This window comes from Phaenicophaeus curvirostris, chromosome Z (genome assembly GCF_032191515.1).
Source record: "Phaenicophaeus curvirostris isolate KB17595 chromosome Z, BPBGC_Pcur_1.0, whole genome shotgun sequence".
Classification (NCBI taxonomy): Eukaryota; Metazoa; Chordata; class Aves; order Cuculiformes; family Cuculidae; genus Phaenicophaeus; species Phaenicophaeus curvirostris.
Genome location: NC_091431.1, coordinates 61,950,610 through 62,082,703, shown reverse-complemented (window position 1 = coordinate 62,082,703; position 132,094 = coordinate 61,950,610). Strand labels below are relative to the sequence as shown.

The window sequence follows — 132,094 nt, the reverse complement described above, 5'->3', positions numbered from 1 at the left end:
TTCTGCTTTTTGTCACAGTAAGTGACGTGATGTTGTCTCCCAGGTGGGAGCATTGCATGGTGGCTTCCAGGTGGGGGATCATGGAATCCCTAGTTTGGAGAAGACCTTTGAGATCATCAAACCCAATTGTCCCTGTCCACTACTAAACCATCTCCCTAAGCAAAGAACTAAGCATCCAAGTCACACTTCCAGCCACTCGGGTGGTCCCAACCGTGCACCCACCCAGCTGCCCTGAGCTGCTGGAAGCATGGTTGAAGGAGAAAGGATTGTTCTCCCCAAGAGCCTCAAGAGTCACCAGGTTCCTCCTAAGGCAACTGAGCCCTGAGAGGGCAAAGCTGAGGAGAAAAAGCGCTAGAAAATTCCACAGAATGCCTTCCTTTCTCCTACAGAGCCTGCCCTGCTGGGAACTGTCTTCCTATGCAACTGCTCCTGCCACCGTGTCTGAAGGATTTGGTCTGTCAAATGAAATTGCTTTTCTTTCTTTTGGTTTTTTTTTATGAGATTTCCAGCTTGGTTTTCCTCTTTCAGTTGCCTTGTGATGAGATGGCAGTTCACGTGGATACAGCATGACTGTGGGCTTTGCAAAGCAAATGTTTTCTGCGCTCTGCTTTTCCATGCGTGCAGTAGTTAAAAGCAGGGGAAAAAAAAGGCTTTTTTTCCATTGCTTTCTTGATTTACTGAGCAGTCTGAAGGGCTGAGCTATTTCTTACCTTAATATTTGTTAAAGTTACCTAATAAAATAGTGTCTATGTATAAAAAAAAACCCTGAAGTCTGACTACAAGAATAAGTATGCTTATATTTTCTTGCCCTTGTCCTTTTCAGGCAAAAGTTGAAGCAGATAACACCTTACATTATGTTCTGACACTTCAGGCAGCTGTAGCCAAAGCACATTCCTGTACCCAGACTTTTCAGATTCACAGGAACAAAACCAGCAAGTAATAATCAAATTGAAGAGTAGAAGTAGCCTGTTGTATACAAATGGCTTCACAAGCTCAGGTAATTTTTCCTGTTATGTTGTAAAACATTTTCCACTCCAAGTTGTCCATCTTCTTTCTTGAGGTCTTTCAGTTCAGATCCTGCATTACTCATAAAAATCTATTTTTATTAAGTATTCATGAACTTTTTTTTTTCACGTATTCATTGATTCATTGCAAAAATAATGAAATAGTTTTAGACCAATCGGTACACTTCTGAAACATTAATACTGATTTAGGAGATTAAAAATAGTTATTTTTAACACTGGCATAGCAAAACTTTCTGGCACCGGAAGTTTTCATGACACGCAAGATTTTTGTTTTAATAGTGTTATGTCAAGTATATTTAATTTAAAATATCATTTTCAACAATTTTCATATCTTGAGGTTTGCTTACTAAATACAAAGCTAACGTTCTTGAAGAACTCCAGGTTCTCAAAATTAAAATGTCTAAACTGGAAAAGCTTATCCATCCATAACACAGGACCAAAGCATATCAAACTTAAATAGTGTCATCAATGTGCTTCAACGCTGCCCTTTAAAACTTCCATGTCCAGGGAACCACTGATTTCCTGAAAATGCCAAATAAGCTACTGCTTCTGGTAGTAATGTTGTATCCTGTTTACTACGAATTCTGCTGAAACGAATTAATTTCACAAAAGCTTTGAAGCCCCACTAAGTATTGGCCCACTATTAAACTTCTGGATTAGATTTCAATTTGTTATCTGCACGTAAAATATTTTGGACCCTGATGCTAAATGCTATGTTTTCTCTTGTAAATACGAAGTCAGATATGTTTTAAAAGAACCAGAACTACTTCTTCCAGCAAGGGAGAGAAAGAAAGGAGTAATGTTAAACCTCTAGATTACTGTTTTGCAGCTTTGTTCCTGCAGACACCCATCAAAATATTTCACTCAATTTGTGGGGCTCCAGTTTCCTCTTTTTTTTGGTGTGTTTTTTTTTTTTCTTCTCTAGTTATATTTGAATTATGCAGACAAAATTGAGGTTCTCTCCAGTAATGACACACAAAATAATGCTATAATGTCAGCTGTACGTGGTAACACACAAGGCTATGTTGAAAGTAGTTTGAGGTATAATTAATACTTGCCACAATCGGGGGAAAAAAGAACATCTCATTTTAAAGTTTTTGTAATGGTGAAATGAGAAATAGCAAGTATGTATTAGCCTTAAATAACACTTAGATGCATGAGGGCTCCCCATCAAAAAAAATAAAAAATGCACACTGCAAAGTGAGTCTTGAGTGTTAAAATGTCATGGTCATCACTGATATGAGGAGTCCTCACCCTGTGATAGTAGAGGACATCTTGGAATCTATTTTTGGACCATTTACTGTATTCTGTTATCCCATTAAATATAAATGGGAAAGCATCACAAAAGTTTAATTGAAAACTGATAAACGAGTTTTCTACACATTTTCGTCAGCTGCTGTTGCCCGTGAGTATGCAGGAGTGGAGAAACATGGTCAGTGGCGGGGGGGAGATATTTTGTCCATTTAGATAGGGGAAATTATAACCAAAGTGAAAATTAACTTCTTCGCTGGTCTGCTTTCTTGTCTGTGTCACAAGATACAGTTGATCTAGCCTCTTCGATGTATTATTTTTATCTTTCAGTGCCTAAATCACTGTAAATCAAATTAAAGAAAAGATGTTCTCATGGCCAAATTGGGAATCACACTACTTCAGTTTTACCTCTTAGTTTATAATTTTATGTGAACATAGCTTTTCTGTATATGTAAGTAAATCTAAAGCCAGGGACATAGCATGAAAGCAGTTTCCTTTGAGCTACTAGTGTAATTCCTTTCCCATTTGCAAAGCACAACATATTAGAACAACAAACCTCCAGTGTTATCTGGAGATTTGCAGAGACAGGTTAATCTTCAAACCATGTAAAAATGTTCCTCTACTTTCAGTGTGGATAGGGGCTTCTGAAACTAGGGCTATGTTGTTGCATGTACGTGCAAAGGACTCTCAGTTCCGTCCTTTTTCAGTCAGAAGACTGGCCCTTTTACCCCCTCCCCACATGTGGGATTTTGCCAGTGACAGCCTTTTTATATGCCAAATAGAGTTTTGCATTGTGCTCTAGAGGATACTGCTATGTGAATTGTAAATCTTGAAGACTGCTAATCTATTATGAAGATCAAAGAGAAAAGCTTTCCACTTGTTTGGGGTCAAATGAAGACATATGGGTATGAGGGACAAGCTAGCGACGGAGTCTTAACTGGCTTAAATTGTTCAGATTCTGTGGAAATGAACAGGATGTGTAATTTACACCAGCTGCAGCTTGCCCTTTATATACACACCGAAGGAGAAAAAATATAAACTTGGATCAATCTATGCAGGTAAGAAGTTAACCTACTGAATACAATTAAGCTACAGCGATTTGCAGTTGTTAAGCATTTTCTAATCTGCAAATATATTAGTAACGCTCTTCTTTAATTTGCAATATTGTAAAATTGGCTTTAAATAGATAGATGAATCCTAAATGACAGTGGGACAAACAGAAAGAGGATAAAATCTAGTGAATAAGAGTAAAAAGTTAAAAAATGAGTTTGCATCTTCCCCTGTGTCTAGACTGTTAGCAGAAATTTTTGTAATCACTCTATTTTTTAACCTTTTTGTTCACATGAAGCCCATCAAAGTGCTTAGGAAAGATAAGACAGCTTGTTTTCTGTAGCCAAGAAATATTTGCAAAGGAGATGCTTGAATGGAGTATCTCTGAAGTTGATCAGTGTCCAAATAAGACACTTGATACTTGAACCAATAGCTGGAGAATCGGATACTATTTTGTCCATTTGATATTGCAGGAATCAATTGGCCTGTTTTTCTTACATAAATATATCTCAGACTGTAAAAATATCTGGCTCAGCAACAGCTCAGAGCCAGGTCAAGAACACGTTGGTGAGCATTTGGTTTAGAAGTTCTGCAGTTTGAGACAATCAAATCCAGCTCATCAGCATGTTTATAAGCATCAAGACAAATGTCTAGTATGAAGCTTAATGAGTTATTGACAGCTCTGTACCGCCAGTGGTCACTCTGAAGTACCACATAGGTATTGCAGCAGACGTGCACAACGCCTCGCCCTTGGGCAGCTGTGCATTGATACTCACAGACCTCTGAGTTCTTCACAGTAGGTACAAAGTGGTAGAGGCCTGCATGCAGCGTCTCATTCCAGTGATACAGAGCAATGTGTGGGAGGATGCAGCTGCTGCTCAGAGATTACAACGGAAGGCCCTAGGATCTGCTGAGGAGAGGGTTGCGCTGCAAGATTTAAAAGGCTGAGCCTTCAAAGGGTGCAGGAACAGAAATGAGAAGGGAAAGGTGAATCTGCTAGCTGCAGCATAATCTACAGAAATCATAGTCCTTTACTGAGCTGTTCTTCAATTCTGTGTTCTGTGTTTCTATAATACAGCAATGAGCAGAAGTAGGAAAGATCCTTCCTCTTTATTATAAAATCAGCTGCCTCCTGGGAACAGTGTCTTTCTGCCCTGGACCCTGACAGAGAGTCTGAATGCTGCCAGAGCCTGGATGAAAACCAATTTGGGATATCAGGAAGGATAGAGGTCTTGAAACACAAGTGCAATGTGAAAGCATGGATATTGCATGTTACTCACACCTGCTGCTTTGGGAATCCACCTGTCTCATCGCATCACATAGGGAGGGTACTGGTGACATGGAGAGCCTGTAAACACATACTGTACCATCTTTGGATGGCCTTGCAGTAGTCCTGAGCCAAACCTGTCCTGTTTGGCCAATGTGACAACCATGAACCATCAAGGTCAGGTGACTAGGGATGGTCCTTGGCACTGTTTGAAGTATCAGTATGGATGCAGCTATAGTGCCTAGGTTGCATTTGGTTAAAGTCAAGGGTTGGGTTGCCAGCCTGCTCAGGCTGGGACAATGGAGGGAATAAGTCAGGCAAAGAAAAGCCTAGCGTGTAACCCCGAGGTGCAGGATGAATGTTTTTAATTGAACTTTTGATCCATGTGTTATATTTTTTTTTTGTCCCTTTTGGTCTCATGTTCACCAAGAAGCTTGGAGAAAAAGCAAGGGGCAATCTGCAGTTTAGTCCTGAGGGAGGCTGTTTCCACAGATTTTGCTTTTGGGGGTGTGATTGCTGTCCTGGCTGATGTGTTGTATTCCTAGTATATTCCTATGCTAGTCTTTTCAAATACTATCCAATAGATACTCTATATATTGTTGTGGAAAAGGGGTTCTATAGGGAATATTTCAAGTATCAGTAATACATTTTGCAAAAGTACCATGATTTGGCTGAAGACAAAGCAATTTCTAACAAAAATTTTAGCTCAGTAAATATTTTTTTCCGGAAATGTTCTGATTTTGGAAAACAGCAATAAGTGAATTCATTAACACAATACACTTAAGTCCAGCTAGAAATAAAAGCTATTAATAAACACCTGAATTTATTGCAGCTGGATAAAATGTTAATATTCCTTCAGCATCCAGTAATGGAAGAAATTAAAAAACGAACATACAATACATAGCAGAAACTCATGCAAGAGTAGAAATAAGTATGATACTAAAGCAACAACAACCAGCTGTAAAACAATAAAATGTCAAGTGATGCAAGAAGTCTTCCTGATTAACTGGTCAGGTTGCTAACTAGATTGTTAAGTAATGCAACCTCCCATTTAGGCACCCATTCATGTAAGATTTTTCACAGCATTCTGCACTGCATAATCCTATTGAAGCTGTGAAAAGCAGCAGGTGTTGAATTTGGGTATGGTTGATATATTAATTAGACCTGAGAAAAAAATTTAAATAAACACAGCTGTAAAGTGTTTCAGTCCAAGTAAACTCACAGGAATAGTGCTGACATTATATACATAGATAATTTATCGTGATCTGATGCAAAATTCTGTATGTCAGCAGAAGCTTCTTGTTGTGAGTCTTCATGATTTTTTTCTTAAAAGAAAACCTTGAGAAGCCCATTAACATTTCCTTTGGACACTGCCTAACAAAGGCTCTCTAACATTTTAATAGCAATGCTGTTACACATCTCATATCTATACTGAAATACTGTGGTATCGGAAATGCTCAGCAGTCAGTAGATGTCATTAGAGCAGGCTTCAGTCTCTTACATGGCCGGTAGCAAGTAGCTTGCTATGAACATTCCTGGCAGTATGGAAAGGAGCAGAAAAAGGGATGGGATAGAAAAGATAATATTTTTGTTTTAATTTAATTTAAACTGGCAGTAGTAAGATTTACTTATATATAGCATCATAACATATGTGCTAAAAAACCTCCCCCAAATGCTGAGGGAAGGAGGGTGTTTGGCCTGATTTTAAATGCTTTGGGATAAACAGCGTAGAACACAAAATACAAGAATTGTAAGTCTTCTCTGCGGTTGGTGAGTCATTAAACCTCTGCTGGTGTCACCCACAGAGTCAGGAATCTTGTACAAATAAATGAGCATTTAAACAGAGCAGCTTTTAAAAATGGGCTAAAAATGAAAGTGCCAGGGGCAGGAATACAGAAGTAAGGGAACATTTTTAAAAGGATGAAAAGAGAAAGGAACAAGGAAGCAGAAAAGCAAAGGACAGAACACCATGGTCAGAGGATCAAGGGAAAGAGGAATAATTATGGGGAACAAGAGGAATAATTATGGGGAACAGGAAGTAATTGAGAAAGCATATAGAAGAGTACAGAGCATATCTCAGACAGTGAAAGGAGGCAATGAGAAAAGAATATGGATGTCTTTGTATCATTACAGAACAAGAAACTGGACTTACCTGTGTGATCTGGAAGGAGTGTGATGGCATTGTCCAGCGCAGAAGAACATGAAAGAAGCTGAGATGCAGGAGAAGGGTGGGGAGCTTGGCAGAGTGTCCCTTCTGCCAGCAAGAAAAGCGGATGGGAGCCCTGGATTCTCTGTCTGTGTTTTGTGTACATTTTCCACCTGACATGCATCCACACGCAAATGAAAGAACAGGCAGCTTTTCCTGCTAAGAACTTGAAAATCAGGAATCAGGCCAAAAAAAGAATTAAAAGGCAGGAAAAAAAGCTAGTGCTGATTTTTCCTTTCTTTGTTTGTCTCATGATGCTTGAGCTGTAGGATTTGGCGATATTACTGAAGTAATGCAAATCATATAATGTTTCTTAAAACCCTTGGTATCCATCTAATTCACATGTCATTTGTATTCATGTTGACATTTTGCATACTTCCTTTCTGCCTAACAGGGAACATTTTAAGTTGAAGCAATATTTTTGTGCCTCTGTGTTAAGAAAAAAAATAAACATACAGTTTCCCATATTCTTTTCAACAAGACCCACAGCATAAAAAGCCTTGAGCAAGAAACTCTGTATATTTAATAACGGCTTAATCCTCTCTCTCAAAGTGCTTTAGAAGGAGGCAAATAGACATACTTTAACAAATTCTACATATGTTCAGGAGCCAACTAGCTAGAATGAAACACAGAGAAGAAAGGCTTCATGAGACATTGTAATTTTGCTGCCCCAGGCAAAGGAGGGGACTTGGGGCTATCATGCTGTTGCTCAGCACAAGGCTACAACATGTTGTGTTTGCATTCTGCAGTCCATGGCTAACCTGAGTGGCCTGGAAATGTCTTCCAGCTGGCTAGGATGCTGGAAACTGCTCAGGATGACCCTTCAGCCAAGTGGAGGACTTGGAGGGCTATGCCGCTATCCTGAGTAAGTGATTTCTGATAAATAAATTCATTCTTTCAGAACTGGTTCGGATGTCTTAGCTTGGCACATCCCCAGACCATATAAATGTAAGGGTTTAATTCTGGCAAAAGCCATAGACCTGACTCAAAGTCATGCCAATAAACTTAATGTTGACAGAGCTGGGAGAAAGCAAATGTTGTGAGGGGAGATAGTAACATAGATAATTCAATTCTAGACTTTGTCCCTAGTTTTTATTACATTTTAGAATATAATCTAAACCATGACTTAAATTTAATTTTAATCAGTATCCCCTATCTAGCCTCTTTTTATTACTCTAAACATGGTATGTTTAAAATACAGATTTTGGATGTTAAAATGCTTTTTAAACACAAAGTGTTTTCTCTCTCATCTTTGTGTTTAACCACAACTAGAGGCCAAAAAAAGTGAAAGAGAAAATAGTGAGAGACCTAATCTAGGAAAGAAGTAAAAATAAAATCAATTTGGCTTCAATGGTTTGGGTTTATATCCAGGATTAATGGATAAATGCTACAAATTGTTCTCTCTTCATGTCTTCCTTTCATACATTAAAAATGTGAATGAAATATTTTCCTGTCACAAAAGATTACTATTCATGGGAATCTGAGCTATCATTGTGATGAATGCCATGATAAACTAAGAATTCTGGGTGTAGCTTAGGCTTGGGAACATTGGCACTAAATAAAGGAGTGGTCAGAAAGTGAATGAGCAGGGGTGAACCACTGCTTTGTCTGTTAACCCTCATCTAGCCCATACGCTAAAGAAAGCAAGGAACCTGAGGAAAAAAATACTGACCCATCATGTAATTATAGACTGCACACCCAGTTAAAGATGCATTCACATAAGGAGGCAAAATTGAGGCTGTGCAAATACAAGCTGATTTTTGTATCTCCTAGCATTTGAGTGCTTCACTCTGTAGTGAAGCTACATGCAAAAGCCTTTCCATGTAGGGTGGTCTGGAGCTGCTATACACAAGTTGTAAGGATTCCTTTTTATGAGTCCATTGATTTCTTCAGAAGCTGTCTTATTTGATACAAAACACAAAGTCAAATACACACACACATATACACACACACTTTCAGTGTCAGTGTCAGTGACTTTGTCAAATACACACACTCACAAACATGTACACCTATATCTGACATGAAGTAACGTAGTGGTGAATTCAGTTCTTCCACTGAATTTCCTTCCCCTTGCTAAAGCAGTGATCTTCATAGTTGAGGTGGATTGTGCAACAAGATCTCACATAGAAGAGGGTTTTGTTACCACGGTGGGAGGAGTAGCCAAGGGATCTGCAATTATGTGGATCGAGAACATAAACCTCTTACACAGGAATGCACAGGAGATCAACTGCATTCCTGCAAAGCCTGCAGTTAGAGCAGATAAATGCTCAAAAGCTCCTGAATTAGAGAAGTCTTTTTTGCCCTCCCAGTATTTGTTTTGCTTAGACTGTTTAGTCAGACATCTTACAGGTATGACGCAGATGCAAACCAGACCTTAACTAGCTGTGTTCATGCTGAAGTCTAATTTCTATGTCAATGTTTTGATGTTTTCACTGCTGAATGTTTTAGCAGGCACAGCCACATACATATAGCCTGAGCTTGGAGAGGGAAAAATATTGAGAGAGAACAGCTTTCGTTTTCATTCTTTATAAGTTTTAAGAGGCAATAGAATGAATTACAGGTGAGAAACCTTAAAATATATTCTTTATTAAACTGTGTAAGTATATAGATTTTCTTGTCTGATGGGCTTTCTGCTTGCATTTCACTTTCTGGAGAGCAGTTACTGACAAATGCCACATTGTAGCTCTGCTGTCTTTGCAGCAATAATAAAATTTATTTTTGCTCTGTCAGCTGATCAGTGATAATTTTCAGAAGTTATTTTTCAGCTTCTGCTGTTCTATTTTTGCAAAAGATGGTGTACTCATATTTTTTGTCAGAAAGCACACTTTTATTCAGAAGAAAGGAAATAATTGCATCTACTAAACAGCATCGGTAAAACAATGAAAAAAACCACAATACCAGCAATTTTTTTTATGTAGTACCTTATAATTATGTTTTGACATCTTGTAACCATCACATTGTATTTGATGTGTGTAAACAATGCACAGATTTTTAGCTTGATCTATCTTGTATTTATTTTGATTTAATGTATCATAAGACCAATTCAGTCAGTATAAGCAGTATGGAAACAGTACCCACAACATATCAAGACTAGGAACATGGAAAAGGTATTCAAAATACACAAATGAAAAATCTTACAAAGAATAAAGTTCACTTAATTTTCAGGAGCACAAGAGGTTTGTGTTCTACTGAAGTCCTTTAACACAAGATAAACTGCATTCAACATGGAAGTTCATTTATTGGTCTTACTGAAATACATGAAGTTCTGCTATTACTTAAAACTAAAACAAGACTGGGCATGTACAAAGCATAAAACTGCTTGTCCCATTGCTAAGTTACAAGTGGTTGTGTGTATTTCTAAATGTCTGTGTTCCCTTTCAGTTTTTTGGTATATCACTATTTTGATGCAGATACCCTCTTGAGTGCTCCTAAAAACAAATAAACCACCAGCAGTGACACAGACAAGCGGTCAAACACACTCATTGTACTTAATATTCAAGATTGTGTTTCAAATTTGGGTGCTGGTGCTTATGTTTACACATGAGATTGGTATTTGTAGGCCCAGATGCTGGTTGAATATAGAATAGGAAACTCAAGTTTGCATATAGATTTTCAGTGTATTATCAGTAATTTTAAATATAATATAAAATAGCTTATAGGCTATTATGTCCACAGTTAATTGTATGTTTGATATCCCCATAGCATTGTACCTCCTTAGAGATTTACTGTTTTGAATCATCAATAAAAGGCACTTATGTAAGATGAAATCTCAGCTCCACCGAAAATGGAAGACCAAAATCTACTGACTTTGACAGAGCCAATTTTTTTTTTACCTTTATAAGCTAAGCTTGCTTAGAAACTTGCTTATTGCACTGTTTCACTCAGAGTACCTTACTTCCCTTGAGGACTGTAGGAGACAATTTTAAACAAGAGTTGCTTGCATTGATCCAGCCACATTGGTTGTTACAGGTTTCTGATTATCTTGCACTACAGCAAAAGCATCACACATTACAAATACGTGTTCCACCTTCTTTTCTGGGAGTTCACCACAAACGTTTTTCAGGTTTCCGGTGAATTCTGATATATAAGAGCAAAATTATATTTATTATTCCGATTCATCCGTTTGTTTTACTTTGATTTGCTGCTTGCTCATTCAGATAACAGCAACATCATGATTTTTAGAAGTAAGTGTTATTTCTACAATGGATAAACATGCAAATGTTTAATTTCTATACTCTTGTTTAGCCAAGTCTCATGCAAAATATCGTACTTAAAGAAAAATATATTATCAATAGCTATACTTATATATTTAATCTATAAGTTATTTCTAACTAGCTTAACATAAGTTTAGATGCCCATTTTAATACCTAAATTACTATAGTGACAACACCAATTAAACAAATGAAATCTTAATCTAAATGTTCTGAATATATTTTCAGCAACACTATACTATAAAGTAGACTCTTCTATGGCTTATATTTCAGAGCGCTGTATGTGACAAGTATAACATTTTTACAATTTTACTATTAAAATTAGTCAAAAAGTACCATAACATAGTGAAAAAATTTTAGGAAACATTTTTCTATCGTTAGTACAATGTAGAAAAAGAAACCTCAGCAAGAAAGGTACATGGCTGTACATATCAGTGTAGCTAACACTATTGCAGTTGGAATGGCCGGTCAGCAATGCATTGCCTTCTCTGATGCCCAGTTTTGATTTCCTGTTTTCACGACAGGATATTATCACTAAAGGAAGCTTTTCTTTTCAGGATACAGTCCTCCCCAGAGTGGTGGTCTCTGGTCTTTAATAGGCCAGACACAGAGTAAAACCTGTTCCCAGGGTTTGTTGTCCTCTGTATTCTTCACAGACCTGAACTGGCCTCTTTGGGTATAGATAATTGAATAACTGTTTTTACATGTGCTGTCACAAACATGGAAAGGAAGTGGGAAATTATAACTTTAACTTAGTTCATATTCCTAAATTTTAATTGCTGAGATAAATGACGTATACGAACATAATACATAACCAGGGATGACAAAACCCTAAAATCTTAAAAAAGGTTAATTGTATATTTAGAAGAGTGTAATTGATTAACTTGTAATCAGCTTTAGTGATTCCTCTTGTCTGAAGGAAGAAAGTCCGAAGCATCAGTCATTATCATAGATGCAATCTGAAATGGAAATAGAAAGGAAAAATATCAGTATTGTGTAGTACTTTGATTCAGGGATAAAGTTATTTGGTGCAATTGAATATACTTATTGTATTGTTTCAATCGTTCAACGTACCATCACCAATATCATCGTAAATCTCTCCATCACTGTAAGTTAAGAAAAGAAAAATAATGTTTTAAAAATTGAGACATTAGATATATATTTCTATTTGCATGTGGATACAAAATAGTATATTGGCATGGTGCAGACATGCTATCAAGTAGTTTGTTTGCTAACTAGGGAAGTACACCCTTCGTGGTGACAGGGAGTATTAAGCAAGATGGTTAGGGCAAAGGATTTTCAGTGAAAGTTAGGGCTGGATACCTTTCTTTCTAACATGAAAGGCTTGCTTTATTAACATCTTGATTTTTTAAACTAAGTTTTTAAGTAGCTATTCCAGCAAAATCATAGAAAAATTTCCATAAAAAATGAAACACTGTCTGATTTTTGTAAATGAAAACCAGAAAAAAATAAGGAAAAAACTGATAGGCCTCTGAAATTCTTTTTTTTTTTTGTATTTGGCAATGCCTCAATAGTTTTGGAAGAGCAGTTTTTTAGATAATTAATTTAGGTAATGACTATAAATGATATGTACTCAATGAACAGGAATTTTTAAAATACATCACTTCGATATGTGGACAGGCCCATCGAAGCCAATAAGGCTATTTTTATGTAAGTTAAATGTGTCTATAAATGATTGCAGGCATCAAGTCTAAAAGTGATGTCTGATTTGATTTTTAAAGGTCTAATGTAAAGCCTGTTGAAGGAAATGGAAAGGCTTTGTCTGATGACAGTTTTGGACAAAAATTGAATGCTGAACTCCACACAATTATTCAGAGCAACAGTGAGCCAAATCTGCTCAGTCCCAATAAGACTGGAATAAAAATAAGCCTAAAGAAAAATTGGTCCATTTTCACTCAACATTCAAAAATGGCATCAATAGACTTAATCACACTAATGTGGAGTTCAATAGTAGAGTCAAGTACCAATAATGTTTAATTTATGTAATTTTTCATTCTTTAAACCAGAGTTTATGATTAAGCAATGAGGAATGGAGACCTGGAAAATTTCCAGCATGGACACATATGACTAATTCTTGAGAAATCTAAATTCCATAGAAATAACTCAGCTTGCAGGATGAGAATGATGTACTAGTAGAATGACATATATTTAACTTTTACTTAACAAATGATTTAGAACAAAATTGAATGTTAGAACAAATTTTTCAAAAAGTTCACTTTGACTTACTTCTGAACTAAATCACTTCTCAGAACATAGCCATCTGAAAAAAAAAATGAAATATATATTTATCTAAGTTAAATTTAAATATTCATGTTATTTATTCTGTTGCTAGCACTAGTGAAATGCATTTTTTCTCTTTGAGGTGTTTCATACAGAAGACATAATTTATGATAACAATTTACAATGCGTAAGTACACAAAGAAAATTTTGTTGTCCAATTTTGTTTTAATTATTAATATCTGCTTGTTCAACAAAATATGGTGCCTTAGTGAAGGAATCAGAATACTACAGTACCTCCAAGACCAGTTAGATTTCTGCTGTGCCGGATATGTTATATATTCATAAAATGTCATTTCTCTTGCATCATTGCAAAATTAGGCTTTCATCTTATATTTTACTTTGCTGGTTGCGTAAGTGAGGTGTGAAACAATAGGCATTAACACAAAATATAGTACAGTTCACAAACTATAGCACAAAAATTTGGTATAATAATAACCACGCAATAATATTTATAATAATAACAGAAATGCGCATAGTTTCTTCTAGGGGCAAAAATGTCTTTGAAGTAGTATACACCAATTAATTATCATAAACTGTAGTAGTTTATGGAATTTTAAATGTATTATATTGATAACAACTGTCCATATCGGTAATGGAAATACCTTAGAAAATCTACTCACTAGGAAATTATTCTATTACTCTGCAGTGTTACTAATGAAATCAGATAAAAATACACATATCTTCTTCAATATGTGTAATACCTTGAAAAACTTAATTGCTGCAGTTGGTAAAATTTACCTGCTGACATACTTTTCAAATGGTATAACACATACAAGCAAAGACAAGCCATAACAACAGTTATGTATTTGTAGCCAAACATTGGTATGTTGGTATAAAATTAGCACAGTTCAATAGGAGAAATGCAATGACAGTTTTTTAGTAATTCATACACAATTCATAGGGTTTAGAATAAATTTATTTGCATGACTTGTGGAGTTCCTTGAATTCTTGGATCTGCTTGCTGGCTAGTTGTACACGTGTCAGTTCTGCTGCTGCAAAGCATAATCTTGGTTCTTCTGATGGTCCCTAGCCATTAAATTTGCGGGAGATACAGTCCCTGATGATCTCCCACACTTTTCAAACTTATTAATCCAAAATTACACATCTAAAGTTTCTAATTTATTCCTATGTTTGTGTCTTCCTTTCTAGAGAACAAGGCAGCAGTGTGGCACACACTCTGCATGATTACCCAGTGCCACCAAAAGCTGTGACACATAAGGCCAGCTGCTCTCTGACAGTGTAAAGGAAGCTTGGAGAGGACACAATGTATGTTTTCAGGCACTGAAGTCCATTTATATCCTAATGTTTAAGCAAAATATAAAAGTGAATTGAAGATTTTTGTGTGTTTCAAAAGGTACGTGGGTCAGACCAACAGGCAGAAGATAATAATTAAATGGAAGAATTCATGTGCAAGAAGGTAACAAAAACATATATAAGGGTTGATTTTCAGCCTATGTGGCCTTCAAAAGGTGAAATCATAGCTTCAGGACACAAGGAACTAGATCAACTAGAACAAATAAACCAAAATGTCATGCGTTTAACTAAAGTAGGATTCAAGCATAAGTAATTATGGTGAAAATTGGCAGAGGTCTATTCAGAAGTTGTCAGGAAGGATATTTTTATTTGTTTTGCTCTTTTATGCATAGCAAATCAGTAGCTCCTGTCACTGTTTGAAAGGCTTTGAAGACTATGTGAGGAAACCAGTCAGCATGAACTAATTTCTTCTGTTATTAGCTTGATTCAAAAAATACAGTGTTGAAAGTTGCTATTTCAGAAGTAGCTACACTACCTCAATTCATATTTTGAGAAACATATGTGTTGCTATGCAAAAAATTTTTCCTCACCCCGCAGACCTGCCAGGAAGAAGGGTATACTCCAGACTGCAACAGTTGAGTACAGAGGGGAAAAAAGTAGAAGTAAAGTGTCTGTATCCCTTTCAGAATTTTACGGCACAGCACTGTCTTCTACAGAGATCAGAAGTAAAATGTAAAGGTGAGTAGAAGAAGGCTGGTACTTTGAATGTTGCCTGTTCCTGCACAAACTGATTTTTTATTAGGAGGTTTGAAAAATATTGTTACAGAAGCACATTAAGAAATTGAAACAAACAGTAGAAGGTCTAGACTTCTCCAAAAGTGCAAAAACTACTGCCAATGCAGACCTTGGCCAAGAGTTTCAAAGAAATACTGAAAGGCTGCATGCAGCTCCCTAAACAAGCAGGCATGCCAACAGAGATATATGCATTGGATCAGCTCAGGGCTGGTGGTGGAAGCTCCTAAGCATTTCCCCCTGGCCCCAGCCTGTTGAAAAGATTGTACTCCATCCCTCTCAGTCTAAAGTAAGAATATTGTCATTGATTTTCCCTTGTCTAGAGTCAATGGTCAAGTGCTTCCGAGAAGTGCAGCAAGAACTTTACTATACTTTTACTAGATTCTGTGGAGTACAGCTGTAGTCTTTTTGGCAAATAGAGACAGAAGCAATAAAAGCATCTGTTAATCTTAGTTGAAGCAAAGCAAGGTTTACATAACTAAGTTGTTCTTCTCACATTTGGTATTTCTTGTCTGTTGGAGTTTTATTTTTTTTTTAAGGCAAGCCACTCTTAAAATGCAATAATAAAATGACAACAACCTACCTCCTGCCTACTACCAGCCAAGGAAAAAGACAGGTATTAGGCTCTACTTTAATATAGCAGAGAAGAGGTCTTTTTACACATTCTGACTCAATCATTCTATGGCAATTTCATTTGTAGGACAGACTTTTAATGAAACTTACATTTCCTTTCTTCGTTCCTGCACAGGACCTTGGTATCATCTGTACTTTCTATAATTTCAAGAAACTCTCCTGGTTTAATTTGTAAGTCTTTAGGTCCCCATCTTCTCTGGGGCAAATCCTGGACTGTGGTGGTAGAGTAAAGAACTTTAATTTCACCTTCAAACTGCAAAAATAAAATAAAGATATTATAGTTACAAACCATCAATTTAAAGCTTATAACCAGCCTTTTTTTGACAAATATATTTTTCATTTATTGCTACATTTTAGAAAATTAGGCAAATAATTTTTTTGTGCTATGTAGTATGTGCCCATGCTTGTCATTTGGTCTTACAAATACTCAGATATCTTTCAAAGGCAAAATAATGGATTACTTAAATATTAGAGAATAAAAATTAAAGGACACCATACAGATATTTTAATCTTTATATTTTATCTGAACAAAACTTTCTTTGATCAAAACTTACTTTGAACTTTTTTCTAAACTCCTTCTCTTCTTTTTCTGTCTTTTTAAGCTTTGGTGCATCTTTTTCATCTGATTTGAATTTTCCAAGTCTTGCTGATTTTAATGAACTAAAACAAGAGGTTACAGATAAAACCAGAATTAGCAACACAGATGAACCGTTTCCAGTCCTGTTGGGATTTTTTTTCTACATCCCTGATACTTTTGACATCTGTCAATGAGTATGGAAGGTTTTCGTGCCCTAACTGCTCTTCCTGATGCTTTACCTGGAAATTTTAAGGCTGACTCTACCTTTAGAGCCTTCCTCATCTCTGTAGGAGTTAGGGGTGATTGTTTCTGCTTAGGAAACTGTCAGTCACTGGCCTGACAGGTGAACTCTGGGTGGAAAACTGGTTGGGTGGCCGGGCCCAGAGAGTGGTGGGAAATGAGGTTAACTCCAGCTCGAGGCCAGTTACAAGTGGTGTCCCCAGGGCTCAGTGCTGGGTCCAGTCCTGTTCAACATCTTCATCAACGACCTGGATGAAGGCATTGAGTGTACGCTTAGCAAGTTTGCGGACAACACTAAGCTGGGAGGTAGTGTCAGTCTGCTAGAGGGTTGGGAGGCTCTGCAAAGGGATCTGAACAGCCTGGACAGCTGGGCAGAGTCCAATGCATGAAGATTAACTGGGCCAAATGCTGGGTCCTGCACTTGGGGCACAACAACCCTGTGCAGTGCTACAGACTAGGGGAAGAGTAGCTGGAAAGCTGCCTGGAGGAGAAGGACCTGGGGGTGTTGTTTGACAGCGACTGAACATGAGCCAGCAGTGTGCCCAGGTGGCCAAGAAGGCCAATGGTATCTTGGCTTGTATCAGAAACGGCGTGACCAGCAGGTCCAGGGAGGTTATTCTCCCTCTGTACTTGGCACTGGTGAGGCCACACCTCAAATCCTGTGTTCAGTTCTGGGCCCCTCACCACAAGAAGGATGTTGAAGCTCTGGAGCATGTCCAGAGAAAAGCAATGAAGCTGGTGAATGGGCTGGAGAACAAGTCTTATGAAGAGTGGCAGAGGGAGCTGGAGAAGAGGAGGCTGAGGGGAGACCTTATTGCTCTCTACAACTACCTCAAAGGAGATTGTAGAAAGGAGGGTTCTGGCCTCTTCTCCCAAGTGACAGGGGACAGGATAAGGGGGTATGGCCTCAAGCTGCACAGACTGGATATCAGGGGAAAAAAATTCATAGAACGGGTCATTGGGCACTGGAACAGGCTGCCCAGGAAGGTGGTTGAGTCACCATCCCTAGAAGTATTTAAAAGATGAGTAAACAAGGTGCTGAGGGGCATGGTTTAGTGATTGATGGGAATGGTTGGACTCCATGATCCAAGAGGTCTTTTCCAACCTGGTGATTCTCTGATTCTATGATTGACTGATGAGGAATGTATGCATGGGTGTGAACTAATCTATATTTAGCTTAGGAGGGTATGGATTTTCTTTTGGATGAAAAATTCAAAGAGGTCTCTCTGTTTTAATGCCTCCAGACTAGATTACTGTAGTGCATTTTCTAACTCCACCTGAGTAGATTTAGAGACAACAGAATATGACATGTTTCAGTCATCTTCATGGATGCATCTGTGTTCATAACTCATCTGTGCTCCAGAGATGGCCATAACTGCTTAGATCAGGAACAGAAATTTCCAAGTTGAACTTTACACCTCCAGACGTGCTTCATACTTATGAAACAGAATACTATCTCTTTTTCTCTTAAAATATTACTGCAGCTGGGATGAAGTACTTATGCCAACAGTTCCCAGATTTTGATAAGAAGACTGCATGAAGGGAATCGACAACAAAGTACCTTTAGGCCATACATTCATTTCTACCTCCTGTCCATCAGGCACTGAATTTGTTGAAATTCAAAATATGCTTATTTATTCTATAGTCTAGTCATTATTTCTATCTGAAAGGAGGAGGCAGGGAGCATTCAACTGCAATTGTCAACAGTAGGGTTAGGAGAACACAGAGCTACAAAGCACTTCCACAGAACTAAACACATATATTAGTAGCAATCTGTCTTCAGTAAATACTTTAAAATGTTTTGCAGTATATTACAGATTTCTAATCAGGGGAGTAATTCCCATTTTCACTTGCTTGAGTTCAGGTGGTTGAGGGAAGTCTGAAGAATCTACATCGTCATAGACATCATTGTCTTCACAATCTGAAACAATAGTTTTGAGAAACATGAAAAAATATTATGTGATTCTTGCGTAGTGAATACATTGCAATCTAGGGTAGCGTAGCTAAGTTGAAAAGAAATTACAGCAAGTACTGTAACCATTTATCCTCTGTAGTAACTGTGGGTTCTCTGTTTTGCACAATGTACTGTGCAAAACAAACACCAGCCAACCTTTTCAGAATAAGACGCTTTATTAATAATAACAATAGGTATTCACTGATACTTTAATCTTCTTAAGCTGGAGCAAGTTTTAGCACATGTTGGCTGCAGTAGCATTTAATCTTTATTTTAATTAGTCTAATTCCCACTGTGTTGCATCAAAGTATATTTTTGGGGTTTGATGTTAAGGTAACCTCAGACACTTCTTTAGCACTGGTCAATGCAGCGTTGCTTAGAAGTGGATATGAATCATATGTATGTTAGTTTTTAGGTCATCTTGCAATGCTGAAGCAGTGAAAAGACTTCTTATCCCAATAATATACTTTGAATCATAGCCGGCATGTTTGTAAGGTGGAAGCAGTTGTTCAACTCATCATATCAGTGGTTATAAATAATCACACAAGGAGATAAAGGTTTAGAACTTAGTTCAGGCAGCAGTCTTGAGAATTGCAAGAACTTGCTATTTATTCTGTGGCTGAGCTGGTATTTATGAGTATATTTTATCTCACAAAGACGTTGCAAGTACTAAAAATAACAACAAGAGCCTCTTTTTCCTTCTGAAGTCTTGCATTAAATGTTTCAAGAGTATTTAGCATTCATACTTAATGTCAGATAAAATGAACTAGAGGAAATCTCACATAGAAACTACATGACTTCTTAAAAATATATCAAACTTTTCTAGAGAGCTTGCAGTGCCTTTTATCTCCTTGTGTGCAGTTAAAGCAGTCACATTATTTGAGATTTGCTTGCTGAAACTGGATAAGCAATGGCAAATCTGGTTTCCTTCCTTGGATGTATTTTTGTGACTAGCATGATACAGGGTAATGTATACAGAAAAAAGGATCGGGAATCAATATAGAGACCGAACAATGGACTATTAATTACCTTTTCCAGACTGTTTTGTTGAAGGAGACACGCTAGAAAAGAAAATGTTCATTAGTATTTATATCACATTAATAGGCTTTTGCATCATTTAAATAATTTAAAAACCTTGCAATTCAAGGACTCCAAGTAATCTCCAGGTGTTCTGAAACTCCACTCACACCAGTGACACTCCTGGACTAAGTGTATTTTTATACCACTAAATCAAAATAAACCGGTACAGAACCAAATGAAAGAAGATGGTGGTAAAAATGGCAGTTGCTGATCAAACCTCTAAGCAATATGTTAGAAAACAATCTTTATATTTTTCTGTTTCGCATATTATTCCTAAAATTTGGATTAGTGGGACTAGATTTACCAATTTATCTCAGCTACATTGTACTGATGAACAAAGTACAATTTAACTGAGGATATAGCAAACTTACATCACTGAAATGGTACAAAGATGATGGATCATTTTGGTGCTCCTCACCAAGAAAATTTCTGGTTTATTTTAATTACCAGATTTATGCAACAAATACAACTTGTTAAGAGAGAATTATATATATTATGAAGGAGAAAAGAAAGGAAGTCAAGTTTTTTTTGCAGAAAAGTATCATCCTGAGTTGCAAATTGATGCATGATTCATTAGGCTGCTGTGAGAATATGTTAGTAGCATGTAATCAATACTTTATTAGAATTAGTAAATGTGCACTGTGATTTCCTGGCAGACTCTTACAATGAATCTCCATTATCTTCTGCCCCATTGACTTTGGTTGTTTTTTCTCGTACACTTTTCTTTTTGTCATCTTTGACCTTTAGCCTCTTCAAGATTCCCCAGGACCAGATACCATTCTTATCTTCATCCTGCGATACAGACCTTTGGAGTATGCATGCAATTATCACAGTGCAAAATGTAACATTCTTTTTAAAAGGTCCAGTTTAAAATCTCCACTGATGCACATAATCCTCATTAATGAAAACAAGATACATATCACAAGGTGAGGACACTTGCCTAAATTCTAAACACTAAAATGCCGAATTAGGAATATGTATGTTAGGTCTTGTGTAGATACTGAGATATGTTTGTAGGTATAGATATTAATCTAGTGGCTTACTGTTTTCACGTTGCTGCTCAGCAAGCTCACATCGTAGTTTGTTATTTTCATTTCAGAGCTGTTCAATCTAGTTGGGGATTTGGGGATTTTCATGACTGCAGCTTCGTTTGCTGGCATACCAAAACTAAGTGCAGAACAAAACTTTTCCAAAAGACCTAAGAACTCCGTTTTTTAGCTTCATTAATCCATCCAGATGTATACTCACTTGCTGATTATCCTAATACTTGCTAGTTATTATGCCTAAATAAAACCCCCCCTAAAATCTGAAATTAAAATAGTCTGTTAAAGAAGATTACTTAAATGATATAAAACCTCACCTAGTTACAGAATCTTCATCATCAACCCCATCATAAATGTCTTGATCAGAAGGAGGAGGTGGGAACATATCTTGAACAGATCAAACAGTGAATTAATATATTTTATGTTGACTGCTGCTTAAGAGGGTATTTATTTCTAATATTCTAAATATGTGTGTGCAGTTTGTGCAATATCCTTCTGCAATATCCCAGAATCTTTCTGTACATCAATGCAGCCCATTTATTAAAACATTGATTTAGACTTATCCCAGTTGGGAATGCCATCCACAGCATTTAAATGTGGTACTACCAATCACAAGAGCGTGAATAATGAAAACAAATGCATTTACATTGTATCCAATAAAATTATAAATGGATGACTCTTTTTTTATGACGACTGATGACTTTCAATTTTTGTGTGTGACTAACGGTGATTGAAGATGTCAGACCAACACTCAGAGCAAGTGACACCTTGTGTTTATCCACTGCAGCAAGAGGCAAGCGTCATGTAAGCTCCTGATTTTGGTCTCAGTTCTGACCTTTGAGCACCTCCCCCTTTACTAGTGAATGGTCAGAGTAATCGCTGATATCTGTACTTAGCTGGCAGCAGCTTCATTCAGCACTGCCAGGGGATGCTTCTGACATGACTAGTATCTAAACTCTAAGCTGAGTATTTGAACTGTGCTTTGTGATCAACAGAGTGCACTGCATAAATATATGTGCTATCAAAGGGGAAACTGGGTTTGCATGTGTGTTTTTGACAGTATGAAACTTAGGCATTAATACTAGTCAGTACTCCTGAGTATCACTGAAGCTGAAGTGCCCCTTAACTCTGACAGCAAAATGCAGCTTTATTTGCTAGTATTACTGGCTATTTCAGAAATGGATTTTTCCTGCACTAAACATCTTGGTCATGTTAATATTTTGCCAATTAGATCTCTGCTGGTTTGGGGAATCATTTACCTTCATAAAAAAAAAAAATAAAGGTTTGTTATCTTCTGGCATGATTCTGACTCACAGTATCTGAAGACAAAACTTTCTAGGTTCCCATGAGTGCAAAGAAAGTTAATTTGGCTACTACACCTCCTTGTTTGTTGCGTCATAGCTAACATTTAGAATACTTATGTATAATTGCTGCATTACTTGGAAGCTACAGAGGTCTGGATTTGAAGATAAACAGTACACAGAAACACCTCTCCCTAGAAACGTATATATAGAACTTACTTTCAGCTCCACTTTGGCCACCACTCTGACTGGAAAAGCAAAGGAGAGATGTTTTAGAGAAAACCAGTCATCCTTTGGAAAAAGAAAACAGCATGAACACCCATCACTTTTGTAGTTATTATTTCTAAACCCTTTGGCTTTGGTACTTACCTACATTGCTAGTTGAGCACTACATGTTCTGCACTGGAAACTTAGGCTCGTGCTTGTGTGTTCTATATGGGCAAGAACTAAATGTACTAATTCTTTTTTTTCTCTCTACTTTTACTGCACTCGCATCAATTACAGTCAAATAATCAAAAGAAAATGTGTCATCTAATTCGCAAGTGAGCTAGCTCTTAGATGAGGAGAGATTAACTTCTAGTAGATTCAGGTAAAGTAGGAAAAAATACTCTGTCTTTTTTTCCTTGGAACTAATTAATTACAAATCAGAAAAAAGTACTTTAGAATATAATTCACAGTAATTCAGAATATATTTTATATCCCTGTTGATATCTTCAAACTAAAGTACAAACTATGGCTTAAGATCAAAGAAAAATTCATGTTGGAAGAGATCTCAAGAGGATATCATGTAGTCAGACTTGATGGGACTGAAAATGTAATCTGACTGAAACCTATCTGCACCCTTTAGATTCAGCCCTTATAAGGGGATTTTCTTGAGGTGAAATGGTAAACAAATCAATTTATTGTTCAACTAGCTTTCATTGGGTGATACTTTAAACCTCCACTAGCAAGTTTCTAACACTTCAAGGGTTCCATATTAGCCTAGTGTTCCAACACTAATTGAAGAATAGCTGATAGGTTCACAGTAGCTGAGATTATTGCTAGGTCAGGGCCTTACTTTAACTTGGACATCAAAAGCAGGTATTTGTTGAACTTCTGTGCCAAGAAATGCTGAAATACAACAACCCTGATCAGTTATTCATTTTGTAATATTAACAATACCACTGAAAATAAAATAATACTATATGGTAAAGAGGCTTTGTTTTAGTATAGCATTCTTACAGTGGTTTCAAAACATGTTGATGTATGTCAAACCTTCCAACAATTCATGCTTATGAACTGAGCAGAATGCTATTAATTGCTAGAGAAGATAAAAATGTCAAAATACAGCTTAAAGGATTTAATGAATCTGAGCTATTCTTTCATCCTTCCAAGTTCCTTACACTATTATTTTAGTATGCAACAGTGTAAGTATTCTTGTTTGCTTTTGAATTCAAAAAATTTTCTAAATTCCTTGCATTGAGGTGGTTAATTCTAATGCTTGCCATAGTGAATAAGATTGGTCAAAGACACTTCCGCAATGAAGTACCTAATGCCCAGATTACCTAAACCCTAAACCAGCAAAAGTAACTCTTCTGGCTAGGTCATGGTGCTATAAGACCAGTGTGCAAGGAGGAAAGCTGATATTGAGCGATACTAAAAAATATGAGAAGCAAAACTCTATTAGTTGCTTAAAGAATGCCAGCCTGGAGGCAGATCTTTCCAAGAGCTGTTTCTGAAGCTCATGGGGGTGTTCTGGCAGCTGAGAATCTGCACATCAGGACATGTATTGGAGAATGAGCACTGGTTTGCTGCATCACACGACAGAAGCAGGCTTTTACGCGAGGTCGGGTAACAGAGCTGCCACCATCATGTTGAGTCCCATGATAGCCTTGGCTTTTGTCACAAGATCACTAGGGTATTTCCCTGCCAGCAAGTCTGATATACTGCCGGAGATGGCACTCCTCTAGCTGCTGATGTATTTGATGTGAAAAATAAGGCAGATTGAAGTAGAGTGCCTGCAAGGTAGCACTGCAGTGCAGATACATGTGAGACTGTGCCATAAGGGAGAAGCTTCTGATGAAGTCAAAAAAGTATAGCTCATACCCATCTCATGGGATTTTATAGGCCTTACTTTCAGGGATAAAAACATTTGCCACACTCTCTACTGATTGGCCATCCTAGTCATGCTTCTGGAAGTCCCATCTCTTCAATAGGAATTTTTGAAATTCCTCATAATTTGAAAGCAGCAAGGGTAATCATGAGGTCCCCAATGCAGTGTGTTCCCACTGCTTTTAGAGTCTTTTCTTCTTGCATGTTAGAAAAGGCAGTGTGTGACTTCAAAACACAGAGCAAAAAAAAAGAGAGGGAGAGAAGAGAATTGCACTTCCTGCAGGTGATTTGTAATCCTGCTTGTTTTGCATTTAGTTCTCTTTTTGATTGCAATGCTGTAGGTCCTCTTCTAACACTTTGGATTCCTTCTGAATGCAAGTGCTTCAGTTTGAATAACTCAGGTAGATCATTCTGATATAAATGGCTGTTCTTTTGTGACCAAGAATCTGCTTAATTGTTGAATAATTTCTCCTGTCTAGGCTGACTGGGGTGAATCATTGGCTCCTTTTCATGGATTCCTTATACATACCTGCTACTACTGTCCTGCTCTCCAACATCATCATAAACTTCTTGGTCAGTCTCTGTGTGCTTCACGGGAGTTCTGGCAGATGGTTGTTGCTTTCTTCTTAAAGAATCATAATCAATCTCCACCATGGTTGTTTTAATGTATCCATCTAAATGGATGAAACCATGAAATTAGGCAGAGGTAGTTTTAGAGCTTGTCATATAGGGGTGTGTTTAATAAAAGATTCAGAATCAGTGACTGAATTGTGTGATCTTTGTAAACTTTCAATGAAACATCTCATCACAAGCAACCTCAGGTTGCACACAACTACAAAACTCAGATCTGCCTCAGATCTCTCCCAAAACCCTCCCCTGCTGGTGTCAAGTTAGCCTCACCTTTGTTTGCTTCTGATCTAAGGCAGAATAATTTTCTATGCAGACTCCAGGAATCAAGGAGCAAGCTCCCTTTCTCAGCTAACCCTGATATATATATCATGGCAGTCCATGGTATAAAGGTTCTGACAAGTCATTCAGAGGAAGATACACTTTATTTGCATTGATCTTGATTCAGATTGGTAGACACACTGCAGCGGCATTGTTATCCTCTTGTCCCTGGATCTTGACTAAAATGATCTAGCTATACCTCCGGGTAGAATGGCTCAGAAGAAATTTGCAGCAGAGCAGTTGACATGATATTGGGAACTATGTCTCTGCTGAATGACATTTTAGAAAGGTGTACTGCCTGTACAAAATTGAGCATGAATGGATTTTCTCAAAGATAAAAATTACTCATAAATATCTTGAAAATGGAAAATCCGCCACTTCATTACTTCTGAGTAAACCCAGCCTGTTTAGAGTCTTCCCCTCAAACTGGTAACACATTGATTTTCTTTTTCTTTTATTTAAATGATCAGAACTCATTTTAGTAACAGCCATATAATTTTTAATATCCAACATGAAAAAAATGTTACCCTTGTTACTTTTACAGAGACAGATTTCGAAGCTATTTGAAGGCTGATATGGAATTACCTCTCGATAGGTCCATGAAGATCCAACACAGTGTTTCTAACTTATTCTAGTGTCTGTAGACATTACATTATGTTGTACAATAACTTCCTAATGTGAATGAAGTTTTGCATGCCAGCTAAGGACAGAAGGGTTGTGGTAATTATTTACTTTGGTGGCCAGTGACTCAGCCTTGGTAAGGCTCCTTCTTAGTGTAATGCTCATGTTTGTTATCATGCAGTGAAAACTTTCAGGAGCACAGTGAAAAAACAGAACTCACAACATCCTTTTATCCTGCCCAGCCACTTTCCCTCAGGGTTGTCTGTGAGGCGAATTATTTCAATCTCATCCCCCTGTTTGATAGTCAGCTCATTCTTCCCTCCCTTGTGGTCAACACAAGCTCGTGCCTGATGAAGGACTTGGATGGGTCCTGTTAACTGCAGAGAAATAGCAATGAAGGAAATCACAGATGTGGCAAAGTGGAGTTATTTCCTGAACATTCAGATGAAAGAGAAAATAACTGCATTGATGATTATTCTTTTCACTGACATTTTAAATGGTTTAGGTAAATAAACAGAAAGGCATCGCTCCTCTTTGCAGCTACCCAGTTTAAATTAATAACCAGGAATGCAAAGAGGGCAACTGCAGAGCAGTAGAACAACTGAAGAAGTGACTGGAAAAATCACAGAAATACAGACAGTAGGCTAACCTATGGAGCCTTTCACAGGTTCACAAAACAGACATCTATTTAATTCCAGTGCGCAGTCCCATGTAGTTCCAGAATTACTCATATGAGTTAATGTTTGTTAACATAAATAAGTCTACTACATAATGTTCTGGGCTTACCATTCTACTCTGTAAATGATCCTACAAACACTTGCAATTCATCCAGGCACTTGAACTACCTACCATGACAAATAGTTTTGTAGCCAGATTAAAAACGTATTTTGAACTTGACAAAGCTAAATAATGCTTCTTAAATGCCTTTCACAAGATAGCAAAGCAAAAAGCTTACTTTGAATTTCTTTCTTATTTCTTGCTCTTTCTTTTCTTTTTCCTTTTGTTCTTTCTTCTCTTGGTCCATTCTTTTCTTTTCTTCCTTGTCCCGCTTCTTCTCTTTTTCCCTTGATGATCTGAAAGTGCATTGTCAGGACTGAATGCAGCAGTGAAGAAAATCTCACTAGAGCTTCCTTACCCAAGGTTAATAAAGTGCATGTGATGGAAAAAGATTTCTCTCAGTTAAATCCAAGCTACAAATTCTAAACCCTAGTATGACTGCAAGAGATAAAGTAAGCTGTCCCTTCTCTTACATTGCATATATAGTTTAAAGTGGCTGTCCTCAAGTGGACAGCATGCCAGTGAGGGTTATCTGGAGGTAACAGACTGATTCTACATGTGCATGTCCAAACATCTCTGAACTAATTTTGGCAAGCAAGCTGGGAAACTGGTAGCAGTCTAGGCGCGAGGCTGCAGCTGTTAAATATTTACCCATTTATCAATGGCTAATGCAGCCTGAGCTATAGCCTGAGCTACCACTGGACTGTTGCTTTAAACCTAATTGCGACCTATTACAGCAGTCTTCTCAAGTGACAGTCAATCTTCTGCAACGCATCATAAATGTACCTATCGCACCAGGGTACATTGCTTGCTGTGCCTTGTGTACTGGATGGTACCGAGATCTGGGCCCTAGGATGTAATTAGGAGTACAGCTACTGCTCTGCCGTTTACTGCTAACAATTTGGCTGGAAGAGCTATGCTTTACAAATGCTATGGAACTGACTGAGTGAGGCTGCCTCCTTTTCCTCTCTTCATACCTTTGCTAAACCAGTATGCTCAAATAACATTAAAAATTAGACTAAATGAGGATTGCCTGTGTTTGTTATAGAGTTTTAAAACTATTTTCAACAATAAATTTTTCCTGATAGTCATTTCATATCTGAAACAAGACATTTTTTGTGTGGGACCATTAGACTGTTACTTATTCTGAGGGAATTAGAGCTTTTCTTTAGCTGCTGTCATACAACAAATCCCATACATTTAGACATTAGCAGGGCAGGAGACTCTTCAAAGTAAAGGGCTAAATGGCAGAGGAATGACCAGAGCTCATATTCTGTCTCTGTAGTTATTGTAAGGGACTCAGGCCATGCAAAATGTAAATCCAGCCTCTCACAGGAGTTTTAAGTACATTTGTCTAAGAAAAACCATGACAAAAGATCTGTCTGGGTGCATAGTACCTGGGGGCTGAGCTTATCTTTCATCCTAGGCTGTAATTCCAAACAGTGATACAGACATGTTCTTTAAATCAGATATCAGACTTCTGTTATCTAGATCACAGTAACCACATGGTTTTATTGCAGGAGTTTTTCCATCTCATGGTATAGCAGATATAAGTATGAAAGAACCTGTGAACAACTTGACTTTCCCTAGGTGAAATGATTGAACACAATACCACCTGGCAGGTACTGCAGTGCAATCATATTTCTGTGCCAGAAAAAAAATGTATATTTGTTAGCAAAGTTTTAGTAATAAAGATATGATAGGTTATAGATTTTTAAATTGCTACCTGATGTCATTTATGTCTTCATACATCTCTCCATCACTTTCTTGACCCTATAAGAAAAATACAGTTTTCAATGGCCTAGATACATTTGGAAAAACCTGAAGAAAATGGACCTTATTACAAAATGTATAAAAAAGTTTACAACAGAATGTAAACACAATGTAATTTAACCTCTGCAAACCAAGTTACTACATTATCCAAACCCACTATTCTTTTCTCTGACTATTTTTTTTTTTACTATACCATAATTATAAAGTCCTGGATTGTTACAATCACAATAGCACATTGCTTAATCCAAAGTGGATGTTTTAATTGCAATGTTAGTCCTGGGAAGCCTTTATCTTTGTTGATGATTACACTGCCATTATGAAAGTGCCAGGGTTAGCAGTAGTTAAACTGGAATGCTAAGGCTCTAAATGGGACTCAGAGCAGTGTCCCAGAGACTCTTTTAGTCCTTATGCATCCAAGTACTTAAATACATGATACAAACCTGTCCTTACCTGAAACAAGAGCTTTATTACTAGAATAGAACAGTGCCCTTATTTCTGGAAAATTTCAGTGAAATGAAATGCCAGTAAAAATAGAAGGAGTGGTTTAGCTTTTTTTTTAAAAAAAATCAACTTTTGGCATCTAGCCAGCTTTGATAATTAGTTCTAGTTTGCTCTGCTTACCTAGTTTTATTTCTGTCCTTCACAATTAGTCAGTGCTTCTACAACTTACTGTCAATATACTGGATTCTTTGTGCAAATAATTTTCTAGTGCATTGAAGGGATTTTACTAAAATTGTAAGTTATTTCTAAAAAGGATAAGTTTATCATGGAGGAGAACACTTACGCCTTCTGTGTTTCCATGACCTATGTGACAAAAAATAAAAACAGGTTATTTATTTTTACTGTGCAGAAAACAATTCACTCTAGCACTACTTTCAAACTGCTGATAATATCAATGATATTAACTAAAAATATATGCAGGCTTCTAGCTTCTAATCATAGAATCATCATAATGAGGGTATGAATGCAAAAATCAGAATTTTTCTAGCTTCCTTTTGTATTACACTATAAAACAGCAATAACTACAAACCAGCATATTTTACTATTTATTTTTAGAAGTGTTTAACTTGTTTTAAAGATTTTTTGTGACACCGATGAACCTACGTTTGCTATTTTTGGGTTTGTACAAAAATACCTATATATACAAGAAAGTAATTGTTGAAAACCTAACAAATTGAAGCAGACCTCAAAGGACTTCTTTGCACCAGCCTAAAAACTGAATAAAGAGGCCAAAGGCTCTTTTACAGAGCCAGCCTCTACCTCGGGCTGCAGGAGGAGAAACTCTGTCAATCTTCTGTGTCCTCCTTACTCTGCAGGTAGTTAGGTAAGAAAAGAGCTTGAGCTGAGGTTCAGGTCTGCAACTTACGCTGCTGTACAGCAGGGATGGCTAGCACACTAAACAATGCATACTGTGCCTGGCACAGACCAAGTGCTCTCGAGGAGAGATCAGGAGGCAGATTGAAATTCTTTGTGTCACAATCTGCTTCATTGGCTGCTCCTGGTACAACATAGCAACTCACTGCCTCTTATTGAAGGCAGACCACAAAGCAATGTTAAAAGCACAGTCAACGGGTTTTTTTTCATCACGTATAAAACAATGCCTGCTTCACCAGAGCACACAGCTTCAGTTCTGAAAGAGCAGCATTCCTTTTGATTCAGGTTTGAAAATCTGGTCATTTATAGTCCCAGCATATTTCTGATCAAAAAAAAGGGGGAGAAGGACAGATATTTAACACAGTTCTTGAGAGTCTGTAATATTAATTATAGAACACCTAGTGTTAGGAGCCAATGTCTTCACCCATGAAACTGCAGAATCAGCATAATTAGCTACACTAGTCATGCATGAATACAATATGCTTTTGCTTAGCTTAGAAATACAATATGCTTAAAACTTCATGTAGCTGCCATTAATTAAAATGTATACATCTTACCCCGTGAAACAAATTCAACATCATCATAATTCTCTTCATTTTCTGGACTTCTGTAAAGTTGAAAAAGTGGACACGTGAAACCAATGAAGATGTTTTTATTATTGCATTTTCATTCACCATGGTTCTAGTCCTTTTTTCAGCTATTTCATACAACGTCTGGATAGTCTGTTGAGTGCTTTATGCTACTTAAGTACCTGTGTGATTCCCTAATTGTTCTTCCTGACTGCGCCTTGATTTTTCACACGGGGTGACCTTGATCCAAAGTATAAAAGGAGAAAAGAGGACAAAGGCTCTCAGATACCATGGAGATCAGTGTGTAATGAAAAATATAATAGGTAGATGGGCTGACTGAATGGAAATCCTCTATGGGTCTTTTTAACCTTCTTTGCCTGTGCAGGATTCTTACACAATGTGGAAGCAGGAAGCTAGACTTCTGCACAACATTAAGTATAGCTCTAAGAGTTGCTCTTGGACTCATAGAGCTTAAAGTCTAAACAAGGGACAAGAAAATCAGCAGTGTATGGTTAGGCCAGGTAAAGGGTCCTGATGTCAGATTAAAAAACATTGTCAAACCAAGAGAAACAGGAAATTGAGAATGTAACTAATAATATTACCAACGACTTTTAACTTTATAATGCCGTGTAATAGTTGCAAGAAAACTAGGGCTGACAGTCATCATCAAAAGGTTGTAATCAAATAAAGGACTTGAAAGCAGAAAGTGTTCTTTGATAATCAACTTGATGGAGAAAGCACTGAGGCGGTGAAAGAAAACATGTCAGTGGGCAGCAGAGGGGAGAGTTTTCAGCAGAGGGGAGAGTACAAAGAGCACGCAGAAAGGGAGAGCAGAAGGACAGTCTGGAGCTAAATTTCGCGGGATCCTGAAGGCAAAGTGGACACAGTTGTCTCCCTCGCATGTTTGGCAAGGAGGGTGTCGGGGATGGGACCGCGAGGCGCTCCGGCCACTAGATGGGGCAGCAAAGCCGGGGTGCGGAGGCGGCAGCAGCAGAACCAGCAGCAGCAGCAGCAGCAGAACCAGCAGCAGCAGCAGCAGCAGAACCAGCAGCAGCAGCAGCAGCAGAACCAGCAGCAGCAGCAGCAGCAGCAGCAGCAGCAGCAGCAGCAGCAGCAGGGCTGGGGTGGTGTCGCTCCAGCCCTGCCAAAGCACAGGCTGTGCCCTCTCACACCCCGCTCTAAAGCCTGATGTGTTCCTCCTGCCCGCCCGCTGCTGCTGTTTGCAGACCCTGCTGGGCAGCGAGCAGCTCGTCGTTTGGGTTCAGCTTCTCTCTGGACAGTTTTGACGGTAGATTGAGGCGCTTCTAACTCCCACTGGGAGCTTCCCCTTTGTACACAGCCTTTCGGAGAAAAGTAAAGAAAGAAACTCCATACGTGGCAGAGGTTTCTCCGTGTTATCACAACAGGTCATGAGGCAGCTCCTGGTGTGGTTTCACGACCAGCGCTGAGCTCAGTACCTCTGGCTGGTGAGGCTGCTTCCTGGGGTATCAACTTATAGACTTGGCCCTCCTGGGTCTCCTTCCCACAGAAAAAAAAAAAAAAATCAGGGGGAAGCCTCAGTTATTGATACAAGTGATTTTCCACCAATATTTGAAGCCTGTGAACGCTTCCAGATTAAAAATGCCAGCAGGGTGTCTGTTGCCTCCCCCCTCTCCTTACCAGTAGGGCAGAAAAAAAAGTATTGTCACAGCTAAGACGTTTTAGGGAAACTGACAAATAGTTGGAGGGTTCAAGCTAATAAAAACTAATTCTAAACAGGCCAGGGATAAGGCAGGACAACGAAAGTGCTGTGAGACCTCACTCCACCAGAAACCTGGATATCTGCAGCCTTAAGCTGCTGCTGCATGAGAAAAGCAATAGGCAGAAAAAGGTGGGAAACTAAAGACCTTGGAGTTTATGTTTACTTACATTGTTTCAGAGCTGGGCTTGATGTTTCTGGGAGGCAAACTGGGAGCTGCTGGGAACTGCAGGGATGGGTGAGAGGCTGGTGGAGGAGGTGGCAGCTGCGTAGCAGAGTGTGGTGGAGGTACAGATGGGAACTGTGATGCTGAGGAAGGTGCTACCTGTTTCAAATCTTCATTTTTAGAGCCTGAAAAAAAAGCAGACCACAATGAATTTATAAAGCAAGCAGATGAAGAAGGCATCTCACTCTTTACATGAAATATTAGTATAAAATATCATTACTGCACACACCCTAGAGAAAGTGTGTTTGCTGAACCTGCTTCTTAGATATATTTGGTGTCTTATCAGAGTAGAGGCTCTGTCTAGAAGAGTGTACTGCCTATGGAAGTACGCTTTGCCAAGACATGAACAGGACACAAAAACCTTAGTTCATTCAGTATATTAGCCCTCCTGCTTTACAACTAAGTTATCATTTAGTTCTACAATTGGGTTGAAAAGACCAGCTGAAGAATTCACATGAGCATTGATTCACTCTTGCTAGAGTTTTCCTTGCCCACAGACAGAGTTTCAAGGCAAAGGGATGAGAGATGTAAAGATATTTTGGTATTGATTCAGAGGTATACAGGTCTCTGTATTTACTTGCACGCATTTGCAACATAAGATCTAAAAGGCTGGATTTCGTTTTCTAACAAGCTCCTGCTAGAAAGATGGCAGTTTGAGAAGCTGCACAGAAGCTATGCTTTGAACAAACAGATGCAGCCTTAGAAACAGATGCAGTGCATGAGGCACAGAAGCCGTGATAAGGAGGTGGGGTGAGTGAGCTGGTGTGCATGTGTGCTGCACTGAACTCATGCTCTGTGTACAAGCCAGAACCAAACCATAATAACCATTGCTTTGAGAGTTCATGCTGAGAGAGGTTATTTATCACAAAAAAATGAAATCACTGTTTAGATGCCATGATTTTAAACCTAGAATTTTTTTTTCATTCATCATGAGTGGATTAAAAGCTACTCAGAAAGCATTGTCCCCAGCAGTATTGAGGGAAGTCCAACAAAATCTCAGGAAGAGGAGAACAGAAGGGAAAAGCAAATTCATAGTTCAGTTCAAACCAATTACAATTGAAAAGAAAGCTCTGTTATTCTGGAGATTTTCTTTAACTTCACAACTGTATAGGAGGATTTAAAATCTTTTCAAAAATAAATCAACTTTCACCACATTGGAAAAAAATGTCTTAAATACAGAGCAATGACAAATATTTATTAATGCTTAATATCAAGACTGAAAGTTGCAAAAACTACTGAAAGAGCTTTCTTTAGCTGTTTGGGATTCTGAAATTCTGTCCTTGGTGCGCACAGGAGAAGGGGAATTGAAAACTAATAGAAGGACCTCTCATATGTCACACAGAAATCAAAGCAAAATTACCAAGCCTTGACAGTTTTTCTTCTTACTAACAAAGAACTTAAAAATTTCTGGACAAATTTGGCTTAGCTTGGAGCAACTTTTCAGCGTACATTGTCAACAACAGTACAGTTGAAATGTGTTAAGTTTCTCCATTACTTAAACAGCAAAGCACAAAAAGTCCCAACACTGCTGATTATGTTGGTGAATTTTTTTCTTTCCTTACAATTTATGATACGCCAACATTAAAGTTATATGGTATAACATAACTTTTTATTCACGTCTTTTTATGATTTTATTCAATAATGTAGCCCAAAAGTTATGTGAAATAATCCTTTCACTTAATACTGAGGAGGCTACAGCAAGGTTAATATGTGCCAGCTGGAGAGAGCCCAAAGGAGAAGAGTGAGAATGATTAGAGGTCTAGAAAACATGAATTCCTGGAAATATTGAATAAATGGTGGTTGTTCAGGGAAATACAATACAATTGTCTCTGGCAAAGAAGTAAGGGGGGAGTGTGTGTCTATATATATATATATACACACAGGTATGTATTTGTTTTCTTCATTTCCATGGTGAAAAAGGCAAGAAGTTAACATATTTAAAGGTTGGCAACATTTGTTAGAAGGCACTTTCTAATAGTGAAAGTGGAATTTCCATGGATTGAGGTACACATTAAAGAGGCAGGTTGAGCTTGTGACACAAATAAGTTTTAGTACAATTGTTCTTACTGTGCACATAGGGAAGGACTAAACTGCTTTACATCTCTTCTGATTCTATATTTTTTTAGATATTGCATTTAAAATACTTGCTAATGTATTGAATCTAACAGTTAGAGATCTACTAAAATATAGTTTTAGCCAGAACTTTCCCTCCAGAAAGATGCTCCTCTTGTTTGAAGATGAGAGATATAATGGACCACTAAAAGATTTGTTTGGTTAAGTTCGCTCACAATCTGCATTTTATTGTTTTCTAAGTACATCAGGCTTCAGGTTCAATTAATTTTTTTTTCTACCTTTGCTTACTAGGTCAAAAGACCATTTAGAACCACTGTTTTCTACCCTTAAATTATTGACACCTTAACCAATATTTCAGATTTCTTTTTCATAACTTTAAAGACCCAATTTTTTAAATCTCATCTCAAGGCATTTTTTTACCCATTTAGCAATTAATTTTTGTAATATCTCTAACTTTTCCAGCACTGTAAAAAAATATGGCACTGGAATTCTACACTTGTCTGTGTCTACTTGTCTGCCAAATGCAGTGATGAAAATTACAAGTCGTACTTCATCTGGCCATATCTCTACTGACTGCATTTGAGGTGTTTCATTATCTTCTCTGATTGTTATCCCTCCTCCTGTTATGGAAATGTAAACACCTAAACATCAAGCTAAAGCCTGTTGTCAAAAAAATTATTCAAGATTTTGTAACTATATGAAGATTCTTTCTGGGTAAACTTTCAAGAATTTAGGGTTACAGGCTGACAGCCATTGTGCATTAGACTTTTCTTTCACATTATTGCCCTTACTCAACTTTGGAGTTATTTATGATGTCTAGATTTTTACCCAAGGCTTTATACTACCCTCTCCTGCAGGTATGGTACACATACCTTCGTTTTACATGTATATCTACTTTTGAGTAAATGCAAAATTCGTTTAAATGAGCGAAGATTACACATGATTGTGCTCTTGTTACATCCGAGTCTCTGAGGTTTGTGCGTTCACATATAATTCTTCAGAGTCTTTGTTCATCCACAGATTTTATCAGCTATTATCTCTTGTTGTGCTAAAATTCCTGACAAATAGCATTGTTAATCTAAGTGTGTTGAATTCTTTTAAGTGGGTTCAAAAAAATAAAGAAGTCAGAAAGATTTTTGTCATGACAGCCATCTTAATTGGTGCTACTTATGCACTCATTTTTTTGTGTTTTAACAAGGAATCCTATACCAGTTTCTCCATGGTCATATTTATGTTGCCCTCATACAGTGTTGTGTAGACACACAACATGCATAAATGCATTATGCTATCATATGGTTTGTGATTAGCTTATAGCACTAAGATAAAAATTCTGCCCAAGCTTCTGTGCATAATACTTCTTTCATGTGATATGTCTTGAGAACCAAATCCAGGCTATCGGAAACTTAGCCAGGAAAGGACATTTAGATTAAGTGCTTATTTTTAAGCAAGAAGGCTGAACAACTTGTCCCTTTTAATTTATGCACATTGTCAGAATCTAACAATAACAAGATGATCCTTGTATTAATGGAAACACTACTTTTTATTTTCTAACTATTAGAACTAACTCTTCCATGCCTTTAGACTTATAATCACCAACACTTACACTGACTGAGAATGATGTGGGTGTCAACTGCATTAATTCCAATACTGAAAATAATGAGACAAGTTAGGTGGGAAGGTGTCATTTGGTATGAAAAAGTTGTTATAATCAGCCCTGCAGAGTCAAAGCTATCATAATGTTTCAGCAGCATTTTGTTTCCTATTTTAATGGAGTACTTCGTTTTGGCTCCCCTTCAATCTTCATAGAATCATAGAATCATAGAATAACCAGGTTTATTCTGGACCCACCAGAAGAGACCCACTGGATCATCGAGTCCAACCATTCCTATCAAACACTAAACCATGCCCCTTAGCACCTCATCCACCCGTCCCTTAAACACTGCCAGGGAAGGTGACTCAACCACCTCCCTGGGCAGCCTGTTCCAGTGACCATTGACCCTTTCTGTGAAATTTTTTTTCCTGATGTCCAGCCTAAACTTCCCCTGGTGGAGCTTCAGGCCATTCCCTCTTGTCCTGTCCCCTGTCACTTGGGAGAAGAGGCCAGCAACCTCCTCTCCACAACCTCCTTTCAGGTAGTTGTAGAGAGCAATGAGGTCTCCCCTCAGCCTCCTCTTCTCCAGGCTAAGTAACCCCAGCTCTCTCAGCCGTTCCTCGTAAGACTTGTTCTCCAGCCCCTTCATCAGCTTCGCTGCTCTTCTCTGGACTCTGAGACACTTGGTACTCTGAGGACTTGGAAAGGCTTTGTGCTGCTAGTGAATCTGAAGTCAGCTCTGGGCACTCAGAACAAGAAATCAAATTGAAACTACATTCTGGCCTCACCTGCACCCAAAGCACTCTCATTGCAGGAAACGGTGTTCTAGACCATCATTGTCTGGTCGTTTTGACCACTAACACCTCAGTTTCCGAATAGGCTCTTTTCTCTTCCTGGGACTCCCAACATTTTCACATGCTCTTTAGCACTGAAGAATCAGATGCAGAAACTTAAGGTCTTCACAAAAAAATGAAAGAACAGGTGTAAAGGAATGATATCTTCAAAAACCTGTGCAGCTGCATAGTGGCTAAGATAAACTTTCCATAGAAACTGTCCATAGAAAGTACAAAATATTCTAATGCATTGCTGCTTGTGATATTGAACTCTGATCATTCCCAGAGCTTCAGCATTTAACAGCAGAACTGTGTACAGAACATGACAATCATTTCTCTTGTGTTCTCGTGGAATCTTGTCAAACAACTTCCACTCGTGCAGCAACCAAAAGGTCACCTACATTCTTCAAGAAGACTAGAACACTGAAGCTGTCTTGATGTGAAATTTGTTATTTTGACCTTTGCTATTCCTGGCTTGTAAAAGAGAAATATTGATACTTCTTAGGTAGCTAACATATTGTCTGGAGAAAGAACCCATCAGTCCTTTATGTCCAAGTATTCCATGTTCAACAATCTCAGGAGAAACCAGCCTGTGTATAATAGTGCTCTATAATTTCCATGCCTCTCCTGTGTGAACTCAAAGAGAAACTAGCCAAAAACCCCAAATAAGTCCAGCTAATTGCAACCCACATACTCTACATAGTCTAAACCATTTTTTCAGGGCAGTATGAGAACAAGATCTCCATTCTCACCTTGCTTAAATCTTCAATGCTATCCTGAGATGCTGATGTACTTTGTCTCTAGATGTTAATACCAGAAATATGTGGCAAACTGAAGGGAAATCCCAGCAGTGCCTGGAGTCCTTATTGGAGGGACACATACAACAAGCAGTTGTGGGATAGGAATCTGATGGGAACCAATACTTTTGCTAGGGCCAGTTCTCCCCAGTCTTTTTCAAAATCCTGAAATAGATACGTCTTGTGTAAGGGCGATATGGAATCCAGTACTGACAAAGCTGAAATGCCATGTCTCTTTATCCGCTCTGTAGATACCTGGTTATCTCGCTGATTACATGAGGGATTAGCACATAGATGAACAGCAGTATCTAATTATCAACCTGAGCAAAACAGAGTAGTAGTCAAAGGGGAAAAAAACCCAACAAAACCATTTTTAGTTCTCACACTTCCCATTCAACAACCACTGGCTGAATATACAAACCTGATGATCATTTCAACCTGTACTACAATAGACTGTAGAATGACACAGAGCTTTTGACTGGCAAAAATGACAAATAATTTTGATAATCTCCCTTGAACTAGGGAACTATCCTAGCCAGGCAGAGGGTGTTCAGGCTTCAGCTATTCATATTTTTCTCACACTATGTCTGGATTGCCACAAAATGTATGCCTGCTCTCAGAGTCAATACTGCTTAAAAGCTCCAATTAGCTCAGAACACTCTCTTAGCTCACACTCTCTTACAAATGTATTAGCCTGGCCTCCAGTCTCAACACAGTCCTGACTTATCTGCAAAGACTTAACTCAGTTATGTTCAAGGTATCAGGCTGCAGCATGTAAGCCATCTATTGCCTCAACTCAGAAATTTCTAGTCCAAGACTGACTACGAGACAAAACTGGAACTGAACTGCAATGCATATCACACTAACTTCCATTTCAAATTCACTCCGATTGCACCTATTTCACCTTAAATACACAGCAATTCACACGTGTAAGAAGATCTCTCTCATAACGAAGTGGTCTCTTGCAGATACAAGGGAAAAACTTACCTCACTTCATACCCTAAAAAGCAGACTATCACCCTCTTTCTTTGGCCTAGAGCGTGGCCTCTGGCAAGACCTTTTTCACTCCCTGATGCAGCGAGCTTCTGCTTTTATTAACATAAAGAAAACCTGAAAATGATCAGCTATTGCAAGGGTACTCCAAACACTCTGCAGGAAAAACTGCCTAGAATTTGAAATTTCTTATTGAATTTCTTCAGTTTTTATAAAAGAGGGGAAAAGATTTTTCAAGCAGCTACACAGTCAAAAGTTTTGCATTTTGGAAGAAGCATACTTTTATAAAACAAAATGCTTTTGAGCTACTCTGCAAATGCAGCATCAGCTTTTAGTTTTACTGTAAAAGACTTCACTATTTTTACATGCAAGATCTAGGAAGCTCTCTGGGTGTTACAAAGGGTTTGCTAAGAATGTGCAACAACATCTGCAACAGCTGATCACCCACTTCCTACTTTATTCAGAATTTGCAGAGAGATGTTTTCTGCTCCGCTTCCCTAACCTGCATATTCATTTAGATATAAACTATAGTTTCAGGTTTCAGAATTATGCTGCTTTGGAGGTGCTCAAAGCAAACAGGGGAACTTAAAATATTAATGAAGCTCAGTGGTTTTGATTATGCTGTTGTCAGATATGCTGTAAAAACAGAGACACAAAGATTATTGGAGATACTACTCACAACTTGAAAACGAGGACCACAGAATGTTTTTTATAATTGTACTTCTGGATTTGAGACCTTACTTGTATAAAAGCCCTGGTACACTCTTTCTTAATTTTCTCTTCTTTTATTCTCCTCAGCTCTCCTGATTCGATTTCCAGTGAAACAGTAAAGCTGCTCTTTCAGCTCTGTACAAAATTCCTCCCTGAGAGGGGAAATTTTGCAGAAAGGGTGAAGGGGAAAATTTGAGACTTATTGAAGGTCTCCATCCATTTTAAGACTATTTTGCTGATTGTTGCTCATAGATCATTAAAAAGTATCATCAAAATAGATAGAGAATTTGTCCTTTTTAAAGCAGCACTTCTCGCTGATTTCAGCTGAGGTATCTTGTCCAGAGCACATGCAGGGACCATCTCAAGGGTATTATCACATAATGCTTAGTATCTATTCATAGAATCATAGAATGGTTTGGGTTGGAAGGGACCTTAAAGGTCATCCAGTTCCAACCCCACTGCCATGGGCAGGGACACCTTCCACTGGATCAGGCTGCCCAAGGCCCCAGCCAACCTGGCCTTGAACACCTCCAGGGACGGGGCATCCAGAACTTCCCTGGGAAACCTGTGCCAGTGCCTCACCACCCTTAAAATGTGAAACTGAGCAATATAAAAAAAAGTACTGAAGTGAGACTGTCTATGGGAATTTGAAGACCTTCAAGGCTCCTTACCCAGTTTTTCATTAGATTTCGTGAAGCTGATGTCTGTTATTCCTGGTCCCCCATACATTTACCTGAAAACTCTGGAAGCCAAGTTGAAATTATGACCAGACATATCTGCCAAGAACTTAACTCTGCTGGATCTGCTTGAAAGCAACTGCAAAAATCTGGGTAAGTATTTGTATGTAGCTTTTAGTGGAAACAAATACAAAACTCCAGCTTTCCTCTAAGGACATTCCTCTCTGCCCTTCTCTGAAAGTGAGAGAAGGCAAATTATTCTTCTTTCAGTGGCATTATACCAAAATATTTTATATCACCAAGAAAAAGGAGGATTAATTTTTGAAGTTCGTAGAACTGAAGAACAATGCTCAACTAAAATAAAGTTGAAGTTGTGCGTTTATCATAAATATCAGACCACAGCAGATGACATCCCACACGATGGGCATAATTTGGTACAAATGCAATGATATCACCTGTGTGGATCTGACCCAAAAGGAGTTGTCTTGTTCATGGGATTCATAAGGTCAGTTTCAAAGAAAACTGTTTGAATTCCTTTCTAATTTGCATATTATTTCTTTGGCCATCTTTCAACAATACAACTTGTGAGTTCCAAAAGATCAGTTGAATTAAATTTCCCTCAGTCTTATTGCTCACTTATTCACTCTCCAGCTATAACTACATGCACCACAGTTACTGCATATGCATGTAAGACTAAATTTTTCAGTAAGCAAAGAGTGGGCACATGCTTTCAGTCTGCTTCCCTTAGAAAGAAATTTTTTTCAGATTTTATTAAGAGGGATATTAATGCTGTGGAGGAAACCCTCCCACACAGAACTTTTTGAAGCATTACATTTAATTGGTCATGTAATTCTACTAAAATATGCGGAAAAATTACAAATTAAACTGCTTAGTGTGGCTTACAGCACTGAAAAACATTCCTGCAGTTTAAAAATGAATGCAACCATTCTGATAGGAATATGAATGAGACAAGTTATTGTCTACCTAAGGAAACAGATAAATCTAATCCAAGATACAAATAAAGTAAGACTTGAGTGAAATGAACATCTAGTGTTTCCTTCGGAAGTTTGTTCTGGATACAGCTTACTATTCTTGCACATTAAGAAACAAAACCACACAAACCCCATGGCATATTAGTATTTAAATTATTTGTCCTTACTTATTTCCATACAACACTCTGCAATATCTTTCGAATAGCTTATTGTATAGTTTTAGTTAAAAAGGAATAAAATGTATCCATCAATAAACCACTAAAGGACAGTTCTCAGCTGTGAATTGTCATAGGGTCTGCAACACATTTGTAGATCTTCCCCCTGATGGGTTGTTTATATCGTTGTATGGGGGCACAAAAATATATTTTTCTCATGTATATACTTGTCATAGTCTGCTTAGGAATTCTAGAGTAATTTCTGAAGCTGACTATACTAAATCCCATTGAGTTATCAATGATCATTCTCGAGAAGAGTTTTCAGAGTCTGAAATGCAGAACTTAGGATGGTGAAGATAAACCACCTGAATGCACCTGTCAATTCTGTTGCATAAACCTAAACAACAACTACTAGCAATGCCAGCCACAAGCTGACATGCAGTTTGGATTGTTTGGAGGCCACTTCTGTTTTGAATCAAAGTAAATTTCTAACATACTTTCTCCACAGGTCTAAACTTCTGCAAAGGCCTGAATGAGACACATGGTGTGTTATGTTGTATTAGAAAACAGTGTCAACCCTCTAGCAGGGTCCGTGCTGAATGGGGTTAACACAGTGATTAGATTACATGACATGTGAAAGGATTCTTTGTGAAGCAGTGTTGAGAACTCTAGTTAGAAAGGAGAATTTATAAGGAGGGGAAAACAGGACAGCTAGAAACAGAACAGCTTTAAGCAGAACAGCTATGACTTTATTATGGAAGTTAACAAAACAGAAACTGCTATAGATAATCTCTAAAACTGATGGAACAGAGCAATTCTTTCTAGTTAATTATGTTTCCTTGTTACAGTTTTTGAAATCATGTTATTTCCTGCACCTATTTTGTTTCACATGAAGAAACATTTTGGATGAACCTTCATCCTTTGGCTGCAGTATGTAGGTCATTGCACACAAGCAGCTGTTCTGTACCAAAGCTTTAAGTATTCTAAAACCTGTCCAACTTCCAGAAAGTATTATGAATACTAATTATGTTAATAATTTTAATTTAAAGCTCAACAAGAATGGTAGGAACTGGATGAATTTTTCCCATTCTTTAAATTGATACATATTTTGCTGAAAATCTACTTTGCAACTAGTTGTGTCAACGAAGTGTATCTGGCATACCATGTTACTTTATAAGCACTTTGTGGTAAGACTGAGGGAAAAAAGTCCTGCTTTTTTCCCCCAGTATTGTGGCGATGAAGTTCTGGAAATGTTGCTATTACCATTACTGGACAACACATCTTGAACTCTAAAGGTCTTAAGTTTAGGTAGTTAAGAAAAAAAATGTTTTGTAGTCCATTTTCTCATAATTACAAGAATGTTTGGCGTATACCTCTCATGTATTTGACGTCTGACGTATACTAAAATTTCTCTTTGAGCTGAGAAGTCTTAATTTCCCTGCATTGTTTAAATAATATTTCCTTAGTGACTCAAAGATGTAAAATTATGCAGCATGCACAATGTTGGAATTAGACAAAATATATAAACAATGCTGGAGTAAGTATTTGCATCTTTTTGTTTTTGTAGGCCTTTGTTCACAGGAAGAAACACTTTTAACAAATCTTTGCCATTATGTTGCATTACATGGGTAATGAAGCACAAGTTAATAAGTTGAGTAATGAAGTTAGTAATCCAAAATGTTCATTAAAGGAAACAGCTAGTCATTGCTGATAGCATTCATCTGAATGATTAAATACTAAAGTAAATATTCTATACTAATAGAGACAAAAAATATGAAGCATTTAATATTAAAGATATTAGGAAGATTTTGAAACAGTATACTAACAATTTATTTCCTCCTAAGAGGTCCATTTTATTAATGAAAATTTCTGAGGTCATTGTTTTCCATTTGAAACTGAAACAGACTAAAATGTGTGTATTTGGAACAATGATGCTGATTGTTCAGAGATCCTAAAGAGAAAATGTGGAAAACCCCACTATTGGAATGCAATATTTTGTTGCACGGGAATTTTTTATGCAACTGATGTTTTTTATATCAGTGTTTATGCTCTTCTGATTAATTTTTAACAGGAATTGTGTACTATGTATGAACTATTTATGTTTCATATTGAACAATAATTTTGTGAAATTGCCAACCTCTTCATCTGGTTGTTGCTTTTGGAAATAAATTATCATTTTTTAAGGAAATTTCTTAGAGTACATTTTCTTTGCTTGCATTTGCATCATTGTACATGTTTTCTTTTCCTTATCTTTCAAATATAAATGATTTACTAAAGATAATATTTTAAACTACTGAAATATTAAATGTCCTCCATCTCTGAATATTTCCAATTGCCATTTTTCTTTCTTGCATATGAAATGATACCACGCAATATAAAATTAACTAGCTCAGGTTTATAAATATTTCTTATTAAAAAAATCAGTAATGATTAAGTCTTTTTTATCAAACCATGAGAAGTTTCACCTACAATTGAGAATTAATTTTATGTTTCCCTTTAGAAAAGGATAGGCTTCTGTGTATGATTACTCATCTGTAGTTTACAATTACTTTACTTGTGGAAGTAAGCATTCCCAGATGAAGAATTCTGAATATCTAACCTCATATTTAGCCACCATAAGGCTCAGTCCTGTGAGCTTTTACCCATCAGGGTACTTTGGAAAAAATCTGTGGGTTCTCTTTTAGAAGTAAGATTTATGCATATGCATAGCATTTTTCAGCTGTCAGACTTAAATGTAGATTTAGACACTCTCTTTCAGGTGTTGTTATCCCTCTTCTATTTGTCTTTACATTTTTGCATGGAATGGAAAAAACCTACCAGATATGTGGTCTAGGACTTAACTTATCATCATTGTACTAGTTTGGGAAGGTCCTACACCTGGACCAGGGCAATCCATGGTTTTAATACAGAATGGGGCATGATATGATCGAGAGCAGCCCTGAAGAGAAGGACTTGGGGGTGCTGATTGATGAGCCAGCAATGTGTGCTCGCAGCCCAGAAGGCAAACCATAACCTGGGCTGCATCAAAAGAATTGTGGCCAGGAAGTAGTGGGAGACAATTCTCCTCTACTCCACTCTTGTAAGACCCCGCCTGGAGTACTGCATCCAGTTCTGGAATCCTCAATATAAGAAGGATATGGAACTGTTGGAACAGGTCCAGAGGAGGGCTGCAAACATGATCCGAGGGCTGGAGCAGCCCCTCTGCTATGAGGACAGACTGAGGGAGTTGAGGTTGTTCGGCCAGGAAAAAGGAAGGCTTCAAGGCAACCTTACAGCAGCCTGCCAGTACGTGAAGGGGGCACACAAGAAAGCTGGAGAGGGACTTTTTACAAGGGCAGGTAGTGATAGGATGAGGGGGAATGGCTATAAATTGGATGGAGGAAGATTTAGATTAGACATTAGGAAGAAATTTTTCATGATGAGGATGGTGAAACACTGGAACAGGTTGCCCAGGGAAGTTGTGCTTGCCCCCTTCCTGGAAGTGTTAAGCCCAGGTTGGATGGGGCCTTGAGAACTGAACATGAGCCAGCAGTGGCCCGCGGGGCCAAGAAGGCCAATGGCATCTTGGCTTGTATCAGAAACGGCGTGACCAGCAGGTCCAGGGAGGTTATTCTCCCTCTGTACTCGGCACTGGTGAGACCGCTCCTCGAATCCTGTGTTCAGTTCTGGGCCCCTCACCACAAGAAGGATGTTGAGGCTCTGGAGCGAGTCCAGAGAAGAGCAACCAAGCTGGTGAAGGGGCTGGAGAACAGGCCTTATGAGGAGCGGCTGAGAGAGCTGGGATTGTTTAGCCTGGAGAAGAGGAGGCTAAAGGGAGACCTCATTGCTCTCTACAACTACCTGAAAGGAGGTTGTAGAGAGGAGGGTTCTGGCCTCTTCTCCCAAGTGACAGGGGACAGGATGAGAGGAAATGGCCTCAAGCTGCACCAGGGGAGGTTCAGGCTTGACATCAGGAAAAAATATTTCATGGAAAGGGTCATTGGGCATTGGAACAGGCTGCCCAGGGAGGTGGTTGAGTCACCTTCCCTGGAGGTATTTAGAAGATAGGTGGATGAGGTGCTGAGGGGCATGGTTTAGTGATTGATGGGAATGGTTGGACTTGATGATCCAGGGAGTCCTTTCCAACTGAGTGATTCTGTGATTCTAGTGGGAGATGTGTGTGCCCATGGCAGGGGGGTTGGAACTGGGTGATCTTTAAGGTTCCTTCCAACTGAAACCATTCTATGATTACACACAGTGGCTATCACTCCACCCTAAACTGTGTTTTTTGGTGCCATCAACTACCTATTGTTTCATCTGTCTTGGAGACAGATGATTTGTCTCAAGTTACAATTCTTTTTATGCTCTTAAAACTTAATACTGAGCTGTTGTGTAACTTCATCCAATGTACTGCAGAGGTGAAAAAGGAAAACCTGCATTGACCTTTTAAGTCCATACTCTGCAGTAAACAGCTGTGACATCCTGTGATAAAAAAAAAAATACCCTGTTCTTTATAACTTTGGAAGCTGTTGTTTTATCTTGCATCAAGTAAGAGCAATAACTGACTAGTTCTACGGGGCTTTTCTAAGACAGTTAAGACATCTACTGTCCTTGAGAGTGGTGCTTGATTGTTAATTTCTTTCTCAACAGTGTTGCGAAAACTTTAACAGTGCACCTCAAATTTTAGTTCCTACTTTCTCTCTGGTTGTGTTACCTAACTCAAATAGCAGTGTCACTGAGTGGGTATACAATCCATTGCAGAATAGAACCTCAACAATGACTGCAGACACAACCATATACCAAGTTATAAATTGTGAGAATTTTCTTACGTCTTCTTTTCTTCCAGATTCAGTACTGTTTTCTTTTGTTTCTGCCAGTACAGCTCAACATTTTCTCCCTAGCTGAAGACTCAGTTTTGATTGTTCACGAGGCATTCAGATGTGTTTCGAGCACTAGGGAATCTGAGCCTTCAACTGACTTTATGTGGGTGGCCATCTGTACACACACAATCCCAATGAGGTCAGCCCAGCTGCAGTTCTTCTATGAAGCAACAGTATGCTTATGGCTTTACATTGAAAGCTGACTTCTCTTCTGTTTTCTAAGGAAGCCCTATGTGCACTTCGGGTGTTTATTATGAAACAATATCATTAGTATTATTATATGAATCTAGAAAGAACGTGCATCCCATTGATTTTTAGCAGAGGTAAATATGACCTGCTCTCAGGCAAAAATGCTGTATAGGGGCATAACACGGGAATTTACCAGAACTTTGTCTTCGCAGACACAGATGGGATTTTATTAAGCTTGCCTTTGGTGGAAAATAGTACTGCATCAGTAGTCAGACTTTCCTCAGCAAAACACTTGTATCTATGGAAGTTTTATCAAGAAACTGTTTTCAGGACCAGGTGAAAATTTCTAATACAAAGCCAGGCCAAGACCAAAACAGCATCCCTTAGAATTCAGGCAATCATTTTGGACAGTTTAAATCTGTCTCCTATGTGTGAGTAAGACTACTGCATCTAAGACAAGTCCTTCAGCATCTAATGTATTAAGTTATTTCATGCCCAATGAATACTTGATTATGTAAAAAACTAGTCAGGCAGCATTTAGGGGAAAGAGTAACAACCATTGTAAAAAGGCTGAATTGACACTTCTGAGATAGCACAGTTATAACTTGTTGTTAAATTAGACAATTCAAGGTTTTCTGCACCCCAGACATACACCGTAATACAAGTTTAACAATGACTCTGTGTGGAGCTTTTCTCTTCTCGAAGACAGCACAAAGCCTAAATTTTGCCCTAGTACAGATAAAGCCCCCCAAAAGCTAGATCTCAGAAAGATTGGTTGGATGGTAAAACCATTTCTGTTTGCTTGTTCTTCATTTTACTCAGCACCTGAATAACAAAAGCAAATTGAGTGACTATGGCAAGCTGCTGTTTAACAGGACAAAGTAATGTGCAGGAAAAATTTAAGCTGTGGAGGTGTCTTCTTCCTGACATGACTTTGACTTTAGAAATGACAGTTAAACAAAAAAAAAAGAAAGCTATTCAGTTTAACTGCTTTCCCAAAGCAGGTAGGTTTTATCATTCAAGTTTAACATTCCAAGAAAGTCAGTAGCAATGTGTAACTTTGTTGAGCTGAAAATAAGTTAAACTCTAGAGCACCTAGTCTATCCATCAGAACTGTTTTATGGAGACTTTTGCCATAAAGACACGAGCTGCATTAATTAATGACAAACAATCATAGAATCATAGAATCATAGAATCACCAGGTTGGAAGAGACCCACCGGATCATCGAGTCCAACCATTCCTATCAAACACTAAACCATGCCCCTTAGCACCTCGTCCACCCGTGCCTTAAACACCTCCAGGGAAGGTGAATCAACCACCTCCCTGGGCAGCCTGTATCCATATGTACATGCCAGCTCTGCAGAGAAAGGTTTGAATTTCAGGGGCACTGAATACCTTTGTACTGCTGTGGCTTCTAAATCTTCCAGTCTCACCCTGACTGTGTAGTAAAGAAAACCATGCCTGACACATCAGTTCTGTTTTGCAGCATGGTTGGAGGACAACCTGTACCGCCACACTGGGCAGCTCCAACCTTAGCTCATGTTTTGACCATGACTGTTGCAGGCTGCTGGTTGCACTAGTGCTTGTTAGTGACAGCTGGAGATCCTTCTTCTAGCTAAAATTTGAGTGTTACTCTTACAGCCCTGTTCACTGGATTAATTTTAAATACATAGGATAAATATTTCTAAACTTCAGTTTTAAAAAAAAGATGATGAAAAATTGCTTCCTTTAAAAAACTGCATGGGAACCAGAAAAAAAATGGAATAAATAAAGAGAAAAACAAAAGTATTCCTTCATTAATTATTTAAAAATAAACTAAAAATATTTAAAAAATGCAGGTTTGGTTTTTTCCAGGCTTTTTTGAGACTTCTCAGAGTTCTAGTCAGCAAAGATTATATTGTTCCTCTTTAATAAAATCATTTGCTGGTGTCATTTGTTGAAAATACTGCCTTTCCATTTCGAGATTGCTCTGGGCACTTGAGTAAAGGCAGTCATGCTGAAGAGTGCTCTGTGGAGAAGAGACAGCTGCTCACTTGGCTGTAAACTGGTGTATTTCTTTCAAAGAGGTACACACATTTACATAGTGTGAAGATCTGGCCCAGCCCATGGATTTGTGGGCTAATTTCTATAACAGTGGGTTAAAGCAGGAAAGTCAGAATGTAATAGCTGAGAAGAAAATACAATTTATGTTACTAATATGGTCCTAATTTTTGAGCGGGATTAATAATAACGATATGTAGTTGCACACACAGTGTGTTTTTGGTGTGCCTTTTTGTCTTTAAAGAAAGTAAATCCTGAGTTTTTCATCCAGTCATATCCCATTTGAATGTGCTCTGTCTCAGGAAAGCAAATATATGTATTCAAAATGGCTGAAGTCACACTGTATTCTATATAAAAAAGGCACAAGGAAATATTTTGTATCAATTAAATTACATGAACATATCTGATGCACTGCACGTGCACAGAGTTGAGTTTGAATAACTATCATCAGTCTGAGCATCTCTCATCAGTTACATTATGCATCTAATTTTAATGCTCTGAATCACACCATTGGGCATGTCCCTTCCTCGCTGACTACACTGCAGATTTAAGAGTCTAAGTTTGATCTGTTAAATTAAATCTGAGAGAGATGGTTAAGGCAGGCTAATGTAAGTGAAATGCCCCATGTTATCAGAAGTTACTTAACTTACTTAGCTGTGTGTACTACCTGACAAAATTTGTTGCAAGACATAACTAGACGAAATTACTTGAGCTAAAAAGTATATGTGAGAATTGAATATATCCTTTACTTTCTGAGCTCAATGCAGACAATGCATTAAAAAAGAAAAGAAATAAAAATCCATTAAAAATTAAAACAATATTATTTTTTTTACTGTCTTTGTTTTTCTCATGCACTGGGATCAAGAACAGCTTTTCTCCGAAACCATACAGCCTGAAACTTCAATTTTAAAATGTGATCAGGCTTTCTCATTCAATCATCATTCCTAGCACCTGATGCTATGAGAAAAAAGAAAAAGCCTCCTTTATCTACTATAAAATGCATAATAGAAATGTGTAAATGGCATCAGTGATTCCAAGTGGAAGTAATAGTGGCCGATTCTAGCTTTTTAAAATTATCAAAGAATGCCTAACAGATTTGGAGGAAAACTCTAACCCAAAAGTTTGAAATAAAAGTTATTTGAGGGAGAATTAAGGACATTCAGAACCTCCAAAAAAACTATCTCTCCTTTGAGGAGGTAATAGTGGATTTCTGGGCCTAACTTTAGGAAACAATATTTTACATGAGATTTTCAATGAAATATTTTGAGTGCCTGCGAAACAGCTTATATTATTGTTGCAACTTGTCTTAAGCAGTGAAAGGAACCTGTTGAAGGAGAACTCTTGGCAGGAGCAGAGTCACAGTAATTTCTTTTTTTTTTCACAAATTTTGTGCCACAGGACAGTGAGGCAGAAAGTAAATGCAGGTAGGGAAAAGGTTTTTTTTTAAATAGGGATTTGTGTCCTCCCAGAGTTTTAAAACGTTCTTACAGAAGCTTTTATCACACTCAAGACCTTCTCAAATTTTAGAGACACCTTGTGACAAACCTTAATGTTCATGCCTGAATTCTGACTCATAAAGTTCAGAGCTTGGTTCTTCATAAAACTGGTGAGGCAGAGCCTCAGATGCTACTAGCAGCCACACTACAGAAATCATGCAAACCTAACAGAAAACGTGAATCCAAGAGACACTTTGGGAGTCTTGATTCAGCTCTAGTATGAAATTGATGCAGCTCTATGTGGGAACAATTGATTCTATAATTTTATGTAGTGTTCAACTTTCTAAACAAACTCTAAAATACAGCAGCTTATAGGGTCATGCTGTGATTAGTCATTGTGAAAGGCAAAAAAGAAAAAAAAAAACTGTGGTTACTACAGATTGCAGTATACCACTTCGGTCACCTTCAAGCTCTGCCCAGGAAGCTGCTGTTCAGAACAGGACACAAAACATTGACATCTCATTTATAGGAAGTCAGGACTTAAATGTTTGTTCAGAAAAATAATTAAACTCCCTGACACAAGTTATAGAGACATCTAAGTAGTCTTGAAAAATAAATAAGCCTGATACAGAAAGCATTCATCCTATACTTTTTGCTGAGCGAGAGAGAATATAATTTTAATTTCTGTCCTGTATGGAAGAAGTACAAGCATAGCATAAAGTTTTAAGGGTTTGTCTGACACAGGTTTTACGTTATTTCTGAACAAAGGAAGAGTTTCCGCATAAAATGAATTGGGAACTAAACACATAAAAAAGAAAATAACCCAAGAAAGCAATAACAGAGAGAACTCACAGTCATTTGGTCTGTTCCTCCGGAAAATTTCCAGGTCCACACTGGGAGGTCTGCTGGGCTTCTGTGGGGGCTGTCCCAGCTTGAACAGTGGGGTCAAGGCTTTTCGCCTGGGGATTCCTAAACTACTACCTCCATCCCCTTTTTCTTGTGATTCACTTGATGGCCTTCCTGCAGCAAGTGCTGTGTTTGTCTTATGAAACTTTGGAGATGAGACCGATTCTTCCTGAATAACTTTGTTGAGAAACATGTTCTTGGCAGCATTCATTCCCTTTTCTTCAGTCTTATGCTCTACGGTTTTGGGGATGCCTTGAGGTGAGCTGGACTGGTGACCAACAGGCTTCAGAGTCACACGAGAAAAATGACTGCCTGCAGCTTCTGCAGCACAGTTACTATTTTCATCCATTTCCTTTGTTGCTTTAAATGAGTGTATATTTGGTCTAGGGCTTGATAGTCCTTTTTGCAGAAAAACATTTTTATTAGAAGTGTCTTCAGTGTGGGAGACGTCATGGTTTAGAGAAGGTTTCTGTGCAAGAAGTGGTTTAGAGAGAGGAGTCTTGGGCTCATTTTCTTGTGCTGCAGGTGTGAACTTTTCCTTAACTGCATTTACTTTGGAAAATGCTGGTTTTCCCTCACTGTCCTGTGGTGCAAAATTTGAATTTGGTTTTGTTCCCAGAGGACTTTTTTCTTTCTCCCGAGGAGCAGAGTTAAGGAACTTGTTCCCTGCAGGTTTTGGATACAGAGGCTTTGGCTCTTCCTTTGCTAAGTCACTGGTTTTTGTGGGAGGTTTAGCGCATCCAGCTTTTCCATCATTTTCTCTGTTAGCTGCCTGAAGCTGAACCCCAAACCTTTGTGCCACTGGTTTCAAATATGGGGATTTTGGATCCTTCTCTGTTTTATCATCAATTGAAGGCTTGACCCCCAGAGGGGGCTTAGGATGAACAGGTTTGTGAAAGGTACTGGATCCTGAAGTAGAAGCTGCATTTTCTTGACTTGTAAATTTCTCAAGTACTGCTTTCTTCGTCTGTAGTCCTGTATGGATAGGTTGTCCTGGGACTTTGAAGGGTCGACTGTTACCAGTAACGTCCTCTCTGGTGTTGTTACCTGTGTTAAATTTCGCCATGAGTGACTTCACATCTGACTTGCCATCCTATAAGCACAAAAAAGAGAAAAGAAAGAGCAGCAATGAGAAAGTCCCCACTGCAATTTCACACGTACTGTACTTTAAAGAGTTTCCTGGTCTGAGGGTTGTAGTACTGCTGATTGGCTGTGGAGATATTGCAGCACATCTTCCTGTAGGGTTAGAGGAGCTGAGCATTTTGTTATATCCTTACTGTGGTTATACAATGTTTTAAAATTTTCAGTGCATGTACTACGTTTAGGCAGTGTTGATGCAGTTCCTTTTGGGTATACCATAATTTCTGTTTCTTTATGATATTGGGAACCGAACACTTAATAAATACAAGAAAATGTATACTATTTAAAAATTAACATATCCCTAAAAATATGAATGTCCTGTGGTGAGAAGCATAGGCTGTACAAGAATCTGGATTATGTACCAAACCAGAATTATTCCTGCCAGATCTACGGAGAGCTGCAAGTTCATTTGTGAAAACAGAAATTCTTCAGGGTTGGGAAGTGTATGTTAGTTTTTCTTTCCCTTCTCACCAATTTTCTTCTCTGCTGTTCCCCCCCCCATCCCCGTTGGTCCTTGTTTCTCTTCTCCATTTGGAGTCCGAAAAAAACTGTGCATATGTGGATGGAAAATGAAAATATGTGGAATGAAATATGAAGAAATGACAACCAAGACACCCAGATACTATTAAAGATACTTAGCTTTGGACTGGGTGTGGGAGGAGGAATTTGAACAATTCCAAGTGTATAAATGCCATCTTCATTAAAAAATATTATAATTTGTCAGCCTTATTCAATACCTTTCAGCATCAGTCTTTAATATGAACTGAGAGCATACTTTAAATACATTTGAACTCAGCATACTTAAGACACAGCACAGTGAAGGAAGGAGGCAAAGGGTGTGAGTAGGTCCCGTTACACTGGAGTGGGGCCACCTTTGGGTTCCAGCAGCTCTGAACAGCAGGGACTCTTTTCCCAGCCCATAGTGGCAGCAGGGGTGCAGCTACAGCACATACACTAGTGTATCAGATACACATCTTGTTCAACTGGGAACTATTTTGTGTGTGGAAGTTAATAGATAAGACTAACAGTATAAAGCATGAATGTTAAAACTAGAAAGGGCTCTGAATTATTTGTTTGGAAACAAATGACAATCACTACAAAGCACAATAAATAGGGATCTTGAAAACATTTAGAAAGATGTTGAAGATTGAACGGTGTCAATATTCACTGCAGTTCAGTGGGTGTTCAGTAATTTTTTTATACTTCATTAACAAGAGCTTCTAAATTGGTCTTTTGCTCTTTTTGCCGTCTGTTTAATGGTATTATATCACATTAATCACCTTTTATAGTTGAATAGTTTTACCTGTGGCTGCTACAACTTAAAGTTACTTACAATAAATGCAGACAAAGCAAGATAGACGTATATGAAATTTGTCGTCAGAGTACCACATTGTTATCTCTTTTGCATGTACAGGGAAAGGAGGAAGTACACATTTACTGGGGAGATTATCAGGTTTAAGCCATCTGCTGCTGGCTGACGAGCACTCACACACACATACTCAGTTACACGGCAGCGATATGTATATGTATCACTGATCATCCAAGACTTCTCCCACAATACCTTGAAAAGCACTGATTTTACCCATTTAAAATTTAAGAAAACGTATTGCGTCAAACTACAGTAATGTGAATGTTCTGGAGAAGAGACATTCAGCATGTAGACCTTTTTGAACTGGGAAGTGTGGCTTTGAAAAGCTTTCTTGTTATGATATATGGTTTTTAAGATGTTTTCTACATCTTTGCATTAGCTAGCGCCATTACATATATACTTGCTTTCAAATACACTGAACCATTCACTACTGCTGTGCTAGGAGTGTCAATGGATTCCTTTTAACAAATTCCTTCCAAGTACTGTAAGCAAAACTTGCCTTAGTCACATAGATTTACAGTCTCTCCAAGTGTAAAAAGCTCTTGGGCATGTGGAAGTTCTAACAATCAGCAATGTTACCTCTCTTTTATTTACAGAGAGTAGTAGTAAGTGGCAAAGATAATACTGAGAATCAGAAAAGAGTAAGAAACTCTGTGAAATCTTTGGTTCTCTTTAATGTATGTCACCAGTTCCTGCTTTCATGAGCTGTGTTATGCTAGAAGCCATATTGTGGATTCTAATGCACAATATGACTGGCCAGGTGGACAGACAAGGAACTAGGAAAAGAGAGAATCTTTTATTTGTGGTCCTGCTCTGTGGGGTAATCCCCACAGTTTCTGTGTTTCCCTTCCCAGAAACAACAGCTACTACTTTTCCATTAGCTCATAAAATAGGTTATAAATCATGAAATGGGAACTTGAAAAGATTCTGAAGTGAGATAAAATTCACACTACCCTTCCAACTCCAAGTGCAAAGTGCCCATGGGACACAGGAGTCTCATGCAAGAAGTGCCTGAGTTATTTTCAAACTCTCTCTTTGTGGTCTGTTGGGAAAGTTAGTGCAAAATATTTTGGCATTTAAGCTTCTAATCTGAACTGGAAGCAGCACGTAAGGTGCATGGTAGCACTGCTTTGATACAAGACAGCTGCATTATTCAAATGTTTGCTCAAATCTACAACAATATCCAGGTTTCAGCTCCCATGCCATAGATTCATCATATACTTTCCCAGTTTCCCACTGCCTTCAGCAATGACTCACACAGATACCAAGTACAGACCTCTTCCACAACTACATAATTACACTTCAGTGTAAACAAGTACAATTCTCCATTATTTACAATATAACTACACATTTCTGTAGAGAAGTACGGAGTAAGGAGAACACATGAAATATGAAGGTTCCAGCTGTATTCTGGAATTTTCTGTGAATATTCCAGTCTCAACTAGCAGCCTGATCATAAACTCTTTGTTTTGGCATAAATATGCTCTCATTATTTATTTTCCAATCTTGGAGAAGTCAAAAGATCATTTCATTTCAATTTCCCCTTGTGTTTGCTCTTTCTGCAAACAGCAATCAATGAAAGGAATAGAAAATATCTGTGCATACGATCTTTAATTAAGCAAATGAAATATACATAACTGTTGACTGTACAAGGAATTGTGCAGTTCTTCAAAATACATGCACATCTGATTTATAAAGGAAAAATTTCATCTTTTCTCTTCCTACCTGTAAATTTTTCCTTTCTATTTCCAAGTAACAGGATCTAAACAGGTCTTTTAAAAACTAATAATCTTTTAACAGAATCAGATCTTGATGAGTTTGCTAGAAAGTATTGAAATAAACATTATAAAGCTATGCCTTTAAGAAGAAAAGTGTGTATACTCATGAATTCTGTGGCAGAAATAATCACAGAATCTGGTAACCACTAAGGGAATCAAGCCCTAACCCATGGGAAGTACGTAAGGAATATGGAACAGGACAGAAAGGACAAGGAAAAATGACACATGACAATTGCAGAAAAATACAGATCTGAAAACTATTTAGCAACATAAAGTCCTGGTTTAACTTCTGCTGAAGATAATGGATTTGAGGGAGGTTAGCTGCTTGCACAAAATGCTTGTGGCATTCTGAATTCATAATAAATTATTGCTTGGCTATTAACTTTTCCACATAATCTTCCCTTGAGTCTAGTTACAATTAATAGTTAAAGAAGAGTGAGTGCAGTGCAGTATTTGGAAAGTGGAGTTAAGATGTCACAATACCTTGTGCCTATGAATGTGGATAGCGGAAGTATGAAAATAAGGCAGAAAGACAGCACCTGCCCAAACAAAAAAGACCTGCTAATACAATGATTGGTATACAAGAGAAACTAGTCCTCATCAGGTACTAAATAATGAGGTAGGGTCTTCTGCTCTCTGAGGTGTATTTGAAAGGCAGGTCCCTAGGATGGGGAGACAAGACAAACTACAGGAACGTGAGATGGCAATATAGTTCATACACTCCAGGTCATTGTGAGACCAGGCCTCTTCTCCCAAGTGACAGGGGACAGGACAAGAGGGAATGGCCTCAAGCTCTGCCAGGGGAGGTTTAGGCTGGACATTAGGAAAAAATTCTTCACAGAAAAGGTCATTGGGCACTGGAACAGGCTGCCCAGGGAGGTGGTTGAGTCACCTTCCCTAGAGGTGTTTAAGGGACGGGTGGACGAGGTGCTAAGGGGCATGGTTTAGTGTTTGATAGGAATGGTTGGACTCAATGATCCAGTGGGTCTCTTCCAACCTGGTTATTCTGTGATTCTGTGATTTTCTTGCGCTTTTTTGGCATGAAATCAGAAAAAAATATCAAACCTTGGCAACTCAGTCTTCAACACAAAAGCTTGACAGCTTCAATTTTCCATCAAGAACTTCTATCCAATAAGAACAGACTAAATAATATCCCATTCTGAAAAAGGATAGTTTGGTGTTGTGGTTTTCTGTTTTGTTTTTGTTTTTGTTTTTTTTAACATAGCTATATATAAGCATGCAGTTTCATGATACTTAATAATTTGGGGTTTTAAAGTAATTTTTCTCACAAATCAACAGTTTTCAGAACAATGTAGATTTTCTAGCAAGTCTGTCCAGAAGCGAAGCAGGCAGATTCATCTTGACTCAGAACACTGTTTATACATAGTATATATAGTGACTGTCCTATGAATATCTTTGATTTGACTCTGGTTATTCCAGTAAAGCTAATGTAACATCTCCAAGTCTCTAGAAAGAAAAACTCATGTTCCTGCCACTGAAAAGTTCCTACTCTTGTTTCTAGAATTTCAACTTTCTGTGTGATTTTAAAGAGAATTTTGTGCAGTTTTAAGCCATTGAGTACCATCCTGACTCACTGCTGAAAAGAAAAACATTTGCCACAACACACTATGAACAAGATATATACGCTGGTATCTCAATCCAGAGTCTGGTATATTGTAAAATGCCCCACCCAAAAACGAGTCAGCCTCAAATAATGCAAAAGGAAATACTGGAAAATAATTGCCTTTAAGTGATATAATTTCTGCTATTCTTCAAAATGCAAAGATCACTTAAATTAAAACTGCTCCTTGTAAACTTTCAGGGAATTAAACAGAAAAATGAGACAGAGAAAACTCTTTTTTGTCAGTCTCATGTCTTTTCAGCTTCACAAGTAATTGTCAGTAATGTCTATGATTAAAATTTTCAGCTACATGAGGTTATATGTAATACTTCATACTGATTCATTTTCTCCTGACCTTTGCACATTTATTTCTAAGACAAACATGTACAATAGTTTACCTGGATTCCACAAAGCTCTCCAATATTTTGATATAGTCAGAAGAAGTGGCTCTACAATGAGACAATCCATGGGTTTATCACCTACCTTAACAGCCTGGTCTTTTTTCTAAGAGGAATTCTGCTTCTCATGTGAAGGTTTGCATAAGAATGATAATTGTGGGTTTCACTATCATGCTGAGTAGAGAAAACTGCTCTCCCCAGGATATTAGGCAAGAAGTGGTGGGGGAATAGGGAACTAAAACATGTCCAGAATATTTGGCTGCAGTATTCACCATGTGATATCCAAAAGTATAAGACTCCATTTACCCCATATTGCAAAGTCCTGTGAAGCTATATTGGTGCATACAAGCTTGACTCTTTACAGAATAATGACTATTGAAATTATGTATGGTAATTACAAGCATAAATACAAGAGTGGGCTGACCTCTTGAGTCATAAAACCAAGTCACCTGCTATCATTGAGCATGATCGCATACACTCCCACTTACCAGGTGTCAGGCAGTATGTTTCATCATAGAATCATCATCATCATAGAATCACTAGATTGGAAAGGACCCCCTGGATCATCGAGTCCAACTATTCCCATCAATCACTAAACCATGCCCCTCAACAGCTCATCCACTGTCTTTCAAACACCTCCAGGGATGGTGACACAACCACCTCCCTGGGCAGCCTGTTCCAGTGTCCAATAACCCTTTCCATGAAATTTTTTTTCCTGAAGTCAAGCCTGAACCTCCCCTGGCGGAGCTTGAGGCCATTGCCCCTTGTCCTGTTGTCACCTGGGAGAAGAGGCCAGCACCCTCCTCTCTACAACTACCTGAAAGGAGGTTGTAGAGAGCAATGAGGTCACCCCTCAGCCTCCTCTTCTCCAGTCTAAACAACCCCAGTTCTCTCAGCCGCTCCTCATAAGGCTTGTTCTCCAGCCCCTTCACCAGCTTCATTGCTCTTCTCTCCAGAGCCTCAACATCCTTCTTGCGGATCTAAACCTGTTTTTGTGCTGAAGGGAGACCCACATGAAAAACGCAGAACTTTCTACTAAACACAGATCAGCGAAGCTGCTGGAGCTCTGCACAGTAGTGAGATTGCAGAAGAAAAATTTTGTGTCTTGGAGCTTCATAAAGGTTGTTTGAATCCTCCTCATTGCCTGTCGCTTCTCTTTCTGCACAACTTAGTATTTTCTGAACCTCTTTTGGATTTCAAAATAAAGTATTGCAACAGCTTGATATTTCCAGCTTAATTTCACAAAACCTTCTATTTAGCTAGTTCAGAAGCTCATGAGAGTGCAGGAGTGAGATTATTTGAGTTGCAAACAATGCCATGTGCTTCATATTTGTTAGTTGCAATAATAAATTTGTTTTTACTAAATAATACAATGTTTTTTTTCTTAGTGGAAGAAATGCATTTCTTTGTGCTATTCATTCCGCTAAACACTGTATATTATTTATAAAATCACTTTTATTTGTGAAAGTAAATGATGATGAAGCATTTAGGATGATGAAGCATTCAACGATGATGAAGCATTTGTTATTAATATTATGGTAGATTAGACTTTCCAACTGTTGTTATTCCATCTTGTGGTCTTCATGACAGTTTTAAGGTGCTAACTGTAGCAATATAGTCATTTTGCATGGGTAAACATGACTGCAAGTGTTTTCTCACTGTATCGGTGACAGACAGATCATGCAATGATCAAAGAATGAGCTCATCTTTGCATCTCTGAGTGCTAGGCATTTCCTGTCATATTCTTTTTCATTCGATACAAAGAAATAAATATCCCTAACTGACAGAATGCTGCTGAGAATATAATTTGCAACAAATACAACGAAAATAACCATTTAAACTGTGAAACTGCTGTGAAAGTTGCCCATCTGCAATGTCTACCATATGCTTTTTTCACATGCAGGTGCAATAGTTTCCTGACTCCTGTGGTTTTTCCACTTATTTCTGTGAGGAATGTTTATGAATGGTTTGGGGGTATAAGCTATTTTCAGATGAAGGAAGAATCTCAATTAATGTTTTAAGGAATAGGATTCACAACCCTGAAAGCAGCATGTAGATATCTTGCCTTTTTTATTTTTCAAACAAACAACAGCAGCAAAAAAATGACAAGATTCTATTTAAGCAAGACAAGAATATCAATAATGCTAATGTCTTCTCATGTATAAGCATGCCACTATGGACTCTGTATAGATCAACACCAGCATCTAAATCCCAGTGTAACAATGATGTGTTACTGTTTTCGTGTGGAATTTCTATACTGCAGTTTTAGGTATTTTTTTTCTATGAAGCCATTTATTTGGCTTTCTCTTTCCATGTGCCTTTGGGAAAAGTGGCTGCTTAGGAATTAAAATTGTCAAAAATACAGGAAATAAAAAAGGGGAGAGAAAGACCGTCACTGACTTCCTCAGCCCTAAGTGCTAGTCCATCTTTTAAAGTAATTTTTCATCTACTGATGTGTTTCTGTGCCCTGAAATGGTTTGAAAGATTGGGCATTTTCATCTGAACACCTCTGGCTTTCCTATTCAATACTCACAGTGGATATCATCATAGTCACGATCTTACTACCTTCACAGGTGTGTCAGTACCATTGTAGGAGGTGATGTAAACAGAAATGAAATAATACAAAGTATTTTGTTTTTCTTTCCATGTTATTTTTACCCTGCTTAATTTCACTGATCTTAGCCTATTACATAATCCCAGAACAGGTGAGACCTTAGTGGTGAGTGAGGGTGGGAAAAGAAAAAGCCAGAAATGTTTGGCTGGGGCAGGTAATCCTTAAACCATGTATAAATAGAAAAAATAAGTACATGGAAGAGAACCTTTAGGCAGGTGCATTAGTATCATCAAAGCAAGTCTGACAATCTCCTTGTTAAGTCAGAATAGTGTTGCTCTGTTTAACTGTAATATACAACACATGCATACACATAGAGTGCTCAGCAAGAGAAAGTCAATGTTAACTCAGTTTTTCACTGAAACGCCTGCTCCTGACTTCTCTGCCTCCCTCTCACAGGCCTTTTGCCTCCCAGGGGCAGACAAGGAGCAGCAGCAGAAATGACTTATTTCTCCATTAATAATCTCTTTGTACATACTTGTACCAAGCGAGTTACAGTCTACCTGGTTTCATGCAGCTCCTGGGGGACTACATGTCAGGTATGTGAACTTTACCAAGTCGCAAGGCAGAGAGTTAGCAGTCCTGCTTAACAACACTGTGCCACTCCCCAGAGTGTCGAGTTCTGGGGAGAAGTGCCATCCAACTGTGGCAACAATCTTGTTACAGCATCACTTTGGAAAGTACCTGATTTTCTGTAAAACCTCAATATTCCTTGACACTGGCAAAAGCTTCTACCAGCAATTGCTATGGCACCCTATGAAAACAAATTTTTTTTGTAGTGTCAGTCGACGTTATCTTTGTGTCTGCACACAGGGCTAGACTTCCTGAAAAATGTGCCGTTGCATTTCCATTGGCTTGCCATTTGAAGGTGGTTCTTAGTATTTCTGACACAAGTTTGATGTGGTCATAAGTGAAACAGCAGCATTCTCCCATGTCTACATGCACTATTATGCTTACGGGAACAACCAGGGTTTCCAGATACTGTTCATGGACAGCTGACACACTATTCCCTGAAAGCTCCTCAAGTCAGTGCTGAGGCTCTTTTAAATCATCATAATTCAATTTCTGTAATGTTATAACCATTTACTATTGTTACTCTATTTATATTTATCTGAATATGGAGTACAGAAATCTGTTTCCACTATATGTATTTTTCCAGGGAAAGGTAGAATTGGCAGATTCAAGAAAGAGGTCAAGCGATGCTGACAGAGTCTCCTTGCCCTGACTACGCTTTTTGAAGGATGCATTTCTGTCACAAAGGAAAGCCCAGTATATTCCTGAGCATCACAGTCAGGTGCATGTTCAGCTGTTTCCACTTGGCTGTATGCACTTTAATAGATCATTCCTTCTAGAGTACAGTCCTTCCCCTGGACATCTAAACCTGATGCAAAGCACCTGCATATAAAGCAGTCTTACATGCAAAAACCCAGAAGGCTTTCTTTTTCATGATTTGACCTCAGAAGTGCTCTGTTGGCTCAAATCTTAAGAAATCCTTTGAATACAAAAGGTATGGACTGTCGTGTTCCACTGAATCATCATCTGCTCCACACTGCAGTCTCCCCTCTATGCTCTGTCCCTGGGCTGCCCCTCAGTGTCCCGCACTGTGTCACAGGCTATTTCCTGACCCTTTGTCTGCAAAAGTCACTCATGAGGGAGGCTCAGATTAAGCAGCTTTTGACTTAGGCTTTTTCACCCTGCAAGCTTTGTGGCTTTAACCTATGCCAGTGCTCCTGGATTCCACCAGCCTAGGTTCAGAAGTAGGAATCGAGGGGGAATGAAAAGCAGCATAGCAGCAGAAAATTCCCCTTGCCAGACAGACCAAACAGAAATACCAGGCTTCTACAGAACTCTTCATGTCACCAGAAAACTGTCATGAAAGTGCAGAGATCGCCATAGTGGTCAGGAGCCCTGATGCATACAGACGTAGCCCTGTGAAGCACGGGCTGGGAGGACTCCTGGAGCTTGACAACACCCTGCATATCCCACAGCTTTGCCTCATTGAGGACTACAGATGATCATCAATCAGCTTGATTAGATTAATTAAGGAGCTAAATTGCAGGTGATGTGCTTGTAGCTGTGAGTTTGCAGCATCTAACTCTATTCTGAGGCAAGGGGGATGTGGAGAGGACCTGGTGGCCACCTTGCTAAAGCAAACAAGCAGGCTGACTGCCTGGGAATATCCTAGAAGCTGTGTATGGGGGAAATCAGTAGCAACTGGAGAAAGAAGGAGTTGGGGAGGATGGGCAGCCCTTTCCTTGCCCTTATGACATCCTTCAGACTCTCTAGCCTGTGAGCCTCAGCAGTGGCCATGCCTGTGCTCTGCCTTACCCTGCCATCAGCTCACGGGGCCCTGATTTGCTCTGTGCCTCCCTGCTGTGTCTGAGCTTGTTATGGAGGGACCTAGGGCTGACTGAAGCCAGTGTAAGCCTGAAAGCATGGGGAAGGCTATCTTAGAAGCTGCTGTCAGCTGCATCCTGGCACCCAGAGAGGGAGCATGAGCTGGGAGAAGGGGAGATTAGGTAGGAAGAGAAGGAGGAAACAACTTTCTCAGGGAAGAAACCCCTTTAGTTTCCTCCTTATATACCCCCATGTAAAAGGCTTGGCAGGAGATTATCCACTAGCCCCAATTCCCCCTTGGTATCTCCCCTAGCTGCTGATACCATGAGGGAGAGGAAATGGAAAAGTAAGAGGAACAGAGAACTTCAGCAAAGCACCTCTGACTTCCCTTTCTCCTCAGCACGTCCTTCCCTGCTTCTTCCCAGCAAGCAAACAAATGTGCAAGAACATGCAAATACCTCACCAGGAGTTCTGCAAACCCTGCAGGAGGGAGAGGGGGATGTCTCTGGACACTCCATGCTTTTGTACTCAAACCTAACACCCCCTTTCCTGCCTTCTTTTATGTTAAAATCCTACTAGCTCTTCAAGTCTCCTCTGCTTTTATTGCAGAGAAGCAAAATAGAAACCTATGGTTCCTAAAAAGCTTTCCAGCTGCAGGCAAGGTCATGCTCTCACTGTTTGCCATTTGCATTCTCTTATAGGGGCACAGAGGACTCGCAGCTATAATGTCTGTGCCTCTTCAGGTATCACCTAGCTCAGTTATCATGAGCATTCTCTGGCAAGTGGGTAGCAAAGGCCCCTCACACTTCAAAACCTCCTCCTTAGACCTCTGAAGAAAAGGTTTCAGATGAGAGCAGTTTAGGCTCTGTTAATGTCATATGATTTCTTACCAATAGCTCTTCAGACTTTTTGCTTTAAAAAAATGGAAGATCAGACCTACATTTACTATCTACCATCCAAATCATATCAGGAGCAGACAGGTTGCTTTTGCTTAAAAAGAGTAATAATTCCCAAACAGATTTTCATAGTCAATTTTGATAAGTCAAGCAATCCCTGATAAATAAAGACAAAAATGCATTGTAATGAAATGCAGTCGACTTCTTTTAGTACCTTGTGCTCTCAAGAATGTACCTGTCACAAGTAGGGTCAAATTTGAAAACATCTGAAACAGAGAAAATTAAGACTCAAGTTAAATCCTCAGGTTTAATGAATCTTTTATGATACTGCCTCTGTACCCTTTCATGGTGCTTCTGTGATAATTAGTATTATTTAGTATAATTAGCTAATAATTTTAAAGCCTCTTCTCATGGTCTCGTATTTTACCTTTTTAGTTATCATACATGCTAAATAAAAAGCATTTTAATACCCTAAAACAGGAAGACGGAAGGGCCAAGTTAAAAAAAACAACAGTGCTTTGCAGTTTAGCCTGATTTTTTAGCAGAAATTCTATCTATGTTGCAGTGAAACCTTCCTGGCTTATTTTGTCAAGTCAGTTTTCCCAGGCAGTCACACATCTAAAGAGTGTGCATTTTTGTCTCTGTATCATTAACAACTTTCAGCAAATAGATGGCTACTTTCTCATGCAAGTCCTATTGACTTATTAAAGAGCTGGATAAGGAAGGAAAACTCTTGTTTCCCGGGTGGAATACTTCTTCTGTCTTGTGCCAGGAATAACAGAAGCATCCAACAAGGAGCTGCACTGTTTTGCTGGCCAAATGCCGCATTCATTTGTATGAGACACCGTGTTACACTGATTTCTGATATCATTCTGTAATGTCTCTTTTTTGTAACTAATATAGTAGTTTGCACTGGGGAGTATTTACAAAAATGTCTATTACATTCTTAATATTTTAATGGGTAGTTTCTCCAAGGCTGAGAAATTCATGCAACACAAAATAATTTTAGCAAAGCTTCACAATTTCAAGTTAATCCAGCATCATATATTTTTGTCTCTCATGAAGATTTTTTCAGTATCTAGCCCTCTTCATTGAAAAAAATTCTTGAAAAATTCTGCTTATTCTAGCATGTCCATGGATTTGCAAAGGCCAGAAAGGGAAAGGTTCTATCATGGATTTTGTCCTTCAGTAGTATTCAATGACATATAGATTCTCTGCTGCTGGAGTTCATAAGCAGTGAAAACACACGCTGAGCTGTTGGTGAAAAGTGACGTGTACAATTAGCAGTTTGTGAACTGGTTCAAAATGACATGTAGCACTAAGGGTTGAACCAGGTTATATTTCGAGGTTTCTTCCAACCTGCACTGTTCTATGATTCTGTGAGAGCAAAGACTCTTGGTTTTCCTTGCAGTTTGTTCTGTTGAAATACTAGCTGCTTCCAAACTGATCTGCAGGATAAAGTGCCACCATGCAAGTGATTAGTGTGCTTATCACATGGCTGAAGAGAGCCTTCACACAGGCAGTTATTACCCATCAGCTGATCAGTTATAACTTTCTGGACTCTGCAGTTGCATGACCAGTTCCCTGTTTCCCAGTCAGAACTGAGTCTCTGAACCACTGTCTAAGAGTATCGGGTCAAGGCCAAAGTAGAGCGAAGCAGAACTCTGTGACAGGATGCACTTAGGTGGTTGGTTTTTTTGGTATTTTGTTTGGTTTTTTTTTATTAGAGCTAAACTTCTGTTGTAAAGAGGTAGGGAACAGATTGGAATCCCAGTCTGTGCATAGTATCAGCTGGGAAGATGAGGCCGTACAATAAGGGTCTGGGGTGGAAAGCGAAATGTGTCACAGAAGAGTGGAAGAAGAAAGATAAGAACACATTTCATGTTCAGCTACTGCCACTGTGCAAACAGAGTTTAGGAATTCCCTGTGTTGGCCTGGCACTTTTTGTTTCTTGCTGCAGACACATTCTGCTTATTTATAAACCATTGTTCATCCGTTTACCCACCATACATCCTATGTACCATTTCTGCAACTCCTCCCATAAGTCAACAGTTAAACCACATCAGTTGAAAATTCACAGTAGTAAAAAATAAGCCTATGCTGTCAGTTACCTCGATTAGTTGTACCTTCAGAGAAAGTAATAAGTTCTCAGTTGATGTGGGCCATGGGACACTTAACTGTTAAACTTCTGAACTGTTTTGCCTGTGTAAAGTCCTCTACTGTTTTTCACTGCAGTGTTTGTAGAGGTGCCTCATCCACCTCTCCTTAGTTGAAGATCGTTTTATGTTATGTGTCACTGAAAAAATACAGATTAAAAATACTAGAGGAAAGAAAATGAGAGAAAAGGGACTGAGGCATGGGAAGGGAGAGTTACTTTACAATCCAGATCATTTCACTGCCTGAGGTTAGAGGACACGGCATTTATACCAGCAACACGAAGAAACACAGAATTAGAAAAACTTCATGAGAGGAGGACTTGGGTGGAGAGTCCCTAACCTACTGTACCAGAGGAGGAGAGGGAAGGTAGGCACAGACACATTAAATATAGCTTTAGGATAGCTTGGCTGGTGAGACAGGAACAAGCAAAATGCAAACACAGTGTAATTTCTGTGCCATGCATGGGAAAACATCTTCCTGTACCCATCTACCAGCCAGTGCTATACTGCAAGGTCTCCCTCGAGAGAGAGACTTTTGTTCTTGTTATGCTTTTCTCCCTGGACCATCTGACCAGTCACAAAACTGGCCAAACCTCAGAACTGCTTTCATGTAAGCAATGTCATGCCCTCTACTGTGAAATATCTTGTGTGAGCAACACGTTTTCAAGGATTGTCAGAAATGAAATCAGGTACATGGAAAAATGTTAAATCGTGAGTGTTAAAAGTTTAATTAAAAATAAATTCAGTGCTTTATGTGTTTTCTTAGTTTAGTACAATTCCTGACATCAGTAACAAAGACAATGATGTGTCTTAAATACCACCAACAAAGAGCATGATCCCACAGCATAAACATTTCAAAACACTAAATAACTTAAAAATGTTCCTGTGGGAATTTTATTCAAAACCAATAAAGTTTAAAAATGAAAACTCAATACTATCCAAACATCTTTAAAAAGAACATTTCAACAAAAAATTTACCAAGCCCTTCTGCCTAGGATTGTCTAACATCCTCCCAATGGCCTGATCCTTTGGACTTGTAAGAAAGTTTATTTTGACTTTCAATGAATTCTGATCCCTGATCCTTAGCTGGTGAGAGCAGGTTGATCACAAATCCTGCTGGCTTTGAAGCGCCTGGTTAACCTGTGATATAAACCAATAAATAAAATAGAAAGTTAGGTTAAATACATTCATCTTTGTCTCTGACAATCACAGCAGAAAACGAGGATCAGTTTTCCATTTGCTGAAAGTCATTTTAGTAAAGTCATCTCAGGCAGAGACTGTACACAAAGCCCATGTTCTGAAGCCTTGTTGGCATATTCAGAATTTTTTCTTTCAAAACTAATAATTCTTCCTTCCTGCTCTACTCTCCTTTCTTTTTCTGAGTCGCCTCTCTCTTCTGCTGACATCACTTTTCCCCATTTTGCCCCCTACCAGGCATGTGCTACCTGGGAAATGAGAGTTAAGTGGGCCATGTGTCCTCTCTCTATCATACACCTGCCCTGCAGCCATCTGGATCGTCAGCTTCTGAGCAGAAGGGAACCCTAATCCATGCAGCAATTTCTCTGCACCATTATTGTGTGAATATTTTTTCTGTAGTGTCATTCCTCGGAGCCTGCATGACAGTGACCTCTAATGGGAGAGCCACTCCACTTACAAATCATAGCCTCACGGTGTAACGTGGAGCAATGTAGGAGGAATGGAGGTAAGGAGGAAGCTCTGGGAGTCACCTTGTCCAACTATCTTCTCAGAGCAGGGACAATGCCTGCACATTGCTCAGAACATTATTCTGTTGTGTTTTGGCTATATGTGAGGATGGAGCTTCTGCAGCCTCCCTAGGCTATGGCAGTATTTGATTTCTCTAACTGTTAAAACAAAACACAGATAAAAAGAAAAAAAAACCAAACAAAAACTCTGGGATTTTCCTTTTTGTGTCTTATTTCCAATGTCTCTTATTCCCGTCGCTTCTCATTCTGTCCCTACGTATATCTGAGATGAGTCTGGCACTCTCCCACTAGATATTTGAAGACAGCAGTAAAGACTTTGCTTTGCCTTCTTATCTCCATGCTGAACAGTCCCAATTCCTTCAGCTTCTTATTTGTCACGTGTCCTAGTTCCCTCATCAGCTACTGTGAGCACAATGAATTGGGTTGTTGCTGCTGTGTCTGCTTAGTGCGTACCTGCTGCCCTGCTTTAGAGGCATAGAAGTTATGGCTTCTTTCTTAACTTTAATTATGCAGATTCGGTTGCTCACTAGTCTATTATTTGCAGACAGTTGAATCAGCTGTTCACAGGGTGCGTGCTAATGAGAAGGAGACATTCAGCAAGGTCTCTTTCAGTTTTGTCGTCACCTTACAGAGGCTACAGGTCATGACAGATAAGGAGGCAACATGTATTAACCTTTCCGCTCCAGAGCTCAAGTGTCTGGGAAAATAAAATTTTCCATTTTGTTGCTGTGCAGGATCACATTGCCAAATTTATTGTTAAGCACTGACTAGATTGAAGGGTAAAGCCAGTGTGCTAGGCATCTGTTAAAGGATGGGCCATTGCATCATCAGTTGCAGGAAGTAGAAAGGCACCAGTGGCTGGCTGAGGGAGGACCATAAATTGACTGCTCTTACAATCACAGAATCATAGAATGGTTTGCATCAGAAGGGACCTTAAAGATCATCCAGTTCCAACACCCCCTGCCATGGGCAGGGACACCTCCCACTAGACCAGACTGCTCAAGGCCCCATCCAGCCTGGCCTTGAACACTTCTGGGGAGGGGACTAGTACCTAGATTTGAGCCCTAGAAGCTGCTATTAGAGTCTGAGGAAAGGTGATTTTATTGAAAACTCATGTCATGTGCAGAAAACATTGAGATCAATGGCATCCTAGTGGCAGAATGAGGAATGAATTAGAAACTGAGATCCAAAAAAATAAGAGGTGGGAGCAGTTGTAGGGACAGGACAATTGGAGGACAAACTACTGGGCCTGTAAACACTTGAAGAGATAAAATGGATTTTCCAAAGGATTTGGAAAATAGTTTAAAAATTACTAAGATACAGAGCAGATCAGTGGCTGTAGCTAAATAATTTTGAGAGGCTTTGCTCTGGAGAAGTGAGAGCTTGGGGACAGATTTCCAAATGTTTTTCTTCTCCAGGGAGAGTAAGAAGGCCAGTCTCCCTATGACTTACTTTCAGAATCGAAATGCAGATGTTCTCAGCGGTTTAGAGAAGGGTCATGGTATTGTAGAGGTTGTGACACTTCCCCAAAACATGCTACACAAGTAAGTAATGGGAAGAAAAGCTGTTAGAGAAGTGTCAGCAGAAGTAAAGAACACCTAGCCATAGCTGAAAATCCAAGTTGCATGAGAACCTCTGAGCCCCATTTTATTGTCTGAAAATGTAAGCCCCCTAAAATAGTTGAAAAATATTTTGCCAATATTTATGGATTAAATTTGGAATTTTTCCTTATAAGTCCCATTTTTAAGCATGTGTAGTGAATTGTTTTCATGTTCCATGCCTTTCAATGATGACATTATAAGTTGTGGGCCACTGTTCACAACTTCAATGCAAGAACATGGGTGAAGCTTTCTTTTCGTACATTTCTGTGTACTATTTCAATACTTGAATTTCTATGTACTTCAACTTTGGGATTGAAGGGTGCTGCTGAATTCAGCTGCTATTTTTGTTCATTTCAGATTTTTCCTGTGAAAAGTCCTGAACTCTGATGGAGAATTACTTTTATTCTTTTTTACTTTGTTGGATTCTCTTACTTAGACTACCTTAAAAAGTTGACCTTTTATTGAAATGAACCCACAAACCCTATCAGACTCTTAAGCCCATACCTTTCATTCAAGTGTAGATTACTCACTGACAGCTATTAAAACTTTGTGCTTACAATTTTCAATAAAACAAAACAAAAAAGTGCACCTTTAGATATTCTTGTGTTATCTGTCTTAAAGCATCAGAAGACATTCACAAGTTTAGTCCCATGAGACAGGTATGGAATAAATGACTACAAAAAGTCTCAAAACACAGTAGGGCAAATGCTGCCAATTCTCATCTTTGAATGTGACTATAGAGAAAGGCTTTATTAAAAGGCTTTAATCAATGGTGACCATGGAGTTTCAAGGAAAGGAATCAAGTGTGGAAAACTTTTGTGAAAGTGAAATGCTGGGTTTTTCTTTCCAAATTCCTCCAAACACCTCTGGTGCTTTTAATAAAGCAGATAGTTTTGCTGTACTGGAGAAAAGGAGCCAGGATCCCTGCATTAACTTGTGTAATTTACTCTATGTTAGAGTAGGAAAAGCTGACATATAAAATCCAACATTTTTCCTGTTTTCGTTCAGGTGGCAGAGATAAAGATTAGGGTTATTTTGTATCTTAGGGTGAAATAGATAAACATGGTGTGTTCCGTATCAGCTTTACATTTACATTTGTTTATGAATGTGATTTATCTTGGGTTAATTTACATATTTAACACATTTTCCTATCTTAGATGTTTCATTTTTGTCCCCTCAGGAACAGGGAAATCCCTAAGGTTGTATGAAAGTTCAGCAAAGGTATTGTTGTTCTGAGTTTTATGAGTCTCTGCAAGTCTGTGTTTTCTCGAAGCTGCAAAGTACGGGGGTGCGAAAGGCTGGGGTTCATTCCACTCCTCTTAAGTAGGCCAAGATATTGTCTGATTTCAGTGTGAATGGGCTGAACAGAGACATGGTTGGATTTAGCAAGTCCTGGCTTGCCAACAGTCTTCCTTAATAATGTCACAGGATTCTAATTAATGCATTGGAATAATATCATGGGGCTCTCAGTTTGGCAGCAAGACACTGTAAGATAACTGGGATGCCAGTCTGGGATGTTCTGAGTGTAGTTTGGTCCCCTGTGCCAATCTAGAGGCATCACTGGCATTACACAAAGCATAGCTCCCCTTATGAATATGAAGAAGCTTTTTGTGACCAACTACTAGAGTAAATCTCTTCACTAAATTGCTCTACTTTTTGAGTAACAAGAACTTGGTCCCAAGCAATTAATGTATTTTGACTATCCTGGAAGAAGGCAAAACCATTTCCAAGGTGAATGCTACACAACTACAGCACTAGCTCTGACTGAGTTATTTCAGGTCAAGTTATGATACAACAGCTGTTCTCCAAGAACTGCCTGTGCGGAGACTTCTTGTCTATAGTCAAATAAAGTGGATGACAGAGTCTGCCACAATTAAGAAGTGAAGTTAGCAGCACTGATGAGACAGTGCAAATGCTTTCCAAACTGAGATACCTAGAAAATGTGCCATACCTTACATTTAACAGCTGTTCTAGCTCCATCTGGATGTTCTGATTAAATAGATACCAACGGTCTTCTCTTCTTTGCTGGATGTTCTGATTAAATAGATACCAACAGTCCTGTCTTCTTTGGTGGATTTTTTTTTTAAGTTCTTTTAATTTTTCTTTAAAAAAAATCCGCCTCAAATAATAGATGTAAATAGACCAATCAAATTCCTTGGTTGGCCATATCTATATCAAAATGTTTAACTGAATTCTCGTGTCTCAAAAGTGGTTTTGCTTCTGATGATAGACCTGAGAATTACCAGTATCACTGCAAGAAGACTGGTATGCTAAAGGCTGTTTCTCTAGGTGAAAAAATCAACAGAGCTTGTCTTGACTTGAAGTCAAAAATGCAATCCTTTTTGATTCTGTTCATCAGTTTCAATCTCACATGAAGCTACACTTACCAGCAGCTATTATTGTTGTCCTAGTATTTTCTCATCTGAAATTATGTCTAAGTGTTTTGGTTTAAACTTGGCTCAATTATGAAAGTCAGAAATGAAATAGCGAATTCTGTATTTTGGTCTTCATTTGGACCTGAGGATTCTGCAGATCTAGTTCTGCTCCTTCCAATCTCCTCCTGTGTGCAATGAAACAGAGACCAATTTCATGTTCAAAAGGTTGACTTTTTTGTAGGAATAAGTTTGTTTTCTTAGCTGCTCCAGCCTCCGCTACTTTAAAACTGCCAGAGAACAAACTTTCTTATATTACTACTCACTTCATCTTCTTCAGTTACTTGTTTTGCTCTCCTCCAAATTTTTTTCCTATCTTCTCTTATTGCTATAATATTAATTTTCACCTGTGCAGCTTCAAAGAAAAGAACAAAGAATGGGATTTGCTTCCTCAGTGAGGCTTCTGGGTTGCCTTTGATGCAAAGATGAAAGTGCTCCTTCCCCCCTAGTGCTATATAACATTGTGAAGGAAATATAGTAAGCGTATGAACTAATGCTTTGCATTACTTTGAATTGTCATTCATATCTGGATTCAGAGAAAACAAGTTGGAACTTTGAAAAGATTTAAACAAAAAAGTGAAACTATTAATTGTTGCTTATTTTTAAACTGCTTTTGGCCACAACAGAAGCCCTGTGAAAAACATATTTGCATATTTACATATTGTTTCTAAAGAAACCCTTTTGTGAAAGCAGCAAGACACTTTAACCATGCCAGAATATTAACTCTGTTTGCCTTGCAAACTTTAATTTAGGGTTTTGCAAATACAGACTCTATGTAATCTGGGCTCCTAAATAACTAGCTCAAGTTAAAGAATCTCTGTGGCAACCAGAATATGGTAACAGAACACAGATATGCTCCTTTGGTAGAATTATTGCCCTTGTTCAGATCACATCTATCCATATGTAAACCCAGAAGAAGTAAAGAGAGTTGAACTGAATTATTTGCACTAAAAAATGCACTATTTTGGCCTTTGGTACTTGGTTCTACACAGTGGGATTCACTACAACAGAAATAAATATAATATCAAATATATGGCTTATATTTTAAATATAAAAAGTATGTAAATACTTTGAGAACATTGCTTCAGATTCAAGAAGTCTATCTTTGTGTAAAACAGAGACAAACTCAACCAAAACCCTCTGAACTTTGAGAAGCATTGTTAAGTATAAACTGTATTCTGTATTCAATCCTATTTCACAATGCCATTTTTCAAGTGTTACTTGGAATGGATAAAGTTAGACCTTTTCCCCCATGAAGATACTGAATTCTACAGCTTGGGTTCCTTCCTAAGTTTCACAAGACAGATACTCCTTTCTCTTGAAACAAGACTACTTCAAATAAACAATACTTCTTTAGTAATATTACCTTCAGGGAAAAATTGCTGTGTTTGGGCATATGTACCATGATGAAAACATACAATTTGCTTCAAGAGATTTAAACTATTTTCCAGAGCAAAGATGACCAGAAAAGCTATTCAGATTTCACACTTTTCAATATCTATCTGTAAAATCACTTTAATTTAACCTAATTAAAAGGCTTGATCCATTCCCATTTCTTACCAGACACCCGACTGCAGAATTTCTCTAAATACACAAACTAATTTGATGGCTTAGCCCTGCGAGAAACAGTTTTCTCTTCCTTAATTTTGAATGCCAGAATCAGTAAGGCACATAGAAACCAGTTCACATGATGAAAGAACTAAAAAAACTAAAAACTTTCTTGATGCCCTCAAAAGCAGGAAGTCAGCCGAAAGGAACTGAATTAAAAAATATTAAAGTTTTACAGTCACATTTGCTGCAGTTTTAGTACTAAATCATATGCATCTATGTAATAAAAAGTAAATGAATAGAGCTCTGTACTTACCATAGTTTTGGACTCTCTGCCTCCAGAAGTCTGCTAAAGAGTATGTTCTGTACTAGAGAGAGTAAAAAATGTTCTTTGTCCTTCACTGTGAACTTCCTTTTTTGAAAGTGTATGTGGCCTATCCAGCCTTCACAGGAAAAGATATCAGCAAAATCCTTGTTTTGCATATTATCAGCGACCTAACAGAATTTTTAACAGCATTTGTTTGGGATACACTGTGGCACTGTGAAGGACACATGACAGTGAGTGAGCATTCATTCATTTTATGACCTCCAAGATTATAATGAAAAACAGGTCTCAGCTGATGAGAAAACCATATAGTTACATTTTTTACTAATCTTTGAATTAAAAAGGCAACTATATTTAATTTTTTATCTTTCATACTTGGGGTTCCTGAATTTTGGTGTATGCAGGCTTCACTACCAACCCCATGAACACCTTCTCCCAGCTCAGATTGTCAAAGATATTTAAAAGCTGAAGTAATTTTATTCCTCTAATAACTAGAAATATATTTCTGCTAATTAACCTTTGACTATTCAGCTCTTCATAGCTGATATTATCAGAAAAATAAGGTTGTCCTGGTCTGACCGGATATTAAAGTTCTGCACTACTGCAGACTTCCTATGCAGAAAAAAATGAAGGAAGAAAGGGCATACGGCCAGAAATCTCACTAATCTGGATCCAGCAAAGAAAGCTCAGATAGAGGGCTTGATGTAAAGAGATGAAGGAAGGAAGGAGTGAAGCACATGCTAAATACAGGGGATAGAAAGACAACACTGATATATTTTGGGTGATGTCCAACTATTAAGTAAGAAAACTGACTGTTCAATAAGCAATCTTCTCTTTATAATGTAGTGGGGGACAAATAAAAATGGAAGTAAAGTAGTAGAAACTACCATGTCTGTGTCACAAGGACGATTTAAACTGCATCCTATGAAGAAATCAGGATTTCCCCATTATCTCAGTACTAGAGCAACAAGAGGATGGCTGCATTGCTGTAAATCCCAGACCACTGATTTTCAATTAAAATGACAATAAAAAGTATCAACATTATTGATAGTACAAATACCTATAGGGGTGATTAGAAAATATATTACCTATTTTCTAAAAATCAGAAAATTACTAGGGCAACTACAGGCTTATTTGCTTGAGCACAACATTAAGCAACTCTAAGAACAGATTTATTAAAACCATTTGGAAGATAAAATATTAGGTATAGGTAGCTACATTTAAGATAGGTTTCATTAAAGATGGAATACATCTGAACAACTTAATATCTGTTTTACAAATTTTTACTTGCATTTTTTGGCAAAGGTTAATACAGTTAACTTGATCTATCTACATTTAAGCAGAGTCTTTCATACTATGTCCTTTGTAGAATTTTAAGTGATGAGAATCAGGAGCGGATGTGACGGGTTAGAAAGACTGCAAAGTAGATCAAGAGCTGGCTAAAGCAACATCAGTTTAGAAGCAGAAGGGGAATTTTTGAGTTTAACTGGGATCACTAGCAGCGTTCTGAAAGCCTAGATCATGGGACTGATCCTGCTCATTACCTGGGTCAAGAGTGTGGGTCAAGAGCTGGGCACATATCTGAAGATAACATCAGTATGGTTCTACCAGTACTAGGGAGAATCACGTAGTTACAAAGAATGAGAAGGCTTTATGTACTGGAGTGAGAGAAATCAATCAAAGTTTATTATTAAAATCATATACTTAGGGTTAAGAATATGAACTTTTGCTTTGGGCCAGGAAGACATTAATATGAGTCACTAACAAATATGAATATGGACTATGAATAAGAATATGGAAATCTTCCATATTCTACATGAGCAATTTATGAGCAAGACTTAATGACAGAACAGAGAGGATTCTGACATTAGGAAAAAAATCTGTTTGTCAAATGAAGAATCCTAAACTCTACTGGAAAGAAGCTTAGTCAGCATGTCTAGTCACACTGGGGGTTAAATCTCAGACTACAGTAAGTTTTTCTAGATCTGTCCTCTTTTTATTTACTTTTTTTAAAAAGCCATGAATGTTTGCATGCGCAGTTCTTGTGAAATTACTCTGTGTGCTAGGGATTTCCTGATATCTCATAGCTCTATTCTTAATGAGGATTCCTGCTGTTTCCACAGTGAGGCAGTAACATCAGTTTTTCCACCAAAAGCAGCTTTATTCCAGGTTCACAGTGCAACAAAGTACATGAGTGCTAGGTTTGAGGCTTTCTGAAGTGTCCCAGGACTGCAGGAATGCTTGGTGTGTGTGTGCTCTGTCTGTTGAGAAAATCCTATGCTTGCACTTCGGAATATTAATTAGTTGAAGCCAATTGGTTAGTGGGATCCTATTTCTACTTCTGTGGTGTGAAGGGAGCTGTTCATAGTGGTCTGCTTTTGTAGCACAGGGCAGGATTCACATTCTTTGGTCACCAGTATACCTCCACTCTTTGAATGTTTTCCTAGTGTAAGAATCTGGGAAACAGTTGTCTCTCCTGATTTGTTTTGTGATGTTTGCTCTTTGGTACTAAAATTCTTCAGAGTCACTTGCAGTGGGCAGAAGGCAAATAATGAAGGTTCCGGGGGACTCTTCCAGACTCGAATTGCAAGTATGCAAGGAACTGATTTTGTTTATCTGACAGCTTTTACCATTTCTGTGTTTCCAAAATGCTCTGCCCTCATATACCTTTATTCTTAACTTTTTAAAAGATTTTTTTTTTCTAGAAAAAAAGAAGGTTATAGGGAGTGGCCAACATGTATTCACCAAAGGGAAATAATTCTTGACCAATCCTATGGACCTCTGTGATGGCATAACTGGCTGAATAGATGAAGGAGGATCAGTGGATCTTGTCCACTTTGACTTTACCAAGGGTTTTGACACTGTCTCCCATAACATCCTCATAAGCTTAGGAAGTGTAGGCTAGGGAAGACTGTGCACAGCAGCATTCCCCAGGGACTGGTACTCGTCTCAGTCTTGTTCCACGTATTCATCAATGACCTCCATGAGGGGACAGAGTGTACCAGAAAGCTGTGCTGCCATTCCGTGAGACCTGGACAGGTTGGAGGGCCACAGAGATGATTAGGGGACTGGAGCATCTCTCTTATGAGGAAAGGCTGAGAGGCCTGGGCATCTTTAGGCTGGAGAAGATTGAGAGGGGATGCTTATATATGGCTGAAGGGCGGGAGTCAGGATGATGGGGCCAAACTCTTCTCAGTGGTGCCCAGGGACACAACAAGGGGCAATGGGCACAGACTGGAACACAGGAACTTCCACCTGAACATGCAGATAAAATTCCTTACTTTGAGAATGATAGAGCACATGAGAAGCCTTCCCATAGAGGCTGTGGAGTCTTCTTCCCTGCAGACATTCAAAACCTGCCTGGATGTGAACGTGCTCTTGCACGGAATTTGGACTAGATGATCTCTAGAAGTCCCTTCCCTGCTACAGTTCTGTGATTCTGAGATTATGTGAAATGTGTTTTCTTGTATCTACGTCTTTTATGTGGATCTTCTAGTGTCTAGCAGAACAGCTAAATTGACATTAATAACTTGTCCTCAACAGGGAAACTAATTTCTTTTTATTTTCTCAAAGTTTTTAATGAAACACCTCTGAGAACTACCCTTCCCAGCCCCCAAAAATTCTTCTCTGATTTCATATAAAAATTTTTAGCATATTGACATAGACAAGATACAACGTCAGCCTATTAAGCAAATGTGTGGAGAAGCAACAGTAATAACCCCAATGCGCATGTCTTCACAAACATTCTGATGATTCAGGGCCTAAAACAGAAGTAAGATGTGAGGTTAGAAATAAATCTACAAAGGTATTTTGCTGAAGATAATGACTTTCCCAGGTTCTCTACTAACAGCATACCAGCAATCAGCTGATGTTATATATCATACATTATTCTGATACTCATGCTGGATTTAAATCCTTGAAAATCATTTTGAAATCACACTGCAATGAATTATGAAAAAAACATTGACAACAGGTCACCATTATGTCATTGACTAATAAAGGCAGATAATTCATAGTCTAATGGTGGCCAAAGAGAGACAAAAGACAGACCACACCCACTGCATCAGCTCATCTTGTTAAGATATTTATTGGTGTATTACTTGGGTTTGATTAGTGATCAATTAAGCTGCAAGTATTTTTAAATGATGGCACTCCATTCCTCTTGGGTGGCTAGCTGGCCCACAGAAACCATAATTTGTAGAATTAGTTTACAATCCATTATAGTTTTTTTAAAAAAGGAGGGAAAAAATGATAGAAGATAGTATGTGTGACATATATATTAGTCAAAATTTAAGTGAAATGGTATGGTCATGGCTTACCTAGAACATGATTTCACTGTGACTCAAATATGACAGTAATGTAAAATCATTCTAATGAAGAATGAATCAAAACACATCCTGTGATTTTCAGAAGACTTAAGTATCTGAGTTCTGCCAGAAGAGTGAGTACTCAGTATGTCTGATATACCAGGAGCTAAATTTATGCTAATTTTTTTAAAAAGAGCTTTTAATATGCCATACCAGAGGAAATACATCTGAATATGTATGTATCATGAGTTATCATCATGGTATTTGCTGTCATGGCTGAATAGAAACATGCCAATGATATAGTGAAGGAATAAAATTAAGGTACTTAAGTGATTTTTTTAAAAGAAAAAAAAATGGAATCATTTTTTTGGAATCACTGGATCAAGCAAAGGTCAACTTGACACCCTGTTTTTTACAAGGGGACAATAGCACCAACCTAGGAAATGTCCAGGACCAGAGAAACACATAAAAATACTTCTACAGAATATCTTCCCATCCTGTCAAAACTGATGCTTTAGAGCCTTCCTGAGTGAGCATGGTTATCTACATATTTGAGAATATTCCATTATTTGTGTAAGGTTTTTAAACTACATATTTCCTTTTGGTATGCCCACTGTGTGCAGGACCAGTCTTCAGTCTGTTTTGAATCTGCCACTTGCTAGTTTTATTTCATTCCCTTACTTCTTATATTTGTCTTCCTCATATGACTCTCATTTTTCTGGCTCTGTATCATATTGTTCTCTCAATTTCACTCTTCCATCTGTGGAATAACTTCTGGAATAAGTAGCTTTAACAGCCTGGAGATATGGAGCTGTAGGAAGCAGTCCATTTTTCTCTGAGGTAGGGCTAGAAGGCACATGGGTGCTGTTATAGCTTGCTGGCCATGCTTTCTTCAGGCATGAAAACTCTTACTGTCACATCCAAATGGCATGCAAGCTTCAAATGACAAAACAATACACCTCAACATTCCCTTAAAGTATTCTTTTCCCAACTATTTTCTTTTCCCGATTTCAAAACTGCTAGAACAGTAGCTTTGCTGGATTTAAACATTCTACCAATCAAGTAACAGAATTCAGACTCTTAAGTGGGCATTATATTTTGTTCTTGCAAAATATATCCTTTCCTCCTGACTAACATGTAAGTTTTTTGATGGAGAGTGTGACAGGAGATGAAATCTGGATTTTAGGAGTTCAATTCTTATGCAGAACTCCACTATACTCTTGAAATTCTGTGATGTAACATTACTTGCCACGACATTCAAATACAGATATAAACATTCACAAATTTGAGTCACAAGGTGGCCAGCTTTAAAACCTATATCAAGTCACAGATTTAAAAGAAACATGTACATGGACTTACCTTTCACTTCTTTAACTGCGTCACTGAAATGCCCTAAATATTGGCTGACCACGTATTCTAAACAGATATAACACATTAGTACTTGGAGAGACTGCTTACCGGGTTTTGAGCAACATCACTATTTGGCATCTCCACAGGGCCGTTTTTCAATGCTTTCTCCCTGGCATGGTCTGCCACCAGGTTCTGGTGTAGGATTATTACACTGACGAGTTCGAGTGCTTTCTCCATTGATGCAGGTGGACCAGGCACTCCAACAGCTCCAGCCTCCATCAGTGACAACTGGTATTAAGAAACCATATTAGGATTAGTCCAGCAGCTCTCTGTCTTCTGTGCAGTGACACAAGGATCAGTTAAAGCTATTTACTTGGTAGCTTTGAGGGTAGACAATGTAGACCATGATTCATTTCTCATGTTTTCAGTCACTGTGACTCTTCAGATCACTGCACCCTCCAGCACACATCCTATCACACAGCTTTGGCTTTTGAAAATGCCCATATCAGTGGCACTGCTTAAGAACCCAGATTTTTCAACATTTTTCACCCTAGGAAGCTGTGTTAACATCAAATTCTAAGGCCTATTTTGGGCACCTGTGCTTTAAACACTTAGCCACAGTGAATTAATTTACTGCACAATATTTTTTTTAATATTGTCACTTGTGGCATTGCATTCCTCTCTCTTCCTCTTGGTGCACCAGTCTAATACTAAGCCAGCACAGTGATTATGCAATGTTACCATGTGTTAGCAAACATAATGCTTTTGCAGAAAACTGAAGACAAAGTAGCTTATAATGTGGTGAGATTGTTTTTGTCTGAAATCTGCTTACTGTTACTGCTTATCATTACCATTCTTCAACAATGCTGCTGTTTACTTAAATGAACTCGAGTTATCATTCCAAGACATAACAATGTGTTTGGAAGAATGAACTGTAATGCAGAGTACTCTTTTTATAGAAAGAACCCAGTAACTTACCATGACTTCCACAGCATATACCCATGAGATCTGACAGTAAGACAGTAGTAGGTACAAGGGAGTACTATGACATCCTTCTGTCCTCATAAGGGCTCTTTTAGTCAGCATATCGTTCACAAAACCAAATACACTCGTTTTAGTCTACCTGGAGTATTTACTAACCGTTAACTAATGTAGATCTGGGAATCTGACACGCAATTCCCTTAAAGTAACTTGAGCACATGCATGTACAGGCTCCATCTAGCAGCACAAGGGTGCCTCCATTTTTGCAGGGTTCACATTTGCACACACTGTATTCAGTTATGTAGTCTTCAATTGCTCTTTCCAAATTTTGTTTCTTTATATATGCGTCTCTCATCTTAACTGGAACAAGAGTGTGTATCGGAGAAGGCTGTAGAAACAAAAAGCCCATACATAACAGAATTTTACTAAGTTCTGAATCCTTTTGATGTACCCCTCAGTAGAGTAAACATCTGAAGAAACAAGGTGAAGAAAATAACTCAAATTTTCCTCTAAATTTTGTGTCTCAACTCCATCTTAGAACAACAGCTTTCAAACTGTGAGAGCCACAGCTCTGAAGAAGTTGTACTTACCCGTTGCTGTATCACTACTGGAGCATCAACCAAAGACTTAGCCCACTGTATGTAATCCTCTACATCAACCATTTTGGATCCTCGCAGTAACATTTCTTTTATTTTAACTGAAAAGTCAATCTTCCCTCCATCAACTAACGAAAGAACATCATCAATGACATTATCATCCTTAAATTCTGCTGCAGAGAGAAAGAAGAGAGGATGAAGAATAAAGTTTAATGCCCATGAGGAACAGCTGTTCTTTTAGCACAAACTGTTCATCTCTGTAAAATGACCTTAGCAAAGAACCCTTCACTCACTGGTTGTGGTGGAATTCAACCTTTCTTTGCTCATACCTCTTAATTAGGATGAAACCTTCTATTTGGCAATTAAATTAGAAAACCTTTTATCTGAAAGGTAAAGAAGGGGTACAGCAAAATGAGAGCCATTATGGAAATCATAGCCAAAAATTATGAGTAATGCTACCGTATCACTGAAGCTGAACTAGGAAAGGGCAGGAATTGGAATAGCAGGAGCTTCTGCCTTTTAACTAAAATACTAGAACAGAGCACTGAAGATAATTGGCTCTTCTTTGCTGAAAAATAGATCATAGAATCATAGTATGGTATGGGTTGGAAAGGACTCTGAAGATCATCAGTTCCAGCTCTGCTGCCATGGGCAGGGACAACTTCCATTAGCCAGGTTGCTCAAAGCCTCATCCAACCTGGCCTGGAGCATCTCCAGGGCGGGGGCATCCACGACTGCTCTGGGCAACCTGTTCCAATGCCTCAACACCCTCACAGTAAAAGATTTCTTCTTAATACCTAATATAAATCTTCCCTCTTTCAGCTTAAAACTGTTGTCCCTTGTCCTCTCACTATACTCCCTGAGTAAGAGCACTCCACCCTTCATTTTTCCCCACCTTTTCTTACAGTCTCTCCTTAATCTCCTTGTCTTTTGCAATTCTTAGGTCATATGACAAAAGACTTATCTCCAGACACACAAAGAAGCAGACAGGAACTAAAACAGGCAGGGGAACACAAGCAGCACACTCGGAGAGAGGGAGCCCCTGCCCTGACTCCTCCCAGGCCTGTCCCAGCAGTGATATCAGACCCACAGGGTGTGGCTGAGGATTAGTCAACAGCAAGATGAGTCAATGGAAAAGCTGTCTGGATGCAAAGAAGGGCATTTTAGGATTATGCAAACGTAGATACTCATGGTATATTTAGGGAAGTGCCATTTAAGAGGTAGGGGGTACCAAAGTGGCTTTGGGAGGAATAAGCACAGGAAAATAGAGAGATAAAGGCAAAAAAAGGGGGCTGGATGCATATAGAGCAGTGGCTGATCAATGAGTTTGTCTGTTGTGTACTGTCCTTGATCTTTGCAGGCTGTCCTGGCCTACCATTAAATTCCATTTCTAACTATTTCACATCCCTGAGTGATGGGATCATTCTGTCTGTGTGTGCATGTATGGTGATCTGTGTGCCAGCAACTAGAGTTGGACAATGGCTGGTAGGGATCTGGTGTTTGTAGTGCCAATCACTGGAGCAAGTGAGGATACATCCATCAGTATGTGATCACTAGCAAATATCAAGCCAGACTAACTGAATAACAGAGCAAGTGACTTGGGAGCCAATTAACAAAGTGGCTGTTGGTCAGGCTGTCATATCATTTCTAGACTGAAGCAACAGGAGGAGTTGGCTACTGGAGTTATCAAGGGTTCTAGGCCAAACACTGGAAAGACCTTAAGGCACTGGGGTTGACTGAGGGCTGTTTGCATGTGAGTGTGTCTGTGTGAGGCAGCTGGAGACAAAGGAATCCGAGGGCCAGTTGCTGTGTAGAATGACCACCTAAGGCTAGTGGCTATGCTGTCTGGTAAGAACATCTGCTCTAGATGACCCTGCTTGAGCAGAAGATTTGGAGGCCTCCAGATGGCCCTTTCAATCTCAAGTGTTCTGTGATTCTGTGGTATTTCCCACTAAAAGACTTTCACCCTGATCAGATGGAGAGAACGGAATGAATCCATTGGTGCTGTTTGTGTTTGCCTGAATGCTGTGCTTCTGTCTATGTTGATTTGTGTAGCCAACAATGCATGTATGTCTGTGTTATGTAAGTGTGTGTGTGTGCGCGCGTGTGTGTACTGTGAACACATACTCAGCGTGGCTTGAGTTGGGAGCATGGAAGTACAGCAGCCTTGCCTCTACTCATTAATTGGATTTGCCCTTTCCATAACACCAATAACTATATTGATAATGTAAGGGGAAGAAATTGGTATCATCTTTCTTTAAGCAAAAGATACTATGTAAGACAAGGATATACTTACAGTGGTCCTTCATATGAATCTTTTCACATTTACCACTATCAATATTAACATTGGCATGTAAGTTTTTATATGCAATATTGGCATCTAGGTGATAGCCGAGGCATCTTTTTACATCTTCTACAGTGATACCTGGAAGTGGAAATAATTTGAGGGAACGAATAACCATAAATAATGTAATATTATTATTATTGGAGAATAAATTTCAGGGCTATTGGAAATATTTATGGCTTTCTTCTTCTTATGTACCTTCTAATTTTTCTCTTCTGTGAAATGAACATGAGGGTGATTGTATTTGAAGTGACTGCACAGAGGCAGTGATTAGGAATCACTTCAGTGATCTGAAGTGATTAGGAAAGCACCAAAACTCTCCAAAAGCTGATTTCTATTTTCATTGATCTGGCTGACAGCAGGTGTCACTCTAGGGACCACTCTTTCCATATATTGTATTATAATTTTGCCATTCTCAGCTGTTTATCATTTGCTGGTTTTATGTGCTAAATTATTCAATCCTCAGTCTCTCCCTCCCAGCCTCAAACATGATTCTCCACTCTTTCCCCCCATAAAGTTAGTTAAGGCCACTAATCTCATGCCAGTACTCTATTCCTGTAAACTCTAGAACTCCTCTATCCACAACTGCCTCCAACTCTTCCTTTCTAATTTTTAAGTTCAAACATAAAGTTTGGAACTTCACTTTTGTGTTCATAAAGAATTTTGCATAAGATTAGCACTTAAAGAAAAAACTAGCACTATAATTTCCAGATGCTGAATGGGGTAATAGTAGGATAGATAAGTAACATCTTTGTCCTATGTCCCATTGCATAGGAACATCTGCTAGAAATATTGTTAGTGTCGCATGCAGCAGATACTTATTTTCAAATCTCCAAAATCAATGTGAGAATTGCCTTTTCTAATTGTATTCTAGAATGATCACTTTAATCCACTGCAAAAGTACATATATCTGAACTGCAGGGAGAATTAAATTGCTACTTTCCAAGGAAAATTCCACAGTAGATGTTAAAGACTATAAAAATGGTTTCAACACATTCAAGTGCACCATGTGATTTCTAGAAAGTTCTTCGATTTATTCCTTGGTTTATTTTGCCACCACTGTACTCCTACACCGATTGTACCACAAGAAGTGGTACAACTAGCAAATTGGATTTAAGGATTAGGCAGATTTTCTATGCTTTGAGGATTTGTTATGAATCATTTCACATCAATTAGTATTGTTAATATTTTGAAGAGGTTTGTTTAAGATTTTTTTTTTCCCCTCAGTTATGCACTTAAAAGACACGCTTCAAATAAAAGTTACAAAGACCAACTCTCATCTCTATTAAGCTCGTGCAATTCTGCAATGTCTCTGGTGTACAAGCAGCACACACTGAACTGTGCTGTTCTCTGTAGAGCTCCATATAAATCTACTCTCATTTGTCTTTTTGCATGACTGAAGACTTGGTGATAATCTGCATACCGTAGCAAGCCAACAGAATCCATACCTAGTCGAGACATAGCGTAATTATCCAGCACGTACACAAGTTCATATTTTCCTCCTACGGTTCCAGAGACAGCATAGTGAGTTCCATAATCTTCTAGGAATTTGAAATATTCCCCCTTATCATATTCAGCAGGCAAAGAGTTTAGATTGTCAATGAAACTATCTGTGAGACGGACATTACGACTCCGCATTTGGAATCTTCCCAGCTGAATCTTTCCTTTTACATGCAGAAAGGTTTGATTCTGAATATAGAGGGAAGAAAGGAGATGTGTTCACTATTCTGGTATGCAAGACAACAGGAAAATCTGTTCTGATTTACTTATAAAGAAACTGAAGAACTTTTAAACATGGTGTTCAATTAAATATGGTATTGGAAGAGGGACAAACTTGTTTAATTCAAATTTAAAGTTCTCAAATTTAAAGTTCTCCAATTTAAACTGAGGAAGCAGCAAGAGATCTGTATCGCTTCAGTTCTTTCAGTTTTGCAGAACACTCCCCTTACTAATTTCAACAAGTCCTTTGTGATCTATTTGACATCAAGGTCTTCTCGTTATATGCAATTATCTACCAGAAGGGCCTTTCTGATTTTTGTAACATTGAAAAGTAATTCCATATGGATTAACAGATAACAGGAGCTGCCCACTGAGGACAGCTGGAGTTTTGTCTTTGCTTACAGTCAGAGCAGAACTAAGTTCTCTTTTTTTTTTTTTTTAATCACTTCTGTGTTATTCTCAGGCTGTCAGAAGGAAGGGCACAACTTCAATTAAAAAAAAACCAAACAAAAAAACCCAACCAACCCAAAATTACATCATAAAATGAAAACTAATCAGGAAACAACCCCATTAAGGCATTTGACCCATACATACATTCTAAATCTAGGCTTATTGACTGGTACTTTTGTAAATTATGCTGCATATAGTTTTATCTCAACATCTAAACTAGGACCTAGCTGCTGCCCATAACATATGACATCTTAAGAAACAGTTGCACCTAAGACCTAGGCAAACACACACCTTCCAAACCTCATTATTATCTGTGGGACTCTGGTGACTCCCTTAGCAGTGGTGTCTCATAGGAGGTATATAAAAGCAATTTAGCAACTGACCATCACACTAACTGGCACCACTTAAAAGATCTTAAACTGCTGGCTCAGATGCTGCTTAGGACTAGCAGAAATCTTTAGGCATCTAAATGTCTGTGAGGAAATTTTTATAGAATCATTGGCTTGTTTAGGTTGGAAGAGACCCTTAAGGTCATTGTAAGTGTGAATATTCCTTTCATTCAGTATATACAAAATCCCTTACTCTCCTTATGTTCCCCAGGCTACTCCTGGCTTTAACTTGCAGGTGAGCTCTGAAGAGTTCTCGACCGAAAGATTGAATTAGTTGAGGCAGATCCGCTCTTCCTTGCATGTGGTGCAATTCAGCACTACAGAGTTGATGTACCTTGTACTTGATGGCATGTTGCAAGCACAGACTTTGGTGTATATTGTGAGAAAGGTTATATATGACCTGGTCACTTAATTCTACTGGCTCCCAGCTGGGCTAGGCCACAGTGTCTAGCATGTCTAGTATCATTTTTTGTGGTCTCTCTCTCTGACATCATTAGATATTAAGGCAACATCTTTACTAGAAAATAATATGGGATAGGGGTATTTTGTATCAAAGGGCAGGTAGAGAGGTATGGCCTGTGTGCAACCCCAAAATAGGCTTGCTTTCTTCAGAGTGCCTAGTGTGAACATACCCTTCCAACATGCTACAGAGCACCACAGTATGAGCGTTGCTTATAACAGTCTGAGAGCTGAGACAGAGCAAAATCAGCAGTGTGCTACTAAAACTATGGATTATCATGTATGTGCTAGTGCTAATGACTGTGCCTCTTAGCCTAGGATAGTTTATTAGTACAGACATACTTGAACAGCTAAGATCTGACCTTTCAATTGTTATTCAACATTTTGATTTTGTGTTTACCTAGTGTAGGCCTACTCAGGGGCAGTTTTTATTCCAGGATTTGACCTAATTTGCCCACACTGCATGAGATCAGAGCTGTTCCCTAACCAAGATGCGATCATACATTTTTGACCCTTTCTAACATCGAGCCCCTATTAAAGATGAAGGTGGTTGCTAATTAAGGTTAAACAGTGGGAAAAATTACATTTGGTTACAATTTGGCCAGGTCTGAAATCCTAACCTTTCTATTGCTAGTATTTCATTTTTGTGAATAAATGACAAAAAAGCAGCAGGCAACTAGAATACTTAGAAAGATTAATATTGCACTATTTTAACACTGTAAATTTTACTGTGGGTCAAACTATTACATTAAACCCTTTAGCTTGATTAAACTTACCCTTTCTGTGGAGCTTTTCAAGATAGAACTTAAACTTGAATTCTTGCTATAGTGATACTTGAAGTTTCCTCCTGTAACATTTTTATTATTTCCTTCGGTAGGTGTGTATTTCAGAGACAGGTCAACATTGAAGTATTTTTGTTTTTCTATGTAAACCTCTTTTAACATTTTTACACGATCATGGTAGAACATAGATGTGAAGGTTTTGTCTGCTTTTGTCTTGCAAAAGACAATGAAAAGTTGGTATGAGAAAACAAAACAGGTAGTGATAAAAAAAATCTACATAGTACCTTAAACTTGAATGTTTTATGTAGCATAGGAACATATTTTCTTAAAGCTCTTTTTTATTTTAAAAGAAATCAAATGGAAATACTACTTCATCCCCAAACCACCTCACATAGAACAGATCAGTGGTTCAAAACTAAACAGAAAACTGCAGTGACAATATTTCAGTGAGTGTTAAATTGCATTACGTAGCACTGACAAAGTAATCTATGTGTGTCAACAGTTCCTTTATAGGTAATGAGCAGTAGTTTCCAGACCCTTTCTAGAATACAGGCAAGGTTTGTTAACAGGTCCTGATATCTATAAGTTTGCTTTCTTTTCTTACAACAGACAATAGCTAATTCAGAATATCTATTTCAGTGCTGTTTATTTTTGCATACGCTAGCAGAACACAGAATTTTCATAACTGAAAATGGTTTTGCTTCAAAATCAAGTATGAGCAATCTCTGGGATGCATTTACTCATTTTGTGCAGGATCTGTCATTATTCTATGAAGTTCCTGCCTATAGTGATAGGCAATGCATTTGGTAAGCAAAATAACTGCTTAATTTCCGAAATACACATGATGTTTTTAAGATCACTAAATTTTTTTTGAGTTCAAACTTCACTGGAAGTCATTGTCTGAAACTCAAAAGCCTATTAAATTGTTTTTTTTTTTAATCAGCAGGACAGAGAAAGTCAACACTGAGTAGCAAAGCCAAGCAGGATTACATTATCATAATATTATTCCTGACTTTTTATCAGTGTCTTTTGTGTGTCCTTGAAAAAGTAGCTTGACTGCTGTTCTTCCCAGCAAACGAACTTCTCTTGTTGATTTCATCCACTCATATTATAAACATTGCAGAAAGATACTTTCATTTACTAGGCACAGGTGCAACAATGAACATGTGGTGAAACTGAACTTAACTGCTAAAACAAATGATAACCTGTTTCCCTCTGGAATTTCTCAAAATTTTGATGTTAAAAAGCTGCTGTTGCCTGACTCAGGATATGCTGAGTCTTTCATTATTCAATTAAATATACACTAGTTTGCACAGGAGACTTATACTTACATCATAAGTGAGAACACCCACATTCCATGGCTTGCGGTAGTATGTCCGAGTGTTTCCATCACGTACCCTTTCACAAAGACCATTGAAAAAGTCATTATCAAATGGGCTGGCCATTGGCTGCATTCCTAAAACATTGATTCTACAAGAGAAATATAGGAGAAGTTACATTTCAAAAAAAGGAAGTGTTAGCACTCATAGCCTGTAGACAGTAGTACTATGACTGGAAAAGCAAGATTCTGTAAGAGTTAGAGACTATATTTCTGGAACTGAATGTTGCTTTGTCCACAGCAGCTTGCTTTATCTCTTGTGGTCCTCTCATCTGTATAATGTAGATAACATTCATCTTTTAAAAACAATTTATTGCTGTGTATGAGAAATAAACAAATAAAAGAATCACAGAATCACAGAATCACAGAATAACCAGGTTGGAAGAGACCCACCGGATCACCGAGTCCAACCGTTAAAAGAGAGATATTAAACATCAAACACAGTGAGAACCTTAGGAATAAAAGAATTTCATCTTGACCAATGTATTTGTGTTCCGTATATGTTTAAAAAGGACATCTCAACAGCTACTTTTAACTTGTTTTTTTTCCACAACTTATATTAGGAGGTTTGCTGGTATGAACTTTGGTATTGCGTATACAAGAAACATCAAATATGTAAAAGGAATATACAGCTACTCCTAGCATTGTCTTTTGTCCCAGGGTGTGACCTGGTGGAGTAATAGAATTCCTTGGAGCAGAGGAGAAGAAATCTGAACCACTACAAACCCAGAGAAGTGGGTGTATAGATCTGTGGATCAACATACCGATGTGCAAAAGGTACTTCCAAAAATAAGTGCTTCTTGGAGGTTTCTGTATCTTTTTTTTTTCTCCTTTCTACAGCTCTTTCATAGATTCTAATCTTTTCAGTATTTCCAATATTTAGGTCTTATACATGTCTAGATACCTATCCAAATGTAGAAAGTGGTTATATATTCATCAATATCTCCATCAGGCTGCACATCTACATAACATTTTCTCATGGAAGACTTTATTCATGGATTATAATGGAAATAATAAAGAAGCTACTTCTAAAAATGTCTAAGTACCTGGCTTACTTCCCCATGCTATAAGGGCAGAGTATTTTTTCTCTTGTGCAGCAATACAGCAAAATTAAATATGAAGTATGCATCCTTTGCATTTAAACACAAGGTGGTGCTGTAGTACACATTTAATTGTTACAGTTTGGATTGCTGCTTTCTAACTCGATTTGTAGACAATGTGTCACACTTCCTACTTGAAAGTAAGAAATTCAACAGAGTATGAGAATAGAAAGATTAATTTTTGATTTAGATTAATGAGGAAGGCTCCTGCAAACATCAAAGATCTGGGAAGTGGAGAATGCAATACTGGAAAAAAGCTGCAGGCTGTGTTGTTACAGTAAGGCATCCCGTTGTATAAATTATACATAAATTATACATTTTGTTCCATTTAGACATCCTTATTAGTAAGGCATAATAATTGGGAATGACTAATTCATTACAAAATATCACTTGAAACATATCTATATATCTTTAAGATATACACTTAAATAATAGGTATTGTGAATACGTTCATGCAACTTCTACATATGATTTTGTGTATTAACATAAAAATTGATTTACACTATCTGTATAAATATTTTATCCTCCCAAAGTATACAACCCCCCCAGTAATTAGATGTTCTTCCAAAAGCTTTATAGCATTTCTGAATACAAATGTGAACACCATTCAGACTGCACTTTTGGGAATGTCATTGTGCCCCAGAGTTTTCATCTGGCTTTGGAGACAGTTGTAGGCTCTTCAAAAAACCCAGTACTAAAGTGCCCTTCATTTACGTACCCTTGCCCTGCAGTCCTACCAACTTCAGACACATCGATATCATAGTTACGGCATGGTGATCGTGGGTCAGATTCACAGTTATCTTCGTCAGAAAAGTCTCCACAGTCATTATCTCCGTTACACACAAGTTGTCGCTTTATACATCGACCTAATCAAAGAATAAAACATTGAGTGAATTCTTTTTCTTCCTCCCAAGATGGACTTTAAATGACAATCCCAGCTACTTTTTGTTGAGATCTTATTGTCGCAAGAATTTAAGTCTTATACCCTGCCTCCTTCAAATACCTCCTCCCACTATATTTACTTATGGGCTTACTAGGATGGCTAAGAAAAGTAAATGATAGGAAAACTGCTGTCATTTGGAGAAAGTTGAAAGTTGTTACTTCCTGTGATTAGTTACTTCCTGTGATTAGTTCTAAATTAATCTTTAATAATTACTCTTTTTTTCTTAATTTTTTATTAATAGAATACAGGAAAACATTAATTCAATATCAACAAAGAATCATTTCTAAATTGTTTAATTGTTGCTATTTGGACTATATTATTTGGTCAGTATAGTGTCCAGAACTATAGGGATTTGTGTTCTTAAGCAACAGGGAACTAGCAATTCTCTTGAGGTTGCATTATCACAGGTTTTATAAAGACTGATGTTTTTTCTACAGGATTTAAAGATTTGGGATAATTTTAGCCTTAGTATAATAAGACAACACTTGTTGGTATCAACTGCCTCACCTGTAAGTGCCACAAAATGTCTGTGAACTAGTAATTAAACACATATTTTCTAATTTTAATTTCTCTACAGCCATTTCACAGTATTTGAGATAAAGACAAAACCGACAATGTTAACTTCGCCTATCTTATTTTGATTTATGATGAATCCTGAATATTACATTAATTCATTTATCACATATATATTACTTCACAAATTTAAATCTTCATTTGTATCTAGAGGCATTCTGATCTCCTCCAGCTACCACCTATCATGCTACTTTGGTCATTAACCTTCCCCATATATTTTGTTAACATTCTTTCAGTCCCAGTTTTTCCCAGTGATTTTTCATAAAACTTAATGATTCTGTAGCAGATAGAGCAGTTAGAAGAAAGTACATTCAACTTATGAACATGGAGTAGAAATTATAAGAGAAGAATGTAAACTACATGGAAATTACAATGGGAGATGAAAGTGCCCCTTCTCAAGCATTGTTCATGCTGTGGTTTTGTCATTGTGGCTTTGGAACCTACCTATCTACACGCTGGGGACTCTCTTTCAGCCCTAGCAATAAAGCATTACTTAAGAAAATCATCCCCAGCTAGGAAAACACTGAAGCATATATCTCTTTTTTGAATGTATTTTGTCTTCAATGGAAACTTATTTAAATTCTTCACAGAACTAAACAAACATGGTTTCCTGAGTTATTGCATAACTCACTATGGCAGAAACCCAAAACCTACCAGAATTGCACTGGAAGTCAGTACCACAGTCTCGTTCTGATTCTTCGGGACAGACTTGGCTGGTTTTACAGCTTTGTGTATCTCCTAAGGTCTCCAGGCATGGTCTTCCACCAAACTGTCCGAATCGTTCAATACTTCTAGAGCGAAACTTAAAGGATAAATAATACCATTAACATAATTAGAGAAAAGAGAGAATTATCAGAACTGAAAGATTTCCAGCTGAACTTAGAAATTCTCAAAATAAAGCATCCTTGGTGAAATTTTTGGGGAAAATCCATAGGCAATGTTCACAGAGTAAAAAATTCTGCAGGAACATTGAATTAATAGTAATGTCTTAGCAAGCATGTAGAGATGCTTGATTTTCACTGCTTTTATTATTTTCAATCCATGGAGAAAATCAGTCGTATGTCTTTTGTATGTTTTCCATTCTTTCATTATTATGAAGTCTCATAAGAAGACTTCCACTAAGAAAATAAAAATCTACTTAGAAAAAAATGCTTTTTATTTCAAAAGGAAAATTAAAAAGTAATATTCTTAACAGAAACACCCACATGGCCAAAATAGTTAATTTCCACCAACAAAATATTTTGAATAAGAATGCTTGACCAATTTTGTACATCTGGATGTAGTCTTCTCTTACAACTTCAAATCTGAAATGATTATGGGTTTCATCAAGTCATAAACATACAATATTAGAATTGCAATCGGATATTTTTCTCTAACCAACGGCAGACAGATAATGTCCCATGAGTTGTGGCCTTGGAAGAAAGACTTCCAGCTATAGCTTACCCTTTGATAGGTGCATGGGTCACAGGGCCCCCATGCACTCCAGCTGCTCAGTTTACAATCTATTGGAGATGGAACATTCAGTTCTCCTGTTTCCCCGTAGAAAGCATTTCCCGAAGAGCTGTCAAACAAAACATTCCAGTATAGTCCTGGGCAGAACACTAAAATCACATGTGACTTCATATTTTAACTATACACCAATACTTTTGAAGCATCTTAAAGCTGTTTTCTACTTTAGTTTCATAGCACAATCTGGTACTTGCATGTAAACAGCTGCCTAATCTTAAATAATTTAGTGGCTTAAAAGTATACTAAAAAACTCTGTTTCCATTTTTTAGATCTTTGTGTGTTCTCCTGCTTTTCTGGTAGTTCATGTTATTGAAGTGAATCAAATTAAATACACAGGGAACATTTGCAGTTAGGCTGTGTTCCCGATACTTAAAGCTGAAGACAAAGGCACAGCAGCACATCTCAAACACATGTAGCACTTCAATATTTGTCTTTGTGATATTTTAACTTATCAAACTTAATGAGGTTGCCCTTAAGCCTAGAGACAAATTTTAATGCTAACTTACATAGTTGGAAAACTCCCCCAACTGTTTAACTATGTAAATATTCTTCAGCTTCCCAGCTTGAATATTTTGCCGGCTGGGCCTATATTTTCTAGAGTGACTCTTCACTTTGGTGCCCGGTTTTAAATTCCATGAAAGTCCTAGTTCTTAGTAAGTGATAGGCCATCTATTTATAGAATTTGAGTTTCTTTAAAGCACCCACAGTTAGACATTAAAATCAGATGAACTGTAGGATGACTTGCTAATTAAAAAAAACCAAAGCCAATAGTTTGCTGGTGACTTTATCCTCACAGGTAACAATGCTGGGAAGCAGAATTATGGAGGAGCATTGAAGTTTAATTTGCCTGGTTTTCTCTGTAATTTGTTTTGATTTGGCCTTACATGCTGAGTATTTATCCACTGCAAAGCAGTTCTACACCCCTCCAGGTTAATGTCATTGCCTCTGCTGTGCAATGGGACCTTCTTTGCTGAGCCCACCTAGCTGGCAGCCCTGCAACTCCCGTAGTGTGATGTATGGACTTCTGTTGCAAGCAGGGCCTTGCCATCCACTCTTTGACCCCTTCTCTCATAGAAGTATGTCAGAAATCTGAATCAATATAACCTGATTCCACAAGACTGACAAAGCTACGGTTTAGATAGGGAAAATAAACCAGTTGGTTCAGATTTCTGGTGCTGTTTATTGTATGTTCTGGTTACATATATAATGAATGAGTTGTTATTGAGACACTAAATCAACCTGTATCTCTTCCCAGCTATTGAACAGCTCAGGGATCACAGGGTTGTTGTGCAACCTTTTATACACTCGGCTGACCCTGACTGGCTTTATGCCCCACACTTTCCACTGTCACACACATCAGCAGTAAACACACTCCCACTGTCTTGCCTGCTGTTCCTAAACAACTCTTTTCCCAGAAGTCTCCTGACTTTAAGGTAGGGCCTGTAGTAAATGGATCCTCAGCTGAGGATGTTTGTTTTAACACATAGCATTCTGAAAAAAAAAGGGAAATAGCAAAAACTACAAATATGCCAAATGTCTAAGGACAGCAGAAATGAAAGAAAAAATTAAGAACTCTTTCTATACAATAGCAGCTTCCCAAACTCTTAGCTGGTAGGGAAGTGTTTGACTGGCACCAGGAATCGGAGTACCTGATAGATTATACTAGATCAAATCTTGTGAAAAATCCATTTTACACTAAATTCCCTTTCACTAATTCTCTGGTGGAGTCTGAGCACTTAAATCAATAACCCACACTTTGGTGGCTCAAAGTGCTGGAAACTTCATTGATGGTATTGAATACCTGCTTTCTTCTTAAACATTTTTGTGCGCATCCTTTGATTATCACTACCAGGAAGAAAGTAAGACATCAGCTGTCTCTTTGTTCTGACCCAGAAAGAATGTGATTAGATTAACCATGCCACTTTTAACCAGAGCTTTTTCTTCTACTTTCATATGCTCAACTAGAGGCCACCTTTCTTTCTCCAGTGCTACAGATCCCAAAACACTGTGCAAAGTGTGTGAATTTCAAATATTGACTAAGCATGCATACTTACATACATCAGAATGATACTTCAGCCTGGGCACAGATGCATATTTTTGAGATTACAATTCCATCTGAAGATTTATTGCAGTCATGCTTACTCTGTGTTATATTACGGTTTTTAACTCAAAAATAAGAAAGAAAAAGAAACAGGTATACTGCACCTCTTATAAACTTCTACAAAAAAAGACTAAGTTAAGTTCTAGAAGGTTGTTATATAGGAGTTGGAGGCACCATGCAGAAGTTGCTTCAGGGGAAATGCCATCTATATATAGAAGGCCAACTGCATCCTGGGTTGCATCAAAAGAAGCATGGTTAGCAGGTTGAGGGAGGGGATTCTGTCCCTCTACTCTGGCCAAACAACACCTGGAATGCTGTGTTCAGTTCTGGGGCCCTCAGCACAGGAGGGACATGCACCTTTTGGAGCAGGTCCAGAGGAGACCACAAAAAATGATCAAAGGCCTGGAACACCTCACCCATAAAGACAGGCTGAGAGAGTAGGTGTTGTTCAGCTTGCAGAAGAGAAGACTCCAAGGAGACCTTATTGCCACCTATTTAAAGGGAGTTTATAAGAAAGATGGGGAAAATGTTTGTAGTAGGGCCTGCAGCCATAGGACAAGGGGTAATGATTTTAAGCTAAAAGAAGGGAAGTTTAGGGCAATGAAATACTGGAACAGGTTGCCCAGAGAGGTGGTAGATGCCCTACCCTTGGAAACATTCAAGGTCAGGTTGGATGGGGCTCTGAGCAACCTGATTTAGTTGTAGATATCACTGCTCACTACTGGGGCATTGGACTAGAAGACGTTTAAATATCCCTTCCAAATGAAATCATTCTATGATCTGATAAATACATATATGTATATAAAGCTTTACCAGGAGAACAATTGAACACCAGAATAGGTTAGTCAGAGAAATGGTAGATTGTCCCTCACTGGAAATATTCAAGACTACTTAACAGAACCTGTGCATAACCTAATCTAAGGCCCCGCTTTGAACAGCACAGTGTACAAGATCTCCAGAAGTCCCTTCCAACCTGAACTTCTCAATGAATTCTACAATTCTATGAAATTCTGGAAAGTTGTAATGTATTTGCAGCTTGATGCAGCCCTTCAGCCCCTTGCTGCTTGCAGGCAGCAAGAACAAACCATGAAAAGCAGCATCTAGGAAGAGTGCCTAGAGAAGCAATCAGACTCATGGTAGTTCAGATCCTAATGAATCTCCTCAAACTTCCTACTAGTCGTTATTTTAAATTTAAAAAGAAAATTCCAGTGAGTAAAAGCTGAGTTGAACATTTCAATGTAAATGGAAGTCTTGCCACTGTCTGCAAACCGTAACTGATGATAGTATTTGAGTTTACTTTCAGGTGGCACAGGTTTTCATGTAATCCCAACAGAGAAGCTTTTGCAAGACTATTTGTTGAGTGATGTACACACACTCAAGTCCCCTCTAGGTTAGTGAACAAAGTTCACATGAATTGCTGCAGCTCCAGCTTCAAAGTTTTGGATTTAATTGAGGTTAGAGAATAATGAGAAAAAAAAAATCAGATAAATCTCATTGCAAATGAGTCTCAGAGTCTGAAACACCAACAACACATCCACTATCCAGAATGATCTGGATATTCAGAAGTTACACATATGGAAAGAGTATTTTATTCAACAATGCTGTTTAGGAAAAAAAAAGTATTAGAAAAATTGACAAGCCTTTCACATCCACATTACATCTGAGCAGAAAGGGTTACTGAAACACACACTAAAACAGGAGATATTAAGTCTCACAACTTAAGTATGAGAGGTAAAAGCAGTTCAGCTGCTGAAGAATGTGACTGAAGGTGGCAGTTGTGAGCAAGAACTTCAGAGACAAGTGTGGAAATTGAAAAAACTTCTATGCTGTTCTGTTATTGGGAAGGTTTGAAGGAGAGAGAAGTGCTCTTTGGAAAGGAAAAGCCATTTTGCAATCAGTACAGAAAATTGCTTGCAGCTTGTCTTGAAATACCATACAGTGTACAGCCACAGGTCATACAGCTTTCATGATTTGTTGTTGGTCAGTACTTCAGAATACAGAGCTGTTCAGTTCATTAGTTATAAAACTGATGACTCAAATAAAAGTCTTGGTTTGACAATCAGCACAAAGCAAGAAACAAGGCATGGCTTTCTTAAAGTTGGAGAGATGGTAGCACCACATAAGGGCATAATTTTGCCAACTGGAGTTGCTAGTACCATCATCAACTGTCATAGTCTCTGTTAGGATGTGAAGTCAAGTTGCTGGCGCACACTGCCTGCCATGAACTCTCTGCAATAGTATTTTCTGGCTGCATTGTTTCTAACAGAATATGTCAAACCTATTCTGTACCTGGATGTGAGTGCCTAAATAATAACAACCATCAAAACATAAGGAGATAAGGAAGCATTAACTCTTATAGTTTTGAAATCTGCTTTTGAAAGTCTGTTCAAGTACTTCAGCAGTCATTCTCAGGGCTAGACACATGCACAAGAGGCACAAACTGCAATTTAAGTCAAAGCAGATGGATCCCAATTTATTCCTAATGTGCATATTTCTATTATGAGACACATTCTCTCACCACTTTTTACTGACCATTCTCATAGATGACAGACTATTTCTGGTAGTGTAGCTCTTTGGTTGTTTTAAAATGATATTTTTGTGGAGACTAAGCATTTAGTTCTTCTAGTGATATAGTGAAAAAACTCCAAAGGCTATATTTCAAAGGACTTGGAAACAGACAGATTAAGAAACTTTAAACAGCAACAGAATTGCTGTCAGCATAAAATCATGCATCTTCAGAAAGAAACAGTTTAAGATTAGATTTTATTTTCACACTCAGTATGCAATATAAAACACCTACCTCCCTCCATGAACATAGCTTCAACATCTATCAGTGTTCAACACCGATATATATCCAAAAAAACCAGATAAACCATTTATATTTCACTCCTTGAAGTAGTTTCCTTTTTCACTGGATATCTGTGCAAGCTGCCATTAGAAATTTCTGCACTGGAGGTTTATGCTCTGTGTTGAAGAAACAAAACTGTAGAGACAGCAGCAGAAGACCAATGACACTCACCTTCTGCCTTCCCCCAAAAGTGAGGCAGCCACCTCTAAATTGCATAGTAAGGCTATAAGCCGCAGAATAACATGCATGCTTCTCATTTTGTAGCTGAACAGAGAAGAATTGCCATGACCCAATTTGTAATTTCTTTATTTGTTCATTTTGTTATTTATTACCAAGAGAACAAACAAAAAGCAGTTTCCTGAGGAATGCCAGTTACTGGCCAAAACTGATTTATGGTAAATGCTCTAAAGTCCACTTTTCAGAAAATTCCAGTTTTTCCTGCGTGGAGACTGGGAAATAGTGTAAAGTAGTTTCAAGATTAAAAACAATCCACTTTTGTTTACTAGTACCTTTTAAATATGGGAAAGACATTTTCTGTTTAGGTATAAGAACAGTTAACTTCCCAGTAAAAAGATGTCATAACAGTGACTCATGTAAGGAACAAATAGTTTCTAAAGCAGAGCTGTTTACAAGAGCAGATTCAGCGTCTAGCATCTTCGGAGTCTTCATTTGGAGTACTAGAGAAATAAAGTCCCAAGATTCCTTTTTCTTTCCCTCCTAGCCAATATAGAACACCACACGATTTTATGCTCCATCAAAACCACAAAAAACTCTTTTAGCTTTCACTCTGTCACCAAAATCCAAACCACAAGCTAGCTTTCTATAAGGGCATTCCTATTCAGTAGTTTGCTGTAATCCAGATTTAAGTCATCATGTGTTGGACAGTCACAAGAACAGAACTGACTCATAAATAATTCTTAACTGCTAAACAGCAGGTTAAGTATTTCAATGGAAGCTTAAAATAATTATCTAGTATAAGGATAATCGAAATTACCATGGGTAAGTTAAAAACCCAAACAAACAACTTACCTTTAATTTTTTATGTTCCTCCCTTTTTGTGGCAGGGAGAGGGGAGAGTATGGAATAGGGCAAGCATTATTTTCCCCTTATTCGGTCCTTAATTTTGGATAATTTCATTTAGAGGAACTTAAATATGATGCCAAACCAGTCCATTTTGATAAATCCAGTTGCATGAAACTCATTTGTTGAGTATTGCAAGACAAACACTTGCAATATTCTATTGTTTCATGAAATCTGCTTCAATTGATGATATATAAAACACTACAGTTCATGATTCTTTAAGACAAAGACTAAACCAGAATAAGCAGCTATTTAAAATAAGTTAGCAGACCATCAAGCATCTTTGGCCAGCCTGTAAGAGGTCCTGTTAACCAGCTTTTAGTGATTCTCCTGACAGCTGTTTCAAAACCCCAGCACAGCAAGACTGGTAATTTTAGCCTGAGCAAGATAACAGTCACTTAAATACTTAACTCAAATGCTGGTAAACACAATTCTCCACTCAATCACCAATACAGTAATTTTTTTTTTTTAGTTCCAATGGTATTTGAGTATGAAATTACATGATGCCATGCAGCCGAAAAAATAAAGTCACTCCTTCCCACTGCAGTGATTTTCTGTGAAACACTGCAAGTCCTATATTTCAAGCTGTATACCAGCAGCCTTCCATGAGTTGTTTTCAATCCCTTAACCATACCAATCAAATGGCATTAGAAGTAAGCAAGTGAGCACTTTTTCTATTTACTCAGTGATATATCAGGCTGATAGGTCACAGGTCTGTCTCCAATATTAAAGGCTAATCTAAACCAGTAGCTTTCTAACAGATTTATTCTTTTTCACTACCTGCACTACAGCTGAAAATCTGTTCTGAATGTGAGCTAAATGTTCTAGTTTAGTTTTACCAGCATTAGTTTAGACCTTCTGCAAATCTGTAATAGACAAATTAATCAAATTTCTGAATGCAATGCAATTTAAGTACCTAGCTTTCTCAGTCCTGCAGAAGGGAGTAAGAAAGCATCTTTAGGAGAAGCAAATTCAGACTGAGCAGATAATGAGATGAGCTTCTAGGGGAAGTTTACTAAGTCAGCTGAGGATTTTTTTTTTTACTGAGGGACAACATTTATTGCAGAGGCCTAACGCAAGAAGCTGCATGAAGACTTAAGGCCTTCCTATCACACAGCTATTTTAACCATCATTTAAGAAATAATTTTTAGCAGCCTCTGCGCTCCTAGAGTCAACTAGACCACAAGACTGAGTTATGAAGGACAGAATCAAGAGCCACACTGATGTTTGGTATGAATTGTTGCTTCATTTTAATGTCATTAAGTAACAATTACTTGAGATAGTACAGTTTTATTTAACAGTTTAACATCCGTAAGCTTCCATATTTCCAGTTTGAGTCAAATATTCAAATTTTTTTTTTTTTTTTTTTGCATTACAGAAAGTGCAAGAGACATTTATATACAACATTAATTGCATGACTGAATGGGGTACTAAAGCTGTGTTCACGTTGTCTTCTTAGCTCTCCAGTTCAGAAACAGCCTAGACATTTGATTTACCGATACTATTTCAAGTTCGTACTTAGCATTAACAGAAAAGTGTCTGACACATCAGCCATCACCACTGGCCCAGAATGTAGCTGTTACAGTCAGTTATAACCAACTGATTTAGAGATCTGTTACTAAAGAGGTCCTTTAGAAAAGGCACAGTTTTCAAGAGATGGAGAACTGCTTCTCATTAATGGCAACAGAGATGGTGCATCTGTTCACAAGGAATCTAGGCATGGAGTGAAGCTGTGATTGCCTTTTTGCTTTAATATACTAGAAACATACCACACTACACCATGTGACAACTCAAATGGAGCAACATCAGGGACACTCACTGAGATACATGCAAGAAGCCCATCTGCTTGTTCCATTTGTCTGCCAAGCCACCTCAAAAAAAGTAATCCTAGTAGATTTCCCTCCCTGAAAAAAAGCCATATTAGCACCAAGACAACAGTTAGTGTCCATGATTAACCCAGTGTTCTGCAAGGAGTGTTTCAGCTTATCTGTCCCTACAATGTAGAAATCTAGAACTCAGGACCCCAGCAGTTCTGTTACAGACCCCACAGTCCCTTTATTACATATTTATGGTGGAATGATAATTTTACAATTAGTTAAATAGACAAGTATTGGATTTTTCCCCATTCCACATATCTAACAGCTTTGTGGCTCAGAGACCAAGTCATATGTCCACTCACCAATCAGAGCTGAGTAGTATCCCCTTAACTTTACAACTGGCTGCCATTGTGATAACAGGCAATAGACCTAGTTGTTTAAGATGCAGAGTTTTACCTACTAATTCAGTTCCCTTATGTGAAGGTAACACTTCTTCCTCAGGTACATTCATTGTCCAAAAATATAGGAACTAAATGCTACAGAAAGAGGAAGTATAGTGACCATATTTTACAAGACACAGGACTTAGTATTACTAAGCTCTTCTGTGGAAGATTGTAAAGAATGTAAGTAAAATTAACATTCACCAATTTGAATTTAAGACTCCAGCATGAGTACAATTCTCCATTTGCTTTACCCTGAGTTATCATCTTCACAGCATGTTCTTTGAGGGTTCCCATTTCAATCCACTTGGACATGTTTTAGATTACAGACATCATGGAACTGTAGCAAGAGTGGCAGACAAAGTGAAACAAGTAGAAAAATCATGTTGAGAAGAGGTCCAGTTATTCCATTGTCTTTTTCTGGTTATGCCTAGTATGACGAGAGGACTTAAAGTTAGGATGGCTGTAAGTTATAGTTTTATTGCTTAAACTAGCTTAGAGCCACTGGAAATAAAACTAAAGCAATAAATAGCAACACTTGTCTTCTGTTACAAGGCACACAATATTTCACAGAAAGGCTTAGAGGTGTGGCAGAGGAATAGATCTGCTAGTTTGACAGTTCATATTCTCTAGTCAATGGTATACAAGTTTGAGTTTCATTAGGCTCCCGTTAAAAAAGCTCTCATAACAGCTGTTATTCTGCTTACTCTTGTTCACCCAGAGTACATACCCACAATTACTTAGGGGAATAAACTTCAGAAAGCTGAATGGGGCACAGTGTGCCAATGCTCTCCTAAAGCAATATCTGAAGAAATTCAGTCAGTCCCTCTGAGTTCGGCAGCACATATTTGCTCATTAACTTTCCTTAAGTAAAGGAAATCTAGACCAATTGTGGCCTTGAGAATTAAGTACATGGAAGAATAAAATCTTTATTTCTAAGAAAGTGAGCTAGTTAGCCTTTACTATAATGCAGTTATGCACAAATCTATGAAGCAGTATTCAAGCAAAAGTGTTCTTAGAGGGACTATTTGCCATACCTCAGAGAAACTTTAAAGTTAAACTAGTATAGTTTTTAGCCAACTCTTTACCAAAGGTTTCCAGAATAATTTTCAAAGAATGAAGTAGGTTGTCTTATTAATGGAACACTTACCTGATCTATGCAAATGGGTTGCCAAAAGGATCGCCAAAAGGTGGTTTCTGAGATTCTTTCTAAGGAAAAAGAGATCACAGGCTATTAGCGGACTTCCAGGTTTACTTAACATGATTGTGTCTGCTAGCTCCTGTTCCAAACAACACTGTTTTGAAAGAACACTGCAGAGACCCTGCCTAATACACCTTAACTGCACTGCTTTATCAATGAAAAAGGGCTCTAAAGTCTTGTAAGCAGTTAGCCTAGTCTAAGGCTAAGTATCAGGAAAGCTGACAGTGCTTACTAAACACTCATTTGGAACTGAGCCAGCATAGTCATGATAATGTCTGTTTTAGCCCAACTGTAGCCCAAGTTGCCTTAGCCCAACGTAAGCATTGGACTTAAGTTAAAATTCTGGAATTGATCCAGGGTTTCCATGGACGCCTTCAAGTGCTGTGCCCCAAATGGAGTGATGTGGCTAAGCCACTTCCTCTTCCAGTGTGTGCTGAATGTAGGAGCCTTGTATTTGTTCAGCAAGAGCATTGCACAGTCCACACTGCTCAGTCTACTCCAGGGAGGTAAATATAACCAAAGCAGAAGACTTCTGCAGCTACATTATTTTACAGTCTTTCATAAAAGCTCCCTCTACTGAAGAACCTTCTGCTAACACTTGCAGCTTGAGGAACTGGTTAAGGACCCAAACCAAATGGAATCATATTTTGGTAGCCTTCTTGTAACAAATGCCCGCTGTTAGATTGAATACCAGCCACAGACATGCAAGAAATTTTGTTCCACAGCCTCTAAAGCCAGAACTAAACCAGTGTTCAACCTGTTGTTAAGGAAAGGTTGGTTGTTGTTTTGGGCTTTTCTGTTCTGTTTTTTTTGTTTTGTTTAAGTGGGCTTGTGTTGGTGGTTTGGGGGGGGGGGGGATCTTTTTTTTTAGCACTACTTACAGAGGAGGCACTGAAAGGGTCTGTTTTAGCTTGACTTTCAAACTGGCCGTCAGCTGGCACCATGCTTTGTCGGGGAACAGGCTTTGGTGGTTCTAAGGAAAAGAAACATGCTGCTATAATCACTTCACAGCTTTAACAAGTACACAGCTTTAACTTTATAGCAGCACTAAAGCTCATCTAGTCAGATACGAAAAAAACCCATACAGAAGTTCCTTTGCATGACCTCACAGCTTTATCTTCTAGCTGTACCTCACTACACTTAAGCTAGATGTGACTTCTAACACCATACGGGCTCAGTTCACCTCAATGTAGTGAATTAGTTTATACACTAGGTGTCAGTGTTTGGCCACTGACATCGATCAATTCTATGGCATTGTTAGGGGAAGCCAATACTTCAACCCTCTGTTTCAGTAACCATTCAATCAAATTTGTAGTTCTATCAGAGAAGACTAGTGATCAGCCATTCCAATTGCTGAGTAGTTACCCAAGCAGAAGAAGCAAAAGATTTTACAAGTCATTTTGGCAGACAGCTTCTATGTCATTATCTGTACTATATTGAATAACGCCTACTTTACTACTACAATAATTGCTGAAAGCTCCAGAAATACCTGAAATGTTTTGTTGCTCTCTCCTTGCTGGTACTGCAGGTGGTTTTGTCAGATGGAAGTCTTTGAACATTTCCTTGACATCCTTTATCTCTTTATCCCCAAGTGGATCCAGAGCAATAAAAGCATCACTCTCTTTCTTGGATAGCTCCTTCTGAGGTGCAGTTCTGGGTGGTGGCTGAGGTAGGCTAGTAGTTGATATGGAGGGCAGTACAGATGACGTCTGAGCAGCTTGTGTTGATGTTGGGAACACACTACTCTGGAAAGGATTTACACCACTCGATGGTTGCACCCATGTACTAGGTAGAACTTGTGCCACCGGTCCCCAAAGACCAGAGGACTGAGGGGCTGCTGAACCAAGAGATGCAGGTTGGTTCCAGCTTGGCACTGCTTGAGTACCAAAGGCAAGTGATTGATTATATCCTGTAGGCTGAGCAGGCATCATAGACCCAGGAAAGGCTGATGAATCCTGAGTGAAGGCAGGTGTCTGTGCACTCCATGGAGATGAAGTTACTGGCAAGCCACCTGAGGGAAAGATTGTTGTTACACAGCACTGCAGTGTTCTGAAGACCTCAAACAAGAGTGTACTAGTTCCACTGGAGGCACCAGTGAAAAGTTTTTCATGTACTGTTTGCAAAATCTGTCAATTTATACCTAAAAATCATTTGGGGCAGAGAGAAGTGGGTTAATAATTTTATTTTTTTTTAAAACTCTGCTCCATTTCAGTCCTGAGAACTGAGGTTGATATAACAGAAGGAATGTAGTCCTAGCACAGGAGTGACAGACGTCTTTGCCATATAATTACTTCTACGCAGATGATTATTAAGACTCTGCAGCAGCGTTACCCTAGCCTCCCAAGTTGTGCTTGGATAACTTGAACATTGTGTACCTAGAACAGCAATACACTGCCAAAAGTTTAAGCAAAACCCCAATCCCAGTTGAGGATGCAGAGTTTAGGCCACTATTGATATAACTTAACAGTTTAGAGCAAGAGAGCACATGGCTTTAAGGGATACAGGACTACACAAGAAGTAAAGGGTAAACAGAACCCCTGCCCTGGTGTTATCAGGAATAAGACCTTATTCATCTGGAATAAGACCTTCACTAACCTAGACCAGCCAAAGGAGGTGCTGTGGTAGAACTTGTTTTGAAGAGGTCCAGTGGATTAGTTGGCACAGATCCTGTTTGTGCCACTGAAGTCAAGGTAGTGCTCCCGGTAGTCGGCACAAAAAGGCCTGAGCTAAATAGGTCACTGGATGCAGTCTAGAAAGAAAAAGAATCTTTGTGAGATTGCATGGCAGAACATATGCTAGCATGATCCAGAATACTTAGACCAGATCTACAAGCTTTTATTTATTTCACCTAGAGCAGAGATGGCAGCTTTAATGTATACATCAAAGACAAGTACTAAAATCTAAAGCTTCACCATTTTGTTCATGCCTACTGAGATGCATGGCATTAAATAGGTATAATATATAGTAGCCACAACCTAAAAGTAGAATTTGAATTATTTTCTATCATAACGTCTATATCTATGAGCTTCCTTCTGCCCCCCACCCCTCTAAACATTCCTACTCAGTCTACAGTGGCCCTTACAGTTGTGGCAAGGTCAACAGCAGAATTTTGCATCATATGAGTACAAGAAAAATGCAGATGACCCAGAGCTATCCTGGCAAACTGTTGAGATGGCCCTCAACATGCAGGTACTAAGAAGACATGTAGGTTTCTGTAAGCTTGTACTAGGACCTCATTGTCATGAAACCACAAGTTGATGGGCATACAGCTATCATTACAGGTTCTGGCATCATACCAAGTGTCAATATGTATAGCAGCATACTTACCAGACCTTTACAGAAGTATGGCAGCATTAAGGAAGAGAGTATATAATTTAGTGACCATTGCTATGAAGCATTCATGAATGTCAGAATGTACCATGGCTGCAGAGAGGTTAGAGTAAGTATAGCAGGTAAAAAAGAATTAGATGTGTTGTGAAGCTGTTTAGCCAGTAACACAGTATGAAGAAAGAAAAGCTTCCTTCACCCAGCTTCTCTAAGTAAGAGCATGCATATCACCAATAATTACTTGAACATGGTTCACCTTGACAGACCTCCTTCCTCTTCCTGGCTTGGTAGTTTGTGGTGGTGGGCTAATTGTTATAGACTCATGTGACATGAGCTGGATATTGCTTTCAGAATCCAGCTTTAGTCCATTCTGCAGAGATATTCCTTTGGAAGGACCTTCCACAAACAGGTTTGCTGGGGCTTTAAGAAAGCCATTCTGTTCTCTCTCTGGTACCCCATTTGGAGTTCTTGCTGTAGGCGACTTACTCTCAGGTGGCCACTGACTTGTTAGTACTTCTTGTTTGCCAGTTCTATTAGAAATCTGGTCAAACTCTTTACCAAAGTAGTCAATATCACCATTTGAAGCACCATTACCCACCGGTGTCAAGGTACTGAGACTTTCCTTCTTCTGATCAGCAGATTTTAGAGAATCAAGTGAAGGTGGTGCAGATTGGTCTGGCTGTGCAAAAGGATCATCACTGAAAGGGTCTGGATTAGGTGTGGGAAAGAAGCTGAGATTGGTAGAGAAAGAACTCTTGGGCAAGAGGAGTGGCTGTGGTTGTGGAAGAGAGCTTGTGATGCCATTCAAGAAGAGATCCTCTTTTGTAAAAGTCTGTTTGGTCTCAATTTCAGAATTTAGATCCACTAATAAAATTTCTTTAGCTTCCTATGTGTCCAGAAAGAAAAACAAAGTTAGTTTTATGTAAGACTTGCTGCATAGTACAGAAGCTCAAGGAAAAGAGCTACAAAAGGAGAGATCCAAGTATGCAATACATTATACTAGTAAGTATTCAGAGTCACAGTGAAATTGCTCTAAAGCTTCATCTTATAAGTCATTAAGGTACGCACTGCTAGCTATGGTTAAATCACAGCTACTTAGTTTCAGAAGCTCCACGTTAAAAGCACCTGTTCTATGATCCCTTAGTTAAATATCAGATGCTTGTTCTGCAGCCTAGAGTGTGGAGAGTCATTAAGTGCTATTTACACTTAGGCTTTCACTTAAGTCAAGGGTTCTAGTCCTTAGATTTGACAAGCTGTGAAAACACTGCCTTACTGTGACTTCAAGTTACGTTCTCAGCTTTAGACTAACACTAGAGAGCTACTTGCCAGTGGGAGACGTTAACACACCATCTCTCCACCAAGCAGGCAGTAGAAGGATTAGACTTGGGCACTTAGCTATACTGCTGGCACCAATTGTATTGTGGCTGATGGTGCTGTACAGTGCCAGAACAAACTGGTAGGATTCTGGGGAATCCGACTGAGCTATGACGAGTTTTACACACACTTTTGTGGAGTTAGGCCATACCTTGAACTAGACCTACTGATCTAGAATGGCCAGGAGTCCACTGAGGGACTTAAGGATACACTTGTCCATAAAATAAGCTTCAGCTTTAAAGGTCTTTAGCAGAGTTTCTGTAATAGCTCTTATGACAACAGTACATATTTCTAAGATACTTGACCAGAGAAATGGGCCTATGGGAACCTCATGAAGTTCAACAAGACAAAGTGCAAAGTCCTGCACCCAGGCAGGTCAATCCCAAAGGATAAATACAGGCCAGATAAGCAGATGAACATTTGTGGGTATTGGTGAAAGAAAATTTGAATGAACTGGCAATGTGTGCACACAGGCCAGAAAAGCCAATCACCTCAAGGGCTGCATCTAAAGAAATGTGACCAGTAGGTCAAGGAAGATAATTCTTCCCCTCTACTCCACTCTGGAGAGACCCTGCCTGGAGTACTGTATTCAGCTCTGGGTGGTGAGGCACTGGAACAAGTTGCCCAAAGAAGCTGTAGATGCCTGGAAGTATTCAGGGTCAGGTTAGACGGAACTTTGAGCAACATGGTCTAGTGGAAGGTGTCTGTGCACATGGTAGGAGTGTTGGCACTAAATGATCTTCTGGATCTCCAGCCCAAATGCATTCTATGAGTCTATGACTAGCAATGCATGATTCTGTTACACAGTCAAGTGAACTCTGCTGGAAAAGAATAACATTAGCTACTCTACTTAGTAAGTAGATAGTATTACAGCTGTAAGACAACAATACACTATGGACAGCTACAGAGATGTCTCAGTGAAAGTAGAAACCAGGACTAAAAGTAAAATCAGATCTTATAATCTGGATTCGAAGCAATAGACAAGAGAGCTAAACTAGATGCTACTTACTGTGGGACTGCTCATATCAGGAGGTGTTGACATATCCCCAAACAAGTTCATCTGGTCAACTCCCTTTAAGCCAGAAATATTGAAAGAATTGGTATCTGTTAGAGCTCTTGCAAGAACACAAATTAAGTATTGTGCAGATCTACTGTAAACACATCCAAATACTCTATTTCCCACACAATGCAGAGACAGATAGTTATGAACTCCTTAATGGTATCAGCATAGAGTTCTAAAATTTAACCTACCAGTTTCACTTTTTCAGCTTGATCAGCAGGTAGTGCTTCACTACCATTCTGTAATAGATGGATAACAGCATTAGCAATAATTGGAATATCAAAGCCTGCCTTGAGGGGAGGGACTTGCAGGCTTCAAAGAGCAAGGGACAGAAAGAGGAAGTATGATGGAGATCACAGTATTAGTTCTGTAATCCCCTTTTACTCTCAATTCAACATAATAGAGCACATGAAATTGCCTTCATAATGCTGGCAGTGCAATCAAAGTCAAAGTTAGTTGTGTTGCAGCAGAATACCTAACTAAGTGAGGCTGAGCTGGAGTGACTTACCTCAGTCTTACATGCTTCTTCACTCTAAAGAAAAAGAGAGCTTTTAGTACCTAGACATGTAGAATATCCAAAGCCTCTTGGTTTGGAGAGCTTATCAGATCTAGGAGGTAATCAAGCTGCTGGTACAACTACCAAGCAATAGCTTCAAGTGATCCTGTGTTTAGATAGACCTCAGTGTCAAGTCTTACAAGAGCTCAAAAGCCAAGCCAAAAGTTGAAGCAAGTTTTATTTCTATGCAGACTAATGCAGTTCTAATAATTTTACTCACCTTTTTCTTGTCATCTTCTTTCTTCTTCATGTTATATATTAGTTGGAAGAGGTCCTTAAGATCAACAACTAGAGGTTCAGCCTGAAAAAGAATGTAGATTTTAGGCCATGTCCTACTTCTCTGTTGACTTCTGCTGAGGCAACGGTGCAACAGTAAGGTTGCAATTCCTAAATGGTGCAATGCTAAGGCTGAGATAACAGGAAAAGTAAGAGTTTAAAGGACTGTCTGGTCTCCACACAAGAAAGCTTATGCAGAATCCAAGGGTAATGGGGAACAGCCACCTTAGAACTGTTTACTCCACAGGGAAAGTGGCTGTATTTGTGCAAGTTCTGCTATGTTTTTAGTAAAAATCCATGCACTTATGAAATCTTGCACTAGAAGCAAGTTGTAATCATGTTTCCTCAAAAGTGCAAAGTTTGTATAAACTCTCTGGTAGTCTCACAAGAAGAAAAGCATTTTGCATCTCTGTTTTCTACCAACTCCAACATCTGTAGATGATACTACATCTGTTTTTCAGCAGGATGCAATTAGATCAGCAAGGCAAGAACAAGGTAAGATTATCATCACCTCAAACATGTAAACCAACACCAGCTTTAAGTAGTACCAGTATAAGGATAAACATTTAGTGTGAATTAGAAAGGCCCTGCATTCCCTGTACACCCATTAACAAGCACATTTTGCATGGTCACTGAGGTGACTAATCTCCACTATACTCATTTTGAACTTCTGCTTGAAGCAGCGTCTAAAGTACGACAAGTCCCCTTGTTCAGCCACTGCCTTTGGCTCAGGCAAAGAATCTGTTGAATAGATCTTGCTGTTTACATCTGGGCATCATCTTCTCCTAGTCAAGGGTTTTAGGCATGCAGCTGCAGGAAAAGCCATTTAATGAGTTAAGTTTGACAAACAGTACATCTGTAGCAGTCTAGAGCTGCAGAAGTCCTTGCTTCTCAGATAGACAAGTTTGTATCAAATACAGTTAGCAGCAAGTCAGAGCTGTCCACAGGTTGGTTAAGGTTTTAGGCTGGTGAGCAGCACCTCACTGTGAAAAGCTCTGTCAGAACAGACTCCATGTCAGGGGACATACAATTCCAGTAAAGCCAATACAACACAGGACTCTGACAAACTAATAAAACAGGCTTAGGAGTGGATGTTACAGTTGTTAAAGTACCAACGTGCTCCAACATAGAGCTCCTCAGTCCCATCTGTGTTGGGCCTGAAGTTGCAAATAGTTTCTCCAGGAGGGCAGGCAGGGACGCAGATGAAGAAATTACTAGCTTCTAAGTCCTGGCTTTTCAAGTCATTATAAGGACTACTATAAAGACACTATAATAACAAGCTAATAAATGATGACTATCTAACTTTGTTCAGGTCATTTAGGAAGATGCATAACATGCAGCAGTAATTTCAAGAAGTTTGTTTCCGATACTGTTTATGTGCAGATTCTCTTCAGAAGGACAATACCTGGTTAAAGTATTTCTACATGGGGGAACCTAACACAGAGGGATTAGAATCTCTCCTAGAACTAACTCTAGGAGGACCAGAGTTGCCTTCAGTGATCCCAGAAACACCATTTGACTTGAGAATTAGTTTCCTCACAGACAATACCAGGCCACTGTATAGGAAAGTCCACGATAATGGCTCTGTTCATCTCACTAATGACACCCATGGTCTATGGATGTGTTCAGCAAAGTTAATCATAGTAAGCAAGGCCACTTGAGTGTTTTTATTCTGGAATGCAGATTAGTCAAACAAGACAAAAGCCATTGGTGATACAGCCAATTCCTACCGCCTTTCTTTAGAAGAAGGCTATCCATCTGTGCTGCTATGACCCTATGCCTCATAGGGATACCAGCAGAACACTACACCGTTACCAGATGGTGTTTACACAATAGCATTGGAAAAAGGTGTCTGATCTCTACCTGTTGTGCTGTTTTTATTGCAAAAAATTGGTGCTGGCCTTCTCCTCCACATATATAGCCAAAGGCACGATTGTCTGTTACATCCCGAGCAATAAAGGAGATTTTGTTTACTGGATGCTCATGTTCTATGACCTGGAATTGGAGAAAAAAACCAAAACAAACAACAATAAAACCTATATGTTTAAAATGCTAGTGACATAATAGCTGCTCTTCTCTGTAGTTAGAATGATTGAAACTGTTAGAAGGCTTCAGTTCAAGACTCATATTTATCAACCTTCGACTAACCACAATCAGATGTAGTTATCCTGTCAGGAAGCTTCAGCATTACAACCCATTTCACAAGAAAATTTATGTGGCTGGCATTAAGGAATCTAAGAATCTAGTTCAGATTGGTCTAACTTCCAAGCCCATAATTTGCTTTAAGAATCCTATTAGGAGAAAAAAAGTAATCTCTTACCCCAGTTTTCTCATCTACTATCTTGATACCAGAAAGGGAGATGTTCACCCAGATCCTTTGTTTGTGCTGACCCTGGGAACGGGCTGCCACTGCCATTCCCTAAAGAGGGAACAAAGTATTGATGAGACTTTCATTAGACTTTGTTTCCTTATATTCATCATGAGCCCATGTCTGTGACTGTAGTAGTGCTAATTAGTTATTCCTATGCAGGTGTACCATTAAAGCAGCATTCCTCTTGCAACACATACCTCATTAGGCTAAGTGATACCTCAGAATGAGATTTGGTTTCTTCTGTAAGTGTTTGAGCTTTAAAACTTATCTTAGTTCACAACTCTGCTGCAGTAGCAACATCCTTACCAGCTTTCTCTGACCTGATTGAAGCTACATGAGCATTCTGTGCTGCAGAAGTAATAGTCTTCATTGCTGCAGGGTCTTATTTACCCTCTGGCTTATCTGTATGTCTTGGTGTCACTATTGCCACACGATGCCAGCCTGCACTTTGAGATGAGTGTTAAACTGCAGAGTTCCCCCTCCACATCCAAACGTCAAGCTTGCTATTTGTGATCAACTTCATACTATTTGCATCCATAATGGATGCCTACAAGAGACGAAATGGAGCAATTCAAGCTATCAGTGAAACTGTCCTTTGAGTAAGGAGTTACAGCTTCAGAAGTAACATCCATCTAGGATGGCCTTGTCTTTACTATGATAAGCTGTATTTGGCACAACTTCAAAATGGTCACTTGATCGGCTTTCTGAAGGTTACCCAAAAGTTGTTCTCTATGTGTCAGCTCAAGCTGTTACCTTCAGCTTCATCATTGAATCCTGACTCATTTTGTCTCCTCTTGCCTCTGGGACATCATCAATGCCAATCAGTTTAGCTTTGTATCTCACACCATCACCTTTGAATCTAGCCAAGAGAGATTCATCTGTCTTTTCTGGTCCTGGAGATAAAGAAAAAAAAATTTTTATTTTAAGAGAGAAATGTCTATATGTCATTTTATTATTTTTTTTAAAAAATATATATACCATATAAGTATATATTAAAATTGTCCTTTTGAGTACAGCTGACTAAGAACTCAGTCCTTCCAGTACTGTGTGCACTGCAATGTAGTCACTCCTTTAAGGTCACAGTGCTCTTGTGGAATCTGACCTCATTTCAAAGAATAGAGTCCAAGGTTTAATATTTGGGGACTTCAGAACAATTGTTTGTCACAAAAGAGACAAATATTTCTAGGCAACAGCCAAGTGGATATAAATGCTAAGCAAAAACACGAAGAAGAAATTGTACTTCCCACAGCCAATGAGCTCTTCAGAAGGTAGCCTTTAGTTCTGGTGTAGTCAGATCTCTTCTTAGTGTGCAAGAATCTCCTAGTTCTTGTGCTAGAATTTTCTACCAACACCATTTCTACAAGTCCTGGTACCCCATCCATGTAATCACACAGCATCTTAATTAATCTGCCGTTTCTGCTGTTCCCAGAACGGAGAACTGCTTGCTTTTCTTCGCTGCATGCTCAATATATACTCAAGTGTGTACCTAGGTGTGCATTTCTGTATGACCTAATTCTATTTACGTGACTTGATCTATCAAAAAATCTATTATTTGATCTACAATAATTCTCATTAAGTGAGCTTTCTAGCTCCTCTGGTCTAGAATCTGTATCTGCGTCCAGCACTTCACTCCCTCTCTGGAAGGATGCAAGAAAGTAAGTTCAGGTTAAAAAACTGACAGCTACCTGCATGGTCGTAGGTCTGGTCACCTCCTCAGGAGGCTTGGACTTCTCTAGGCTTTTGAAGACCTGTCATGCTCAGCAAATGAGTCATTTAACAGGTGGAACAGAGCTCAGAATTTAAAGCTAGGAAAAAAACCACCCAGCTAAAAGTCTACCTTCTGGTTAGATTTATTTTGCTAGCCTATTTACTAATTCTTACAGTCAGCTTGAAACCTTAGAATTATTGTAACTATGTTGTAAGAGTGTTGTTAGTTTTAGGCAAGTGCAACAAAATTAAGGATACTGACTAGCAGAGGTGTTCAAGAGACAAGCATTTCTTACCTTTCTTTTTTTCCTTCTTTGAAGCTTGTGCTTTTGGTGGAGCCTGTTGTTCAGGCTGGCTGTTGACAGTCTTAGTTTCAGCTTCAGTAGACATGATGAGATGGTGGTTATGCTTGCTGTAATTTGAAAAAATCCAAATAACAATCAGGAGATAGACATAACATTTTTACCTTGAAGAGGAAATATTCTTATTAGACCTGTTAGTCCAGTATTGTTCTGCTGAACATTGAAGCCTACTCGTGCCTGAGAGCTTTAGTAGTGACCACAGGAAGTCTGACTCACCGTCTGTTCATCTCAGCATACAGAGAGCATGAAGTTATGGCCGCTAGGTGATGAACTCTCACCTCAGTAATACTTAATCAGTAGAGCACACTGACCTACATCCACATGCTGCACTTGCATCACTGTTTTAATCTGTTAACCTTTAGCTTTTTACCATTTAAAGCTATTTATAGAACCTCAGATATTTTGCTTCATTCTCCTTCAGCACTGCCTGCTGCACCTCCGTAGTAGGATATGAAAGAATGGAAGAAGCATTTGCTGGGATCTGTTCCAACCACCCATGATGATGACACCAGAACATACAAAGGAATCCACTAGATCTTGTTCACGTTTCTACAGCTAGTGGAAGTCTGAGATTATACCATCCAACAGGTAAAAGCAAATAGGCTCCTTAGGCTGCAAGCAGACTGTTCCAGGAAAAAAACCCACAACAAAACTCAGTCCCAAAACTCCACACCCTTGTCTTAACAGTAACCTAAGGTTTTCAAAACCCTACAATTTAATAAAAAGTATGGACTAGTACAACCTATCTCTTGGCTACCCCATGAGACCCTTTTGCCTCTGAGATACAAGATGCATTCAAAAAAAATCATGTGCAGTCATCATGTTTTGTTCCTACACAGCCGAAGCATTGATTCACACTTATCAAACAGAAGAACTCATTAACTTCATGGAGTTCTGAAGATCATCTATACCAAGCCAGAAAGAACTAGACATTCACATCTGCTACAAAAACTGTTCTATAAATCTTCTATCTGGGGTATTGCAGCGTTTTCAGTCAGTCTCTTGAATTTTAGGGTGACAAGTGAAGCCAAGAGACTGTTGAAATGATTAAGTAGCTGGGCTAAATTATATGAGTAACTTCCCCTGTATCCAGAAAAGCAGCCACAGTCCAAGCCACACCTTTTATATACAGGCCACCATTTGAGATATACTATTTATCCAGATACAAAGGCTGAAGCATTATATGTCCTCTAGAATTAGAGGCTTGTTATTCTCAGTAGCCTATTTGTTCCTTATTTTCTTTAGTTAGAGCTAATGCTTTATCCATTACTTAGAAAATATTTTTAGGTTTTTGCTCTCACTCCCGCCTTTCCCTCTTCCCTCAATTCATTACTAAGTTAGGTGCTACAGGCTGACTCATCCAGCTTGCCACTAACAAAGTAATGGATGTCAACGCTTAACAGTTTCTTAACCTAGGAAAAAAGAAATTTCTAGGTCTTTGAGAGAATTTCACTCTGAAGGCCTCCAGGAGGGAAGCTTCAAGGGAACTAGCTTTTAATATAAGTAAAGTTAAATCTAGCTATTTTATTAGATGGTTTGTGAATTGTATTTAGCATTGCTCAGGTACATCAGAGATAAAAGTGCTCAGATGGAAAAGATCTCTGGCAATCATACCTGTTGTCCTTCACAAGCAACTTTTCTGGCCACAGCTGGGGAACATTTGATGCAAGGGAACAGAGCTGTTGTGAAAATTTCAGGTGGTTCCAAGTAGGAATAGATGTTAGTGGAAGAGTTGATACAACAAGCTATGTTTATTTAGGAAATGTTATTGCTGAAAGAGCGGCTTGTTACCCTACTCTGACAAAGTAGTAAGGAGGAAACTATTACAGTCAACAGGGATTTTGCAGGATACTTGCACCTGTGCTAAAAAGTAGCATGTCCATTGAAAACCACACATTGAGTAGGTAAAATGAAGACACTAATTTTAGACTAGTTTGTCTGATGGTATAGTTTTGGATGGAGATAGTCTTTTTTAGCATAAAGAGCCTCTCTAGATTTATCAAATTCTTCAGAAGCAGAGAGGAAGGAAAGAGTTGAAGTTGAATCATTAGGTTAACCACCCATCCTCTCTTTAAAGGGCAGAAGGAAAAGGCCTGGAGAACAATAGAGCAAAGAAATACTCTCTAGGAGCTGAGTCACAGCTCTAGGACATTCTGCCCAGCTCTGTGCTGGGAAGAAGAAATAATAACCTCAAGGAACTGAGTCTTGCCGGTCAGTAATCCTGCTTCCCCAATTTAATCAGTAGAGCTACACCCAGCTCTGCTGTTATACAACCACAGTTAATCTCACTTTGAAGTAACACTAAGATGCAAGGTCTTTGTCACATTGAAGTCTGACTTCTTCATTAGAAGTGCTGGTGTGTTCTACATGCAAGTAACAATTAAAACAAAGTTAGAATCATCTGTTTGTAGTTCTTTTTTTTGCTTGGAGGCTTCCTTTCACACTATTCAGTCTCTTAGTATTTCCTTACTCAGGCTGTAGAAGTATGGCAACAAGAAACTAGAACTGCTCTGTTATACTTGAATTCTGAGTTAATCTGAAAAGACCCAGCCGGCAGTACGGCAGGATTAGATATACACATACTTTCATGCAAGGACAGTCATGCCTTCAGTTATACTGGCATAGTGGAGAACAAGATCATTTCTACAGCAACTATGCCAGCAGACTACTAAGTTAAGTCTTTTGAACCTTCTCCATGTGGATAACTTGCTTGCTACTACAACAGCTTAATTACTCGCTATGAAATTGTATGGCCCATTTTAACTACTATGCTAAATGCACTATTTCAGAACCCTGAGACTGTAGATTCATGAATGTTGCTATACTGGGAGAAGCGTTCCAAGCTCTTCCTTGTATTCATAGATGCACGCCACATTTTGTTCAGTCACTTTTCACTTTATTCCAGAAAGGGCTTATTAAAAGACCACTAATAGTATCTTCCTCCTTTCACATAGAGATTATCCTGTGATGAGTGAATACTTATCACTCCTTAGGGAAAGATCATTTAAGGCCTTCAACACAGGCTTAGAGGCATGAGCTGTTACCTACTGTCTCAAGTAAGGCAATTGACTATTCAGGCATTGTACTTAAATTTTTACACACTTGCCCTGGGAAAGTCAGTCTTAATACTTCGGACACACTATGCTCTTGGTGTCTTCTCTGAACTCCCTACAAGAAGAGCTGTTGGTAGTGACAAGTCATCCTTGAAATACATGTTTCTTAGCAAGACTTGAAGCACACCAGAAACAAATTTTGTTGAGCAACATAGTCTCATTTACGTGATGCTTTGAGCAAGGGGTGGCAACATGGCAGGTACCCTTAACGGATATATTTTTGGCACATGCACAGGGGATTGAGAATCTTCATTATGGCTGTAGTCTGTCACAGACTTTAAAGACTGGACAATTAACCTCACCCAACAGACAGGATTTTTGCCTCTCAGCAGACAAAAATAACTGCCTCAATGTTAATGAAAGCTTGTCTGATGAAAGGTTAGGGACGCTGAAAAAGTTGAGAGGCAAGGCAGATAAACTAAACATCTGGTCAGCAGTCTCACACTTTGTCCTTTTCACAGCCTGTGCTCTTTCTTTGTCCCCTGATACTACAAGTACATGATTCAGCTTAAAGAGTTATCACACATAAATATTAACCTCAAATTATAATCTGAGAGGTCAGGAGAGGACAAAAGAAGCTTTTATTGCCAAGTGCAAAATAGCCTGCTAGGATGAAGTAGTAACCGGAAACATTGCAATAGTTCAAGTGCTGGACGTGATTCCAATGAGGTTGTTCCCCTCCCCTCACCTTCTCAAAGAGTTTGTCAGGTTCTTCTGGTAAGAAGGCAGTATCAGGACCTGCACAATGTATGCTCAGAAGTATCTCTAGCCATCAAGTTCTGGATAGAAAAGCTGTTTTCAGAAGGCTGGTAAAAAAGCTCTCTTCACTTCAGTGAATTCAAGACTTCAGTTCTGCAGGCTAAAGAACTAGTCTAAAGGCCAAACAGCAATACACAAAACGACTAACAAGAGTCAAAGTTGTAAAGCCAGATACATTTACTAATAATGGACTATCTTGATTAGCATCATTTATCCACATTAGCAGTATAATAGCATGTTTGTTTGAGCCCCTGTATGACTGAAATCCTTATGTGCATAACCAACTATCATTTTCTGCCTAGTTCCTGCTGCAATGTTAGTGCCACAAGGAGCCTTGAGAAGGACTAGGCATGCATTAATATATCAGAAACATGAGTGTGCTATTCAGACTTTTGCCTTTTGAACAGGGTCATTCATGCCAAGGAGTCAAAATACCATCTTAGAGTGTTTTGTTTCATTGCTAGAACACTCATTGCTCTAGCATCTGGCAGTGCCTAAACATTCACGTTAAATAAAACTCCTGCAACATGGCACAAGATTATTATCATTTAGATGGAAAATTCCAGATGCTTTTTCTATTGCAAGCACAAACATTAGTTTGTTTCCTTTATTAAAGCAATCAAATTAGTCTGTTAGGGACTAGCATAGCCAATGACTAAAACATAGAATATACTAGCCTTACCCACAGGTAGGTTATACCTGTTAAGTATTGTTCACACTTGTTATGTATAAGAGTACGCATAAGTACCTGCTTGAAGACACGTGGTAGAAGAGAGTTCATAGACAGCTTGGGAACAGTTGCCCTCCAGCCTGTCATGTCTGGAATGCAAGACTAGCATCACTTGTTAGAAAGGTGACTGAATACAGGTTCCTATACCACTAAGTCTAAACCCAAGCCTCTGTGGTTATTCTTACAAAAGAGACAACTGAAAAGAATGTTGACTTACCTTTCCTGGCTAGTGAAGCTATCTGTCATTCTAACAATCAGTAAAGTCTAGATTAGCAATGCCCCCAGCAGTTTCACCTTGTGATTCCTTGATAGCATGGAAACCAAGACCAGTGTTTTCAGCCTAAGTTCAAAAAGCCTCTTTAATTGTCCTGTTTATGCCATAGGTAGTTTGAAACATGCTTTGTGGTTAAGAGATCATTTGCTTGGTATCATGACCTCGGTTAAGTCAGGCACTTGGCCTGCTGGGCAGAATATTTCTAGATTAACAAGATTTTACTTTTGGGAACTTCCTTCATGCAGTCTGCCACAAGGAATGTTGGATGTTCTGTCCTCTCACCCAAGAGAGATTAATACTTTGTCAAGGTATTAAGGACACCTTATGCCAAAGGCTTCCTCTACCAACAGGACTACCCTCTTGCAATAAGCTACAACTGCCCACCCATGTTGCAGGATATGGCACATAGCCCAGCTTTCTTTATCACATAGAGCCAGTAATGAGAAACAAGGCGGCTTACATTCATCTACTTAATGGAATAGCAGGGAGTACCTTCTTCACACTGCTCCCTTCCCCCAGCACCAACTGCAAAGTAGATAAAGATCTTAGTACTCCAAACAGGCATGTCAGCATGTTGGCATGTACCATTGCTGGTGCAGGATCATGCCTGTGAAACTACCCAGACACCATTTCAGTCAATTTGCCAGGTGCTATTTCATCAACAGAACGAAACAGTCTGTTCTCATCATGTCAGTGCATCAGCCTCCTCTGAGCTGTTTGAGTTTCAGCAAGAATGTAGAAATTCCAAGTTTCCAAGTGCTTTCAGCACACCTGAATCACAGCCAAGTGAACAGGTGGAACTGAAGAGGCCACAATTTCTTATGAGTTAATTAGTTTCTTCTCAACTCAGCTACTGCAGTAGCTCTACTTTGGATATTTTTTTTCCACTTGACAAGCAAATAATTACAACTGTTACAGATATACTAGAACAGAGGGCTCAGGGGAAGTCACAATCAGTTTAACCAAGCTGTACTCACTAAAAATTTGGAAAGATATGTTAGCAAGGCTTCCTTTCTGCTTACTTTAAAGGAAGAAAGTGAAATGCTTTTCATGAGCTAGCACTATCTAGCTCCTGAAGATTTAATCTCAAACTGAAGGGAACTAGCATTGTCATAGCTTGATAGTTATTCTTAAGCCAGGAACTCCAGTGTCCACAGTTAATGTCCAGGCACCTAGGCAGTTAATCTCCAATTATGAGTCATTCCAGGAATAAAGTAGCATCTTGCAACTAGCCTTGGTAGCAGCCTGTCCAATCTCTGTTCAGCATTTAGGATTCCAATCTGCTAGTTAATTTCTTAGGTTAAGAAACCCCTTCACTCTAAGTACCAGCAATATCAGCATCTGAACTCCAGATTCTTCTTTTAGAAAGAGATTGATAGATATTACAGTATACACTTTCTTCATAGAGAGATATTCCATTGGCAACACAGGCTTATTATTAGATTATATACTTAGATTAATCACAAGAAGTTTCCTCATATCAGTCTTCCAGGAAGACTGCATGCTTTGCATCATGCTAAGAGGCCACTCCTCTATACTACTTTCTCAAATTTCCAGTGATGAAGCCTCAGAGATCAGCAGCTCCCAAGACAGAGTTCAGTTGTCTGTTGTACCTAATGCTCAGGAAAGCACCACTTGCCTATGCACAGGATGACAAATCTCAGGCCATGTGCCTGCAGTGCGTGCCACTCGATTATCTACCAATACTAGAGGCTCACTAGATATACCAAATAACCTGGAAGCAAAGCAGTCATTAATCAAGACAGCTAGTGTTTACTCAGATGCAAACTAGTTTGAACTAGACAACAGCTCAAAGACTTCATTTCCAACTCCAGTCCTAACTCCCCCCTGCCTAGAAAGGCTGTTTCTGATCTTTTTGTAGTTAGTATAGCAGAGGACTCTTGCCAATAACTATGCTTTTCACACCCTTTCTCAGAGCAGGAACTTGACACATACTGAAATGGTTATCATAAGTTATTTCAGCTGCACGCTGTTAACTGTCTTGTGCTGGCAGTGCTATCCCTCTTCACAGTTTGGGTGTGGGCAAGCTACACAGAGAGATAGCATATGTTCTTTACAGCCTATGCTAAACTAAGTGTTCTTATACCTGTTCGTGAACGTATTTGTACAAGCAACAGGATTTAGTTGGTTTGTTCGTGTGCTCACTCAATCTATAAGCATGTGGTAATGGTCAGTGTCAAGCACTGCAGTTTTCTGACCCAGCCTGATGATCTCATGAACACCTGCCCTTAAACATTCATTTTAGCAGTATATGAAGAACCCTCCACCTAGCCCCATGCTACAGTGCCTGTTGCTACAGAAACTGTTGTAGCAGTCTGTGCCACAGGAGTCACTCCATAGTGTTCCTAGTAACACACGAAGTTACACACATGATGAAGTATGTTCATCAGAAGTATGATGAAGATTCTGTTTACACCTTATGAGTGCAGGCTTTTCTACAGCAGTTCCAGTCCTCAGTTGGATATTAGTAAGTACACAGCTTAATACAAGGGTTACTGTAGGTGTTAAGATTAGTCATTACCAAGGGCCTCAGCCCTGTTCTTTTCATGCAGCAAGACAGGCAATGAATAACTAAACAAGACGCAAATCTAAAAAAGGTGGTATACAAAGATATACACCAGAAGCAAAAAAAGGAGTAACCAAGACTCCGAGTTCCGCTGCAGCTCCTTCAGTAGCTAAACAGCTAGTCTACTATTCTGCAGTAAGTTTCCCTGTTGGTAACTGTAGTTTCGCATTTGTGATGTACATTAGGAGAAGTTTACAATATTCCTCCTAAATCCAGACACTAAAGTAATCCTGATCAGACTACCTAATTTTGCATTTCTATGATGGTCTTGATATCATGTCACGGATATGCCCCACACATCAGAAGCATGCAAAGACAAGAGTGAGACTTATATCCTACTCTACATCAGCCAGGCTGGCAGCTGCGTGAAGCGAGAACTGCTGTTCAAGCTATTAGAGAACTAGTTCTTACTCATACAGTGCCTAGAGAGCTAGTTCCTAGCTGATATTGTCATGAAGCCTCCTGTCAAGGTAAAGGTCTATTATCCCATTTTTCAGATCTGCTCAAGAGAATCCTCATGAAGTATTTTACTTTTCATCTTATTGCTTAAGGATGCAACATGAACTGACAGAAGCAGGAAATTCAGCTCTAAGGCCAATAGTCTGCCCTTAACTGGCCCCATAATAAGCAAGCTTTGAGATATAAGGTGCCATGCACCAGCCATGAAGGTTTATTAGAGTTTTCTTTAAAAAAATCTCAGATTGTTGCAAGTAAAGGTCTGCAAGGCATTTCAGCTGAGACACTTCATCTTCAAGCATTCCATAACACATACAAAGCACATCCTTTCAGAAAAGGGGAACTGGAATGGCCTATACCCCATCAACCAGGGCTGACAAGAGTTAGATGGAAGAAGATGCTTTGTTCAGCACTCAGCTACCCAGCTTCTAAACAAGCTAATCCTGTTGAAACTGGTACCTATTGTTTATTGACTAGGCCTGCCACTATGCTTCATCCAGCTTCTTTATAACCCTGAGACCCTTGAACCCAGATACTGCCTCAAAATCAGGTTTCTAAAGTCAGTCTGTTTTTTTTAGTCAGGGTACTTAGGCACTTTATTATACTTGATCCCTTTAACACAATCTCAAGTTGTACTTCCATGGAGTCCATGCTGAGGGAGAAGAGCAGTAGCTTATGCTTAGTTCTGTTTCTCAGCAGAAGCTCATACAGACCCCTTATAATTGCTCCTCCTCACTCCAGGAGCTAGTGTTTTGATTCTCCTAGTAATCCCTTAGTCTACATGCAAGATCTAGGATTTTCTCTAAACCCCTTGCAAATTACAAGTTACCTTCATGCTATCTCTTCATCATTTCTTTTCACAGAATCTAGTTAGCAAGCAGTATTTGCACAATCAGTATTGTTTCCAGAACAAGCTGACTTTCTCTGGATGTGCTATTTATTGTTTCATTGTCCAAGCAAATTCATGCTCACCTATTACTTGCTTTGCTGAATAAAGTCCACAAACATTCCCAAGAACAGGGTTAACCCAGCAGGTCACACAAGTGCCTCAGCACTGCAAAGCTCCCCAGCAGAGAACAGCAATAGGAGAGAAAAATCTGTAGATTGGGCAACAATGTTCAATAATTACAACATGTTATGTACTTTCATTTACTACATATCTCAAGCTATGTTTTTTATCCTGGACACCCCAAGCAGACACAAGCCCTGATTTCAGCCCCCCCCACCCCTCGTCACTAAGTGCATTTATTTGCCTTCCTGCAGAGACAAAAACCCAAGAGCTGTTTTTGCCACCCTTTGCATATATTACATTTACCTGTTTACAGTGCTTCTTTCTGTATCTGCTTGCAATATGAAAGCCTTAAGCAAGAAGTGTATGCATAGCGGCTACTGGCCTGCAGTGTGCAGTAACAGCACTTCGATATTCTTGATCAGAAAGTGGGTTGTGTACTGCAGATGTATGGAGATACTTTGAAAAGTAGCAGAAGGCACATGTTAGAATGGATAACCATCTCTACCTTCGCAAAAGGAAGCTGATGCCAGATTTTTGGCATTTAGCCCACCCCTCCAACTGACAGTGGTGAACACAACCTCTGGTTCTCAGCCAATAGCTTTGTTTGAAGTAAGTCACAGAACTATCAGAGTAACGCTTGTCATTCTCTCAGTTTCCTGTATACAGTGACAAGCACACAAACTGTTTGCTCTGCTGAGGGGAATCTATCTCAGGACTATGAGCACCTGGAGCACTCCACTTTATTCGGAGCCCTCCTGTACTGCAAGTCACAAGGTTTGCTAGTTAAGCCGCTTCTGAAGGTTCACTTGACATTCATTAAGCATTTGCATCCTCCTTATCACTTCTACCACTTGGTTCTCCTCCTCTAAAGGCAAACTCTAGTGAGTCAGTATTATTAGGAATTTCTGCTTTAGATTTGACCACATCTTCAGCCCAATCAGAAAAGCCTGGAAGCCTGATTATACCTCAAGAACCACTGTGGTGGATGCAACTGCAGTGATTCTTTTAACAGACACAGTGGATCACTCCCTGGGTCAATCCTCTTCTCAGCTGAAAAGATTTTCTTTGGATTCTCATTCACCTCTCCAATTAGCCAACTACAACCTCACCCACCTCCTGGAAGGTCGTAGTGGAAGTTCATCTGAAAACCTGCCCAACAGGTCATTATCAGATACAAGGACATATTTTCAATTTACCAGTGCCTGCTGAGTCTTCACAGCCAGATAGAACACATAGCTTCATAAATACTTTTCTCTAATTGAATCCGCATCTCTATTTGCCTGTCTACACAGGTGCTCCCAGCCCTAAGCATACTTATGCCTATTCCTTAGCACAGGGTGGGTAAATCTAAAACTAGATGCACTCAGATTTAGTCTATTTGAGACAGTCTCATTTAGGGAAGTCAGAGAAGACTTCTGAGGCAAAAATTTCAGGCCAGATAGCTTCAAACAATGCCTTCTCCCCCCTAACACACCCTACCCCACTCTCTACTCTACTCTACCCCCCACCCCGTAATTCTACCCTGCCAGTGAACTTGCATGCTTCCCTGTTAAGGGCTCAAGTAACCAGCCTCAGCTGATCTGAGGCATAGAGAAATACAGCTGTATTGGCAACACCTGCCTTTATCCTATTGCTCAGAACACAGGTACTACCCCAGCGTAAGTGTCATCATATGGTGACATAAAGTGTCACCAGCTGCAAAATCAGTTTCTCCAGCGAGGTAGAAGGCTCGTTCCACTTAATCCTGGACCTTTTTAGCTATACCCATTTACCACAGAAACAAGTATATCCACCAGCACCCCGAGGGGTGGCCCGCAAGGATGCTCAGTCATAAAAACAAACCCACCACCCCAACCCTGCTTCACAGCATCCTCACCCATCCCTCCTCTCTGCTGCTAGGGAGACTCCTTTCAGTAACGCCGGTGAAATTTAGCGTCCCTATACCTTCCCAGCTAGTGCTTCTTAGCGCTCACACACCCTTCCCTCCCCTCGTCTCCGCAGCGCCGGTTTCTCCCCGCGGCCCCATCCCGGCGGGGCGCCCTCCCCGAGCCCCCCCGCTGCTTACGGGCTAGATCCGAGCTGCTCCGAGCATGATCCGGGGGCGGCAGCCAGCCTGGCCGAGCACCGGGAGCCCGGTTAAATATTCGGTTGCGCCCCTCGCCTGCGGATTCGCTGGCCACTCACAGCGAGAGATGTGGTTTTAATCAAATGCTGGCAGCTGAGGGCGACCCAGGAATGCGCCGCGATGTTTTTGCTGCTCGCTCTCGGCTACTCCCCCTCAGCGCCGCCGCTGCTCGCGGGTTTAACCCCTTGCCAGCCGGCGCTCGGTGCCGCCTCCCTCCCCGGGACCCCTGGCAGGGGGGGCAGCAGCGGGACCCCCTCGGCCTCCTGGAGGATGGGGCCCCTCGTGTGTTTACATGAATCCGGGTGTTAAAAAGTCCAAGTCCAAACCAGCTTTTTGGGGGTTGTTTTTTTTTTTCCTTCCCAAACCAGCAAAACAGCCCCCTCGCACGCCCCTCAAATCTGCGGCTAGCTGAACAAAAATATTGGGTCAGTGCAATTCAGTTTCTGGGTCACATCCAGACCTGACCTTTGTACTTCCCACTCATATTTATTCAAACATCCAACATGTTTTGTTTCCCAGTGCAGTACAGCTGTTTTCCAACTTGTATGAAAGAGCCTCTGATTAAAAAAAATCACATTTTTGTCCTTGTAGCAACTTTTTTTTTTTTCTCAAGGTTGTACACTCAGCCTAACATTTATTTTCTCAAAACACTACAAGGTATTTCTGTTCAAAATAGTGATATTGTGCTCTACACCAATACCCAATTCAAAAAGATAAAAAGAGCAATGCTCTTCCTGAAGTTTTTATACATCAGAGAGCTATTTCTAAGTGTTTTGGAAGAGGGAAATACTTGATACAAAATTACTTTACCACTGAAGAGTTCATGGTTGAAAACTGGTACATGCATTTGGTCATCTTCTGTGTCCAAAGCTACCAAAAGATTCAATACTTACCGTATAGTATCGTACTCTCGTGAACAGCAAAAGTCATAGGAGCCCTGTGCCTGAAGTGACTAAAAGCTGATACTTGAGTCTCTCTTGCCTGTATCTTTCATTTCAGAGGTGGTACTTTTAACCAAAAAGGACACGAGAAGCCTATTTTCAAACATGAGCCTAGTGTTCACCAAAGTGTATGCCACAAAAGTAAGGAGGCATTTGCTACAATTAACAGGTTGCTGGCTAATGCACATGTCGGTATTTGCAGGATTAGATCAGAATTCCTTGGGACACTGTTGTATTCATGTTTAACAATGTTGGTTTTGTACAGCTTGCACTGCACTGTACATTGTCTTGAACACCTTGTGCTAGACGCCTACCAGCAGGACTGGAGCTTCTTGGTCCTGGGGCAGGGTGTATTTTAAAGAATAATACTTTGCTCAGCGTGCTTTGTGGAAGTTATACAGTCTGCCTGACATGAAGGATGACATTGTGCCTTGTTTAAACGTGGTGCAGTAACAAAGCAACTTCTATACAGCAGCCCAGCCTGGTGCTGGCATAAGCAGGATTACTACTTGTGCTTTGCCCAACACAAAACCCAGGCACGTTTCACTGAAATACCTTGACTAATTACATGAAAAGTTACAAATAAGATTTATGCAATTTGTTGTTGCATCTGGAAGACATGAAATTGTGTTTCATTTGTGAGAAGAGAGCAGTTAAAGACCCCTTTTGAGATGCAGTGAAATTACACCTGCTATAGAAACGCAAAGACATCCTTCACTGTCTACTTGGGACATCACTAGTAATCTCATGGGAAAAAAAATTATAGTTAATTGCTTAATAACTAACTGGAAAATTACATTTTTTTAGAGAATTAAAAAAAAAAGTCTCAAGCCTTTAAGGACTCTATTATCTATTTTGTAATACAACTTAAAACAGCTCCCCTGATGTCCCACATTGTTGAGTTATATAGTAAAACTCAGAACTGTTACATTCAACATATGTAATAGGATTACCTTCTGAATGTAGGAGGAATCCAGGCAGAAAGCCCCACAGGAGTTTAGTTATTTCACCTATACTGCACTGGAGGACTTAAAGGGCATGCTTAACACTTTATGAAAAATAAAAGGGTTTTTATTTCTCTACAGTAAACCCAGAGTCAAATGACTTTAAGCCTGACTATTCAAAGATTATAGTAGAGAGAAAATGCTGTGTTTCCCAGGATGATGACTTTTTCCCTCATATTTGTTGTGTCAGATCTTACTATTGCTGGCATAGATTCAGTCCCTACTCGAGGGTTTTTTTAAGTTAATCGTACATTGTACATGACAGTATCAGCCTCAGCACTTCCCCGACACAAGCCATTTCCAGCAGGTCTAAAATTATCTTGAAGTTGCAGCTGGAAACTTTCACCTCCATGCATTTTTCTATCACTTCTCCGGACATTAACTCTGCCCAACACACAGTCTGTCATTGGGATCACTGGCATTTCAGTCTGTATGGAAACTAGGGTAGCAGTGTGAAACAAAAACACTAAAATACAGAGATCTTCAGAAGACATCATCTTTCACAAATGCCTTGAAAGTGGTATCAATAACAGTTTGTGAAAAAGCTGCTTGCAGCAAAGCAATGTGATAGCTAATCTTGCGATGGCTTGCTCAGGAATGCATGGTTTATTATTAAAGTAATCTTTTAAGATTTTATTGGAATGTGCTTCCACAGTGGTCTTGCTGCCTTTGTGGTCTTTACTATGTGTGTGTCATCTTGTCCATAATTAAACTTTTCACTGACAGACCTGCGACTTTTTTTCCTTAAACCTCCCACTTTGAATGTTGGAATTTCATTTGAACTTTAAATACTGCCTTGGAATTTGCCATAAGGTAAACTGTCTGCTGTTGTATACTTCCCTGCACTGCTGCAGATGTTGCAGACACACAATATGTGTCTGTAGGAGGACTTGCAGACTTGCGCCTTAGTGTTAAAAAAAGGCTGACAGGAATGAATTAGTTGTTCAGATGCTCAGGTTGTCACTAGAGAATTCTTGCTTTGGAATATATGGGAATAAAAACTGATGGAAAACTGGCCTAAAAAGTATATTTTCACTGAAGCTTCACTGCTGTCAACTGGAGAAGGTAAAGTATGTCAAAGGAAACATGAAGGAAGAATTTGTACTTCAGCCTTTGGAATTCTCAGCCAAGTTTTTCATGTGACTTGGACTTGCTGACCACTTCTTTTTACAAATTCAGTTAAAGTCCACAGAATATCTGAAGCAAAAAGTATCCTTGCTAATTTAATTTACTTAAATTACAATCTACAGTTCATTTTTGTGTAGCTCTAGGCATATATCTAAGGAAACGCAATCCACACATTAATAGCCTCACTACCCAAGATAATCACAAGACCTCAAAGTTGTCTTGGAAATAATTTCTTCTGGAATCAAGAATAGACTTGAATTTAATCAAAATCTTGTTTGTTGAGGCCCAAGTCTGGACATCTGAGACTTAGACTGCCACAGGGATTTAAATTGGTAATATGTTCAGCCATTTAGAAGTGATTGAGTAGAAGTCTAAGAGCTATGACCACTCAGCTGAGGTACAACTGCTCTTTCGTTCTGTGCCTTAACCAGCTGCAAAGCAAGGTAAACCCAGTTATTTTAAATTGCCTTCAGTGGTCTTTGCTAACAATTAAATCCAAGCTTTCTCAGCTGATGACTGAGCTAATATATGGCTATTAGTACTTTACCCTCTGCCATACTTTGAGTAGAGATAACTTAGGAGGAGTTGTTGAATTTTAGGACTGGAAGCTCATGCATTGCCATTCTCCAGCCCCAAGGTTCTACCTGTCTGATGTGGTCACTCGCCTAACACTGGCTTCCAAAACAAGAGGAACGTTGTAGAGTTATTCAGCAGTTTTTCATATCTCCTTTTGTCTGCAGCTATAGTTTGTCTCAGGCCTGTCTGTGGATGTGTGCTGACATGGATGGTAAGCATGCTTTTATGCCACGCAACACGATCATGGTATGCAGTTTATACAGTGCCTCTGTTCCTAGCATGGCTGTGCTTGGTTCAATGGCCAGCTGATTTTAGTTGAAGCGGAAGTAAAATTTGGATGACTGAAACACAGTGCTTGGTCAGTGGTGTGGTCAACCAAGACTGTGAATATATCTGAGCAAAAAATACTCTGGTAGGCAGTATCATCTCATTTGAGAAAGTACACTGCCCCCACCCATGCTAAATAAATAAACACAGTATTTTGTTTGGCAGTCAGCAGGATAAAGAAAGGCCAATATCCAAGCCATGTTCTCTGTTTCAGAAGCTACTCTAAATAGTGGGAGGTGACCACTTTCTGTCTTGAACGAAGAGTGGCCAGTATCTGTGGCCTGGACTACAGTGCATATGCACTTACATTGCATACAGGAAGGAATTTTGGCCACTGTGCTTCTTCCCTAGAGAGCTGCAATGTTCAGAAGAGAGGGAGACTTTCAGATGCCTCCCTTTTGGCAGTGTTTCATGCTGGCTGGCTGTAGCTTCTGCTTGTGCATGTTATGTATTCTAACTATGTTTTTTGAGTCCATAGAGGGTGTCTGACAATTGGGCTTCATAATATTTAGCATCCAAGCATGGAAACTTATTCTGTGGTCTGGCCCACCACTGCCAACCTGTATGGATTGTTAAGTGGAGTTTGACAGTTGTCCTGCTTAATGGTGTTTGCAAATTCTGCTAAAATGTCTTGATTTTTATGTGTCTAAACAGTTTTATAAACCTAGTCTCTCTCATTCCAGTTAACCGAAACCTGTCTTTGGTGTACAGCACAACCCTCTGTCTATGTATGTCAACAGGAAAGCTTATCCTTAACCTTTGTGATATGTAAACTGAAGTTGCATAAGTTACACATTGTACACAATCTAGATCTAAGCAAATCCAGAAGAATGTATTAAAACCCATAGAATCTTATTTGATAAGCATAGACTTATACTCAGGTATAGACTTCCTTTGCCAATTAAGGTTCTATTGCATTTTCAAAGATTGTCTCTGTAACTGCAAGGTAGACAGATTGAGCAGAAGGGAATCTGGGATAATATAACTTTAGCTGAAATTCTAAGAATTAAGCCTCATCTTTGAATTTGGCCAGGTAAATAAATACATAACTAAGGAGGACAAAAAGCTATAAGATAGTGCCCAAAAATTGTCAGTTACATCCACCTGAGACAGTGACATCAGCTTTTTCTTTATCTCAGAAATAGAGCCAGGAAACAACACTGTTGGTATCAGTCATCTAGAAGAAGAAACACACACAGTTCTTCCTTCTGTTGTCTGTAAAGACACTGCCTTGCTTGTAGCATTTATGCATTCATGTACTTTCAGAAATCTTCCTCAAATGATGTTTACTATGTAGGTTCAATAATCCTGATATAGTTAGTGCATCCTAGAGTATTGTATAGCACTAAAAGGCCAGCCCTGGCATATTTATGTACCAATACTCAAAAGTGGGTATGAATACTTCCAAAAAAACATTTTTGATGAAAATATTCAATGCAGTCTTATGTAGAGTTTTGATTTAAAAAGTTTTGTTTGCTCATTTTCTTTGTCTTAGCTGATGCACCTTGTTCTAAATTAGAAGGACATATTATAACATAGTGGAATACATTTGGGGTATTTTCTGTGGAGCTCCAATTCCGTCTGAACACAGAACACAACTTTTGCATTTTGCATTTAGAGTCCTTCATAAACAATTTGCTTTTACTGCCTGAACTTAATCTGCTTGAACAAAGGTTTCACTATTTGCTAACAGTGCCCTGGGTAACCTGTTTTCCATACTCTGAATCCCATTAACACTCTAAGTGATCTTGCAGAAAATTACTAATATATTTATGGTATATATTTATGTTTATATTTAATATATATTTATATTATATTTATGCTTGTCATGTGATATGTACTCGAGGAAGTACAATCCTTTTTTGGACCTTTACCTTTCATTATACTTTTCTTCTCACTCTGATTATTTCTCAGCATTTATTAGAAGTATCTCTCTTCTTTTCAAATAAGACAGCATGTACTATCTTTGCTTTTTATCTGGTTCTTTTTTCTCTAGTTCTCTGGAACTACCTCTCCAAGTAGGATTGTGGGGTTGTTCTTCATCCAGATTTTCTAGAATAGCTTGCTTTTGTAGGAGTAGCCTTGCCACCTTATTGGCAACTTCTGTTTTGCATTTTCCCTTTCTACCTTGTAAATAACACATCATAAGATAAAGTGAAATTGTCATCTCTTCCTTTTTTGTTCTTCTTTAGTTATTGGTCTCTGACATGAGCTCATCAAGTGCCGGCTTTTTCGTGTCTTCATGAGGAGACATACCTCCAAATCAATGATAGGTGCAGATTCAGAGACCATCTGCACTGACCCATGTCTTCCCGTTTGTGTCACTTCATTTACTCTAAAATTTACAAAATGTGGCTAATAATATTTTGTTCGAATTGGCTCACACTTACTGCTATCTAAGGATTTTATATTTCATTCAGAGTTAATCCTCCCTCTGTACTCGGCACTGGTGAGACCGCTCCTCGAATACTGTGTTCAGTTCTGGGCCCCTCACCACAAGAAGGAAGTTGAGGCTCTGGAGAGAGTCCAGAGAAGAGCAACAAAGCTGGTGAAAGGGCTGGAGAACAGGCCTTATGAGGAGCGGCTGAGAGAGCTGGGGTTGTTTAGCCTGGAGAAGAGGAGGCTGAGGGGTGACCTCATTGCTCTCTACAACTACCTGAAAAGACGTTGTAGAGAGGAGGGTGCTGGCCTCTTCTCCCAAGTGACAGGGGACAGGACAAGAGGGGATGGCCTCAAGCTCCACCAGGGGAGGTTTAGGCTAGACGTTAGGAAAAAATTCTTTACAGAAAGGGTCATTGGGCACTGGAACAGGCTGCCCAGGGAGGTGGTTGAGTCACCTTCCCTGGAGGTGTTTAAGGCACGGGTGGACGAGGTGCTGAGGGATAAGGTTTAGTGTTTGGTAGGAACGGTTGGACTCGGTGATCCGGTGGGTCTCTTCCAACCTGGTTATTCTGTGATTCTGTGATTCTGTAATATATTTGAGTCTAGTTTACAGAAAGGAACATATAGGTTCATTGTGCAAACCATTATTACGTGTTCCTGATCTGTACCAGAAAACAGAGGCTCGTCTTTGTGGTGTTTTGTCTAAGAGGGAAAAACATTTGTGGTTCTTTTAGTTCATATTAACTTTACAGGAGCCCGTCTGGGCCTTGAAGATCCAGGCCTGACAATACTGGGTACAAAAGATAAGGAATAGAACAGTTCTTGCCCATAGAAGCTGTGGAAGTCCTGTACCTGGAGATGTTCAAGGGCAGACTGGATAAGGCTTTGAATAACTTCATCTATGGGAAGGTGTCCCTGCCCATGGCAGGGAGGCTGGAACTAGATTATTTTTAAGGTCCCTTCCAACCCAAACTATTGTACAATTCTATGATAATACAGTTGCTGTCAAATATGCAGGCCTCATTTTACTCACCTCATTCTCCCCAAAATGTAGGTTGAAAGTCAGAAAAGAACAGTTCTATGTCTTGTCTTCAAGATACTGAATTTAACAGACCAAGATGATTTCTGTTTCATCTAAAATGTTTTCATCTTAGACACCTGAGGCCTTGAAGCTGGCACTCACTTTGTGGCTTTGAACATGTCAGTTTGCCTTTGCTTTAGTCAGAATGCTAGAAAAGCTGGGACAAACCCATTTTCTGGGCTCAAACTCAGAAAAGTTTTTAGAGTACTTGTAAGATTGACATCAGGATATGACTCTTACTTCTTGGACTTTGCTCATTCCTCTAGAGTTCCTGTTTGCTGAAGAATTTTTCATAAAAAAGCTTCCTCTTGCTGCTTTTCAGAGTTTGATATTTTTACAAGTCAAAGTAGACTTTATGCTTCTTTTTGTCATAACTGATGTAAAACACTGTTAAAAGACATTTGCAATGTCATAAAATAATTATGATTTGACAAATCTGAGAACACTCAAATTTGATCGCCTCTCCACAGCTGTAGCATTCCAAGCAGCCTAGAAGATCGGAACACACTGTTATGACGAGAAAAATGGTTTGTGGAATGGATTCAGGATTTTCCTAGTAAATGCAAGTTACTAGAATGCTGCTTTATGAGATAAATTTGGATTTTCAATAAACAGTATAAAATATTAGAGAAACATGCAACAAATTCATCTATATAAATCTGACTATAAAAATGTATGTGGTTTAACCCAATTTGCCTCTGCTTGGGAAAATTATTACCACATATGCTGTAGCTCATGTTGAGGAAATGATGCTATAGACCGTAAACAACTATATCAATGATGTCTCCACAGTGCCTAATATTAAATACTCAGAACACAGCTTTGTTTTCTATAGCTTGACCTAGAGGTGAATACAAAGATCATGGTAGACTTTTTTTCTGTACTAACATCCACAGAATTCCTCACTAAAAAATTTGCTGGCAGGAAGCCTTACTTTCCTTAACCCTCTTCCCATACTTGCTTCAGTCAGAGCTGACAGAAATTACATTTTTTAAGAGGAGGCACCTTTCCAAGTCCTGTTACATCCCATCATGCAGCAGTATATGAAACTGATTTGCTAGTACAGGAGGCCGTCTTTTTCTTTGTTGGCATTGTTTAAAATATGAGTTACTGAAATAGCTCTGAAACAATCCCTGTGTTATGAATGTTTGGTAAGAATGTGGCTTCTTTTTATTTTAGTTTTCTGTTAGGGATGTTCCTTTAAGGGTTACTATAGCAATGAAATCTGCTATTGAGACCATAAACATTAATGATGACTTGGAAGTTGACACTCTGCAAAAACATTTCAGTCATTCTAAGAAAGACTTCCAACAGCACTGCTGTAATATGCAACTCCTACTGAGAACAGCAGGATTCAGATTTTTTTTAAGAAAATAGTCTATGTCCTAGATAGCAAAACTACAATGAAAGGAGAATAATATACTCTAATTTTGCAACAAGCCAAAATTCCCATTTCAGCATATTCTGATGCCGTATTTCTTATGTTTTGGCAGATCTGTCAGACCACTTTTAAAGGAGCATTTTTTCTGCTGAGTTCAAATTGGCTCTACATCTCTCTGGAACCAAACTTCTGTTGCTGCTGTAGTTGTTGTTGCCTTTCTTTTGCAAATGCAATAAAAATATGTGCTAGGCTATGTGTGAGCATAGGTATCATTTATCATGTAGGAAGCACAGATATAAACCAACCACCAACCAAACGAGGATATGC

At 38.8% G+C, this 132,094-nt stretch overlaps 3 protein-coding genes across 7 annotated transcripts; all 3 read right to left on the bottom strand.

Moving 5' to 3' along the window:
* Positions 1-10,861: 10,861 nt before the first annotated feature.
* FYB1 (FYN binding protein 1) lies at positions 10,862-73,350 on the bottom strand. 2 transcript variants are annotated; one of them, XM_069880094.1, is made up of 19 exons: positions 72,483-73,350; positions 50,502-51,648; positions 32,247-32,427; positions 30,327-30,376; positions 29,180-29,199; positions 28,349-28,395; positions 26,801-26,918; positions 26,066-26,222; positions 24,806-24,950; positions 22,405-22,433; positions 21,202-21,271; positions 20,506-20,646; positions 19,791-19,822; positions 18,662-18,728; positions 16,545-16,650; positions 16,081-16,243; positions 13,258-13,291; positions 12,085-12,116; positions 10,862-11,969 (listed from the first exon to the last, which is right to left on the bottom strand). In XM_069880094.1, the coding sequence occupies exons 1-19, from the start codon at positions 72,483-72,485 to the stop codon at positions 11,947-11,949; spliced, it is 2,565 nt and encodes an 854-aa protein (XP_069736195.1). In that variant the 5' UTR covers positions 72,486-73,350; the 3' UTR covers positions 10,862-11,946. The 2 variants fall into 2 exon arrangements, with proteins under 2 accessions (XP_069736195.1, XP_069736196.1); XM_069880095.1 differs by lacking the exon at positions 20,506-20,646 and having other exon boundaries at positions 72,483-73,349.
* Positions 73,351-78,222: 4,872 nt separating this feature from the next.
* Positions 78,223-96,617, bottom strand: C9 (complement C9). Its single transcript, XM_069880521.1, has 11 exons — positions 96,492-96,617; positions 91,306-91,423; positions 90,517-90,664; positions 89,065-89,212; positions 87,200-87,338; positions 85,863-86,081; positions 83,518-83,758; positions 82,022-82,150; positions 79,720-79,898; positions 79,289-79,517; positions 78,223-78,436 (listed from the first exon to the last, which is right to left on the bottom strand). The coding sequence occupies exons 1-11, from the start codon at positions 96,575-96,577 to the stop codon at positions 78,276-78,278; spliced, it is 1,797 nt and encodes a 598-aa protein (XP_069736622.1). The 5' UTR covers positions 96,578-96,617; the 3' UTR covers positions 78,223-78,275.
* Positions 96,618-98,626: 2,009 nt separating this feature from the next.
* On the bottom strand, positions 98,627-122,992 carry DAB2 (DAB adaptor protein 2). Of its 4 annotated transcripts, none has more exons than XM_069879823.1 (15): positions 122,888-122,992; positions 111,826-111,941; positions 110,576-110,715; positions 109,772-109,870; positions 109,315-109,446; positions 107,396-107,476; positions 107,128-107,151; positions 106,811-106,858; positions 106,569-106,631; positions 104,442-105,071; positions 103,454-103,607; positions 102,348-102,869; positions 101,740-101,831; positions 100,808-100,866; positions 98,627-100,087 (listed from the first exon to the last, which is right to left on the bottom strand). In XM_069879823.1, the coding sequence occupies exons 2-14, from the start codon at positions 111,917-111,919 to the stop codon at positions 100,813-100,815; spliced, it is 2,133 nt and encodes a 710-aa protein (XP_069735924.1). In that variant the 5' UTR covers positions 111,920-111,941; positions 122,888-122,992; the 3' UTR covers positions 98,627-100,087; positions 100,808-100,812. The 4 variants fall into 4 exon arrangements, with proteins under 4 accessions (XP_069735924.1, XP_069735927.1, XP_069735925.1 ...); XM_069879826.1 differs by having other exon boundaries at positions 104,784-105,071; positions 122,888-122,991; XM_069879824.1 differs by lacking the exon at positions 122,888-122,992 and adding an exon at positions 117,228-117,243.
* Positions 122,993-132,094: the final 9,102 nt, after the last annotated feature.

Coding starts and splice junctions, on each gene's coding strand:
- DAB2 (XM_069879823.1), bottom strand. CDS start 111,919: ATGTCTACTGAAGCTGAAACTAAGACTGTCAACAGCCAGCCTGAACAA. Junction 109,871..110,575: donor ATTCAATGATGAAGCTGAAG/GTAACAGCTTGA, acceptor TTCCCTCTTTAG/GGAATGGCAGTGGCAGCCCG. Junction 106,859..107,127: donor AAGAAGCATGTAAGACTGAG/GTAAGTCACTCC, acceptor CATCTATTACAG/AATGGTAGTGAAGCACTACC.
- FYB1 (XM_069880094.1), bottom strand. Junction 29,200..30,326: donor TGTTGAATTTGTTTCACGGG/GTAAGATGTATA, acceptor TTTGTCACATAG/GTCATGGAAACACAGAAGGC. Junction 20,647..21,201: donor GATGAAGATTCTGTAACTAG/GTGAGGTTTTAT, acceptor CATACTCCAAAG/GTCTGTATCGCAGGATGAAG.
- C9 (XM_069880521.1), bottom strand. CDS start 96,577: ATGAGAAGCATGCATGTTATTCTGCGGCTTATAGCCTTACTATGCAAT. Junction 87,339..89,064: donor GGTAGGACTGCAGGGCAAGG/GTACGTAAATGA, acceptor TTTCTCTTGTAG/AATCAATGTTTTAGGAATGC. Junction 79,518..79,719: donor CAGTAGTGATACAGCAACGG/GTAAGTACAACT, acceptor TTGTTTCTACAG/CCTTCTCCGATACACACTCT.